The following is a 144,179-nucleotide window of genomic DNA, read 5'->3' as shown; positions in this document are numbered from 1 at the left end:
AATTCTGGTTTTACACTATGGTTTTCCCACCATGTTAGGATGAACAGCCTTGTTATGACAGTGCTGGAGAGGATTTCTACTCTCAGTTATGCAGTTGGTTTTATCTTTTTCTTGATCATCAGTTTCTTTTTTTTCTTTTTTTTTTTTCTTTCTGGTCCTATACAGATACTGTAATTAACTTTACTTTCAGTCTCAGGTTTATATGAATTCTTTCAAGTTTAGCTCTTTATTTTAAATCTGGAATATAGAATGATTCAAATATCAGCAATTACTAATAATCTACTGAATTCTACTTCCAACCATGATGGGGTAACAGAAACTACTAAATGTAATCATCCCACTTTAAACAAACAAACATAAATGTCAAAATGAAATTTTGAAAAAATGCAGCATAAGGCAGTGATCTCTGACAGAACTATTCCTGTGGTTTAGCCAGTTTACTGCCTAGAGAAAGTATCTAGATCACAGTACATGGATGAGAACTCAGAGCCCAGAATACTCCCTCAGCTAAACACAGACAGTTAAGAATTCAAGAAGGCCAAGTTGCCTAGAATTTACAGAACAGAGTACAGGAGGAAAGAAAGCATCACTGTGAGGAAAGAAGTGCACAGAAAGAGAGGTTCAGACATCTGCACATGATTTCCTTGATATTTAAGCTGAGTCCTGATCAGCACATATGAGACGAAAGCACTTGAGGCCAAGAGAAGAATCACTGAAAACAAGCCAACAGAATAATTGTTAGAGAACACCAAGGCTAGAAATATATCATCTTCCTACCAGTCACAGTGGAAAAACATAATAATAGATGGGCATCAAGTCAAATACTCAGAAGGCAATTGCCTTAGTCATAAATAAAAATTAATCCCACAATAAAGATTGTACTGGTCCATGTAACTTAACTACATCCTGAAAGAAAGCTCAAGTATATTTAGGAATACACAAGTATTCATCAACCAATACGGTAAAAATTACCATGTCTAGCATCCAAAAAAATAATATTACACATACAAAAAGGAAAAAAATACAATTCATAATAATAAAAAAAAAAGTCCATAGAAAAAGATCCAGGAATAACAGGTAGAATTAGTAGACAAGAAAAATAAGAGTTAATATAATTATGTTTCATGTGTTAAAAAATTATGAATATGTTAAAGAGGGAAATAAAAAGAGGTAGATAAAAGACATGTAAACTTCTTAAGAGGGAAAATAAAATTTCTGGCAGGAAATATACATTTGATCAAATTAACAGTGGATTAGATACTGCAAAAGATAAGATTAATAAGCTTGAAGATGAAGCAATAGAAACTGTCTAAATAGAGAGAAAAACAACTGAAAATAAGAATAAAATATCATGAACTGTAGTCCAATTTCAAATGGCTGATTCTATGTATAATTGTCATAACTGATATAAGGAGATCAATTTGTTTTCAAATCTGGTAAAAAGAAAACCTTCAGAACTAAGAAAGTTAACAAAAACAAATGAAAATAAAAATGAAGAAATCTGCACTAAGTTCCATCATAATTAAAATTATAAAAAATATTAAAAAGTAAAAAAGAGAAAATATTAACAACAGCCAGAGAAAGAATGTCACATTATATACAGAGGAAGAAAAGCATGAATTATAGCAGATTGTTATGAAAACATTGCAAGCCAGAAAAGTGAAAAAACACATTAAAGTCCTGAAATGGGAGGTGGATGTAGTGGGAGAGTTAATGTAAAATTCTATTATCAACAAAAACATCTTTCCATAATAAAAGGTGCATAAAAGGTAAAGCTTTGGACAAGTACATTTTTATTATTTTTACATCACTTAAGTGATAGTTGACTGCTTAATGGAAAACTAATAATAATATATTGTGGAGCTTATCACATAGTTCTAAGTAAAACAAAAACATAGAGTTTAGGACAGGGAAAATGGAAGTATATGGTTGTAAGGTAAAGTCACATACTATTGCTAAGCATTATATGTTATATTCTATATGTTAAGTGGTATGAGATTATTTGTGATAAGTTAAAGATGTATTCTATAAATTTAAAGTAATCACTAAAAAATGAAGCAGAACTTTGTGATAACTTATAAGGGAAAAGAATCGGAAAAAGAATATATATAATTGAATCACTTTGTTACATACTTGAAACTAACACAACATTGTAAATCAATTAACCGTCAATAAAAAAATAAAAAATAAATAAATGAAACAGAACTGAATCATATTTAATAATTAATCCAATATGAAAAATAGATCAAAAAACAGATAAAATAAATACAAAGCAATCACTTACAAGGAAAATTTAAATCCAGCTTTATAAATAATAAAATTAAAATTTCTACACTTTTCAATTAAAAGAAGAATTGTCACACTTTGACTATAAAACCACAGATAGATTAGAAGTAATAGAATGGCAAAATATATACAATGTTAGTTCTAACCAAGTAACACTAGAAGCCATATGAATATCTGATTATAAAAAACTTTTCAGGAAGAATGTTGCTAGGAATAAAGACAATCATTTCATTATAATGATAAGATTAATCAAATGTAAATAAGAAAAAGAAGAAAATGCTAAAGATGAACACCCAAAATGATAACATTGAGAGCAAAATTTATAATAAGAATCAGTAAATCCAAAAGTTATTTCTTTGAAAAGAAGAGTAAAATTCTTAAAATTTTATTCAAACTAATCAGAAAAAACAAGACAGGAAATGAATTACCAATATCAGAAAGATGAGAGGGTGCATTACTACATATGTTAAAAATATTAAAATTATAATAAGAGTATATTATAACAGTAAATTAAGCAAATTTTGTGAAATGCACAAATTTCTTGAAACACAAAAGTACTGAAACTCACTCAAGAAAAAGATAGATAACCTAAATAGACCTATAGCCATTTAGGCATATGAATTTGTAATTACAAAGAAACTTCCAACAAAGAAAACTCCAGGCCCAGATGATATCACTAGTTTATTCTACCAAACATTTAAGGAAGATCAATGCCAATTTTACATAAATGCTTAACAGTTTTTCAGAGGAACAGTTTTCATCTTATTCCATTAGGCCAATATTATCCTGACACCAAACCCTGAAAAAGATAGTAATGAACAGATTTTAAGGTGCTCCCATGATCACCATCCACTGGATGCTCACATTCTTATATAATCAATCCCTTCTCCCTGTGTGTGGGAAAGGCCAGTGACTTTCTTCTAAACAATAGAATGAGGCAAATGCTATGGGAAATCATTCTTGTGGTTATATTATGTTACCTAAGACTGTCCTTCTAGAAGTTTTGATCTTTACCCATCTTCCAGTTCCAAAGCTACATTTTTTGGTATCTATTACAGCAGCATCCTACTTCTGGGTACCAATTTCTATCTTAGCCAGTTCCAGCTGCTATAACAAAGTAGCATATATTGGATGGCTTATAAACAGAAATTTATTCCTCACATTTCTGGAGGGTAGAAGTCTGAAATAAGAGTGCCAGCATTGTTGATTCTGGTGAGGTCCCTGTTCCAGGTAGACTGTTGACTACGTCTTTTTGTAGCCTCACATGTCAGAAAGTGTTCTAGAGACCCCTCTTGGGTTTCTTTCATAAAGGCACTAGTCCCATTTATGAGAATTCCACCCTTATGACCTAATTACTTCCCAAAGGCCCCACCTCCTAACACCATCACATTAGGGGTTAAGATTTCAACATGAATTTGGGGGAGACACAAACATTTAGTTAATTGTTTGCATACTGATTATCTTGAGTTGAAGGGACTTAAGAAAGAGGAGATGCAGGAAGGGCTCTCTGCCCTCCTCTTTCTGCCTAAAAGCAGACCATAAATTTTATGATGGAAAACTTTCCATCCCTGTACTAGGAAGAGAAAAGCATTCTTATTACCAGAGATTGGGAGTCAACACTTAAATGAACATGTATAAGTAAATCTAATGAAGTAACCCCTATCTTCCATTAGTTTCTCCTATATATTTCCTAGTCATGGTCCTAAAATTTATTGCCCTCAGCCCAATCCATCTTTTCTTATCAAATATCAACAATTTATTATTCTTTGTTTAAAAAGATATATAAGTTTTTGGACCTACTGGCTTCTTCAGATATTTATTTTCCTTTTGAAGATTCCTATGTACACAGAAAAATATTTAAATTTGTATGCTTTTCTCCTGTTAGCTTGTTTTACATCAGTTTAGTTCGTAGGACTAGACACAGACTCTAAGAGAGTAGAAGAAAATTTATTCACCCCTATACTTGGAATTTCTTTTTATTCTTAACCTTTCATTTGGAGCAAAATTGGTTGGCCTTGTATTCCTGCCTTGTCTTTATAAAGAGAAGTCTGGCAAGATGAGAAAGAAGGAAATTGATATCCTGTTGGTTATTTAATAAACAATATTTATTCTTACTACTAAGATTTCAAAAGTCCTTATCATCTTTTACCTTCTTCTCCACTTCCCATTTTTCAAGAACTATAAAACAAATTTAAGAAAATACATATTCTTTTATGTAACTAACATTAATCATTCATGAAATACTTATGTTGCAATGTTTTATTTAAAACTCCTAATTTAAAAAGAGAGAGAGTCTTTAGGAGGAAGAATATTACTATTTAACTCTTTTTACAAGCACTGAATGTATGTAGAAATATTTGTGTGCTTGACAGGGATAGAAGGAAAGAATAAATGTTGTATAATTTTCCACAATAATTTGAAAAAAAATACACTGTAGTTTTAGGAAATAAGTAGTGAAAATGTGGAAAATAAAGAAGGCAGCTGATTCTTGGGGCTGACAAAAAAATCAAAACAACCCACACCTTGTTAAAAAATATGATAGAAATGGCATATACCTGAAGCTGTTTCTGAATATCTTGTTCTTTATTTTCAGTATTAGGCCCTCAGATCACCCCATGATAATCACAAACAATGTTCAATTAACTCCTCCTGTATTCCCAGATCCCACCTTGCAGGAAATTGATTCATGTCCTGAAGATAGCCCTTCATAGAGAATTTTCCCCACCAGCAGGAAATCTCCTTATACTTTTTGACAATAGGAAACAGGATCTTGATCTCGCAAGATGGGAATGGAAATGCACTTGCCTCTGGATATGTCATTACACACAGAGGTCAGAGAAGCATCAGGCAGTTGTAGCCATTGCATCCTCTGCTGCTTAAATAAACTTGCTTTTGGCATGATGATCTAATTATCATTTATTATATAATAATATAATTATATATTTATTATATAATGTCTATGGGAAATATGTTTCCTGTTTCCTGTTTTAAATAAATCCTCAAATATTTTAAAACGTCAGAGCTTTTTTTTTTCCCCTTTGGAGACTGCTTATACTTTATTCCAAAATATGGACTTCAAATAACCTTTTGGAAAAGGGTATTACCTTTTTCATGCCTCTGTTTTTCATTGCTAATGTTATGTTGATATAATTTGTTTCTCTGCTTTGCCTTCATCCTGGTTGGCAGCTACCCAAAAGTTTCCAGTAAATTTATTTTAGTGAATTACTTTTCCTCCCCTTGCACTTCTCTTTTGCTGCCCCTCTGCTTCTGGCTAGATGCCCACTATACCCTGGTATGCTTTACTGTAAGAACAGGTGAAAAAATTCCATTCATTGCATTTGAGACAAGGGTTTTACTTGGTTCATACAGCTGACTGGTTCTTGCAGCTCCTCTCTGTGGCTAGATGGAGCGCATCATCTTTTCAAGTGCTGAGTTGAGCAATTTTAGAAATTTAGATTATTTTTTAAAAGGATACTATGAAATACAGAAAGTCTTTTATGCTTTTTCTTAGATAATCTCCATTGCCCTAGCCATCTTTACTTAACCTTCCGAGTACTGAAGACAAAATATCTTCCTACTTGAAATATATATCTGTGAATTATGCATATATGAAGACAGCTAACATAATGAAATTACTGAAGCAGACAATTTAAGGCAGAAACTTACTCAAATATTGAAATTTTTAGGTCTTCAGAGACAGTTAAATCTCATGGATTAATAGGCAATCTTAAATTAAGAATGATGGTGATTTGCTATTTGTGTTATGTATATGAAGCATGCATGCATCAAAAACATATTCTTATCATTATGTTACAGTGAGGGGTATACACAAATTTGCTGTGTCTTGTGCAGTAGCTTTGCTTTTCAGTGAATCATAACGTTTCAACTCATACATTTACAACATTTAATGTTACAAGGGCTTGATCTGAAGAGATATAAAAATAATTCAACTCTATTGTGTTTCATTTTATTAAATGAAGATGAATTAAATGAAAATAACTTCATCCAGTTTGATTATTGAGGTTAACTCTACAAGCCTGTACTTTATGTAAATCCTGTAGGAAATAGCAATAGCCAGCATTAAGCTAAATTATATGAAAGTGTATCTGGTCACATTTTATTAGAGACAAAAAAATTTTCAAAGAAATAGACAATGTATTTGGCATCTTCTGCTTAATGTCAATGTCTAGTAGGTTTTGGAATTAAAACATAAATTATGTGTACTACATACAATTACAAAATAGAACAAGGAGTTGATAAGCTTAAAATAAGACTAAGGAAAAAGTGTAGCTCTAGTCTACATATTAAAACTATATTTTCTGTTTCAGAGTAGAGTGTTTCTATAATAAGGGAAACTTTTTAGGTCCTAGGACAAAGTGGCAGATGTACTCAATATCAAACATAAATCTTTCAATGATCAACCCTGTGACCTTGAGCAAATCATTAAACCTATGCTCCAATAAATACTAAAAATTACTTTACAAATATTTTGATACGTTTGTTCAAAAAGTCTTAAAATATATAATCTATATCTGCTTCCATATTATTTATTTCTTTTTTACAACTAACTGGTTATTTTAAATTTTCAATGTGACACACTGCAGAAAAATTACTAGGTGGTTTGAGGAAGAAGAGACATTAGGCATTTTGCTATTTGAAGCTTTAGTCATATTTTATATATAGAAAATCTTCAACAAATGTCAGAAGCTATACACTGCTTAGTGGTATACTATTTGACTGGGCATGAGACTAGGAAAAGCAGTCTTATTCTGGGATAAGAACCACAGCTGATATGTTTTACTCTCTCACTAATGATTTCATAATTTCAATGTAGATAATCCCTCAACAAATAGCTAACAAAGATAGATAATTACTATTGCTTATATAAGAAGTGTTTAATATTATACTAAAATATGGTTCTCAATTCTTTATTTCTTTAATATAGTGTTAAAGTATGTTTAACTGTGCCATGTCATTCTTAAACAGTTTACTGATATAATTTTACATATAATTTGTGCTCAGCAAGTTTTATTGAATGGAAAATATTACAGCTTTTATTTTAAGGGTAACAAAATTGAGAGAGGCTGTGGCAAACAGTGTTACATCTAAAATTTTTGAAAATAGTACATTGGGAATTCCCTGACAATCCAGTGGTTAGGATTCTGAGCTTCCACTGCCAGGGGCCTGAGTTCGATCCCTGGTCAGGGAACTAAGATCCTACAAGCCACATGGTCAACAAAGAAAGAAAGGAAGAAAGAAAGAAAGAAAGAAAGAAAGAAAGAAAGAAAGAAAGAAAGAAAGAAAGAAAGAAAGAAAGAAAGGAAGGAAGGAAGGAAGGAAGGAAGGAAGGAAGGAAGGCAGGAAGGCAGGAAGGAAGGAAGAAAGAAAAGAAAGAAAGAAAGAAAGAAAGAAAGAAAGAAAGAAAGAAAGAAAGAAAGAAAGAAAGAAAGAAAGAAAGAAAGAAAATAGTACCAAAAAACCATTTATTTCTTTTTATTACTACTAAAATTCAATGCAGTGATTTTTTATTTGGATATTTTTATGAACCATACTTATCAACTCATTTTCTTTAGGGCAATGGATTTTTTAAACTTCCAGCAGCAACACATGTATGAAAGTATGTCTTAAAATGAAATAGAATAGAATAATAGTTTTGAGAGTGTATATCTTTTATAGAATATTTTGTTTTGTTTATATAATTATGTGTTGGGAGAGAGTATTGTGATGTGCTGTAAAATAAACTTTTTTCTCTGAATCATGATCAAAATGTTTGAAAACCACTACTTCTACAAATGTTTGCCTATGAGAGGAGTAGGGGAGAGAGACAGTGGATATCACCATCAGGAAAACACAAAGGGTGCTATTTTAGTTTTCACTGCACACTGCAATGTCTTCCATCTCAGGGAAAAATTGTAAAAGAATGATCTGAGAGAATATTAACAAAATTATGAGAGCTGTCAAATCTAATGCATACCCACATTTGGCATATGAAAATAGTTCTTGTAATTACTAATTATGGATAAAATTAATACATAATAAATATCATTCATGAGAGCTTGCAATGTTCTGTGACCTGCACTAAATTATTTACATTTATATTTACTTCTCACAGAGATTCTATGCCAGAATTATAGATTTACTCAATTTACAGAAAGGAAATTGTGGGGATGATTATTCTGGTTAGATTGGTTAAGGAAACTGAAGTCAGAGACATTCAATTAATTGACAAAAATCACACAAGTAGAAAATGGAGAAGACTTGATTAAAACTCATAATCATCTGACTCATCTATATTGATTTCAGAAAGCCCCACATGTTTTCTTCTAGAAGAACTTTTTAATTGGAAAAGGCTCCCTAATGATGTCATAGGCAATAAGGTAACTAAACTTCCTTTCCCTGATATTCTGTGATGTTTCTCTGGAATCATTGCTAATAGGATGAAATAGAAGACTTTTTCACGTGAACTTCTGTTAATTCTAGCTTTCTTTCTCTGAATCTAGTGTTGGTTTCAGGGCTATGCGTACAATCTCCAAAATCTACTATGAATAGATGACAGCTCTAATCTCTGCACCAACTGTTAACCATACTTACAAATATGATGTGGGAAAGGTAAGACCTGGCTAAAATTTAAACACTTCTTTTTTAATATACATTGGAATTCCTATATTTAGAAGCTTTTGACTACTAAGGAAGAATTGATGCTCCTGAGCATTTCTTAGATTGTTTTGGATTGGAGATGGGTATGAATTTGAGATATTAAGGAATCATGTATTGATTCTACCTGATGACTATTTTCGTCCTTATCTAGAAACTAAATTTGGTTATCTTTTACATACAGTGGAGAGTTTATTAATATAGCCAATTGAATATTGACATCTTTAGACCTTGAGTTCCCAATTTTGACTCCTGATCCTTAGCCTCAGAGTAAACACAACGTTTCTAAAAGTCATAGCTAAAGTCATGGTCTTTTATATATGTATACATGTGTTTATTTATTATTCATTTATTTAAGATAAAGATATGTTTAAGTAAGTCTTGCCCTGCAAGACTGGATTTTACATTTGCTACAATTTTTGGCTTAAATAAACATGTCTTTAAGTACAAGTATAAATGAGGCCTGTAAACCAGTAACAGTGGAGACCTCCAGCAAAATAAAAAAAAACTCTGCCATATAAAATACAGAGCCATTCTCACTCTGTCCATGGAAGCAAAGGCTTTTATTTATCCCTTTGCAACTGACTTAAAATTTACTCACTTTAAAACTTTCAGTTATTTACAGATTCCCAATTCCTTATTTTCAATTTCAAAGCTTGACTATTTCTGAAATCATTTTTTCCTTAAATTTGTGGCATGTGCATTGGTAGCAAAACATAAACTGAACTGATATAAATATATTCATAGTCTTTATATACCTATTTATTGTGAATGCCCACAACTTTTAGTATAGAAAAATCAATATGTTTGAGTACAGAGTGTTGCTCCAGACCTCACACACATCATGGTGAACATATAATACATTACTGTATATTCATATTACCTTTGTAAGCTCTGAAAACTTCAGAATTCCAAGGGACATCTTGGTCAGAGGGTGTAAGAAATTAGAGGTCAGTATCCATTTCTAAATATCTTTTACATGAAATATAAAATGTGTTTAGTATTTTTATGCTAATGAGCATAATTTTGAAAAAGTGCCCCAGAACAGCTAACAGGATTGTGACCCACGCATGTATGGTCACCTTATCTTTGATAAAGAAAGCAAGAATATACAATGGAGAAAAGACAGCCTCTTCAATAAGAGGTGCTGGGAAAACTGGACAGCTACATGTAAAAGAATTAAATTAGAACACTCCCTAATACTATATACAAAAATAAACTCAAAATGGATTGAAGACCTAAATGTAAGGCAGACACTATCAAACTCTTAGAGGAAAACATAAACAGAGCACTCCATGACATAAATCACAGCAAGATCCTTTTTGACTCACCTCCTAGAGAAATGGAAATAAAAACAAAAATAAACAAATGGGACCTAATGAAACTTAAAAGCTTTTGCACAGCAAAGGAAACCATAAACAAGACCAAAAGACAACCCTCAGAATGGGAGAAAATACTTGCAAATGAAGCAACTGACAACGGATTAACCTCAAAAATTTACAAGCAGCACATGCAGCTCAATATCAAAAAAAACAAACAACTGAATCCAAAAATGGGCAGAAGACCTAAATAGACATTTCTCCAAAGAAGATATACAGATTGCCAACAAACACATGAAAGGATGCTCAACATCATTAATCATTAGAGAAATGCAAATCAAAACTACAATGAGGTAGCACCTCACAGCGGTCAAAATGGCCATCATGAAAAAATCTACAAACAAATGCTGGAGAGGGTGTGTAGAAAAGGGAACACTCTTGCACTGTTGGTGGGAATGTAATTTGATACAGCCACTATGGGGAACAGTATGGAGGTTCCTTAAAAAATTAAAAATAGAACTACCAAAAGACCCAGCAATCCCACTACTGGGTATATACCCTGAGAAAACCATAATTCAAAAAAGAGTCATGTGCCACAATGTTCATTGCAGCTCTATTTACAATAGCCAGGACATGGAAGCAACCTAAGTGTCCATCGACAGATGAATGGATAAAGAAGATGTGGCACATATATACAATGGAATATTACTCAGCCATAAAAAGAAATGAAATTGAGTTATTTATAGTGAGGTGGATGGACCTAGAGTCTGTCATACAGAGTGAAGTAAGTCAGAAAGAGAAAAACAAATACCATATGCTAACACATATATATAGAATCTAAAAAAAAAAAAAAAGGTTATGAAGAACCTAGGGGCAGGACAGGAATAAAGACACAGACGTAGAAAATGGACTTGAGGACACAGGGAGGGGGAAGGGTAAGCTGGGACGAAGTGAGAGAGTGGCATGGACATATATACACCACCAAATATAAAATAGATAGCTAGTGGGAAGCAGGCGCATAACACAGGGTGATCAGCTTGGTGCTTTGTGACCACCTAGAGGAGTGGGATAGGAAGGGTGGGAGGGAGATGCAAGAAGGAGGGGATATGGGGATACATGTATACATATAGCTGATTCACTTTGCAATACAGCAGAAACTAACACTCCATTATAAAGCAATTATACTCCAATAAAGTTGTTAGGAAAAAAAAAAGAACATTGCTTTGCAATCAAAAAAAGAAGTTAAAAAAAAAAAGAATTCCCTCTCTTTTCTGAATATCTGTAGGAATGTAATAATAATGAAATCAGTCTGATAATTTCATATTAATCATAGCATAAAACATAATGTGTATGGCATATTAGTTCAAATGTCATTTTTTGGGGATGGACTTTCTTCACTGTTTCCTCAAGGCAGAATTCATGCTGCCTTATCTGGACTCTCATTCATCTGTCTTATAGGACATAACACATTGTCTGTGAAATGTATGATTTTGAGATTGTGTTCTTCCTCTCTAGTCAATGAGTGTCTCCATGTTCCAAATGTAGCTCTTTCCACCTTTGAATCCTCAGCACCAACAGAGCTTATAGCTCTTAATAAGGACCAAATGATTTTTTTTTAAATTTATACACAAACAAGTCTCATAACAACCTATTTTATTTAAATTCACAGATCTGTTGCGTAAGACTGTACCCATCACTTCCTGACTTCATGTGATACACAATTATTAAGTATTTGTTGAAATCTGTATATAGAGTTGAGTGGAATTTTAGATGATTAGCGAACAGTATATACAGTGATTCTTTTTTTTTCCTTTGTATTTCTTTTTTTTAAACTTTTTATTTTATATTGGAGTACAGTTGATTAACAATGTTGCATTAGTTTCAGGTGTACAGCAAAGCAATTCAGTTATACATATACATGTATCTATTCTTTTTAAAATTATTTTCCCATTTAGGTTGTTACATAATATTGAGCAGAGTCCCTGTGCTATACAGTAGGTCCTTGTTGGTTATCCATTTTAAATATAGCAGTGTGTACATGTCAATCCCAAACTCCCTAAATATCCCTTCCCTCCACCCTTCCCTCCTGGTAACCATAAGTTCATTCTCTAAGTTGGTGAGTCTGTTTCTGTTTTGTAAATAAGTTCATTTGTATCATTTCTTCTTAGATTCCACATTTAAGTGATATCATACAATATTTCTCTGTCTCTGTCTGACTTACATCACTCAGTATGACATTCTCTAGGTCCATCTGTATTGCTGCAAGTGGCATTTTTCATTCTTTTTAATGGCTGAGTAATATTCCATTGCTTATATATACCACATCTTCTTTATCCATTCCTCTGTTGATGGACATTTAGGTTGCTTCTATATCTGGCTATTGTAAACAGTGCTGCAATGAACATTGAGGTGCATGTATCCTTTCAGATGATGTTTTTCTCCACATATATACCCAGGAGTGAGATTGCAGGATCATATGGCAGCTCTATTATTAGTGTCTGTTTAGTGCCCTAAATGTCTATTTAGAGCAGAAGAACTAAATAAACATTTCTCCAAAGAGACATACAGATAACCAAGAGCACATGAAAAAATGTTCATCATCACTAATAATTAGATAAATGCAAATCAGAACTACAATGGAATATCCCCTTACACCAGTCAGAAAGGCCATTATCAAAAAATACACAAACAATAAATGCTGGGGAGGGTGTGGAGAGAAGGGAACCCTCCTACACTGTTGGTGGGGATGTAAATTGGTAGAGCCACTATGGAGAACAGTAGGGAGGTTTCTTAAAAAACTAAAAATAAAGGACCCAATGATTTAATTACAGAAATACTAAGCTGATTTTTCAAAACAAAATATCTTCACAAAATGTAAAATAAAACTGCAGCTTTTCACTTTTGAAAATGTTTTTCCCAGTTTTATCAACATATAATTGACATACAGCACTCTATAAATTTGAGGTGTGCAGCTTAATGGTTTGACTTACATATATTGTGAAATGATTATCACAATAAATTTAGTTAGTATCAATCATCTCATAGATACAATAAAAAGAGAAGGCATAAAAAGAAAAAAAAGCTTTTCCCTTGTGATGAGAACTCTTAGAATTTATTCCCTTAATGCCTTTCATATATATCATACAACAGTGTTAACTATACATCCTTCCTACTAATTTATCTTGTAACTGGAAATTTGTACCTTTTGACTACCTTTCTTGGAGAATTTTGTACATATATATGATAAAGTTTCCTTGCTGTATAATTTTCCAAACTGATTTTGCTAAGATTTTACATATTTTCTATAGAATTCTATATAATTTTTATAGAATATCATCAATATAGAACAGAAGAAGTAAAGTAAGTATAATGGTAATTAATGGTCTTTGTCAGTTTGAATATGAAGATATTACAATGCTTATTGTTCTGATTCAAATTTCAAATGTTCATGTTATGGATGTTATTCACTTGCTCCAAGTTGAATTAGGTGTTGTTTCTCTAGGCTTAAATAATACTCTAGAAGGGAGGGGCAAGATGGCGGAAGAGTAAGACGCGGAGATCACCTTCCTCCCCACAGATACATGAGAAATACATCTACACGTGGAACTGCTCCTACAGAACACCCACTGAACGCTGGCAGAAGACGTCAGACCTCCCAAAAGGCAAGAAAATCCCCACGTACTTGGGTAGGGCAAAAGAAAAAAGAAATAACAGAGACAAAAGAATAGGGACGGGACCTGCACCAGTGGGAGGGAGCTGTGAAGGAGGAAAGGTTTCCACACACTAGGAAGCCCCTTCGTGGGCAGAGACTGCGGGTAGCAGAGGGGGGAAGCTTCGGAGCCACGGAGGAGAGCGCAGCCACAGTGGTGCGGAGGGCAAAGCGGAGATTCCCGCACAGAGGAGCGGTGCCGACAAGCACTCACCAGCCCGAGAGGCTTGTCTGCTCAGCCGCCGGGGCGGGCGGGGCCTGGGAGCTGGGGCTCGGGCTTCGGCGCTAGCCGGGAGGGAGTCCGGGAAAAAGACTGCAGCTGCCAAAGAGGCAAGAAAATTTTTCTTGCCTCTTTGTTTCGCGGCGCGCAAGGAGAGGGGATTCAGAGCGCCGCCTAAACGAGCTCCAGAGACGGGCGCGAGCCGCGGCTATCAGCGCGGATCCCACAGCAACAGGGACGCAGAGGGAAAAACGGAGAGATTCCCGCACAGAGGCTTGGCGCCGAGCAGCACTCACCAGCCCGAGAGGCTTGTCTGCCCACCAGCCGGGGCGGGCGGGGGCTGGGAGCTGAGGCGCGGGCTTCGGTCGGATCCCAGGGAGAGGACTGGGGTTGGCTGCGTGAACACAGCCTGAAGGGTCTAGCGCACCACAACTAGCCGTGAGGGTGCACGAGAAAAAGTCTGCGGCTGCCGAAGAGGCAGGAGACTTTTTCTTGCCTCTTTGTTTCGCGGCGTGCAAGGAGAGGGGATTCAGAGCGCCAATTAAACGAACTCCAGAGACGGGCGTGAGCCGCGGCTATCAGCGCGGACCCCAGAGACGGGCATGAGACGCTAAGGCTGCTGCTGCCGCCACCAAACAGCCTGTGGGCGAGCACAGGTCATTCTCCACACCGCCCCTCCCGGGAGCCTGTGCAGCCCGCCACGGCCAGGCTCCCGTAATCCGGGGACAACTTCCCCGGGAGAGCGCACGGCGCGCCTCAGGCTGCTGCAACGTCACGCCGGCCTCTGCCGCCGCAGGCTCGCCCCGCCTCCTCCGTACCGCTCCCTCCCCCCGGCCTGACTGAGCCAGAGCCCCCGAATCAGCTGCTCCTTTAACCCCGTTCTGTCTGGGCGGGGAACAGACGCCCTCAGGGGACCTACATGCAGAGGCGGGTCCAAATCCAAAGCTGAACCCCGGGAGCTGTACGAACAAAGAAGAGAAAGGGAAATCTCTCCCAGCAGCCTCAGAAGCAGCGGATTAAAGCTCCACAAACAACTTGATGTGCCTGCATCTGTTGAATACCTGAATAGACAACGAATCATCCCAAATTTAGGAGATGGACTTTGGGAGCAGGATATATTAACTTTTCCCCTTTTCCTTTTTTTTGTGAGTGTAGATGTGTATGCTTCTGGGTGAGATTTTGTCTGTATAGCTTTGCTCTCACCGTTAGTCCTAGGGTTAGGTCCGTCCGTTTTTTTTTTTTTTTTTTTTGGCTTAAAAATTTTTTTTTCCCCTAATAAATGTTTTCTTAATAATTTTTTCCTTATTTTCTATTTTTAAAAAAAATTTTTAATAAGTTTTTTCATATTTTTTATTTTAAAAAATTAAAAAAGTTTTTTTCTCAATAAATTTTTTCTAAATAATTTTTTTCTTATTTTTAGTATAAAAAATTAATAAATCTATTTTTAAAAATTAAAAAAATTTTTTTTTCTTAATAAATTTACTCTTAATAATTTTTTTTCTTATTTTTTATTATAATTGCTTTATTTTATTTTATTTTATCCTCTTTTTTTTTTCTTTCCAGTTTTTCTCCCTTTTATTCTGAGCCGTGTGGATGAAAGGCTCTTGGTGCTCCAGCCAGGCATGAGGGCTGTGCCTCTGAGGTGGGAGAGCCAACTTCAGGACACTGGTCCACAAGAGACCTCCCAGCTCCACGTAATACCAAATGGCGAAAATCTCTCACAGATCTCCATCTCAACATCAAGACCCAGCTTCACTCAACGACCAGCAAGCTACAGTGCTGGACACCCTATGCCAAACAACAAGCAAGAGAGGAACACAGCCCCATCCATTAACAGAGAGGCTGCCTAAAATCATAATAAGGCCACAGACACCCCAAAACACACCACCAGACGTGGACCTGCCCACCAGAAAGACAACATCCAGCCTCATCCACCAGAACACAGGCACTAGTTCCCTCCACCAGGAAACCTACACAACCCACTGAACCAACCTTAGCCACTGGGGACAGATACCAAAAACAACGGGAACTATGAACCTGCAGCCTGTGAAAAGGAGACCCCAAACACAGTAAGATAAGCAAAATGAGAAGACAGAAAAACACACAGCAGATGAAGGAGCAGGGTCAAAACACACCAGACCTAACAAATGAAGAGGAAATAGGTAGTCTACCTGAAAAAGAATTCAGAATAATGATAGTAAGGATGATCCAAAGTCTTGGAAATAGAATAGACAAAATGCAAGAAACATTTAACAAGGACGTAGAAGAACTAAAAAGGAACCAAGAAACGATGACAAGCACAATAAATGAAATTAAAAATACTCTAGATGGGATCAATAGCAGAATAACTGAGGCAGAAGAACGGATAAGTGACCTGGAAGATAAAATGGTGGAAATAACTACTGCAGACCAGAATAAAGAAAAAAGAATGAAAAGAACTGAGGACAGTCTCAGAGACCTCTGGGACAACATTAAACGCACCAACATTCGAATTATAGGGGTCCCAGAAGAAGAAGAGAAAAAGAAAGGGACTGAGAAAATATTTGAGGAGATTATAGTTGAAAACTTCCCTAATATGGGAAAGGAAATAGTTAATCAAGTCCTGGAAGCAGAGAGAGTCCCATACAGGATAAATCCAAGGAGAAACACACCAAGACACATATTAATCAAACTATCAAAAATTAAATATAAAGAAAACATATTAAAAGCAGCAAGGGAAAAACAACAGATAACACACAAGGGCATCCCCATAAGGTTAACAGCTGATCTTTCAGCAGAAACGCTGCAAGCCAGAAGGGAGTGGCAGGATATACTTAAAGTGATGAAGGAGAAAAACCTACAACCAAGATTACTCTACCCAGCAAGGATCTCATTCAGATTTGATGGAGAAATTAAAACCTTTACAGACAAGCAAAAGCTGAGAGAGTTCAGCACCACCAAACCAGCTTTACAACAAATGCTAAAGGAACTTCTCTAGGCAAGAAACACAAGAGAAGGAAAACACCTACAATAACAAACCCAAAACATTTAAGAAAATGGGAATAGGAACATACATATCGATAATTACCTTAAATGTAAATGGATTAAATGCTCCCACCAAAAGACACAGACTGGCTGAATGGATACAAAAACAAGACCCATATATATGCTGTCTACAAGAGACCCACTTCAGACCTAGAGACACATACAGACTGAAAGTGAGGGGATGGAAAAAGATATTCCATGCAAATGGAAATCAAAAGAAAGCTGGAGTAGCAATTCTCATATCAGACAAAATAGACTTTAAAATAAAGACAATTACAAGAGACAAAGACGGACACTATATAATGATCAAGGGATCGATCCAAGAGGAAGGTATAACAATTGTAAATATTTATGCACCCAACATAGGAGCACCTCAATACATAAGGCAAATACTAACAGCCATAAAAGGGGAAATCGACAGTAACACAATCATAGTAGGGGACTTTAACACCCCACTTTCACCAATGGACAGATCATCCAAAATGAAAATAAATAAGGAAACACAAGCTTTAAATGATACATTAAACAAGATGGACTTAATTGATATTTATAGGACATTCCACCCAAAAACAACAGAATACACATTTTTCTCAAGTGCTCATGGAACATTCTCCAGGATAGATCATATCTTGGGTCACAAATCAAGCCTTGGTAAATTTAAAAAAATTGAAATCGTATCAAGTATCTTTTCTGACCACAACGCTATGAGACTAGATATCAATTACAGGAAAAGATCTGTAAAAAATACAAACACATGGAGGCTACACAATACACTACTTAATAACGAAGTGATCACTGAAGAAATCAAAGGGGAAATCAAAAAATACCTAGAAACAAATGACAATGGAGACACGACGTTCCAAAACCTATGGGATGCAGCAAAAGCAGTTCTAAGAGGGAAGTTTATAGCAATACAAGCCTACATCAAGAAACAGGAAACATCTCGAATAAACAACCTAACCTTGCACCTAAAGCAATTAGAGAAAGAAGAACAAAAAAACCCCAAAGCTAGCAGAAGGAAAGAAATCATAAAGATCAGATCAGAAATAAATGAAAAAGAAATGAAGGAAACAATAGCAAAAATCAATGAAACTAAAAGCTGGTTCTTTGAGAAGATAAACAAAATTGATAAACCATTAGCCAGACTCATCAAGAGAAAAAAGGAGAAGACTCAAATTAATAGAATTAGAAATGAAAAAGGAGAAGTAACCACTGACACTGCAGAAATACAAACGATCATAAGAGATTACTACAAGCAACTCTATGCTAATAAAATGGACAACCTGGAAGAAATGGACAGATTCTTAGAAATGCACAACCTGCCGAGACTGAACCAGGAAGAAATAGAAAATATGAACAGACCAATCACAAGCACTGAAATTGAAACTGTGATTAAAAATCTTCCAACACACAAAAGCCCAGGACCAGATGGCTTCACAGGCGAATTCTATCAAACATTTAGAGAAGAGCTAACACCTATCCTTCTCAAACTCTTCCAAAATATTGCAGAGGGAGGAACACTCCCCAACTCATTCTACGAGGCCACCATCACCCTGATACCAAAACCAGGCAAAGATGTCACAAAGAAAGAAAACTACAGGCCAATATCACTGATGAACATAGATGCAAAAATCCTCAACAAAATACTAGCAAACAGAATCCAACAGCACATTAAAAGGATCATACACCATGATCAAGTGGGGTTTATTCCAGGAATGCAAGGATTCTTCAATATACGCAAATCAATCAACGTGATACATCATATTAACAAATTGAAGGAGAAAAACCATATGATCATCTCAATAGATGCAGAGAAAGCTTTCGACAAAATTCAACACCCATTTATGATAAAAGTCCTGCAGAAAGTAGGCATAGAGGGAACTTTCCTCAACATAATAAAGGCCGTATATGACAAACCCACAGCCAACATTGTCCTCAATGGTGAAAAACTGAAACCATTTCCACTAAGATCAGGAACAAGACAAGGTTGCCCACTCTCACCACTATTATTCAACATAGTTTTGGAAGTGTTAGCCACAGCAATCAGAGACGAAAAAGAAATAAAAGGAATCCAAATCGGAAAAGAAGAAGTAAAGCTGTCACTGTTTGCAGATGACATGATACTATACATAGAGAATCCAAAAGATGCTACCAGAAAACTACTAGAGCTAATCAATGAATTTGGTAAAGTAGCAGGATACAAAATTAATGCACAGAAATCTCTTGCATTCCTGTATACTAATGATGAAAAATCTGAAAGTGAAATTAAGAAAACACTCCCGTTTACCATTGCAACAAAAAGAATAAAATACCTAGGAATAAACCTACCTAAGGAGACAAAAGACCTGTATGCAGAAAATTATAGGACACTGATGAAAGAAATTAAAGATGATACAAATATATGGAGAGATATACCATGTTCTTGGATTGGAAGAATAAACATTGTGAAAATGACTCTGCTACCCAAAGCAATCTACAGATTCAATGCAATCCCTATCAAACTACCACTGGCATTTTTCACAGAACTAGAACAAAAAATTTCACAATTTGTATGGAAACACAAAAGACCCCGAATAGCCAAAGCAATCTTGAGAACGAAAAATGGAGCTGGAGGAATCAGGCTCCCTGACTTCAGACTATATTACAAAGCTACAGTAATCAAGACAGTTTGGTACTGGCACAAAAACAGAAATATAGATCAATGGAACAGGATAGAAAGCCCAGAGATAAGCCCACGCACATATGGTCACCTTATCTTTGATAAAGGAGGCAAGCATATACAGTGGAGAAAAGACAGCCTCTTCAATAAGTGGTGCTGGGAAAATTGGACAGGTACATGTAAAAGTATGAAATTAGAACACTCCCTAACACCATACACAAAAATAAACTCAAAATGGATTAAAGACCTAAGTGTAAGGCCAGACACTATCAAACTCTTAGAGGAAAACATAGGCAGAACACTGTATGACATAAGTCACAGCAAGATCCTTTTTGACCCAGCTCCTAGAGAAATGGAAATAAAAACACAAATAAACAAATGGGACCTAATGAAACTTAAAAGCTTTTGCACAGCAAAGGAAACCATAAACAAGACCAAAAGACAACCCTCAGAATGGGAGAAAATATTTGCAAATGAAGCAACGGACAAAGGATTAATCTCCAAGATTTACAAGCAGCTCATGCAGCTCAATAACAAAAAAACAAACAACCCAATCCAAAAATGGGCAGAAGACCTAAATAGACATTTCTCCAAAGAAGAGATACAGATTGCCAACAGACACATGAAAGAATGCTCAACATCATTAATCATTAGAGAAATGCAAATCAAAACTACAATGAGGTATCATCTCACACCGGTCAGAATGGCCATCATCAAAAAATCTAGAAACAATAAATGCTGGAGAGGGTGTGGAGAAAAGGGAACACTCTTGCACTGTTGGTGGGAATGTAAATTGATACAGCCACTATGGAGAACAGTATGGAGGTTCCTTAAAAAACTCAAAATAGAACTACCATATGACCCAGCAATCCCACTACTGGGCATATACCCTGAGAAAACCATAATTCAGAAAGAGTCATGTACCAAAATATTCATTGCAGCTCTGTTTACAATAGCCAGGACATGGAAGCAACCTAGGTGTCCATCATCGGATGAATGGATAAAGAAGATGTGGCACATATATACAATGGAATATTACTCAGCCATAAAAAGAAATGAAATGGAGGTGTTTGTAATGAGGTGGATGGAGTTAGAGTCTGTCATACAGAGTGAAGTAAGTCAGAAAGAGAAAAACAAATACAGTATGCTAACACATATATATGGAATCTAAGGGAAAAAAAAAAAAAAAAAAAGAGGTCATGAAGAACCTAGTGGCAAGATGGGAATAAAGACACAGACCTACTAGAGAATGGACTTGAGGATATGGGGAGGGGGAGGGGTGAGATGTGACAGGGTGAGAGAGTGTCATGGACATATATACACTACCAAATGTAAAATAGATAACTAGTGGGAAGCAGCCTCATAGCACAGGGAGATCAGCTCGGTGCTTTGTGACCACCTAGAGGGGTGGGATAGGGAGGGTGGGAGGGAGGGAGATGCAAGAGGGAAGAGATATGGCAACATATGTATATGTGTAACTGATTCACTTTGTTGTAAAGCAGAAGCTAGCACACCATTGTAAAGCAATTATACTTCAATAAAGATGTTTAAAAAAAAAAATAATAATAATACTCTAATATGTGATCAATCTTAGAAAATGTTCCTTTTACACTTGAGAAGAATGTGTATTCTACTGCTGTTGGGTTGAATGTTACACACAGACACACACTCACACACACTCACACACACACGTATATATATATATATATATTTTTTTGCATACATTTTGTCTATAGTGTTTTTCAAGTCCTCTGTTTAATTATTGATATTCTGTATGGATGTTCTATCCATTATTGAAAGTATTGAAGTGTTCTACTATTATTGCATTACTATTTTTCCTTTAAGTTCTCTTTGCTTTATATATCTAGGTGCTCTGATGTTGAATGCATACACATTTTTAATTCTTATAGTTTTCTGATGAATTGACTCTTTTATTGTTGTATAATGTCCTTCTTTGTTTCCTGTGACAGGTTTTGGCTTAAAGTCTATTTCATGAAGTCTATTTTGTTTGATGTGAGTATAGCAACTCCTGCTCCTTTTTGGTTACTATTTTCATGGAATATCTTTTTCCATCCCCTCACTTACAGCCTATGTGTATTCTTAAATCTAAAGTGAGTCACTGGTAGAAAGCCTATAGTGGGACCTTGTTTTTGTATCCATTCTTTCACTCTTTGTCTTTTGATTGGGAAATTTAATCCATTTACATTTAAAGTAATTATTAATAGGAAAAGATTTATTATTGTCATATGTTAGTTGTTTTCTGTTAGTCTTGTATTTCTTTTTTTGTCATTCCCTCTCTTTTTGTCGTCCTTTGTATCTTGCTAGTTTTGTAAATTGGTATGCTTTGATTCTTTTTTTCTTTTGTGTAACTTTTATAAGTAGTTTTCTTTTATGGTTACCTTGGGGCTTACATAAAATATTTTGCATTTGTAACAGTTTATTTTAAGCTGATAACAACTTATGGTCAGTGATAAACAAAAATGAAGGGTAGTTTTGCCAGGTGTTGTATCCTTGTTTGACAATTTTTTCCCCAGGACTTTGAATATAACCTCCTATTCCCTTCTGGCCTGTAAGATTTCTGCTGAAAGAATCCACTGATAGTCTTATGGGTAGGGAGTTTCCCTTGTATGTGATAATTTGCTTTCTCTTGCTGTTTTCAAAATTATCTTTTTGTATTTGACTTTTGACAATTTGATTCTTGTATGTCTCCATGTGAATTCTTTGGTTTCATATCATTTGGTCTTTCTCAGACATCTTAGATTTGAATGACCCTTCCCTTCTCCAGATTTGGGGAGGTTTCAGCCATTATTTCTTTGAATAGGCTTTCTGGTCATTCATCTCTTCAATTTCTTGAACTCCCATAATGTGCATATTGGTCCACTTGATAATGTCTCTTAAGTCCCTTAAGCTTCCTTCACTTACCTTCATTCTTTTTTCATGTTGTTCTTCTGACTAAATTATTTCCCATGAACTGTCTTTGAGTTTACTGATCCTTTATTCTGCTTGACCTAGTATGCTGTTGAACCCTACTGTAAAATTTTCAGCATAGTTATTGTGCTCTTCAGTTCTATTATTTTGGTTTGGTACTTTTAAAATTTTTCTTTTTGTTGAAACGTTCACTTTGTTCATTCATTGTTCTCTTGACCATTCTCTTGACCTCAGTAAGCACATTTATGAGAGTTACTTTTAATTGTCTCTTCAGGTAAACCTTCTAACTTTATTTCATTTGGGTCAGTTTCTTATTCCTTCATTTGGAACATCTTTGCCTGACTGTTAACTTTTGTTGACTTTGCGTTGATATCTATACATTCAACAAAACAGTTCTCTCTCCCAGTCTTCAGGGACTGACCTCATACAGAAGAGGACCCAAACCAATAAGACTGGTGAAAGATTCTAAGGGCCTCTAACAATTCTTTGCCTCCCCCAAGAAGAAGCAAGTAGATGTGATTTTTGTCTGCTTACTATGCACTGAACTGGGGGAGGGAGGTAGTAGCTATGGCATATACCAGCCCAAGACACATCATCTCCGTCCTCTCCTGGGCAACTAGACCATGACAGACCCATCAGCACTCCATTACTGACAAGACAGATGATAGTTTTTTAGGCAGTCCTGGAAAAGTTGTGGCACTGGATGTACAAATCAATGCCTTCTTTCCTCAGGGAGAAGGTGAGACTTGGATTTTTTTTTTTTTTTTTTAATCTCCTTGCTCTATGCTGAAAGTGGGTAGGATCAATGGTGTCTAACAATGAAAGTTACCTCATATATTCTTCCCTGGGTGGTTAGACTGTGCTGGACCCATCAGAGATCAAAGACTGGCAAGACAGAAGATGATCCTCTGGGGAGCTCCTTCAGAAAGCTGAGGCACTGAATGTGAACCAATCTATTGTCTCCCCAGGTGTAGCTGGGATATATGAGTCTCTTTCTGATCAGATGGTATGGCACTAGGGACAGGTCTCTGGCAAGAGGATGCCCCATATCTCCCTATCAGCTTTGGTGAGTTGGTTTCACATTATTCCAGGGTGCAGAAGCATTTCAGTTAGTTTCCAATTTCTCATAAAGGGAATTTGTCTTTGATTTATTGCTGTATCAGTGTGTGTGGGGGGTGAAGGAAGGTCTAGGGCTTTTTATTCTACCTTCTTGCTGATATCACTTCATGTTTCTTTCTATGTATGAGGAAAGTAGAGGAAAAAGTGGCCAGAGGATTTACCATCATACAGTTGGCTATTGGTTGAAATGGTGCAAAGATAATCACTCCTGATTTCCAACTCAATTCTATGACAGCAAAAGTCTTGTAAGCCTTGTATACTATTCACCATCCATTCAATACCTCACTATGTAATGCTTCTTCAGGGCTCTATTTGGCTTAAAAGAAGGGAATTTTTTGTACATTTAATTTCAGAGTTTTTTTTACAATTTTTTTTATTGAACTTGTAGCCAACTAGAGTGTAATTTGGAGAGAAAAAAAGGATTGAAAAAAAAGTGAAGTATTTCAGCTGGCAATGTAATTTCTGTCACATTATTTTCAATTCACATAGATATAGGAATGAGCAGAAAATGAAAACAGAACTGAGACATTCAACTAAAACCAACTTAGTTATTACTGTAAAGCAATAGTCATAGCTTTCAATAGTCTTTTTGCTGATAATGCTTTAGTAAAAATAATAATACTTATTAAATTTATGAATGTTATTTAGAAAAGTTTTCTACTGAAATGAGAGAGAACCTGACTTATTATTCTAATTTTTGAATATAACTATAAGTGTGGGGCAATGCTTTTCTCTGCAAATAGAATAGACTGTGAGAAATTTTTTGATATAGATTGTTGTATACTAAATTTATTCAGTGATAAATTGTTTCCCTATAACTTTAATATAATACACTGATGTTTGAGTAGATTTTTAAAAATCTTATAATTGTGTTAAAATGATCATTAAATAATATATTGAATCAATTATAAAAGCTATCTACTATTCTTTAAAGCCATAAATAGGATAACGTAATTTAAACGTACTAATTCATTTATCAATTAAAAATGTTGTCATTTCATTTATCTCTGATTCTAATCTCCAAAATATTACCTTAAAAATTAAATTGAGGTTTGCTTTCTGATCTGCTGTTTTTAAAATGAAAGTCAACAAAATGCAAAAAAAAAAAAAAATCACCAAGTGTTTATTTTAATCTGTTGGTGAAATGTGATATCAACTAATCCATATGTGTTAAATTGTTGGAAAGAGATTAAAAGACATCCAGTGTACATATAATCTGCATTCTCTAATCTAATGCTTGAATGCACAATACTATGAGAAAGTATCTGTGGTAAATAGACAGCTAGCTTATTTGCATACTAGTTATAGATTACAAAAATACTTTGGTTTTAATTAATCGTCATATACTAAAAAGGTAATCATAAATGTTAATTTTAACTTTATTTGAATATTTTGAACAAGATATCACAAGATGTAATTATTTGCATTTGCATAAGCATTTGCAACTTATGGACATATGCTATTCACATTTTCTTTTTCTTTTTTTTTTTTTAACATCTTTATTGGAGTATAATTGCTTTACAATGGTGTGTTAGTTTCTGCTTTATAACAAAGTGAATCAGTTATGCATATACACATGTTCCCATATCTCTTCCCTCTTGAATCTCCCTCCCTCCCACCCTCCCTATCCCACCCCTCTAGGTGGTCACAAAGCACAGAGCTGATCTCCCTATGCTATGCGGTTGCTTCCCACTAACTATCTATTTTATGTTTGGTAGTGTATATATGTCCATGCCACTCTCACTTTGTCACATCTTACCCTTCCCCCTCCCCATATCCTCAATCCATTCTCTAGTAGGTCTGTGTCTTTATTCCTGTCTTGCCACTAGGTTCTTCATGACCTTTTTTTTTTTTTTCCTTAGATTCCATATATATGTGTTAGCATACTGTATTTGTTTTTCTCTTTCTGACTTACTTCACTCTGTATGACAGATTCTAACTCCATCCACCTCACTAAAAATACCTCCATTTCGTTTCTTTTTATGGCTGAGTAATATTCCATTGTATATATGTGCCACATCTTCTTTATCCATTCATCCGAAGATGGACACTTAGGTTGCTTCCAGGTCCTGGCTATTGTAAATAGAGCTGCAATGAACATTTTAGTACATGATACTTTTTGAATTATGGTTTTCTCAGGGTATATGCCCAGTAGTCGGATTGCTGGGTCGTATGGTAGTTCTATTTGTAGTTTTTTAAGGAACCTCCATACTGTTCTCCATAGTGGCTGTACCAATTTACATTCCCACCAACAGTGCAAGAGGGTTCCCTTTTCTCCACACCCTCTCCAACATTTATTGTTTCTAGATTTTTTGATGATGGCCATTCTGACCGGTGTGAGATGATATCTCATTGTAGTTTTGTTTTGCATTTCTCTAATGATTAATGATGTTGAGCATTCTTTCATGTGTCTGTTGGCAATCTGTATATCTTCTTTGGAGAAATGTTTGTTTAGGTCTTCTGCCCATTTTTGGATTGGGTTGTTTTATTTTTTGTTATTGAGCTGCATGAGCTGCTTGTAAATCTTGGAGATTAATCCTTGTCATTTGCTTCATTTGCAAATATTTTCTCCCATTCTGAGGGTTGTCTTTTGGTCTTGTTTATGGTTTCCTTTGCTGTGCAAAAGCTTTTAAGTTTCATTAGGTCCCATTTGTTTATTTTTGTTTTTATCTCCATTTCTCTAGGAGCTGGGTCAAAAAGGATCTTGCTGTGATTTATGTCATAGAGTGTTCTGCCTATGTTTTCCTCTAAGAGTTTGATAGTGTCTGGCCTTACACTTAGGTCTTTAATCCATTTTGAGTTTATTTTTGTGTATTTATTTTGTGTATTTTGTGTATGGTGTGTATGGTGTTCATACTTTTACATACTTTTACATACTTTTACATGTACCTGTCCAGTTTTCCCAGCACCACTTATTGAAGTGGCTGTCTTTTCTCCACTGTATATGCTTTCCTCCTTTATCAAAGATAAGGTGACCATATGTGTGTGGGTTTATCTCTGGGCTTTCTATCCTGTTCCATTCATCTATGTTTCTGTTTTTGTGCCAGTACCATGCTGTCTTGATTACTGTAGCTTTGTTGTATAGTCTGAAGTCAGGGAGCCTGATTCCTCCAGCTCCATTTTTCGTTCTCAAGATTGCTTTGGCTATTCGGGGTCTTTTGTGTTTCCATACAAATTGTGAAATTTTTTGTTCTAGTTCTGTGAAAAATGTCAGTGGTAGTTTGATAGGGATTGCATTGAATCTGTAGATTGCTTTGGGTAGTAGAGTCATTTTCACAATATTGATTCTTCCAATCCAAAAACATGGTATATATCTCCATCTATTTGTATCATCTTTAATTTCTTTCATCAGTGTCTTATAATTTTCTGCATACAGGTCTTTTGTCTCCTTAGGTAGATTTATTCCTAGATATTTTATTCTTTTTGTTGCAATGGTAAATGGGAGTGTTTTCTTAATTTCACTTTCAGATTTTTCATCATTAGTGTATAGGAATGCAAGAGATTTCTGTGCATTAATTTTGTATCCTGCTACTTTACCAAATTCATTGATTAGCTCTAGTAGTTTTCTGGTAGCATCTTTAGGATTCTCTATGTATAGTATCATGTCATCTATAAACAGTGACAGCTTTACTTCTTCTTTTCTGATTTGGATTCCTTTTATTTCTTTTTCTTCTATGATTGCTGTGGCTAAAACATCCATAACTATGTTGAATAATAGTGGTGAGAGTGGGCAACCTTGTCTTGTTCCTGATCTTAGTGGAAATGGTTTCAGTTTTTCACCATTGAGGACGATGTTGGCTGTGGGTTTGCCATATATGGCCTTTATTATGTTGAGGAAAGTTTCCTCTATGCCTACTTTCTGCAGGGCTTTTATCATAAATGGGTGTTGAATTTTGTCGAAAGCTTTCTCTGCATCTATTGAGATGATCATATGGATTTTCTCCTTCAATTTGTTAATATGGTGTATCACGTTGATTGATTTGCATATATTGAAGAATCCTTGCATTCCTGGAATAAACCCCTCTTGATCATGGTGTATGATCCTTTTAATGTGCTGTTGGATTCTGTTTGCTAGTATTTTGTTGAGGATTTTTGCATCTATGTTCATCAGTGATATTGGCCTGTAGTTTTCTTTCTTTGTGACATCTTTGTCTGGTTTTGGTATCAGGGTGATGGTGGCCTCGTAGAATGAGTTGGGGAGTGTTCCTCCCTCCGCAATATTTGGAAGAATTTGAGAGGGATAAGTGTTAGCTGTTCTGTAAATGTTTGATAGAATTTACCTGTGAAGCCATCTGCTCCTGGGCTTTTGTTTGTTGGAAGATATTCACATTTTCTTGCATGTAAGAAAGCATGTAATTGTCAATACAGTATATGCCATTTCAGGACTATTAAATTAACAGGGATACTTTATTCACAATTCATATTCTTATTGAGAAACTTTTCACCACTGGACTATAATGCTTTTATATTATGTAGAGACGAAACCAAAAGAAAGAAGGCAGGGAGTATGTTTTTTTCCCAATATGTTGTTGATTTCTTAGTGTCTAGAAGCCAAACACACACACACACACACACACACACACACACATGCAAAAGAAAAGGAAGATAGTAATAAAGGAGAATAAAGTTGGCTTTTCATGTCTTTTACTGATTTTTCCGGTTGAAAAATAAGGCGTGTGAGCAATAATTGCATGACCTTGTGATAGAGACTGAGCAAAACTGCATTTCGTGGAAGAAAATCAGCTAGAGCACTGTTAAACATAAACCTTTATTCAGAATGTTGCAACAAAAGATGACTCCAAAGGAGTATTCTAATTTGGGGGGGAAAAATGGCAAATATATTTAGAGCTTTAGCAAATGTGTCAAAGTTCAGCTACTTTCAAGAATAGTTGGTCAAAATGGTTCTCCAAAGAAGTAGGAAACATTTTTGTAATTTAACAAGCATTGAGTGGATAATTCAGGTTTAGCAAGGTGAGGGGAGTGGCACAGTGGCCAGGGCTAAGGTCAAGGGCAAGAGAAGGCTTCAGGAAATAGATGCAGGGACTAAAATCACACAAGAGCCATCATGGAAAACTACAGTCATCATGTTCTTTTATAGCCCCTCTTCTTGTTTAGTGAGGAAATTGAGTGTCAGTGTTTCACATAAACAAGTTAATTTGAGAAGTGTTCAATCATTCAGGGTCTTTTATAATTTTTATAGGGCATGAAGGGCTGCACCTCTACCATAAGACAAAATGATTATTTATTTTGTCTATGCTTGTTTCCTATATTAAACAATACACATCCCTACTTTAATCACTGCCTTCTTGCTAACTTAAAACATGTGTATCAAGGCTCTAGAAGACATTCTAACTTTGTAGCATTCATTCTCAGAGGAACATAAGGTCCTTCTGACCTTTTAATCTTCTAGCTTAATCTTTATGAAAACTGGAGAGGGTAGAATGGTTTTCCTCTTCTCCATTCTTCCTGCTATGCACCATACCTCCCTCTATCTCAGTCACAATTGTGCTGACATAGGGCTCCCCTAGGTGATGGTTCTATGGCTTCACGTATGAAAAGAGGGTAGGAATCACTAATTCAAACCCTCCACATACTGTAAAAGCATTATAATCCAGTGGTAAAGATTTTCTCAGGAAAAACATAATGCTTCAAAAGATGTGTTAATAATCTCTGAAATAAACTGTGCTTGCCATTGTTAATTTTTTCAATTCTTCCGACTCAGCTCCAACATCACTTATTCAGAGAATAATACCTGGATTCATTTCCTATCTCTCACAAATACCAGGTCCTGTGTTCTGATTATAGGCTTTCATAGCATTACATTCATCTCCTTCAAATCACATACTTATTAAAATGATTAAATTATTTGTTTAAAGTAGTTTTTCTTTACACATCATGTAATTAATGAACACAAAAGTCATCTTTTCTACATTATCATTGCAGAGCACAGTTTCTGGCACATAACCTATGGAAAATAAGAGTCTATTATGAATAATATTTTTTTACTATTTTTTCTTTTCCGTGTCTTTTCCCAGATGACAGCTAATTCATATTCCCTATACTTATAGACAATTTTATTTTCAAATGTCTTAATATTCCCAATATTTAAAGGAATAACAAAGTTATAAGGCATGTTAGGCAGGACTTTACTTCCCATTTATCTACACTGCATTTTTATTGCATAATTTTATTCATTGAATTTTTCTCTTTCAACCATAGTTAGTCATTAAAAGTGAACATTACTTGTTCTCACCTTTAGAAACTTTTCCTAATTAGCATTAAAACTGAAAAAAAAAAACTTTAGCTCAAGTTTAGTATTATATTCATAATAATTTAGGTTATATTTCCTTTGACAAGTTAAGGATACTTCTGCTACTTTCTATTTTTGATACCGAATTATAGAAACTCTTTCTCACTGTAAGTTACACTATTTTATGGTCTTTTTAATTAGGGTTGGGTACAGTTTAAATGGATTTTTTTTTTTTTTTTTTTTTTAGTTAAAACATTCCTGAACTTATGCAGTGCTTAGCTGAATGTTTTTGTCCAGTGTTTTGCGGTTGACAGTGTTGCTAACTTAGAGAAATACCAATTCTAACTTACAAAGTTTAGAAAGGTTTTCAAATTAAAAATTAAAAGTTGTCCAAACCGAAGTGAAATTTTGGAGTTACTTCAATTATTCTCTACAATTAAAACTTTCACTACAAATTTATCAATATTAGAAATAACATTGTGTGTCAGCTTGCATTTCAGTTAAGAAACACAAATAGTTGTATGTAAAACATTTATTCCATGGAATAAAAATGTTTATACATTTTATGTATGCATCACAATATAAGTAAAATTAGCCATAGGAAATTGTTCAAGTGGGAATAAAAACATGAATCATGTCAACATTATGGTCATGACACTGACTACAACATTTTTGATTTACTATTGCTCATGTATATAAATGTTATACAAACTATATAAGCTCTGATTTTTTTTTTTTTTTTTTTTTTTTTTAGAATGAGGGAAAGAAGAAATCATTTAAATCTGTCTGGAATTACTGGGAATATTTTAACTGAAGTGATATTTTCTTTGAAGACTATTTCACAGTGTTGTAAAAATGAAATAAGATTACACATACATAAGTTTGAGTACTGTACTTATATAGTAAGCATTCAATAAATATTGACTATCCTTTACTTTTAATTATTAAGCACACATTATCAGAAGTGTGAAAAACATGTGCAAGGTAAGGATCTCCCAGGCCTTATGAAGGTAACCCTGTCATTCAGTGTATACTTCAGTCCCTCCAAATTGAAGGCACTCAGCATTTTCATAGGCCTCACTCACACTCTTACTACTTTTCTTGTGTCATTGAGCCTCAGCACATGTTTGTTTGACAACAGTGTTTGGGTATTCCTTCTCTGCCTAACTAGACTGAAAACTCCACAATGACAGGAATTTATTTTAGCTGCTTATTTCACCGCTGAAGGTCCTGTGCCTAAAGCAGTGTCTGGCATATGTTTGCCTAATCTTTGAAAACTCCTATTACAGAGGCTCTATTATCCTCCTTTAACTGAGAGGTAACTGAGGCAGCAAGAGGTTAAGTGACTTGCACAAGGTCACAAAAATAGTAAGCAATGAAGCCACCAGAAGACTTTTCAAGATGAATTGCATGGTGTTCACATTAAGAAATATTTGCAAAATTAAAATTTTGTTTGTATAAGAAAAAAGCCAGATGTGTATGTGTGTGTGTGGGAAGGGGGTTAATAAAAGAAAAAAATAAAAACTCAGACAACACGATTAAGATAAAAAATTATCTTTAGAGTCATTTTGAGATGGCAAATAATATGATATAAATGTTTAGAAAAGAATGTGGGTTGACTTCTGTTTCCTGCAATATAGTAGACTGACACTTCTCCAGAAAAAAACTAAACCTCTTGGTTTAAAAACATTTTTAATATCATCTTAAATGCAGCCACAAGTTGTCAAGAAAGGAAGGGAAACTTAAATGAGTATAAGAACTCAGAAAAGTAAACTGAGCCCTGAAGCTTGTTTTAGTCTTGCAGGCACTTTGATGAACCTATTGAATTTTCACACCAGTGTTCAAGACTCACTGTGTTCAAGAGGGATTGGAGACAAAGCCAAGGGCCTGTCCAAGTGCAGTGTTGAAAACTCTACCATAGAGCTAGAATCTCTGATGAGAAAATGGCAGGTTAAAATTGAACTAGAAAAAAAAAAAAATCATGCTTTCCCCAGGAGAAACTAAGAACAAAAAAATCCACTTTAAACCTTGGTGCATGGTAGAGGGCATCACAAGATTCTCTGATATTTTGGAATCAAGTTGACTTGATTTTTCACCTCAAATTCATATTACCCAATATTACCAAAAAAAAAAAAAAAAAAAAAAAAGGCTAAGCTTAGTCATATCTGACTTTAGGAGACCCACATACATGACAGAGGCCAATACAAACCTATTTTTGAGGAAAACACACCATCTCAGTTTTCAAGCTCTAGCACCAAGGAAATTCCATATAATTGGCATACACATATCATTTTAAAGAAAATGAAAAACTCCCATTCTATCACTAAACATCCAAGAAATCAAGAAATCAAAGAATCAATAAGAGACCACAGGACCAAAAAAAAAAAAAAAACTGGAATCATAAGCGTGAAGACAAGAGATTTTGGAATTAACAAAAAATATTAAGTAATGTACTATGGTTCAAAAATTAGAGGTGAGAATTGATAAAATGGGTAAATGGCTATCATATGTGTAAAGGAACCCAAACAAAACTACTAGAAACACACACACACATACACATTTGTGTGTGTCTAGTGGTGTGAGTAGAGGAGTCTTGATTCCATGATCCAAGGAGACAAAGAGGGTCCCTGAGTTGGGTGCCTCTTGTGGTACATTTCCTGTAGGTGCCCCCAGGTTTCTGGTGTCTCTGCGTGAGGGAGGAGGCATTCAAGCCTATCAGGGAAGCAGAGTGCTTTCCAGGTTCAGCACTTGTTGTGGCAGGATCCCCCTTGCGGGTCCTGACAGGCCTCCCAATGTCTTTGGGTATTTCCTCTCTCCACCTAGAGACCCTTGGTGACTGGACAGCTCCAGCAGGAAATCACACGACAACAAACAGCCCACACTAAACAGAAAGTGTCTGCATGCCTGTGGCCAGCGAATCCCTTTCCCAACTTAAGACTCGATGACCTGGTGACAGTGACAAATGGGATCCCACTACAGTAAGCTGCCCGGCCCAGGAATACTCTTAGTTATGATGGGCTGAAGGCTTCCTTCTCCACCTACAAGCATATGTGCCAGGTGGTCTGACCTAGGAAACTGTCGTCTGTCCCCACAGGCAGCACCAGCAGGAACAAGTATTATAGATTCCCAGTGGGGTCAGATTGAACAAACTCACCAAAATAGCACGTCAAATTAAATTTTCTTTGGAAACACAGAACACAAAAACAGGTCAGAATCTACATTTTAAACCTAAAAAAGAGTGACTGTCTGAAAAAATAAAAGATTCAAATTGTACCTAGACTATCCTAATGTAATAAGCTGTCCATGATTCAGTAAAAAATTACCCATCATACCAAGAATCAGGAAAATAGAAACTTGAATGAGAAAGGAAAATCAACTGACACCAATGGCAATATGAATCACATACTGGAATTATCTGACAGGGATTTTTAAGCAATGGTCATAAAAATGCTTCAACAAGAAATTACTTTCAAAACAAATAAAAAATAGATAATGTCAGCAAATAAAGAGGAGTTATGAAAAAATGAAATTCCCACAGAAGAGAAAAATACAGCTAAAATTTTTAAAGTTATATATTATTGAATAGGTTCACCAGTGGAGTTAAAATGACAGAGAATAGAAGCTGTGAATTTAAGAAAAGACCAGTAGAATTAATCCAATATGAAAAACAGATATTAGAATAAAAAAAATGAAAAGGGACTCTAAGATGTATAGAACAATAACAAAATATCCAATATTTGTATTATCAGAGTCAAAGAAAGAAAAGAAAGAAAAGAAAGAAAGAAAGAAAGAAAGAAAGAAAGAAAGAAAGAAAGAAAGAAAGAAAGAAAGAAAGAAAGAAAGAAAGAAAGAAGGAAAGAAAGAAAGAAGGAAAGAAAGAAGGAAAGAAAGAAAGAAGGAAAGAAAGAAAGAAGGAAAGAAAGAAAGAAGGAAAGAAAGAAAGAAAGAAAGGAAGGAAGGAAGGAAGGAAGGAAGGAAGGAAGGAAGGAAGGAAGGAAGGAAGGAAGGAAGGAAGGAAGGAAGGAAGGAAGGAAGGAAGGAAGGAAGGAAGGAAGGAAGGAAGGAAGGAAAGAAAGAAAGAAAGAAAGAAAGAAAGAAAGAAAGAAAGAAAGAAAGAAAGAGAAAGAAAGAAAGAAAGAAAGAAAGAAAGATGGGGACAAACGAGTATTTGAAAAAATAATGGCTGATAACTTCCTAAATTCAGAAAACTACATAAACTTACAGATTAGAAAATGGAGAAATGACTTGAACAGACATGTTGCCGAAGTTTATACAGATTGCAACATAAAAAGATGTTCGACATCATTAGGTAATAAGGAAATGTAAATTAAAAACACAATGAGATATCACTACAAACCTATCAAATGGCTAAATTTTATTTTTAAATGACAACACCAAATGCTGCAGAGGACATGGAGAAACTGGATCACTCATACATTGCTGGTGGAAATGTAAAATGGTAAAACCCCTCTGGAAAAGAGTTTTAAAGTTTCTTATAAATCTTAACATGAAATTACCATTTGACCTAGTAGTGTTATTTTGGCATTTATTGCATACAAGTAAAAACTTATGTTCACACAAAAACCAGTACATGAATGCTCATAGCAGCTTTATTCATATTATCCTCAATGGAAACAACACAGATGACTTTTTATAAGTGAATGGCTAAACAAATTCTGGTACATTCACAACAATGAAGACATACAGATGATATATAAGCAGCTTGGATGAAACTCCAGGAAATTTTTCTGAGTGAAAAGAAGTCAATCCAAAAAGGTTACATACTATGTGATTCTATTTACTTAATATTTTGAAAATTATAGAAATGGGTAACATTATTAGATTAATGTTTTTTACAGGTTAGGCACAGATATAGGATTAGTAGAGAGATGAGCTGGTTATAAAAAGCAACAAGAGGGACGCTTGTGAACCTACACATGTGAGAAAAATTGCATGTAATTAAGTACACACGTATGCACAAAAATGGGGACAAATAAAACTGGGGAAATCTGAAATAGGTCAGTGGATTTAAAAATGTCAATATCCTGGTGATATTGTACTAGAGTTTTGTAAGATATTACTTGTGGGAAAACTGGATAAAATTTACATAGGTTCTCTCTGTATTATTTCTTACAACTGCATGTAAATCTGTAATTATTATTATATGCCAACTTTAGCTCAATAGAGCTGTTAAAATAGTATTAGATTAATATATTAACATATACATATAATACTTCTTTTATTCAATAAATCAGTTTGTAAATACAGAAAACAATATTTACAAAAAGTCAACTGATTCTAAAATCCTGGTTAACAGATGTTTAATGGTTCTAAATTTTGTAGTAATATAATAATGTTTCTGTATTTGTAGTGGTGTAGTGAAGAATTTTAAAAAATACCTTCCTCTGGAGTGGGTAATTTTTTGTCAAAAGCAGAGTCTATCCACCTCTTATTTTGGGAATATTCACATAAAACATTTTGAGCAGTATAATAGGCAAAATATTTGAGTACTGTTTTGAAAATACTTTTTAAATGAAAATTTCCTCCTGGCTGCCCTCTGAAAAAGATGAGGGCATATTATTAAATAATTCAGGAAAGTCACTGCTGTAGATTCAAAGATGATATGGTCCAAATGTGATGTTTTGGAAAATAAATTCCTGTATAAACAAAGTTTAAGACTTCTGGAACTTAACATCTCAGTTGTGTGAGCTATCAAACATTTCAAGCAAGCTTTGGTCAAAGGCTACATTTGTGTCATGGCTGAATTCATTGAGAGCTTTCATTAAATCCAGTATTTTATGCTATAATTAAAAAGAAGTGCATATATTGTATATATCAGGCAAGCTGGTGGCAGAGTTGACAATCTTATTACAATATTTGAAAACCCAATATTCTTCAAAAGAAAAATGGATTACAGCAGTAGGGTGGCACTCATAATTCGATGAAGGGTTTGACTCTTTCTTTATTTTTATATAAGATTCAATAAGTAAGAATTAGAATATTTTGATTTAGGGCTGTAATGAAAATAAGTATGTGTACAGAAAATTTAGATGACTAGGTACCAAACATTCCTAAATAAATAGAATATATACTTCTTTGTTTTCTCTATAAATTGCTTACTCTGCACAGTAATCTGCTAAGGAGATATTTTGATATATATCCTATTTTGATCTTTTTTTTATATTTTTAAGGATATTTTATATTAGCAAAATAAGTTGAAGATAAATTAAGACAAACGTATAATTGTTTATTTCAATTAAGTGTATTTTGATTGTTGGACTAGATGACATTTTAAAGTAATTACATCATTATTTTATATCAGTGACAAACATCTTCAGAATTATTATAACATGACTTTATTAATTCTAATTTAAAATTTGTATATCCAATACACCCTTTTATTTTTAATTTTTTTATTTAGGTAAAAGTCACATATCATAAAATTAACATTTTAAAGTGTATGATTCTCTTAGTATGTTTAAAAGGTATAAATCACCACCTCTATAAAAATATTTTCATAGCAACAAAAGAAAACCTCATGCCAATTACTAAGTCACTTCCTATTCTCCCCTCTCTCCAGGCAATCATTAATGTACTTATGAACTTACCTATTCTGGATATTCCATATACATGGAATCTCTCAATATGTGAACTTTTGTGTCTGGCTTCTTTTACTTAGCATATTGCTTTTGAGATTCAACTATTTCATAGCCTGTCCCAGTTCATTCTAAATTATCCATTGCATAAATATACCACGTTTTTGTTTACCCACTCATCAACTGATGAACATTTGCATTGTTTCCACCCTTGACTATTGTAATGAGTAGTACTAGAAACACTTGTGCATAAGTTTTTGTTTGAATTCATGTTTTTAACTCTTCCAATTATATAACTAAGAGTAGAATTTCTGGGTCATATGGTAGTTACATGTTTAACATTTTCAGGAACTGCCAAACTCTTTCCACAGAGCTGTGCCATTTTACATCCCCATTAGCAACGTATGATGGTTTCAATTTTTTTACATCCTCCCAACACTTGTTGTTTTCTGTTTTATAGACAATTAGCCATCCTATTGGGTATAAAGTGGTATCTCATTACAGTGTTGGTGTACGGTCCCCTAATGACTAATAAAAATTGACCATTATTCATGTGATTGTTGGCCTTTAACCTTCTCTGGAGAAATGACAATTCGTGTCTTTTTCCATTTTTTAATTGGGTTTTTTTACTTTTTGTTGCTGAATTGTAAGAGTTCTTTATAGGTTCTGAATAGTAGAGCCTTATCAGATGTATGATTTCCAAATTAATTTTCTTGTATACTATGGGTTGTCTTTTCACTTTCTTGATAATGTGCTTTGATGCACAAAAGTTTTTAATTTTGATGTCCACTTTATTAATTTTTCTCTTGTTTCTTGTGTTTTTGGTGTTATATCTAAGAAATTATTGCTAAATCTAAGATCATGAAGCTTTATCCCTTTTCTTTCTTCTAAAAGTTTACACCCTTTTTTAAAAATTTTATTATTTTTTAAAGACTTTATTGAATTCGTTACAATATCGCTTCTGTTTTATGTTTTAGTTTTTTGGCCACGAGGCATGTGGGATCCTAGCTCCCAGACCAGGGATCGAACCTGCACCCCCTGCATTGGAAGATGAAATCTCAACCACTGGACCGCCAGGGAAGTCCCCCCCTTTTATTTTTAATTAAACATCTTACATATCTAAATGCATTGTTACATCTAGAGAAAATATATTTTAAAATTCTTATGAAATTTATATTAGATTTTGTATATTGTCATCTTTGCATTTTCTTTCCTTGATAAATTATCTAATACCTGTTATATATTTATTTACCTTACATTGTACAAAAGTCTTCTTTTAGAACAGAGCAGAGGGCAATGTTCACTCTGAGGAAAACTTTTAGCTGTTTGTGACCCACCTGGTTTTGACCCAAGGATTTCTGAAGTCCTATGTCTATTTTTCTGTTATCATAAACTTCTTTTCCTTTCTCAAAATATTGATTAGTAAATTCCAGTTTATGGCTGAGAAAGTGATTCTGAAGCTTTGTGTGGCATATTTTCTGTTTGTTCTTCTACAGTCACTTTCCACCCTTCTCCTCACCCTAGAAGCAAGAAAACAGCTTGCTAATCCTGTGGTCTCAGGTTGGATTTAATCAATTGAGAGGCCAAGTGAGAGATCAGAGAGTGGGAGAGTGGGAGAAATAGAGTCAGGATTTTCACTCCTACTGATTTCTTACTTCAGGTTATTGGGCTGACTGCTTTTGGGTAAGTTTCTTGTCAAGTGATGTTCTCCACACAAGCCTCTCTCTCTCTCTCTCTCTCTCTCTCTCTCTGTCTCTCTCTCTCCTCTCTCCCTCTCTTCTCTGTTTTGATAAATCACACTTGCCCTTTGCCCTTTTGATAATGTTGGTTCCCTGTTATCACATCTCTTTGTCAGGTGTCTCTGACTGGTAGGACCAGTCAGATTTTCTTATATTAATACCATACCTAGCACATAGGCTGGAACAGTGTCTTTGACATGTAGAGGCATTTCTAATGGAAAAATACCCGCCCAAATGACATCACTATTAATAACATAAAGTTATTTTAAAACAATATGACAACAATTTTCCTTATTGCATGATTTGAAATATAAAGGAAAATAAAAGCTAGCACCCAATGTTTCTGAGGCTAAGGGAAACAAATTATTCAGGAATTAGTTGACATTCCTGAATTCTAAAAATAAACATTATACTTACCTCGGAGAATGGTTGTAAGAATTATGTAAGTTATTACATGTTAAGGATTTCACACAAAGGCTGGCATTCAGGAAGCCAACAATAAATATTATATGTCATTACTATTCTTCTTTCTCCATTAAAGCCTAGCTTTAGAACACTGATTTTTAATCAGGGAGTCATGTGAGAATCACCTGTTAAACTTCCTGTGATTACACGTATACCTATTCCTTTATAAGATTTCTTTTGTTACATGAGGAAATATTTAAAATATATTGTAAATAAATAAAAGCAAATTATAATATTGATTGCCTAATTGCATTTTAGACTATGTAGATTTCTTGATAAACATTGAAGGTTGAAAACTCATGTCAATGACAAAAAAAAGGAATTTCTAAAATAATAAATCCCCCAATTGGAAAAAAAAAAAAATGATTACTTTTGACCTTTACAGATTTGGGCAATATTTTTGTAAGAGAATCCCAAACAAGTAGAAAAAGAGTCTTTTAGTAATTAAAACAAAACAAAACAAACAACTCCAGCAAATGGCTGGAAAATTATTGTGTAATAACTTGCATAGATGCAAATAATCTCTGATAGTGAGTTACCAAAGGGAATTTGAAAGTTCATTATGACAGAAACTCCTAGAGTTAGAAACAAACAGATGATCTCAGTTCTGCAATGGTATCATGATAATAGACTCATTCTGAAGTCCTTGCTATTACTGAATTTAAATCTGGTTTGTACTGAACATTCCTTCAATCTATCATATTAGTAGCTATTTTCTAAAGAGACAATTGATTCTTGTGTACAAATTTACCAATTAAAAAATTGAAACTTTGAAGCCATTTAATTTTATCCATCTGAACAAATACCATTTGCCAATCTTCTTTGTGAAATTAACAAAGTTGTAGCAGTATCAGATCAACCCAAGTGAAACTTTCTGCCAGTCAATATTAGCAGCTTCCCTTTTCTCAAACAAGTTTCTGTACTGATGTTTTTCCTTATGTTTTGCATTACTTAGTAGTTTTGCACTTTGCACTTATTAATTAGCTTATTTACTTAAATAATATGCCTTTTTGTGCCTATTATGTACCAAAAGTAAATAGGATTAAAAAAGAAATAGACACAGATCCTTTCTTCCAGTAAGTAACAATCTTCCAAGAGAAAACAAAATACAGGAAAATGTGTGCTTGAAAAAAATACAACAATAATATTTGTAAGCTCCAGTCCCCACCCCCAAATATATACCTTATTATAAGTCCTTTGTTTGCTGAGAGGAATGATAGATATAGTGAAAGAACAAAAGTGCTGAAAGACCCAAATGGGATACCTTGTTTATAAAGGCAGGGGCCAGAAAAGATGTAGCTGCTTCATTAGGGAAATGTCAGTCCAGAGAGGTGAACACAGTGGCTGGTGCCTAAGGTGAACACTTGAAGAGAAAGTATCTATTGGGGATTTTATGAGTTTCTTTTTTGCTTATTTGTTTTAACTTAGTTTAGATTTGTTTTAATATGTGATTTAAAACTTCTCAGTCATACTACAAATCAAGCAAAATGTATATGGTTCCCAAATTACTTGTGAAGAATAATTAATTGTTCCTACCTCAAGTAGAGCTTATATCTATTACAGACTCAAAGATATTGAAGGAACATACAAGACTGAGTCAGATTTTAAACTACCAGAGTAGCTCCCTGCTTTATTCCCAGCTTTATTCTACACAGTCAAAGGCAGCTGTCCTTCTCAACCAAAACGTTACCAGGCACCCTTATTACTCAGGAACGAGGGCAGAGACCTTTGGCCAAAGAAAAAAAGGCTCTTTCATTAATTTAGGAACTTAGATATCATTCATTATTTTGGTGGGAAAGGAAGTTGTTAATGTCACAGGAGGAAAAGAAAGATTATAGTAGATAAAAGGGGTGTTAATATGAGAAAATGAGGATGCATCATTAACCGTTTTAGATATATTGCTATGAAAGAGATGAGAGAAATGATATATCCAGTGCAGGATGTGGGATCAAGGTAACTATTGTTTTGTTTGTTTTTAACTATGTATGCTTTTCTTTTTATGGACATACTTGAACATATTCACTAATCCAATAGGAAAAATCCAGTTATTAGGGTTCACTAAAAAGGAAGAGACAGAAGGGAAAAATCTAGAGTGTGAGAATCTAAAGAAGGTGGGGGAATGAAATTCAAATCATAGGCAGAGGAATTAGGTTTAAATTGGAAGAGGAGCACATTTTCTATCCTAAGAGAAAGAAGATTAGAATGGATTCAGTGGTATTCTCCACGACAGTGTCAGTTCCACCTTGGTTCCCGAACTAATTATTATTGAGGGAGGAAGGCTGTAAAACAAAACAAAGCAAAACAAAAAAATGGTCAACATTGTATCTGTCAATGTAGGAGTCTTCAAGAATATTGTCTCTTTCTGTTCTTTTCCTTCATTCCCCCTTACCTTTTCTTTCTTCCTTCTTTTTTTTTTTAAACGTCTTTATTGAAGTATAATTGCTTTACAATGGTGTGTTAGTTTCTGCTTTATAACAAAGTGAATCAGTTATACATATACATATGTTTCCATATCTCTTCCTTCTTGCATCTCCCTCCCTCCCACCCTCCCTATCCCACCCCTCTAGGTGGTCACAAAGCACCGAGCTGATCTCCCTGTGCTATGCGGCTGCTTCCCACTAGCTATCTATTTTACATTTGGTAGTGTATATATGTCCATGACACTCTCTCACCCTGTCACATCTCACCCCTCCCCCTCCCCATATCCTCAAGTCCATTCTCTAGTAGGTCTGTGTCTTTATTCCCGTCTTGCCACTAGGTTCTTCATGACCAATTTTTTTTTTCCCCTTAGATTCCATATATATGTGTTAGCATACTGTATTTCTTTTTCTCTTTCTACTTACTTCACTCTGTAGAACAGACTATAACTCCATCCACCTCATTACAAATACCTCCATTTCATTTCTTTTTATGGCTGAGTAATATTCCATTGTATATATGTGCCACATCTTCTTTATCCATTCATCCGATGATAGACACCTAGGTTGCTTCCATGTCCTTGCTATTGTAAACAGAGCTGCAATGAATATTTTGGTACATGACTCTTTCTGAATTATGGTTTTCTCAGGGTATATGCCCAGTAGTGGGATTGCTGAGTCGTATGGTAGTTCTATTTTTAGTTTTTTAAGGAACCTCCATACTGTTCTCCATAGTGGCTGTATCAATTTACATTCCCACCAACAGTGCAAGAGGGTTCCCTTTTCTCCACACCCTCTCCAGCATTTATTGTTTCTAGATTTTTTGATGATGGCCATTCTGACCGGTGTGAGATGATACCTCATTGTAGTTTTGATTTGCATTTCTCTAATGATTAATGATGTTGAGCATTCTTTCATGTGTCTGTTGGCAATCTGTATATCTTCTTTGGAGAAATGTCTATTTAGGTCTTCTGCCCATTTCTGGATTGGATTGTTCGTTTTTTTGTTATTGAGCTGCATGAGCTGCTTGTAAATCTTGGAGATTAATGCTTTGTCAGTTGCTTCATTTGCAAATATTTTCTCCCATTCTGAGGGTTGTCTTTTGGTCTTGTTTATGGTTTCCATTACTGTGCAAAAGCTTTTAAGTTTCATTAGGTCCCATTTGTTTATTTTTGTTTTTATTTCCATTTCTCTAGGAGCTGGATCAAAAAGGATCTTGCTGTGATTTATGTCATAGAGTGTTCTGCCTATGTTTTCCTCTAAGAGTTTGATAGTGTCTGGCCTTACACTTAGGTCTTTAATCCATTTTGAGTTTATTTTTGTGTATGGTGTCAGGGAGTGTTCTAATTTCATACTTTTACATGTACCTGTCCAATTTTCCCAGCACCACTTATTGAAGAGGCTGTCTTTTCTCCACTGTATATGCTTGCCTCCTTTATCAAAGATAAGGTGACCATATGTGCGTGGGCTTATCTCTGGGCTCTCTATCCTGTTCCATTGATCTATATTTCTGTTTTTGTGCCAGTACCAAACTGTCTTGATTACGGTAGCTTTGTAATATAGTCTGAAGTCAAGGAGCCTGATTCTTCCAGCTCCATTTTTCGTTCTCAAGATTGCTTTGGCTATTCGGGGTCTTTTGTGTTTCCTTGCAAATTGTGAATTTTTTTGTTCTAGTTCTGTGAAAAATGCCAGTGGTAGTTTGATAGGGATTGCACTGAATCTGTAGATTGCTTTGGGTAGTAGAGTCATTCTCAAAATGTTGATTCTTCCAATCCAAGAACATTGTATATCTCTCTATCTATTTGTATCATCTTTAATTTCTTTCATCAGTGTCTTATAATTTTTTGCCTACAGGTCTTTTGTCTCCTTAGGTAGGTTTATTCCTAGATATTTTATTCTTTTTGTTGCAATGGTAAACGGGAGTGTTTTCTTAATTTCACTTTCAGATTTTTCATCATTAGTATATAGGAATGCAAGAGATTTCTGTGCATTAATTTTGTATCCTGCTACTTTACCAAATTCATTGATTAGCTCTAGTAGTTTTCTGGTAGCATCTTTAGGATTCTCTATGTATAGTATCATGTCATCTGCAAACAGTGACAGCTTTACTTCTTCTTTTCCGATTTGGATTCCTTTTATTTCTTTTTCTCCTCTGATTGTTGTGGCTAACACTTCCAAAACTATGTTGAATAATAGTGGTGAGAGTGGGCAACCTTGTCTTGTTCCTGATCTTAGTGGAAATGGTTTCAGTTTTTCACCATTGAGGACAATATTGGCTGTGGGTTTGTCATATATGGCCTTTATTATGTTGAGGAAAATTCCCTCTATGCCTATTTTCTGCAGGGCTTTTATCATAAATGGGTGTTGAATTTTGTCGAAAGCTTTCTCTGCATCTATTGAGATGATCATATGGTTTTTCTCCTTCAATTTGTTAATATGGTGTATCACGTTGATTGATTTGCGTATATTGAAGAATCCTTGCATTCCTGGAATAAACCCCTCTTGATCATGGTGTATGATCCTTTTAATGTGTTGTTGGATTCTGTTTGCTAGTATTTTGTTGAGGATTTTTGCATCGATGTTCATCAGTGATATTGGCCTGTAGTTTTCTTTCTTTGTGACATCTTTGTCTGGTTTTGGTATCAGGGTGACGGTGGCCTCGTAGAATGAGTTGGGGAGTGTTCCTCCCTCTGCAATAGTTTGGAAGAGTTTGAGAAGGATAGGTGTTAGCTCTTCTCTAAATGTCTGATAGAATTCGCCTGTGAAGCCATCTGGTCCTGGACTTTTGTTTGTTGCAAGATTTTTAATCACAGTTTCAATTTCAGTGCTTGTGATTGGTCTGTTCATATTTTCTATTTCTTCCTGGTTAAGTCTTGGCAGGTTGTGCATTTCTAAGAATCTGTCCATTTCTTCCAGGTTGTCCATTTTATTGGCATAGAGTTCCTTGTAGTAATCTCTCATGATCGTTTGTATTTCTGCAGTGTCAGTGGTTACTTCTCCTTTTTCATTTCTAATTCTATTGATTTGAGTCTTCTCCCTTTTTCTTTGATGAGTCTGGCTAATGGTTTATCAATTTTGTTTATCTTCTCAAAGAACCAGCTTTTAGTTTCATTGATTTTTGCTATTGTTTCCTTCATTTCTTTTTCATTTATTTCTGATCTGATCTTTATGATTTCTTTCCTTCTGCTAGCTTTGGGGTTTTTTTGCTCTTCTTTCTCTTATTGCTTTAGGTGCAAGGTTAGGTTGTTTATTCGAGATGTTTCCTGTTTCTTGATGTAGCCTTGTATTGCTATAAACTTCCCTCTTAGAACTGCTTTTGCTGCATCCCATAGGTTTTGGTTCGTCATGTCTCCATTGTCATTTGTTTCTAGGTATTTTTTGATTTCCCCTTTGATTTCTTCAGTGATCACTTCGTTATTAAGTAGTGTATTGTGTAGCCTCCATGTGTTTGTATTTTTTACAGATGTTTTCCTGTAATTGATATCTAGTCTCATAGCGTTGTGGTCGGAAAAGATACTTGATACGACTTCAATTTTTTTAAATTTAGCAAGGCTTGATTTGTGACCCAAGATATGATCTATCCTGGAGAATGTTCCATGAGCACTTGAGAAAATTGTGTATTCTGTTGTTTTTGGGTGGAATGTCCTATAAATATCAATTAAGTCCATCTTGTTTAATGTATCATTTAAAGCTTGTGTTTCCTTATTTATTTTCATTTTGGATCATCTGTCCATTGGTGAAAGTGGGGTGTTAAAGTCTCCTACTATGATTGTGTTGCTGTCGATTTCCCCTTTTATGGCTGTTAGTATTTGTCTTATGTATTGAGGTGCTCCTATGTTGGGTGCATAAATATTTACAATTGTTATACCTTCCTCTTGGATCGATCCCTTGATCATTATATAGTGTCCTTCTTTGTCTCTTGTAATAGTCTTTATTTTAAAGTCTATTTTGTCTGATATGAGAATTGCTACTCCAGCTTTCTTTTGATTTCCATTTGCATGGAATATCTTTTTCCATCCCCTCACTTTCAGTCTGTATGTGCCCCTAGGTCTGAAGTGGGTCTCTTGTAGACAGCATATATATGGGTCTTGTTTTTGCATCCATTCAGCCAGTCTGTGCCTTTTGGTGGGAGCATTTAATCCATTTACATTTAAGGTAATTATCGATATGTATGTTCCTATTCCCATTTTCTTAAATGTTTGGGTTTGTTATTGTAGGTGTTTTCCTTCTCTTGTGTTTCTTGCCTAGAGAAGTTCCTTTAGCATTTGTTGTAAAGCTGGTTTGGTGGTGCTAAACTCTCAGCTTTTGCTTGTCTGTAAAGGTTTTAATTTCTCCATCAAATCTGAATGAGATCCTTGCTGGGTAGAGTAATCTTCGTTGTAGGTTTTTCTCCTTCATCACTTTAAGTATATCCTGCCACTCCCTTCTGCCTTGCAGAGTTTCTGCTGAATGATCAGCTGTTAACCTTATGGGGATGCCCTTGTGTGTTATTTGTTGTTTTTCCCTTGCTGCTTTTAATATGTTTTCTTTATATTTAATTTTTGATAGTTTGATTAATATGTGTCTTGATGTGTTTCTCCTTGGATTTATCCTGTATGGGACTCTCTCTGCTTCCAGGACTTGATTAACTATTTCCTTTCCCATATTAGGGAAGTTTTCAACTATAATCTCTTCAAATATTTTCTCAGTCCCTTTCTTTTTCTCTTCTTCTTCTGGGACCCCTATAATTTGAATGTTGGTGCATTTAATGTTGTCCCAGAGGTCTCTGAGACTGTCCTCAGTTCTTTTCATTCTTTTTTCTTTATTCTGCTCTGCAGTAGTTATTTCCACCATTTTATTTTCCAGGTCACTTATCCGTTCTTCTACCTCAGTTATTCTGCTATTGATCCCATCTAGAGTATTTTTAATTTCATTTATTGTGCTTTTCATCATTGCTTGGTTTCTCTTTAGTTCTTCTACGTCCTTGTTAAATGTTTCTTGCATTTTGTCTATTCTATTTCCAAGATTTTGGATCATCCTTACTATCATTATTCTGAATTATTTTTCAGGTAGACTACTTATTTCCTCTTCATTTGTTAAGTCTGGTGTGTTTTGACCCTGCTCCTTCATCTGCAGTGTGTTTTTCTGTCTTCTCATTTTGCTTATCTTACTGTGTTTGGGGTCTCCTTTTCACAGGCTGCAGGTTCGTAGTTCCCGTTGTTTTTGATATCTGTCCCCAGTGGCTAAGGTTGGTTCAGTGGGTTGTGTAGGTTTCCTGGTGGAGGGAACTAGTGCCTGTGTTCTGGTGGATGAGGCTGGATCTTGTCTTTCTGGTGGGCACGTCCACATCTGGTGGTGTGTTTTGGGGTGTCTGTGGCCTTATTATGATTTTAGGCAGCCTCTCTGTTAACGGATGGGGCTGTGTTCCTGTCTTGCTAGTTGTTTGGCATAGGGTGTCCAGCACTGCAGCTTGCTGGTCATTGAGTGAAGCTGGGTCTTGGTGTTGAGATGGAGATCTCTGAGAGATTTTCGCCATTTGGTATTATGTGGAGCTGGGAGGTCTCTTGTGGACCAGTGTCCTGAAGTTGTCTCTCCCACCTCAGAGGCACAGCCCTGATGCCTGGCTGTAGCACCAAGAGCCTTTCATCCACACGGCTCAGAATAAAAGGGAGAAAAAATGGAAAGAAAGAAAGAAAGAGGATAAAATAAAATAAAATAAAGCTATTATAATAAAAAATAAGAAAAAAATTATTAAGAATAAATTTATTAAGAAAATTTTTTTTTAATTTTTAAAAATAGATTTATTAATTTTTTATAATAAAAAATAAGAAAAAAATATTAAGAAAAAAATTTATTAACAAAAAAAATTTTTAATTTTTTAAAATAAAAAATATGAAAAACCTTATTTAAAAATTTTTTTAAAATTTTTTTAAAATAAGAAAATAAGGAAAAAATTATTAAGAAAACATTTATTAGGGAAAAAAAATTTTTTTTAAGTAAAAAAAAAAACAAAAACGGACGGACCTAACCCTAGCACTAATGGTGAGAGCAAAGCTATACAGACAAAATCTCACCCAGAAGCATACACATACACACTCACAAAAAAAGGAAAAGGGAAAAGTTAATATATCCTGCTCCCAAAGTCCACCTCCTAAATTTGGGATGATTCGTTGTCTATTCAGGTATTCAACAGATGCAGGCACATCAAGTTGTTTGTGGAGCTTTAATCCGCTGCTTCTGAGGCTGCTGGGAGAGATTTCCCTTTCTCTTCTTTGTTCGTACAGCTCCCGGGGTTCAGCTTTGGATTTGGACCCGCCTCTGCATGTAGGTCGCCTGAGGGCGTCTGTTCCCCGCCCAGACAGAATGGGGTTAAAGGAGCAGCTGATTCGGGGGCTCTGGCTCAGTCAGGCCTGGGGGAGGGAGCGGTACGGAGGAGGCGGGGCGATCCTGCGGTGGCAGAAGCCGGCGTGACGTTGCAGCAGCCTGAGGCGCGCCGTGCGCTCTCCCGGGGAAGTTGTCCCGGGATCACGGGAGCCTGGCGGTGGCAGGCTGCACAGGCTCCCGGGAGGGGCGGTGTGGAGAGTGACCTGTGCTCGCACACAGGCTTTTTAGTGGCTGCAGCAGCAACCTTAGCGTCTCATGCCCGTCTCTGTGGTCCGCGCTGATAACCGCGGCTCGCGCCCATCTCTGGGGTCCGCGCTGATAGCCGTGGCTCACACCCGCCTCTGGGGTCCGCGCTGATAGCTGCGGCTCGCGCCCGTCTCTGGAGTTCGTTTAAGCGGCGCTCTGAATCCCCTCTCCTTGCACGCCGCGAAACAAAGAGGCAAGAAAAAGTCTCTTGCCTCTTCAGCAGCTGCAGATCTCCTCTCGGGCTCCCTCCCGGCTAGCTGTGGTGTGCTAGCCCCCTCAGCTGTGTTCACGCAGCCAACCCCAGTCCTCTCCCTGGGATCCGACCGAAGCCCGAGCCTCAGCTCCCAGCCCCCGACCGCCCCGGTGGGTGAGCAGACAAGCCTCTCGGGCTGGTGAGTGCTGCTCGGCGCCGAGCCTCTGTGCGGGAATCTCTCCGTTTTTCCCTCTGTGTCCCTGTTGTTGTGGGATCCGTGCTGATAGCCTGGCTCGCGCCTGTCTCTGGAGCTCGTTTAGGCGGCGCTCTGAATCCCATCTCCTTGCGCGCCACGAAACAAAGAGGCAAGAAAAAGTCTCTTGCCTCTTTGGCAGCTGCAGTCTTTTTCCCGGACTCCCTCCCAGCTAGCACAGAAGCCCGAGCCTCAGCTCCCAGCCCCTGCCCGCCCCGGCGGCTGAGCAGACAAGCCTCTCGGGCTGGTGAGTGCTGGTCGGTACCGCTCCTCTGTGCGGGAATCTCTCCGCTTTGCCCTCCGCACCACTGTGGCTGCGCTCTCCTCCGTGGCTCTGAAGCTTCCCCCCTCTGCCACCCGCAGTCTCTGCCCACGAAGGGGCTTCCTAGTGTGTGGAAACCTTTCCTCCTTCACGGCTCCCTCCCACTGGTGCAGGTCCCATCCCTATTCTTTTGTCTCTGCTATTTCTTCTTTCTTTTGCCCTACCCAAGTACATGGGGATTTTCTTGCCTTTTGGGAGGTCTGACGTCTTCTGCCAGCGTTCAGTGGGTGTTCTGCAGGAGCAGTTGCACGTGTAGATGTATTTCTCATGTATCTGTGGGAAGGAAGGTGATCTCCGCGTCTTACTCTTCTGCCATCTTGCCCAGCATCCTCTTTCTTCCTTCTTTTCCACATTAATTTCAAACACAATGCATACAATATGCATCTTGAAATTTCCTTTTAAAGGCATGCCCCATCTTTCTATCTGTATTTCCAAGCTAAACATAATATCATGGATCACTGTTTCTAGTATCTTAATTCAGATTTTTAGTTCTTTTTCCCTTATAATTGACATCCATTGATACAAATGATCCACAATGATTTATGCCAGTACTATGAATTTCTGTAAATTTCCATTCAGCTTAGAAACTCCAGAGACATCTTCCTAAACACAAATTTCACTACTTACCTAATAACTCCAAAATGATTAATTAAATAAAGATGAAGAATGTACTGCATAGCATTCAATAGTTAGTGTGATGTTTCAGGAATTGCCTTAAATTCTATATCCAGACTGTCTGTATAAATACATATATGTATATATATAAACCAATGTACAGCATTATAATTTGGCATCTGAATATATTACAAAATGATCCCCAGAAGTCTAGTTACCAACCGTCACCATACAGTTAACCCCCTTCTCCCATTTTGCCTACTGCCCCCCAACCCTGTCTCCTCTGGGTAATATGAACATTTCAACAATATTAATTCTTCCAATTAATATTCATACAATTAATATTCAGACAATTCATCAGTGTCTTATAGTTTGAAGTACATAGATCTTTCACCTCTGTGGTTAAATTTATGTCCAAATATTTTATTCTTTTTGCTGTAATTATAAATGGGATTTCTTAAAAAAATTATTTTCTTTCTGATAGTTCATTATTAGTGTATAGAAACATCACAGATTTCTGTATATTAATTTCATATCTTGCAACTTTACTGAATTTATTTATTCTAACAGTATTTTGGTGGAGTCATTAGGGTTCTCTCTATAGAGGGTCATGTCTTCTGCAAACAGTGACACTTTTACTTCTTTCTTTTTGACTTGGATGACTTTTATATTTTTCCCCTGCCCAATTGCTGTAGCTAAGACTTTCAGTACTATGTTGATGAAAGAAGGAGATGGGTAACCTTGTCTTGTTCTTGATCTTAGAGAAAAATCTTTCAGCTTTTCACTGTTGAGTATGATGTGGGTTTGTCATATATGCTGTTTATTATGTTGAGGTATGTTCCGTCTATATCCACTTTGTTGAGAGTTTTTATCACAAATGGATGTTGACTTTTGTCAAATGTTTTTCCTACATCTATTGAAATGATCATATATTTTTATGCTTCATTTTGTTAATTTAGTGTATCACATTGATAGATTTGTGGATATTAAACCATTCATGCATCTCTGGAATAAATTCCCCTTGATCATGGTTTCTGATCCTTTTAATGTATTGTTGGATTCAGTTTGCTAATATTTTGTTGAGTATCTTTACATCTATGTTCATCAAGGATATTGGCCTATAATTTTCTTTTTGGCAGTGTTCTTGTCTGGTTTTGGTATCAGTGTTATGCTGGCTTCGTAAAATGTGTTTGAATCATTTCCCTCCTCTTCAGTTTTTTGGAAGAGTTTGAGAAGGATAGTTATTAAATATTCTTTTAATGTTTTTAGAGTCTTGCCAGTGAAGTATCTGGTCCCGGCTTTTGTTGGGAGATTTTTTATTACCCTTTCAGTTCCCCTACTAGTAATTGATATATTAAGAGTTTCTATTTCTTCATTATTCAGTCTTGGCAGATTGTATGTTTCTAGGAATTTATCTATTTCTTCTAGGTTGTACAGTTTTTTGACATATATTTATTTGTAATAGTCTCTTATGATCCTTTGTATTTCTATGGATTCAGTTGTAACTTCTCTTTCATTTCTGATTTTATTTGAGTCCTCTCTCTTTTTCTCTTAGTCTATCTAAAGGTTTATCTATTTTGTTAATCTTTTCAAAGAACCAGCTCTTAGTTTCTTTGATCTTTTCTATTATTTTTTAGTTTCCATTTCATTTATTTCCACTCTCTTCTTTATGGTTTCTTTTTTCTACTAATTTTGGGCTTAATTTATTCTTATTTTAAAAATGTATTTAGGTGTAAAGTTATACTGTTTATTTGGGATTTTTGTTGTTTTTGTTTCTTTTTTTGTTTTTTTTTTAACATCTTTATTGAAGTATAATTGCTTTACAATGGTGTGTTAGTTTCTGCTTCATAAAAAAGTGAATCAGTTATACATATACATATGTTCCCATATCTCTTCCCTCTTGCATCTCCCTCCCTCCCGCCCTCCGTATCCCACACCTCTAGGTGGTCAAAAAGCACAGAGCTGATCTCCCTGTGTTATGCAGTTGCTTCCCACTAGCTATCTATTTTACGTTTGGTAGTGTACATATGTCCATTCCACTCTCTCTCTCTGTCACATCTTACCCTTCCCCCTCCCCATATCCTCAAGTCCATTCTCTAGTAGGTCTGTGTCTTTATTCCCATCTTGCCACTAGGTTCTTCATGACCTTTTTTTTTTTTCCCTTAGATTCCATATATATGTGTTAGCATACTGTATTTGTTTTTCTCTTTCTGACTTACTTCACTCTGTATGACAGACTCTAGGTTCATCCACCTCACTACAAATAACTCCATTTCGTTTCTTTTTATGGCTGAGTAATATTCCATTGTATATATGCGCGACATCTTCTTTATCCATTCATCCGAAGATGGACACTTAGGTTGCTTCCATGTCCTGGCTATTGTAAATAGAGCTGCAATGAACACTTTAGTACATGATACTTTTTGAATTATGGTTTTCTCAGGGTATATGCCCAGTAGTGGGATTGCTGGGTCATATGGTAGTTCTAGTTTTAGTTTTTAAGGAACCTCCATACTGTTCTCAACAGTGGCTGTATCAATTTACATTCCCACCAACAGTGCAAGAGGGTTCCCTTTTCTCCACACCCTCTCCAACATTTATTGTTTCTAGATTTTTTGATGATGGCCATTCTGATCGGTGTGAGATGATATCTCATTGTACTTTTGATTTGCATTTCTCTAATGATTAATGATGTTGAGCATTCTTTCATGTGTTTCTTGGCAATCTGTATATCTTCTTTGGAGAAATGTCTATTTAGGTCTTCTGCCCATTTTTGGATTGGGTTGTTTGTTTTTTTGTTATTGAGCTGCATGAGCTGCTTGTAAATTTGGAGATTAATCCTTTGTCAGTTGCTTCATTTGCAAATATTTTCTCCCATTCTGAGGGTTGTCTTTTCGTCTTGTTTATGGTTTCCTTTGCAGTGCAAAAGCTTTTAAGTTTCATTAGGTCCCATTTGTTTATTTTTGTTTTTATCTCCATTTCTCTAGGAGCTAGGTCAAAAAGGATCTTGCTGTGATTTATGTCATACAGTGTTCTGCCTATGTTTTCCTCTAAGAGTTTGATAGTGTCTGTCCTTACATTTAGGTCTTTAATCTATTTTGAGTTTATTTTTGTGTATGGTGTTAGGGAGTGTTCTAATTTCATACTTTTACATGTACCTGTCCAGTTTTCCCAGCACCACTTATTGAAGAGGCTGTCTTTTCTCCACTGTATATGCTTGCCTACTTTATCAAAGATAAGGTGACCATATGTGTGTGGGTTTATCTCTGGGCTTTCTACCCTGTTCCATTGATATATGTTTCTAGTTTTGTGCCAGTACCAGACTGTCTTGATTACTGTAGCTTTGTAGTATAGTCTGAAGTCAGGGAGCCTGATTCCTCCAGCTCCATTTTTCATTCTCAAGATTGCTTTGGCTATTCGGGGTCTTTTGTGTTTCCTTGCAAATTGTGAATTTTTTTGTTCTAGTTCTGTGAAAAATGCCAGTGGTAGTTTGATAGGGATTGCACTGAATCTGTAGATTGCTTTGGGTAGTAGAGTCATTTTCACAATGTTGATTCTTCCAATCCAAGAACATTGTATATCTCTCTATCTATTTGTATCATCTTTAATTTCTTTCATCAGTGTCTTATAATTTTTTGCCTACAGGTCTTTTGTCTCCTTAGGTAGGTTTATTCCTAGATATTTTATTCTTTTTGTTGCAATGGTAAACAGGAGTGTTTTCTTAATTTCACTTTCAGATTTTTCATCATTAGTGTATAGGAATGCAAGAGATTTCTGTGCATTAATTTTGTATCCTGCTACTTTACCAAATTCATTGATTAGCTCTAGTAGTTTTCTGGTAGCATCTTTAGGATTCTCTATGTATAGTATCATGTCATCTGCAAACAGTGACAGCTTTACTTCTTCTTTTCCAATTTGGATTCCTTTTATTTCTTTTTCTTCTCTGATTGCTGTGGCTAAAACTTCCAAAACTATGCTGAATAATAGTGGTGAGAGTGGGCAACCTTGTCTTTTTCATCATCATAGTGGAAATGGTTTCAGTTTTTCACCATTGAGGATGATGTTGGCTGTGGGTTTGTCATATATGGCCTTTATTATGTTGAGGTAAGTTCCCTCTATGCCTAATTTCTGCAGTGCTTTTATCATAAATGGGTGTTGAATTTTGTCGAAAGCTTTCTCTGCATCTATTGAGACGATCATATGGTTTTTCTCCTTCAATTTGTTAATATGGTGTATCACGTAGATTGATTTGCGTATATTGAAGAATCATTGCATTCCTGGAATAAACCCCACTTGATCATGGTGTATGATCCTTTTAATGTGCTGTTGGATTGTGTTTGCTAGTACTATATTGAGGATTTTTGCATCTATGTTCATCAGTGATATTGGCCTGTAGTTTTCTTTCTTTGTGACATCTTTGTCTGGTTTTGGTATCAGGGTGATGGTGGCCTCGTAGAATGAGTTGGGGAGTGTTCCTCCCTCTGCAATATTTTGGAAGAGTTTGAGAAGGATAGGTGTTAGCTCTTCTCTAAATGTTTGATAGAATTCGCCTGTGAAGCCATCTGGTCCTGGGCTTTTATTTGTTGGAAGATTTTTTATCACAGTTTCAATTTCAGTGCTTGTGATTGGTCTGTTCATATTTTCTATTTCTTCCTGGTTCAGTCTCGGCAGGTTTGCATTTCTAAGATTTTGTCCATTTCTTCCAGGTTGTCCATTTTATTGGGATAGAGTTCCTTGTAGTAATCTCTCATGATCGTTTGTATTTCTGCAGTGTCAGTGGTTACTTCTCCTTTTTCGTTTCTAATTCTATTGATTTGAGTCCTCTCCCTTTTTTTCTTGATGAGTCTGGCTAATGGTTTATCAATTTTGTTTATCTTCCCAAAGAACCAGCTTTTAGTTTTATTGATCTTTGCTATCATTTCCTCATTTCTTTTTCATTTATTTCTGATCTGATCTTTATGATTTCTTTCCTTCTGCTAGCTTTGGGGTTTTTTTGTTCTTCTTTCTCTAATTGCTTTAGATGCAAGGTTAGGTTTATTCGAGATGTTTCCTGTTTCTTGAGGTAGGCTTGTATTGCTATAAACTTCCCTCTTAGAACTGCTTTTGCCTCATCCCATAGGTTTTGGTTCGTCATGTCTCCATTGTCATTTGTTTCTAGGTATTTTTTGATTTCCCCTTTGATTTCTTCAGTGATCACTTCGTTATTAAGTAGTGTATTGTGTAGCCTCCATGTGTTGTATTTTTTACAGATCTTTTCCTGTAATTGATATCTAGTCTCATAGTGCTGTGGTCCGAAAAGATACTTGATATGATTTCAATTTTCTTAAATTTACCAAGCCTTGATTTGTGACCCAAGATATGATCTATCCTGGAGAATGTTCCATGAGCACTTGAGAAAATTGTGTATTCTGTTGTTCTTGGGTGGAATGTCCTATAAATATCAATTAAGTCCATCTTGTTTAATGTATCATTTAAAGCTTGTGTTTCCTTATTTATTTTCATTTTGGATGATCTGTCCATCGGTAAAAGTGGGGTGTTAAAGTCCCCTACTCTGATTGTGTTGCTGTCAATTTCCCCTTTTATGGCTGTTAATATTTGCCTTATGTATTTTGGTGCTCCTATGTTGGGTGCAAAAATATTTACAATTGTTATACCTTCTTCTTGGATCGATCCCTTGATCATTATATAGTGTCCTTCTTTGTCTCTTGTAATAGTCTTTATTTTAAAGTCTATTTTGTCTGATATGAGAATTGCTACTCCAGCTTTCTTTTGATTTCCATTTGCATGGAATATCTTTTTCCATCCCCTCACTTTCAGTCTGTATGTGCCCCTAGGTCTGAAGTGGGTCTCTTGTAGACAGCATATATATGGGTCTTGTTTTTGTATCCATTCAGCCAGTCTGTGTCTTTTGGTGGGAGCCTTTAATCCATTTATGTTTAAGGTAATTATCAATATGTCTGTTCCTATTCCCATTTTCTTAAATGTTTGGGTTTGTTATTGTAGGTGTTTTCCTTCTCTTGTGTTTCTTGCCTAGAGAAGTTCCTTTAGCATTTGTTGTAAAGCTGGTTTGGTGGTGCTGAACTCTCTCAGCTTTTGCTTGTCTGTAAAGGTTTTAATTTCTCCATCAAATCTGAGTGAGATCCTTGCTGGGTAGAGTAATCTTGGTTGTAGGTTTTTCTCCTTCATCACTTTAAGTGTATCCTGCCACTCCCTTCTGGCTTGCAGAGTTTCTGCTGAAAGATCAGCTGTTAACCTTATGGGGATGCCCTTGTGTGTTATTTGTTGTTTTTCCCTTGCTGCTTTTAATATGTTTTCTTTATATTAAATTTTTGATAGTTTGATTAATATGTGTCTTGGCATGTTTCTCCTTGGATTTATCCTGTATGGGACTCTCTGTGCTTCCAGGACTTGATTAACTATTTCCTTTCCCATATTAGGGAAGTTTTCAACTATAATCTCTTCAAATATTTTCTCAGTCCCTTTCTTTTTCTCTTCTTCTTCTGGAACCCCTATAATTCGAATGTTGGTGCGTTTAATGTTGTCCCAGAGGTCTCTGAGACTGTCCTCAGTTCTTTTCATTCTTTTTTCTTTATTCTGCTCTGCAGTATTTATTTCCAATATTTTATCTTCCAGGTCACTTACCCGTTCTCCTGCCTCAGTTATTCTGCTATTGATCCCTTGTAGAGTATTTTTAATTTCATTTATTGTGTTTTTCATCATTGCTTGATTCCTCTTTAGTTCTTCTACATCCTTGTTAAATGTTTCTTGCATTTTGTCTATTTTATTTCCAAGATTTTGGATCATCTTTACTATCATTTTTCTGAATTCTTTTTCAGGTAGACTGCCTATTTCCTCTTCATTTGTTAGGTCTGGTGTGTTTTTACCTTCTTCCTTCATCTGCAGTGTGTTTTTCTGTCTTCTCATTTTGCTTATCTTACTGTGTTTGGGGTCTCCTTTTCACGGGCTGCAGGTTCATAGTTCCTGTTGTTTTTGATATCTGTCCCCAGTGGCTAAGGTTGGTTCAGTGTGTTGTGTAGGCTTCCTGGTGGAGGGGACTAGTGCCTGTGTTCTGGTGGATGAGGCTGGATCTTGTCTTTCTGGTGGGCAGGTCCACGTCTGGTGGTGTGTTTTGGGGTGTCTATGGCCTTCTTATGATTTTAGGCTGCCTCTCTGCTAATGGATGATGCTGTGTTCCTGTCTTGCTAGTTGTTTGGCATAGGGTGTCCAGCACTGCAGCTTGCTGGTCGTTGAGTGAAGCTGGGTCTTGGTGTTGAGATGGAGATCTCTGAGAGATTTTCGCCATTTGGTATTATGTGGAGCTGGGAGGTCTCTTGTGGACCAGTGTCCTGAAGTTGGCTCTCCCACCTCAGAGGCACAGCCCTGACGCTTGGCTGGAGCACCAAGAGCCTTTCATCCACACGGCTCAGAATAAAAGGGAGAAAAAATAGAAAGAAAGAAAGAAAGAGGATATAATAATATAAAATAAAGTAAGATAAAAGAAAATAAAGTTATTAAAATAAAAAATAAGGAAAAAATTATTAAGAGAAAATTTATTATGAAAAAAAATTTTTATTTTTTTAAAATAAATATTTTAAATTTTAAAAATAAAAAATAAGAAAAAATTATTAAGAAAATAATTTATTAAGAAAAAAATTTTAATTAAAAATAAGAAAAAAATTATTAAGAAAATCTTTATTAAGAAAATAAATTTTTTTAATTTTTTAAAATAAAAAATAAGAAAATAATTATTAAGAAAAAGTTTATTAAGAAAAAATATTTTTAATTTTTTAAAATAAAAAAGAAGAAAATAATTACTAAAAAAAATTTATTAGAAAAAAAAATTTTTTAAGTAAAAAAAAAAAAAAAAATGCACAGACCGAACCCTAGGACAAATGGTGCAAGCAAAGCTATGTGGATAAAAATCTCACACAGAAGCATACACATACACACTCAGAAAAAGAGGAAATGCGGAAGAAATAAAATATCCTGCTCCCAAAGTCCACCTCCTGAATTTGGGATGATTCATTGTCTATTCAGGTATTCAACAGATGCAGGCACATCAAGTTGTTTGTGGAGCTTTAATCCGCTGCTTCTGAGGCTGCTGGGAGAAATTTCCCTTTCTCTTCTTTGTTTGTACAACTCCTGGGGCTCAGCTTTGAATTTGGACCCGCCTCTGTGTGTAGGTCACCTGAGGGCGTCTGTTCTTCGCTCACACAGGACGGTGTTAAAGGAGCAGCTGCTTGGGGGGCTCTTGCTCACTCAGGCCGTGGGGAGGGAGGGGTACGGATGCCGGGCGAGCCTGCAGCGGCAGAGGCTGGCGTGACCTTGAAGCAGCCTGAGGTGCGCAGTGCCTTCTCCCGGGGATGTTGTCCCTGGATCACAGGAGGCTGGCAGTGGCGGGCTGCACAGGCTCCCAGGAGGGGAGGTGTGGAGAGTGACCTGTGCTCGCACACAGGCTTCTTGGTGACGGCAGCAGCAGCCTTAGCGTCTCACGCCCGTCTCTGGGGTCCGCACTGATAGCCGCTGCTCATGCCCGTCTCTGGAGCTCGTTTAGGCAGTGCTCTGAATCCCCTCTCCTCGCGCACCAGGAAACAAAGAGGCAAGAAAAAGTCTCTCGCCTGTTTGGCAGCTCCAGACCTTTTCCCGGACTCCCTCCCACTTAGCTGTGGTGCACTAGCCCCTTCAGGCTGTCTTCACGCCGCCAACCCCAGTCCTCTCCCTGGGATCCGACCTCGGAAGCCGGAGCCTCAGCTCCCAGCCCCCGCCCGCCCCAGCGGGTGAGCAGACAAGCCTCTCGGGCTGGTGAGTGCTGCTAGGCACCGATCCTCTATGCGGGAATCTCTCCGCTTTGCCCTCCACACCCCTGTGGCTGTGCTCTCCTCCATGGCTCCGAAGCTTCCCCCCTCTGCCACCTGCAGTCTCCACCTGTGAAGGGGCTTCCTAGTGTGTGGAAACCTTTCCTCCTTCACAACTCCCTACCACTGGTGCAGGTCCCATCCCTATTCTTTTGTCTCTGTTATTTCTTTTTTCTTTTGCCCTACCCAGGTACGTGGGGAGTTTCTTGCCTTTTGGGGGGTCTGACGTCTTCTGCCAGCATTCAGTGGGTGTTCTGTAGGAGCAGTTCCACGTGTAGATGTATTTCTGATGTATCTGTGGGGAGGAAGGTGATCTCCACATCTTACTCTTCTGCCATCTTGCCCAGATCCCCCTGTTTTTGTTTCTTGAGTCTGTATTTCTATGAGTTTCCCTTATAGAAACACTTTTGCTGTATCCCATAGATTTTGCTATGTAGCATTTCTGTTTTCAATTGTCTCTAGCTTTTTTTTGTTTGTTTTACTTTTCCTTTGATTTATTTGATGAGTCATTGTTTTTTCAGTAACATGCTGTTTAATCTTCATGCTTTTGTGTTTTTTTCCTTTTTCTTAATTGTGATTTATTTTTAGTTTCATACCATTGTGGTCAGAGAAGATGCTTGATATGATTTAAATATTCTCAAATTTATTGAGACTTGTTTTGTGACCTAATGTTACTGAAACAAACTTGGGTCTGCTCTCCTGCACATAGTAAAGCCAATTTACTGATATCAGGTTGTGGTGAAGGAAAGTGCAGCATTTATTGCAGGGTTCCAAGCAAGGAGTTCAGACTTAGTGTGTCATTTAAGTCTGATGCTTCCATATTGATTTTTTCCCTGGATGATCTATACATTTATGTAATGGAGTTTTGTTAAAGTTTTCTACTATTATTGTATTGCTTTCAATTTCTCTCTTTAAGTCCACTAATATTTGCTTTGTGTATCTTGTTGCTCCTCTGTTGAGTGAATATACATTTATAAATGTTATATCTTCTAGCTGGATTGACCCCTTTATTATTATGGAATGTCCTTTTTTGTCTTTTATTGTGGTCTTTGTTTTAAAGTCTATTTCATCTGATATGAGTATAGCTACCCAGTTTTCTTTTTGTTTCCATTTGCATGAGATATCTTTTCCATCCCTTCACTTTCAGACCGTGTGTATCCTTTCTTCTGAAGTGAGTCTCTTGTAGGTATCATTTAAATGGGTCTTGTTTTTGTTTTTTGGGGTTTTTTAAATCCATTCAGAGACTTAATGTCTTTTGATCAACAAATTTACATTTAAAGTGATTATTGACACGTATGTAGTTACTGGCATTTTGTTAATTGTTTTCTGGCTATTTTTGTAGTTCCTCTCTGTTCTTTTCTTCTCTTTCTCTCTTCCCTTGCGTTTTGCTCATTTTCTTTAGTGTTATGTTTAGATTCCTGTCTCATTTCCTTTTATGTATTAACCATGTCTTTTTTTTCATGTGGTTTTCTGTGAGGTTCACCTATGATATCTTATGTAAATAGTAGCCTATTTTAAGTTTGTAGAAATGTAAATTTGAACACATTCTAAAGCTTTACTTCTTACTCCCCGTCCCATGTTTTATAGTTTCAATAAACCTTTTGCATCTTTTTATGTTATGCATCCCTTAATTAATGGTTGTGATGTTAGTTAATTTTAGTACTTTTTTCTTTTAACCTTTATGCTTGCTTTGTGACTGATTGATTCACAACCTTAATGATATATTTACATTTTCCAGTGAGATTTTTACTTTTATGTGTCTTTTTATTATTAATTACTGTCAATTATTTTCAGCTTAAAGAAGTAACTTTAACATTTTTTGTAATACCAGTTTAGTGATAATGAACTCCTTTAGCTTTTACTTATCTGGAAAATTCTTGGTCTCTCAAAAGAGAGTTCTGAATGATAACCTTGCTGGGTAAGTAATTCTTGGTCAGAAGTTTTTTCCTTTCAGCACTTTTAATATGCCATGCCATTCCTTTCTGACCTATAGAATTTCTGCTGAAAAATCTGCTGGTAGCCTTATGTGCTTTCCCTTGTATGTAACAAGTTGCTTTTCTCTTGCTGCTTTTAAGATTCTCTTTATCCTTAATTTTACCATTTTAATTATAATGTGTCTTGGTGTATGTCTCTATGGGTTCATATTATTTGGAATTCTATGTGCTTCCTGAACTTGGATGTCTGTTTCCCTCCTTAGATTAAGGACGTTTTCAGCCACTATTTCTTCAAATAATCTCTCTAGCTCTTTTTCTTCTCCTTTTTCTCTCCCCCTTTTGCAACCCTTATAAAGTGAATGTTATTCTGCTTGATGTCATCCCATGTGTTCTTTAAGGTATCTTTGATTTTTTAAATTCTTTATTCATTTTACTACTCTGTCTAGATGAGTTTCATTGTTTTGTCTTCCTGCTTGAAAATGTGTTATTCTGTCTCATTACATCTGCTCCTGAACCTTGCTAGTGTACTTTTAAGTTCAACCATAACTTTCTTTTGATACTTTCTTATATTTTCTAACTTTGTTTAAGTTCTCACTGCGTTCATTTTTGTCCTGAGTTCGGTTAGCATTTTTAGGACCATTACTTTGAACATTAGTATTAGGTAGATTGCTTATCTCCATTTTGCCTAGTTCTTTTCTGAGGTTTTGTCTTGTTTTTTGATTAGAACATATACCTTCTACTCCTCATTTTGCCTAATTCTCTGTGCTTGTTTCTATGTATTAGGTAAATCAGCTATCTCTCTCAGTCTTAAAGGAGTGGTTTTATTATGAGATGTCCTGTGGGACTCAGAGGTGCAGTGTCAACTGGCCACCAGAGTCGTGCACTCAAGGACTGTCTCTTATGTTGTTTACCTGCACCCTCCTCTTGTGGTGGGGCTGCTGTTGCTGCTGTTGGGTGCTGGAGGGAGGTGCTGATCCCCAGACTGGCTGTGGTTGCTGCTGTGGCTGCTTCAGGCTTCTGATAGACAGGGCTGGCACTCAGACCAGCTGTGGGGCCCAGCCAAGGCTCAGAGATGGGCAGGGCTCTCAGCAGGACATGCACATTGGCACTAACAGACTAGATAGAGAATCTCAAACTGACACTTACCAGTGCCAGCATTAGCAAAGTAGCCTGAAATCACACAAATGGTTCCCATCAGTGTCTCAGTCCCTAGGGAGTGTCCCAGCTGGTACCTGCCTCTTCAGCAGATGCTTAAGATTAACAAGTGGGTCTCCTTCAACCATGGTTTATGCACTTTTCCATCTCATGTATTTGTACCAGTTTTCAGGTCAAGTGAGTCTGTATGGGAACCCTTTAACAATTTTTTTTATTCCTTGCTGTTTATGGTTTTTCTGGACATATTCTCCATTGGTTTTCAAAACCAGGTGTCTTGGGGGCTCATCTCTCCTGTGTAAGATCAACAGGTTGGAGTGCCTGTTGTGGACCTCGATTTTCTGAGTCCTTTGCTCCTCAGGAGAAAGATCTATGCCTCTGTGATTCCTCCCAATTGTGGATAGCTGTGTCTGAGATGTGTCTTTCCCCCCCACCCCCACCCCTTGGTGAGACTCTATCTATGGCTAGCCTACCTATTTCAATGCTGTCTTTTTATTCTGTGTTGTGGAGGATCTGTTTATCCAGTTTTCAGGTCCATTATCCCATATTTAGTTGTAAACTTGTTGTGTCCATGGGAGATGGTGAGTTTAGGATCTTCTAACACCACCATCTTGAACCTTCTCCAGACTGCCTGGGTCTTATTTTAAATCATCAAGATCATTGATCATTAATCATTAAGTAAACCATATAATTTTAAATCATCAAGATCATTGATCATTAATCATTAAGTAAACCATATAACACTGGACAATCTGGTTATCTTTTTTATGCTTCAGTTTTCTCACCTATAAAATGGGAAAATAATAGCACTTACCTGATGAAGACAGATTTAACATCTCCCTTCAACTTGACCAAATTTTAGATAGGTTTCTTCCTGACTATAGGCCCCTGACCTCCCTTGTATTAGAGCATTTACTTTAGGAAATGTGCAATTGTCAATTCTTTCTCTGTCCTTCTGAGATGTAGATTTTCTCTTGGTAGTTTTCTCTTGCTAATTTTACAATCTAGAAATATCTTTCTCAGGGATCTGGGAGCCACACCTTTGAAATGTAATCATCAAGAAAAATAATGCCCCTCTGCTCCTAGTCTCTATAGGATGATGGGAGCCAATCTTCAATAAGTGCCAATTAGCAAACACATATCCTAGTCATACTGACCAGTCTCCTCCTTGATGTTCTCCAGTACTTTTCCGCTATCTCACCCAAGTGCTTAAAAACTCACCTGTCTTTTGTTTCAGCAGAGTTAAGTTCAATTTCTCTCCCTTACTGCAGAGGTCTTGAATAAAGTCTTCCTTGTTTGACGTCTCCTGTACAATTTTATTTGATACATTTAGAGCATTTTTATAAACATTAAGTGTGTTAATCTACGTAAAATGTTTAAAACAGTGTCTGACGTGGTACTATATAAGATTTACCTATATTTACGATCATGCAAAATGTAATGTTAACCTTAATTTTTAGCTGACTTAGTCATCATTCTTCCTCTAAGCATATGTGACACTATGTTAAATTAAATTTCATATTGTTCCCTGAACACAACCAGCTCATTTACACTTTTTGTTTTTACACATTTTTTTTTGTTTGTTTAACAGTTGCCTGGCTGTTCTTCTATCCTTACTGCAAGGCTCAAATCTGTTAGCACCAGCCATAGGAAGCCTTACTTTTCTTGAGGAAGAATTCATTATATGCTACTTCTTTGCTCAGTCAAGTCCCCCTCCCTCACTGGGCTGTAATTCCCTTGTAGGTAGGTAGAGTATTGTATTAGTAGATTGTTTGACACATTAAAGGATTTGTTGTATTAATGAGTGTGCATTACTTGCAAATTACTATGTTATTAAATATAGAGTCATGGTTTGTTTCAGTGAGCATTGATTTTTTTTGTAAGTATTAAGATCTTTAGAAATCAAAATATTTATTCACATAATTTTAAACTAAAGTCAAAGGTAATAAATCTTCCGTGGTAATGATCTGAGTGCAAGTGATGCTGGCTTTCTTCACATTCCCGTCCTTGGTTCAGTTGTTCTTGAACAAGTCGATGCAGCTCTGTAGGAGGGGGAGACATTGTTCCTGGCATGCTTTATTTCCAGCTCAGACATTTCAATCAGATTCTTCCTAAATGCTGTCACTCTCTTTCGTTTGAAAGTGATTAGCTCTCCTTTTGCAGATTCAGAAAGCTGTTCAAATTTTTGGCAGCATTCCTGCTGGTGTGCCTCAGCTAGCCTGACATCTTTGCTTTTTAACCGGGCCTTATCCAATGCCTTGTTTGAATTCTCATAGTCAATGAGGGCTTTGGTGCGTCTGTATAAGAGATCCTTAGCAGCCTCTATGCAGTGTTTTACTTGTTTCTCTCATTCTCCTAAGCATCAACTTTTTTTTTTTTTTTTTTGTATTTTATTCTTTACTTGAATGGCTCTTTTTAATGCTGTTTCCAATCTAAAATTGGAAAAAACCTAAAACAGCTCTAGCAATATTACTGCATTAGGCTCTAAAAATTCTAATGCTGTGGAGCTATTTGAAGGACACCATTTCTCTCTTGTGGCTAACATTTTTGAAAGATTTAGAAAAAAAAATTCACAAAAGTGCATTGCCTCAGGTGGTTTCTTTCTGTAAAAATTCCTGTGGACATTGAAATTATTAGCTTTGTTCCTATTAGCTTTACTGTAAAGTATTTGGCAGAAACACAGGGAGGTAGATAAAGAGTAGAGTTTGGAACCCATTTTGTGAAAACACCTGCTAAGAGAGGTATTCTCAAATCCCTTGACTATATTTACTTGTAAATTTGCTAGGATTTTTAAGTTTTAGGTGGAAAGATCTCTCTTCAATGACTATATATATATATATATATATATATATCTACAAAATAGGATTTCCAATTGATCAGAAAGTAGGAAACAGTTGCCAGGTAGGAAATAGTTAATGCAGCAAAGATCTCGAGTAGGAGGAGCTATAGCATCAAATTCTAAAGACAGCTGACTACATACTGTCTGTGGAAAGCAGGAAGATCATGTTTCAGAGTTTCAATTTCTAGCACCTATAAAATGAGTTATAAAGTGACACATTTAGGGTCATCCAAAAAGGAAAAACAGAGTTATGTGTTTGAAAGCATTTGGAATAACATGTGGCATAAAATAGACATAAACTAACTCTCCAATATTTTTTGGGAAAAAAGTCTATCCTTGCTTCTCCCTATTTCCTTATTTCCAATTCGCCTTTCAACTACTTGCAATATATTTCCTCCTTTTAAGCTAATTTTCAAATAACACTATAATAACCATGTAATTTGTAGCAATAGAAATTCCTTGGTTTTCACCTTATATTACTTTTTTACTACTAATGTCATTTTTGTCTTATATGAAGTTTCCATATAGAGTTGGGTCTTGGTATTCTGCTCAATAGTCTAGTTTTGTGCATATAGCAATCTATTTTATTTACATTGGAAAATAACTTTTGCTCTATTATGTGGCAAGTCCTCATAATGCACTGTTCTTCATCAAAAAATGTATTGTTGACTCCTGAACATCTATATTTCTGACAAATTTTAGTATTAATTGCCAATTTTTCACTAAAATTAAAAAAATAAATACAGTTGGGTTTTTGTTGGAATTGTCCTTCCTATATTGAATAATTTGGGAGGATTAATATCCCTATGCTATTAAGTATCTTTACCCAATATTTTATACATCCTTTTATTTCATTAAATTTTTAAGTGCCTTTCAATAAACCTTTACAGCTTAATTCTCAATAGTCTACACAGTTGTCTTCTATTTATTCCTCAATATTTTATATTTCTATTTCTTTGGCAATAGATATATTGCTTAACATTATATTTCCTGTTTCTTGTGGTGATATATAAAAGTGAACATAATTTTTATAGATTGATTTCATGATCCAGCAGCTTTGTCAAACTCTTTTGGAAATGTTCATGATTTGTTCGTAAATTCCTTTGAAGATAGAAAATATTATCTATGGACAAGTTATTTGAATAGGAACAATGATTGTTCCTTTCTTTCCAACCATTATACCTTTTATTCTATTCATTTTATTCCTAAAAGAGAAATATGTATGTCTGTATATGTATAAAATACTATATAACATCTTTTTTTAAAAACATTATTTTCCCATAAAGGCTATTACAGAGTATTGAGTAGAGTTCCCTGTGCTATACAGCAGGTTCTTATTAGTTATTTATTTTATATATAGTAATGTGTTTATGCCAGTCCCAATCTCCCAGTTTATCCCTCCCACCATAAAATACTATATAACAACTTGTTTGAAACACATATGACTCTCTAAAACAAAAAGTATAACATTGTCTTGTAGGGTTTTTGGTATGTAGTTGTCTTACATATAATGTCAAACAAAAAAGAATAATGGTAGGTGGGAGCATACATGGACCTAAGTGATTGCAAAGTGTCTGAAGTTTATGAGAAAAGGCAAAAAATGAAACTAAATTAATTGTGAAAATGAAATACCTTATATATTGTAACTGCTAGAGAAATGACTAAAGTACATAGTGAAAAAGCAAATAAATAAAATGAAATTCTAAAAGCAAATTTCAAATAATACCAAAAAAGGAATGAAAGGGTAAACAGAGGAACAAAATCAAATGGGGAGAGGGTGAAAAGGAAAACAAATAAAAAGGTGATAGACAAATTTAATAATCACTAAATTTATTAAATGAAAATGGAGTTTCCAATCAAAAGGCAGAATGGCTATAAAATAAGACTCAACTATATGTTATCTACCAAAGACAACCCTTTGAAAATAGACCAAGAGGTTTAAATTAAATGAATGGTAATGCCGTGAAAACAGTAATTTAGAAGACTAAATCTGATAAATGCAGGATACAATTTTGTCCAGTACATGTGGTATGATCACTAGTAATGACCATATGTAGTACCAAAAAAAAACTTAATAAATTTAAAAGCATATAATCTATACGCACCTAAAAATTCATGAATCAATGAAGAAATACAAATTGAAACTTCTGACAGCTAATTTTATGTGACAAATTGACTGGGCCAAGAGTTGTCCAGAGAGTTGATCAAACATTTTTCTGAATGTTTCTGTGAGAGTGTTTTGGATGATTTTAATATTTAACTTAGTAGACCGAGTAAAGCAGATTGTCCTCTTTAAAGTGGGTAGACCCCATCTAATCAATTGAAGACCTGAATAAAACAAAATGCTGACCCTCCTCCAAGTGAAAGAATTCCTCCTGCCTGACAGCCTTCAAACTGGGATATTGACTTTTTCCTGCCTTCATTTCTTCCTGGGACTTGAGCCTTCAGACTGGAACTATACCATTAGGTCTCCTGGATCTCAAACATTTGGAATTACTGGAACTACACTATCAGCTCTCTTAAGTCTTCAGCTTGGCAACTCACCCTTTAGATCTTGAGAATTTTCAACTTCATAATTATGTGAGCCAATTTCTTATAATTATGTGTATATTCACAAACACACACACACACATCCCACATATATGCATATACATCACAGATACCTTCTATTTGTTCTGTTTCTCTGGAGAATGCTGATTAATAAAAAACTAAAATATATTTCAAACTGAGTAAAAATGAAAATATATCTAAAATGTGAGCAGAGGATAAATCAGTAAAAAGTGAAAACCTTATAGGACTAAATTTATATTAAAAATAAAAAGTCCAAAATCACTTACATAAAGTTCTAATTTCAAAGCTAGCAACAACAACAACAAGAAAATCACAAACTAAAATGAAGAATGAAATTAATAAAGACAAGAACAAAAACCAAAAGAAAAATTGACAAAAATTAAAATTAACAAAGCCAAAACCTGGATCTTTGAATAGATGATAAACAAAGAACAAAAGAAGGGAAATAAAAAAAATAATAATAATAAGCAAACTATTAAACTCTAGCCATATTGATTAAAGGAGAAAGAACACATATGAGGTATATCAATGAAAAAATATTTTTTATTACAGAATCTATAGACATAAAAATAATAATAAAGACATATGCATAACACTATGCCAATGTATTTATATTTAATTATATTTTTAACATAAGCATAAAATAAGATTTAATAAAAGTATCTGAAAAATCTAAAGATTACTTTCAATGATTACTAAATATAAATTCTGAGTGATAAAAGAATATTGGTTTATATTTTATTGACAGTATTTTTAGCTTTATCTTAAAAGCTAGTGGAAATTATAATTAACAGACTCTTAGGGTCAGTAAAGTATTATCTACATTTGTAGGCTTAGGGTTATTATAACTTTCTGGTGAATCATTATCATTCATCACATCATGATCTTAAACTTATTTATATTTTGTGCATTAAAGCTAACTTATCTAAATTAATATAGAATATTATTTTTTGCTTTTATTTACTAATATGTTATATTCAATCTTTCTTTTTCTTAGATTTATGTGTCTTGTAAACACAGATGGATTTTTAATTCAACTTTTTAAAAAATCTCTTTCAGAAAAATAGATAAGCCACAGACTCGGAGAAAATATTTGTAAAAGACTTATCTGATGAAGAACTATTATCCAAAATACACAAAGAACTCTTAAGACACAACAATAAGAAGCAAACAACTCAATTAAAAATGGGCAAACACCTCACCAAAGAAGATATACAAACAGCAAATAAGCATAGAAAAAGGTTCTCAGCATCATTTGTCATTGGGAATTGAAAATTAAAACTATAATCAGATTCCAGTACACACCTATCAGAATGACAAAACCCCAAAACACTGACAACACAAAATATTGGTGAGGATATGGAGCAATAGGAACACTCATCCACTGCTGGTGGAAACAGAAATTGGTACGTCCACTTTGAAAGACAGTTTGGCAGTTTCTTACAAAATTAAGCATACTCTTCTATACAATCCAGCAATCACAATTGTATTAGGGTTTTCCAGAGAAACAGAACCAATAGAAAATATATATATATATATATATGTATGTATATATGTGTGCGTGTGTATAAATTTATTATAGGGACTGGCACATGTGATCATGGAGACTGAGAGTCCAACAATCTACCATCTGGAAGCTGGAGAACCAGGAAAGCCAGTGGTAAATTCAAAGTCTGAATGCTTGAGAACTAGGGGAGCCAACGGTGTAAGTCCCAGCACCTCCAGGCCAGAGAACCAGTAGCTCCAATGTCCAAAAGTAGTAAAAGATGGATGACCTAGTTCAAGAAGAAAAGGAATTTGTCCGTCCTTCACCTTTTCATTCCATTCACTGCTCAGTGGGAATAAAATGCTAATTCTTTCCAGAAGCCACCTCACAGACACACCCAGAAATAATGTTTTAACAGCTATTTGAGCATTCTTTAGCCCAGTCAATAAAATGGTCAATAAAATCAACCATCACAATGCTCTTTGAAAACCTGTGCACACAATAACCTATACAGGAATGTTTATAGCAGCTTTATTCTTAATTGTCAAAATTTGGAGGCAATCAAGTTGTCCTCAAACAGGTTAATGGACAAATAAACTGTGGTACATTCAGACACTGAAATATTATTTCAACACTGAAAAGAAATGAGCTATCAAGCCATGAAAAGACATAGAAGAACCTTAAAAGCATATTGCTAAGGGAAAGAAGCCAATCTGAAAAGGCTATATACTGTTTGAATCTAATTATGTGGCATTCCGGAAAAGCAAAACTATGGAGATAAAAGATCAGTGACCGTCAGGGGTTAAGGGGTAGGGAGGGATGAATACGTGGACCACAGATTTTAGAGCAGTGAAACTATTCTGTATGATATTTTAATGGTGGATACAAGTCATTATATATTACCCAAAACTCATAGAACATACAACATCAAGAGTGAACTCTAAAGTATGAACTTTGTGTGATGATGTGTCAATGTGCTTTAATTAATTATAACAAATGTACCACTCTGTTGCAAGATATTCATAGTGGGGAGCTATGTATGTTAATGTGGAGAGAGAGAGACAGAGAGAGGGAGAAATGTTTTTATGTAAGTATTTAGGATTATAATCCTATATTGAACTTAAATAAAATCACTCAGTAACAGTAGCTTAAACAAGATCAAAGTATAGATCTCAGTCAAGAGGTCTTCTGGAGGCATGTAGTCCAGGGCTGATATGACAGCTCTATCCTATAAAGTAGGCAAGGACCCTGGCTCTTTCCCCTTCACTACTCCATAATTTTTAGGTTATGGCCTTTGTTTTTATGAGTTGAGATGACAGCATTCATTTTCCAAGTAGTAGGATAGAGGAGTGAAGAAGAAGCAAAGGGTCCTCAAGGATATTCTCTTCCAGAAATATCTCTATAAGCTATCTTATCACATTCACTTGAATTTCATGGCTACATCTAACTGGCAATGAGGCTAGGAAAAAATATAATATTGATTCTGGCAGGAAAGATTCTATTCATATAGATGAAAGATGAACATGTATTGGGGTATCACTCTCAATTTCTCCCACAGTCTACGTGTATTCATATTTTCCATGCTTCTTAAATGCCGACATAAAGGTGAAGGCATATTTAGTTATGTGATTTACACTCTGGATAAAGGAAATATAAGCCAAGTGTTTGCAATGAATATAATTACTCCTTGTTATTAAGAGGATCTATCTCTAGCAAGCTAACTAGCTATTAATCCATCCATAATGTCTTTCAGCTAACCACATTCAAAGATTGGCATTTTATTATTATAACTAAGCTATTTTTAAATGGAAGAGAGGAAACTGATCATATAACAAAACCTTGGTGCAATTTGGTTTCCTAAGTAATCGGTATTCAAATTCGTTCAAGAACAACACCTACTATAGAATGTAGTGATTATGAGCAAAAGTCTAGAATCAAATAGAACTGATTTCACATCCCAGGTCAAATATTTACAATTTGGAAACTGAGTAAAATAATTAATCTAAGTATTTTTTACCATAAATATTATAATTTCTAGAAATAGATTAATATAAATTAGAGATGCTATGAAGATATAGGGTTATCAGTTAGAATAAACATTTCCAAATAAGTGAAGCCACATTTGCAAAAAAAGTTTAAACCAAAAGAACTGTATTATATATTAGTTAATTCATAGGAACTTTAGCACGACAAGAGAATTAGGGCTATAGACTATAAACACAAATAAAATTTAAAACAATAGGCTTAATTCTCTATGTTGAAAATAATACAAGAGACTTCTCCCCCTCCCTTTTTCTTAGAGAATTTACCTTAGAGACATGTAATTATAAAGTACTTTCTCCTCCTTTGAAACGGACATAAATTCTTTTGAAACTAGATGGTCATTTAATCAGCTTTATTATGGCAGGTATACCATTTTAGGCACTCAGGAACCATCTAATTGAAAAGTAAGCATTAAGGAAGATAGTACCCCTATCTCCCAGTTTCTGTGGGAGAATAAAAACTTAATTTCAGTGGGTGCCTTGCTTTGGGTTGCAAAAATACTCTCGTGGTAAAGATATGGGAAATTTGTTTTTCCTCTGGATGAAGTCAAGTAGCTAAAACCGAGAGCACCTCAATTCAGGTGTATCGAAGATGAACTATGTGTGACAAATGGTGCCCTCAAGTCCTCTGACTTGAGGACTGGTCATTGTTTATCATGAGAATAAATAAGTAATGAGTTGTATCTGCTTGGGTATATAAAAGTGTGAGATTTCTTTCTGTCTTTACAGCTTAGTGGATTGCCTGTGATGTTGCCTCGCATTCTGGTTTAATGCTTATTCAATCATAAAATGTCTTCTTTCTCTGCTACCTTTGTGGAGAGGTTTTCTGGCATGGGAAAAGATTTTCTTTTTAATTCTCTTTCCCCAACAATTTAAAAACATAATTTCATCAAATACACATGAACTGCTTAAAAATATTTGGCTGGCTAAGTGAGGGAGCAAGGATTTTCAGCTTGTACCACTAAGTGGGCTACAAACTCTGACATTACTGCCTCTGAAAGAAGAATGCCTCCCCAATATGCTTTACCACCCTTACAAGAAGGAAACTGTTGAACATCTTTTTATGTGACTATTTTACACATAAGCCTTGAACAGGTGCATCTGATTGGTAAAATTTCGGTCATATTTCTGAATTCTAGCCTCAAGGAAACCTGGAAGAATGTGTTTTCGTTTCCTAACCTGAGGAGGCAGAACAAAGAAAAAAATGTGGCAAATTAAAAGTGCTGGTTTTCCTAAAAACATAAACAATGACCATAAATGTTCACTAATTGGCTCTAAAATGAAGACATCTGCCATTCTTTTGCATTTAAATTTCCAAGTAATAATAACAACAAAAATAAATACAAAAAATAAACCAGGCTAAAATATATATCTACGAATTAAATTAAAAATGTAATGCCATCTTTGGATTCCTTTCTCCATTCTTACTAGCAGAAAAATAAAAACAAGTGAAACAACCTTGCGGCCCAGGTGTTGGGGTAGTATAGCCACCCCATCAGCCCTAGACTACTTACCTTGGACTGTTACGTGCGAGAGAAATAAGCTTTTTCTTTATTGAAAGGCCATTGTAGATCAGGTTCTTTTGATTACAACAGCATAGTCCATACTAATGGTTGTTTGGTGTTGCTGTAAGCCAAATCCTAAAATGCAGAGCATTCAGTGTTAGACAGCATGTGGCAGGGAAGCAGCTGTCACAGGCTGAACAGACAGCAAATAAAAGTGGAAACTTTGCAAGTTAGAATTATGCTCAGAAAGGATCTTTGAGTATTAAACTTTCAGATGATTGATTGAAAGCAAATAATAACCAGAGCTTAATGAATTTTGAGGAAATTGCATTGCCAAAGAAATTACAAACATGGTAACAGAAGCTTGGGACTGTTTAATACTTAAAGTAACCTCAGTACCCTTGACCTACAGTAGCAGGAGTGGGCTGTTAAAGGCTATAAATCCCCAGGAAAGCATACTTCCTAACATCTTCTTTAGATATTATCTTAAAGGACATTAGATAAGGAAGACCTAAAGAAAGAGCAAATTCAAAGACTATAAATCAGGGGTCCCCAATCCCCGGGCCACAGACCAGTACCGGTCCATGGCCTGTTAGGAACTGGGCCACACAGCAGAAGATGAGCAGCGGGCAAGTGAGCAAAGCTTCATCTGCCGCTGCCCATCACTCCCCATTGCTCACATTACCGCCTGAACCATCCCTTCCCATCCGTGGAAAAATTGGCTTCCACGAAACCGATCCCTGGTGCCAAAAAGGTTGGGGACCTCTGCTATAAGTGAGAAGATGCACATAGGAGTTATTATAAAGGAGCCTCAGGGGCAGCCAAATGGGTCACCATGGAACAACTTCACCAACAGTCAATTCCTTCCTGAGAACTACTTACAGGAGGGCATTGCCCTGGGGCCTGGGGCTTCAGAAGCCTCATGTTTCTCAAAATACATACACCAAAAAAGTACCAAAGAATGCATGGATACCCGTAAGACTCAGGGTGCTGCACTAAGTAAGCCATACCTCCACCCGAACACTTTGTTTTTTGGTGTATGGTACTGTTACTAGAGGACATTGCTTCTGAGAGAAGGGAGAAAGTGGAGAGTAGAAGTACGGAAGTTAAAGAAAACACACATTAAGGTTATTTCCATATCTTTTCAGATAGTAAGAATTCAACAGCCTTCCATACAACCTATAATTTCTGGATAGTGCCTGATTTTCAACTTCTTGCTTCTTTTTGTATCCCACTACATGTTCCTGGAATTGCTTGCAAATTATGGCAGTATTTCCAACAGGTTCACAAGGTAGCTATGGTACACTTTGCAATATTAAACAATTCATATTATTTTAATTTAAATATAGGTATAAGCATTATACCTATAAAGTGTAATACTATTTTTTTTTTATTTTGAAACTTTACAGATAATAAAAACCTAGAGTGTATAACTTTGTGTTAGAATGAGGAGACATGGTCTCAAAGGTGCTGATAGCAGTGACATTGTTTGGAATAAATCAAAGAATAAATATTATATTTTCTGGATCTGCCCCAAATAGAATATCTTGCTGATGTTTTTATCACTTCTTCCATTAAAGTCATTTAAGAACAAATTCTGAGAAAGTCAACTAAATGTTATTAAAATGATTAGATTTAATTTAGATTATTTGAAATTTTATATGAGCTACAAGAGAAGGAGTTACCAAAATAACAAAGCATTCTTATATAAAGAGGAAATTGTGACCATTGACAGATATAAAAATTAATTTTGAATATGGTTGTTACAGTTATTTAATATGAACCGTTGATTATTATGAATATTACTAGAAAAAGCTTATAAAAATAGGTCTATGGTTAGCTATTCTACTTCAAAATACTCTTTAAAAATTTAGAAATATGATTTATGTAAACTGAAAGAAAGTAGATATGAAATATGCAACAAAAGTGACATCTCAAGAAAATATAAGAAACTTAGAATAAGGAAATAAAAAATGTATAAATGGAAAAATTCATCAACAAGGAAACTCCAAATAAAATTTTATGAAGAATATTTGTAAGGCCACTATAGTTTGCCATGGAGTCTTAACTGAAGAGAGTATTAAACCAATTAAGCAATGTATTACTGTTCTCATTTTTATAATAATATACCAGTAGTGAACATCTTGAAACAGAAAGAATATAGGAAATATTGTTTGGCTCTAAATGTTCATTTAAGAATGATTTAAAGAATCAGGATATAACAAATAGTAATTGATATGATAGAGTCAGAATATTGTTATAAAATTTCCTGCAATTAGGGGACAACATATAAAATTCATGGTTGATTTCTGAATCTAAATATTGTACTACCATGTTTATTAATAATTCCAGTTGCTACTGACTCAGCAGAGGGATTTTTTCCAAACTGCACTGAAGCAAAAACTACAAACTATAATAATTCAAGAATAGTAGTCTAACAAACCATACTATCAACAGAATACAATTTATGATATTTGGTAGTTCGTACAAATGTGGATGGCTGATTAGCAGAACACTGAAATATGCAATAATATTTACATTTTGTAGTCTTTAAAATGTTTAGCTGACTTTAAATCTTACAAAGTCTATAGATTTATGTTTAAATTTTTGTTGTTGTAAGGAAGGTTTGTTTTTTCAAGTTAGGACCACATAACATACTGGAACAGTTGGCATTATATATATAAACTTAAAGAACTTAGATATATTGTACATGGTCTTCTTTTTGTACTTTTGGCCCAGATCCCACAAATTTTAAGGGTATGCTTATGCCATTTCAGGTAGTATTCAAAATTGCTGACCAGAAACATTTTTCAATTTCTGTGCATGCCTGACTGCTGTGTTTTCTATTTTTCCAGTTTTTGAATGAGATCATTTATTGTGACTATCCTGTCTGTATTCTTTTTTGAATACTGAGTTTGAAAAAAAGCAAGACAATTTATTAGCTTATAGTTTGCTGGATTTTCAAGGAGCCACATCCATATGCCAGGGGGAAGACTAGGCTTCATGCAGATATCCCAGACTTCCAATTGGACGCAGTACCTGGATGAGACTTGGATTATCCTTAGGGAAGGAACTAGTGTGCTCAAGATCTAGGAGACATGGAATATGGTAGAAACTTGTAACAGCCTTCCAGTATCCATATTTCATTTCTTCCTTTTAGAGTAGAATCCCTGATCTTTTCTTAGGTCCATAAGTGCCCAGCTAGAGCCTCATTCTGTTGGACCACTGGCTACATTATGAGCAGGGGTTAGTGAATGAACATGGCAGCCTTCTTACAGACTATTGTCTGTATTCCAGACACTCACTTCCTCCCTTCCCTCCTATAGATAGGTACTTGGGTAATTTGCTGAGATATGGTGATGTCTGGAGAAACTGCAAAATCCTTGTGATAAGCATGACAGAGCTGCCCTACCAGCTTCCCTCTGCATCAAGGGTAGAGAAACTGCAACCTACAGACTGCTTTGTAAACAAAGTTGTATTGGAACACAGCAATGCTCACTCATTTATCTATTGTCTACTGCTACTTTTAAGTTACAACAGCAGAGTTGAGTAGCAATAACAGAGACCATATGGCCTTTACAGCAAACTTTGCTGCATTATGCATTACATTATTAAATAAAAAGAAATACATTTATACAAACGATTATGTACTGAGTACCTTTGTCTAACAGATTAGCATCTAACCAAATTAATACAATCACTATAACTGAAAAAAGTTCCTTAACTGAGAGTATCTAAGGGACAAGGCCCCCCATCCCTCAAAAGCAAAGAAATGAAAGATAATTAAATTCAAGTTTTAAACTACTCCATGAAGGCTAGAAGCCTGGATGCCATGAAAGCTATTGAGTGATAGGTGTCAATCATTGCCAGAGCATGACACGTTTTAAAAGCTGTTGTAATGCTGGATAGTAGCACTGTGAGAAACTTTTCTCATGGAATTTCTTTACCCAATTAAAAGAAAGTGAAAGTCTATTGAATTCAAGCTTTGAAATACTACAAGAATGGAATATTGTCTAATGTGGAAGCTAAATCAAAGCAGAAAAATTAAAGACAATGTTAGCAACAACGTATATTAGTAAACAGTATTAGAGTTCTTAGAAATATGTTACACTTTTATTTTTTAAAATGAATAAGATGAACTATTTATAGAAATGGAACATACTATAGAGTAGGACTTCAGTGACTTTCTGCTTGTGGTTTAGGTGAGTTGTATGACAGAAACGGTATCTATCACTAATAGTTTTGTTATGCACAAAATTATAGTTTCTATTATGTGACTTAGGTGAATCAAAAGCCTTACAAAATGCTTAATTATACAGTTTCCAATGCAACTAGAACTATTTCTGTAAAATAAATATACTCATGTTGATTGAGTCATAAATGCTAACACCCATTGATTTCAGAAAGATTTAAATTCTTTTATGAAACAATTGTTTCTAGAAATCTATAAATGTTTATGCTTCTTTCAATGCCTGTATACTTCAGAAAGAAATTATCTTGAAGGTTTTCAAGTTTATTTTCTTTCTCAAAATTAAACAGACCAGCAGTGCACTGGTTGTAGCTGTGGTAGTGGCAGCAGAGCCCACAGTGGAAGCTGGAGCAGGTGGGGTGGGAGATTTAGATGACACAAGAGGGTGGGGAGTGAGTCTATGCAAGAGCAGAGCCATGAGAGTATCTCTGTCCTGCTTGTGACGCTCATCCAGATGAGCTTCTCAGCACTGGAGACTGACCAGACCCAAAGAATTTAATTCCAAGGAAGAAGACCATAATTCAAAGGAACTGACCTTTGATTCAGTTCTAAGGAGGAAAGTAGGAAAATAATGTGTTTTAGTCTCTTCAAGCTGTTATTACAAATTACCACAGACTAGGAGAATTTTTAAACAACAGAAATTTGTTTCTCCCAGTTCTGGAGGCTGGAACTCTGAAATCAGGGTACCAGCATGGTCAGGGGAGGGTCTTCTTCTGGATCATAGACTTCTCGCTGTGTCCTCACCTGACCAAAGGGGCAAGAGAGCTCTATGGAGTCTCTTATATTACAGCACTAATCCCATTCATAAGGGCTCCACCCTCATGACCTAATCACCACCCTAAAGCCCCACCTCTTAATACCATCACATAGAGCATCAGGATTTCAACTTATGAATTTTGGGGGAACACAAACTTTCAGACCATAGCAGAGTACAAATTCAAAGTACCTGTTTCAGATGCAGTGCCTGAGAGGAAAAGGGTATCACCCATGAGCCCTGCAAATACAATTCGAAAGATACACATGGACAGCAGTGTTTCTCAGCAGTCATAATGGCAAAAGAGGATGTGCTTCCCAGAACTGAAGACCTACAAGATGCCTGCACTGCTTGCTTCCTTGCAAATAGATGGTATCATTCCAAAACACAAAGAATTCCCTCAGAACAATCCTGCAAACAAGCAGCCAATTGGAATCCTAAGGGCATTAGTTACATATACTTTACACAATTATATTTTTAAAGAGATTCAGAGACACTGGCCTAAATTTAATCAAATAAAGCAGACAGTCATAGAAGTTTCTGTTTTCTAGAAAACAAAATCCGGGGCTTCCCTGGTGGTGCAGTGGTTAAGAATCTGCCTGCCAATGCAGGGAACATGGGTTTGAGCCCTGGCCTGGGAGGATCCCACATGCCACAGAGCAACTAAGCCTGTGCACCACAACTACTGAGCCAGTGCTCTATAGCCCATGAGCCACAACTACTGAGCCCATGTGCCACAACTACTGAAGCCTGCACACCTAGAGCCCATGCTCCACAACAAGAGAAGTCACCACAATGAGACACCCACGCACCACAATGAAGAGTAGCCCCCACTTACCACAACTAGAGAAAGCCCATGCAACAACGAAAACCCAATGCAGCCAAAAGTAAATAAATAAAATAAATAAAAAACAAAGAATAAATAAATAAATACATAAATAAATAAAAGAAAACAAAATCCGTCTAGACTAATGTAGACAACAGCCATTCAAAAGCTTCTGAATGTTCTAGTAGAGATGTTGTATCTTCTCTTCCTCAGAAAATGCCTTTGGATTTAGATTTAATTCATATTTTAATAAATAACAAGTTTGAATATCACATCTGACAAATATAGTACAGCTCAAGTTAAATGGTCATTTGAATCTCACCAGTGAAAAATCTACTGTAGATCTCTCACTGTTCCTACAGCTGCTGCCATCCCCACCCTTCCATCTCTACCTCCCCCCAACCTGCCCATCACAAATCTTACTCCACTTGTAAATTGTCACTCCAATTCTCCCAGCTCTACAGATGGCCAGGAGACACAAAACCTACCTGTTTCAATCAAAACAGTGTCATCTATGAGAAACAGCAAGACACACTTGTAGGACTTCTCTGGAAACGTATTCCTTGGTTAGGTTCAACTAAAGTGTCCAATGGCTTTAGAAGGAAATCATTCAATTTCTCACATAAATTCTAAAATGACATCTAAAAAAAAAGAAAAAAAGAATCAATTAAAAAACATGATTTTGAGATTATTAAGGAAAAGGAGGAAGACATTAAAAAAGGAGAGGGAACAAGACAAGGTTACCCACTCTCACCACTATTATTCAATATAGCTTTGGAAGTTTTAGCCACAGCAATCAGAGAAGGAAAAGAAATAAAAGGAATCCAAATTGGAAAAGAAGAAGTAAAGCTGTCACTGTTTGCAGATGACATGATACTATACATAGAGAATCCTAAAGACTCTACCACAAAAGTACTAGAGCTAATCAGTGAATTTGGTAAAGTAACAGGATACAAAATTAATGCACCTAAATCTCTTGTATTCCTATAAACTAATGATGAAAAATCTGAAAGAGCAATTAAGGAAACCCTCCCATTTACCATTGCAACAAAAACAATAAAATACCTAGGAATAAACCTACTTAAGGAGACAAAAGACCTGTATGCAGAAAACTATAAGACACTGATGGAAGAAATTAAAGATGATACAAACAGATGGAGAGATATACCATGTTCTTGGATTGGAAGAATCAACGTTGTGAAAATGACTATACTACCCAAAGCAATCTACAAATTCAGTGCAATCCCTATCAAACTACCAATGGCACTTTTCACAGAACGAGAACAAAAAATTTCACAATTTGTATGGAAACACAAAAGACCCCAAATAGCCAAAGCAATCTTGAGAAAGAAAAATGCAGCTGGAGGAATCAGGCTCCCTGAATTCAGACTATACCACAAAGCTACAGTTTTCAAGACAATATATTACTGGCACAAAAAGAGAAATATAGATCAATGGAACAGGATAGAAAGCCCAGAGATAAACCCAGACACATATGGTCACCTTATTTTTGATAAAGGAGGCAAGAATATACAATGGAGAAAAGACAGCCTCTTCAATAAGTGGTGCTTGGAAAACTGGACAGGTACATGTAAAAGAATGAAATTAGAATACTCCCTAACACCATACACAAAAAAAAACTCAAAATGGATTAAAGACCTAAATGTAAGGCCAAACTCTTAGAGGAAAACATAGGCAGAACACTCTATGACATAAATCACGGCAAGATCCTCTTTGACCCACCTTCTAGAGAAATGGAAATAAAAACAAAAATAAACAAGTGGGACTAATGAAACTTCAAAGCTTTTGCACAGCAAAGGAAACCTTAAAAAAGACGAAAAGACAACCCTCAGAATGGGAGAAAATATTTGCAAATGAAGCAACTAACAAAGGATTAATCTCCAAAATTTACAAGCAGCTCATGCAGCTCAATATCAAAAGAACAAACAACTCAATCCAAAAATGAGCAGGAGACCTAAATAGACATTTCTCCAAAGAAGATATACAGATTGCCAACAAACACATGAAAGGATGCTCAACATCACTAATCATTAGAGAAATGTAAATCAAAACTACGATGAGGTATCAACTCACACCAGTCAGAATGGCCATCATCAAAATATCTACAAACAATAAATGCTGGAGTGGGCGTGGAGAAAAGGGAACCCTCTTGCACTGTTGGTGGGAATGTAAATTGATACAGCCACTATGGAGAACAGTATGGAGGTTCCTTAAAAAACTAAAAATAGAACTACCATACGACCCAGCAATCTCACTACTGTGCATATACCCCGAGAAAACCATAATTCAAAAAGATTTATGTACCACAATGTTCATTGCAGCTCTATTTACAATATCTAGGACATCAAAACAACCTAAGTGTCCATCGACAGATGAATGGATGAAGAAGATGTGGCATGTATAAACAATGGAATATTACTCAGCCATAGATAGAAATGAAATTGAGTTATTTGTAGTGAGGTGGATGGACTTAGAGTCTGTCATACAGAGTGAAGTCAGTCAGAAAGAGAGAAAAAAAAATGGTTATGAAGAACCTAGAGGCAGGACAGGAATAAAGACACAGACGTAGAGAATGGACTTGAAGACATGAGGAGGGGGAAGGGTAAGCTGGGACGAAGTGACAGAGTGGCATGGACTTATATACATTACCAAATAGAAAATAGCTAGTGGGAAGCAGCCGCATAGCACAGGGAGATCAGCTTGGTGCTTTACAACCACCTAGAGGGGTGAGATAAGGAGGGGGGGAGGGAGACACAAGAGGGAGTAGATATGGGAATATATGTATATGTATAGCTGATTCACTTTGTTATACAGCAGAAACTAACACACCACTGTAAAGCAATTATATTCCAATAAAGATGTTAAAAAAAAAAAAAAAAAAGGAGTGGGATTGCTAAGCTAATTGACTAGGGTCTGAATTCCAAAGAAGGAGTTAAAGAGGGTTCATGGAACCTTCATCAAAAATTGAACGTCCAGAGTATTGATGAAATATTTTGCTATCATCTCCCATGAGAAATGCCAGAATCACAATGAAGGCTTCAGTGCTTAGTGTGATTAGTGTAGGACCTTGCAAGCCAGGATAGAGACTTCACCTAGAAGATTTATTAAACTGGGTGCACAAGGGAAGCACCCTTCTCCAGTTCAAAATAATATCAGATTGTTCATGACGAAATCTTGCAAGCCCATCAAAAGAACAAGCATTCTACTCACGATTATGATAAAGAAAACTGCAAGTATCTTCCATGACAAAGTAGGTCACATTAAATGACAAATAGATTAATTTCACCAGTGACAAGTGGAGTCATAACAATAGAACTATTCTTGCCCCAGAAAAGGTGAATATTTTTAAGCTTATTTATTTAATATTTTTAAAAAGCAAATGAACAACAATCAAAATTCATGTTTCACAATATTATTTTACAAATGTGTTGACAGAAGTGTATTTTTATGTTTAAATAACTTTTAAAAACAAAATATCAGCTGATTCTACTTTTATAGCTGAATAGATGAGACATAGAATGTCACAGAAATCATATATATAAAATAAACAAAATAAGATACACTGAGAAAAACCCTTTAGAGATTAGTCAAAAAGGATTCTACTAAGAAAATAGTTCAACTGAGAATAGTGTAGGACACATTCATAAAACATGAATTCTTCACTAACAAGATAGTATAGTAAGTTTATGTCAGGTTGGAATGCATTTGTATAAATATATAAGCATAAAATTTTTCATATTTTCACATTTAGACTGAATCATAAAAAGATTGACAATATCCTGGCAGAGGTATAGTAGTAAATAATACTGGAATCAGTTGTTAAAGCCTAGCATAACAATAATCTAAGGAATTCATTTCTATTATCAGAACATATTTTCACGTACATATTTTAATCCACTCTCCTGGAACACTGTTTGCCTGCCTGGTCTAAATTATCTCACCATTAATGTATATTTCTTAGTGAGACCTAGTGTCCCTTCATTGAAAACGCCCTCATTCCCTATTCCCTAGCCTGCTTTATTCTGCCAAAACCCCTGGAACTCTTTACTTAATTTTAGCTTCTCCTCAGGACACTATTCTCACCGAGCGACATGCTTCTTGCATGTGCTGTTTTGTACTCAAAGCCTAGTAATATGTGATAAGTTGCAGGAATGTGTTTTTATGGAGTGTATGAATGAAAGTCATAATACTTTGCAGTTTACAATATTGACATTTTCAATGGTATATAATTGTAAATATATAGAAATATGATGTATGTAATGGTATATAACTGCATATATATATTTAAATATATCACTTTTTAAAAATCTAAGTTGTTCTGGCAAGATTTCTTCTGACTCCCCTGCTTTGGAATTTTTTGAGAACCACTGAATCATTCTTTTTATAAAGGGAGCTTTGGAATCTGGAGATATTTTCATAGGAAAATTATCTTTCCTACACTTAAGATACATTAACCAACTTTTGAGAGCAGCACCGAAGTCTTTTTCCTAACTATGAAAAAGAAAATAAAAGAAATATTAATGAATCAAGTTCTTGCAGAAGTTTTATATTTATTTTTTTGTACAACACTGCATATTAACATAGAGCTGTTTGTACAGCTTAGAAAACTAAAGGATTATTAAATGACACAATACTTCATGAAAATTATTCAATATAGATTCTTTTTTTTTAAAGTATTTATTTATTTATTTATGGCTGTGTTGGGTCTTCGTTTCTGTGCGAGGGCTTTCTCTAGTTGTGGCGAGCGGGGCCACTCTTCATCGCGGTGCGCGGGCCTCTTACTATCGCGGCCTCTCTTGTTGTGGAGCACAGGCTCCAGACGTGCAGGCTCAGTAATTGTGGCTCATGGGCCCAGCTGCTCCGCGGCACGTGGGATCTTCCCAGACCAGGGCTCGAACCCGTGTCCCCTGCATTGGCAGGCAGATTCTCAACCACTGCGCCACCAGGGAAGCCCAATATAGATTCTTTTAAACAGAAGTTAATATAAATAGATTAGAACAAGATGTCTTGCATGATATAACTACATTATAGGCATAGCAAATTCCTTGGGTGAAAATGAAACTTCAGATGTTTCTCAGTTTATGAGAGAAGAAATTGGAAAAAAAAAAAAGGTGATGTATAATTTATGCTTTCAATTTTCTAAAAGTTGGAACACAATTTACCATCGAGGTTGCCTTTATCTTTGTTCTAGGGGGAAAAAAGCTGGATGGCCTTTATTAATGCAAAATTAAAACAAAAAATATTGTTAATGAAAGGTTTGCCTGAAGGAGTTATTTTTTTCTACATAAAATATAAAGAGATTGCAATCATTATATGCAGAGTTTCATCTCAACAAGTTTTATTCCTAAATATTTATTTTAAAATAAGAATTAAAACACTATTGTGCTTGTAAATATTTTTTTCCATAATTCAGATTTTCAAAAATCAAAAGCACAGACTCCTGATTATTGGAGTAAGATATGAAAGCTCTATCTTTCTTTCACTTTTTACTGAAGAAGAGAAGGGAAATGAACTAAAGCGAACTGGATGCAGCTGAAAGGAGACATGATTTACATGGCCTGCGGGGGGTGCTATTTCAAATAAAGCGATTCAGACCTTGGCACACACTGAAAGGGCTTTATGATGTTCTTATCTTTTGAAGGGGGTAAAGGAAAAACCACACTCTTCAGGAATGAAGGAAAGATCTCATGCTGGGTGTAGGATAGAATATGGAAGATATTTTCATCTCCCAGAAAGTCAGAGTAGGACGCACAACAGCAAAGAATGACCTCATGTAGCTCAGGAAGGTGATCAATAGCACAGGCAGAAGCTGGGTGTCAGGAGGAGAATCTCAGAGCACTAGGACTTTAAGTTACTGCTCTGAGCAAACATAAGCTAAAACACAGGGTCATTTTCTTAAACACTTTAGAAATATATTCAGAGTGATAACTTTCCAGTAATTAAGTGATGTATCCCTGAGCATTTAGAACTTGAAAGTCATATTGCAATGAAACCTCAGGGTGCTCACAAGGCTAATGACCAAGACATTTACCATCATGTTTTATCTTGACATTAATGAAATGCTTCATCTCAGCAATATCCCTTTTCATTAGAGTCTCACCCTGTTTTTCCACCTGTGTTCCAGAAATGGTTTAGAAATTGAGATCACTATTACTGATTGAAATAGAAACAACTATGTGTGTCATAATGATCTAGGAAAAACCTATAAGAATCAGGATTGTCAGCTAAAATATAGGATGTCCAGTAAGAACATATAAATTTTTTGGTGTTAATATGCCCTCCGTAATATGGCATGGGATATATGACACTTAATATGAAAAAGTTATGTGGGCCTTATCTGAAATTAAAATTTAATTGAGTATCTTGTATTTATATTTGCTAAATCTGACAACCCTAACAAGAATGTCTAAGAAATACACTCTGTTACATAAGACAGTGTCTTCCAAATGTTTTCACAACATGACCTTCAGAAAATGAACTATGTCCAGCTGGGGTTGGCAAATGGGAGAGGGTACTTGTGTATAAGGGTAGCAAGCCTGGGCTCCAGCTGTTCCCAATACACCAAAAACACATTATGGTTGACTGTCCATGGTGAGAGAGTCTATTCTCCCGGGTGTAGAATATATTACTGAAGGAAAGATATCCGACTTGTTTTACATACATATATGACCTCAGTTTCATTCACAAACGTCAATTCCTGAGAAATATTGTAGTCCTATATATTTTCAAATATTTTCTCTCGTTGCCTCATGAAAAACTTAAGGAGGTATTTTAATAAAGAGAGTTGAATTTTTGTAATCAGATAGATCTAAGTGTGAATTTTAGTTCTTCCACTTCCCAACTCTGTGATTTGGGAAAACTATTTTGGTTTGGAAATCTATTTCTAACCTTTTTTGATCTGTTTCCTTAACTGTAAAATGTACATAAATTGCCTAATGTAGGACTAATATCAAAGTATATGTAAGATCACAAGTGTAAATCCTAATAAGTAGTCATTCATCATTAAAAGGTATTTTCACCAAATAATGTGAAATGGATTTCTGTGTAGCTTTCTTTAAAGATTTGATGCCAATGTAGAATGATTCCATTCCTGATGTTGGAAAATAAGAATACATTAGGACTCTCAGTTTAAATAAATGCATCTTTATACATTTCCTGAAGAATATGGGTTCTCTCAAGTCTTCATTGAATTAAAGCAGTTTCTCAGATCTACATCTTTGGGCAATATTATACCACTATCTTCCTTGGTGTTACTTTTACTGAAGGTACTTTGTGGTAATGACATTTGCCTTCAGTGAGAGCTGGTTTAAGAAGCAGCTTTATCATGTGAATTCATTTAAATTCAAGAATACTTTTGCAAATCTCATTCATTACTTAAACATTATTTTTTTTTCATTTTCACCAGGAAATTTATTGAACAAAGTATTCACCCTTTTGTTCCACTACCTTCTGCCATTTTTCAGGCAACTTCATAATTCCATCTTCCCAAACCCTTTTTTTTTTTTAACATCTTTATTAGAGTATAATTGAGTTACAGTGTTGTGTTAGTTTCTGCTGTATAACAAAGTGAATCAGCTATATGCATGTGTATATCCCCATATCCCCTCCCTCTTGTCTCCCAATATTATTATTTTTATGAGGACCCTTGAGGGAGGTTATCTATCTACCTATCTACCTATGATAGATGTTGATTGTTATTTGGCTCGTGAAACATCCATTCCCATATTATGTTAAGAGCATCCAAATTTATCAATTCATTTGGGATATTCTCTCTCCTTGCTGATGGTCACTCTAAATGGGACTATAAATGAAGTAACCTTATTATATGCAAAGTGAAGTGTGGACACTTAAAAGCTATAAAAGTTGGACATTCTCTCCTGAAATTTTGAATCTTGAGCAGAGTATAGGTTGGAATTTGTATCAGAAAATCCAAAATAAAGAAAGGTTAAAACATATAAAGATTTGTCTTCAAATGAAAGCAGTCTGGAGATAGAAGACTGGGCCTGATATGGTGGTTCTGAAGCCAAATCTGGCCTCGGTACCCGGACACCAAATTAAATCTCGGACACAGAGTTTTGGGTGAAGTAGAAAAGAATAGCTTTATTGCTTTGCCAGCAAAGGGGGCCACAGTGGGCTAATGTCTTCAAAACTGTGTGTCCCAACCTGGAGGCGGTAGTGGGAAGTTTTATAGTAATGGGCAAAGAGGGCATGATCAGCTTGTGGACATTCTTCTGATTGGTTAGTGGTGAGGTAAGTGGGAGTCAACATCATCAACATCAACCTTCTGGTTCCAACTGGTCTGGGGTCTACGTGCTTGTGGGCAGCATACAGTCAACTTCTCCCACTTGGTGGGGGTTTCAGTATCTGCATAACAGCTCAAAGATATAGTTGTGTGTATCCATTGATGGGGAGCCAGAACATTGCCCCAAGGCTGCACTATTGTTTCTCTTGACTGTCCCTCCCTTGTCTCACATCCCCTCCCTTCCCTAATTAACAACTGTTCGAACCTGCCTGTTGGAACTCAGGGAAGATCATGGAGGCTGAATGAAGCCTATTTCCTAATCAGAGAAATGGGGGACATAGGAAGGCTTTTGTGCCCAGGAGCCCCACAGGATCCTGCTCGGTATCAGTTCCATAAATCCCAGGAATCAGATACCTTCTCTTTCTGTTCTGCCCTCCTCACCATGGGTCTTCCATTCCAAGGGTGATTCAGGATAGGTAATAGATAGTACTCCATGCATCCATTTGCATTCCACGTAGTAGGAATGAAAAAGGGAAAGACAAAAAGTGGATACTAGGTAGCTGGGAAAGAATCTTCTAAATTTTCCAAAATTTTCTTTACAGCATTTCCATCGCTATTGCAGATGAAAAATGTCTCCTGTCACATCAGTAAGCAAAGATGGCCATCAAGCCATCAGCCACGGCAGCCACCCCCAGACTATGCACCCTGAGGGGATTCAGGATGGAGAAAAATAAGATATTGGCCATAGATGGTTAAGGTGCATATCAAAGGAATAATTTCAATGACCTCAGACTCCTGCGTCTTCTAAGGATACAATTTGAGACTTCAGAATTTCATTCATTGGTGAATTGTCATAGAAGCAAAAAAAGGTATTTTTAATTGAGGGCTCATAAAAAAATAGCATATTGTGTTTTATTAACACCCCTCTCACTTCCCCAACCACCACCACCATCACAAAATAATCTGAATGGAGAGAAACAAGTATCTGATTTTCATTCCATCCTCCTCCAGTAGATGGCAGTGTGGCTGTGGAGTATTAACTCTCACTAACCCTTTACATATCAGGGTCAATCCTAAATTGTTTTAGTAAAAAGTAAATAAATAAAAAAGGAAAAAAGGAAAAGAATGAAAGATGATTCTTTTTTTGTGAGGTTTCAAAAATTTTCCATTTTTCTACAGTTCCGATAGCTAAGAGCATGGATCTGTGTCTATGAAATATTTCATTGCCCACCATATATATATAAAACAGCTTAAACAATACTGAGATTATTACATACATTTCATAAAGCATGTAGAAGAAGATTCCCCATTCCCTCACACTGTATGCACTATCATTTCTACCACACAAATTCTGAAATAATCACTTCATTTGTGTCAGGCAGTGAATAAAGTGATTGGAGAAACAAAAATGACTATGATTTATATGTTGGTCTTTGGTATTTGGAGTTTTTTCTGTTTTTTTCTAGGAGAGAGAGGGTCTCAGAGAAGTTCTAAAATTGCCGTACAAGGGGTTTTAATAGTCACTGGATAAATTTAAATATATGGGAAATGAATGTATTAGAAAAAATAAAGAAAAAATGGAGGCAAATGGGAGGCATTCACTGAGAGTCAAGATACAGATTATGTTTTATGATTCTTTAATTTTAGTGAAAAATGAGATAAGGCTGAGCTAAATTTGAGAGGATTATAGGGTAGAAAGGCAGTACCTTGTATTTTCAGGGTATGTAGGCCCAAATAAAGAGAAATCAATTTCTGTAGACACTCATATAGAATGAGGGGAAAATCAATTATTTTTTAAGGAAAAGCAGGAAAAACAAGACACTTCACATTTATGTTTAGGGTGCCCATAAATATATTTATGTTAATTAAATTTATTCATTTCATAATATAGAATTCTTCTTTCCAAAGTCTCCTGACTCTACTTACTTAGAATTTTTTTCTTTTCTTCCCACAGTATTCATTAACTTTTTAATACAAGAAATAATTATTACCTGTATTATTTATTATCTATCTACTATGGCTAGAATATAAGCTCCAAGAAACAAGAGTTTTGGTCTTTTGTTCACTAATATATCTGAAGTTCTGAGAAAGGTGCCTGGTGCATAGAAAACATTCACATTAAATACATATATTAATGGTCGCCCAAAACTGTTTTTAAGAAAATGTTTAGATGTATTTAATTGAAACAATTGTTTATATTTCTTAAATTAGATGCAGTATATAAAAGTGTTCTATGGAGTATAATTTTATTCAAAACCATTTTTAAGCACACTGCTAAGCACTTTTAATTATTTTTTAAACATGATATTTTCCCTTTAATATTCTACTAGTTCTTTTACAATGTCAATGTATTCTATTATTCCACATACATTGTAATTCTATGCCTCAACTTAAGAAAATAATTAGCCTATGCTGGTTAGTCAGTCAGTCAGTCATTCAGCTAGAGCTTGAAGTAGACACTCACATCCTTATTGAACAAAAGAATTGCTAAATTCTAATGAAAGTGATGTATTAGCTAAAACACACTGAGCTTAATGAGCCTAGAATAAAATGAGGTGGGTAATGCATTTACTAAAGTTCACCAATGGTCAGCAAATGTAGAAGCTTGTGCCTATGTTTTGTCATCTCAACATAAAAGTTTATTCTCCAGAAAGGAGCCTCATTAAGTATTCTTAATATGTTTAAAAAGAGTCATCAGTCTTAAAAACAAATACAGTTGATAAGGTTGTCAAACTTAGAAGATAACTTTAGGACAGGCATGAGGCTTAGAGAAGACACAGCAACTACTTGTCCAATGAACTACATAATATCTTGGTATTCTTTCCTTTTTTCAATATTTAAAGAGCATCTATATCTCTAATATTTGGAGAGGAAAGGCAGAGGATTATGATCTCTGCAGTGAGATTCTGACTAGGAAACTGAACGCAGAATAGATTTCTAAGAAACCAGAAAATAATAATCCACTTAGAACTTTATGATATCTTCCTTATCAGACATTTCTAATTTGCAGTTTCTGTCAAAGAGTGGCTGCCAATAGATATTTCCTGGATAAATGTGTGCAGGAATAAATCAGGGCATACAAATATATTTTATTTCCTTTTGTGGACAAATTAAGTTCATCATAATTGCATATTTGTAATTTTTTAAAAAAATTTTTACTGAAATATAGTTGATTTACAATGATGTGTTAGTTTCAGGTGTACAGCAAAGTGATTTAGTTATAAATATATATAAATATATATTTTATATATTGTTTTTAACAAAACTCTTGAATATACAATTTATCCTCAGTAGATATATGTTTAAATTTAAAATATTTTAAACATTGTTTTGAGAAATTATTTCCTTATTCTTATTTTGATTCACTATTCACTATGATGTTTTATATTTCAAATTTAAATAGATAAATAGATCAGATAGATAAATCAGTTTATGATAACATTTCATTAACAAGTTTATAAATTGGTAGCAAATAAAGAAAATTAAACTAAAAATTTATATTGTATATCAAGTTATCCGTGAACTTGTAAGAAAACATAAATTTTAAGTTGACACACTTATTTATACTTAAAGAAAATGCACATTTTTAAAATTATCCAACAAAATGAAGACACCATATTTTTACTTCATGCCTTTTTATATTATTCAGGTATCCTCAAACTACTGAATTGTTTTCTTAAATCTTATGATAAATAAAAGTATTTTCATGTAAATATAAAGAGAAGTGGGTCCTTTAAAGTTAGAGAATTATAAAGGAAATATTTTCTGTAAGAAAAATTTGATTTTTAGTTAATTCTTGCAAAGCAGTTTAATTTAAAATTATTTCTAATCAGCCCAGGAGAAAAGTCAGTACATTTTGTAAGTCCACAAAAAAGATAAAGGTCCCAGAATGTATTAGTTATTAATGTTTTTCATTTTGGATTCTAAGTTCATGTTAAAAATAAAGATTAATTATGCATGTAGTAAAAACCTTCATAATAATCAGTAGAAATAATTTTATGATCTAATACCTCATGTTTAAATTACAATTTTCTAAATGTTTAAAACACAATACAATTAAACTATAGTACAAAACAGTATAAGCAACTTCGGTTCTCTTTTGGATATAAGCAATATATTTTATTTAACGAGGGAATGAATTTTATCTGATTATTCGCAGTCATGTGAAAAGTTATTATTTTTATAAAACTCTGATAAAATATATGAATATTCAGATGACTATGACATTTGGTAATTCACATTGGTTTCATTCAGATGAAAATCTGACTAATCAATGAGTTATATTTAGTGAACTAGAAAATTTATGCATCATTTCAAACATAATCTTTTCTTCTAGGTACATTTAATTTTAAAGAGCATGCAGTTTACATATATTTCTATTGGTAAGTTAATTAAACAAGGAGACCATTAGACTGAGGTGGCTCTAATGCCCTAGTGGCTTACATATGCAAACCAAAATCTAAGTCTATAAATGCCTTTAGATATTTAGAAATCAAAACCTAAGAGCAACCAATCACTAACAGCCAATTAGGCTTTAAGTTATAGCCAATCAAATAATTTCCTTTTTATGCTTTGGCATTTTCTCTATGTCCTTCCCCTAGCCTGTATGGGTGGAGCACTCTTAACCACTTCTGATTTGCTGCCCCATTCAAATAATGTTCAAATAAACTCTTAAAAAATTTAATATGTTTCAGTTTATCTTTTAACAATTCATTAAGTATACAAAAAAATCACATGAACGAATATGCATAACTCAAAGGAGAAAACAAAGATATATAGGAAGTTATGTCAGCAAAATGGCAGAAGAGGAAATCCCAGGTGTAGTTTCTCACAGAAACATTGATTTAACAACAATATATGAACCAAATTACCTTCTGAGAAGTCCAGGATTTAGTCAAGAAGTTTCAGTCCTCAGACAAGAACAAACCTAAAAATAGCTGCATGGAAATGAGTAAGGTGAGTGATTTCACTTTAACATGTCGGCCCTTATACCAAACTGACACAGTTGAGTGCCAAGAGAAATTACCTTGGCCCCCAAATTCACTTGAGAATAAAGAGAATGGAACAGTCCTCCAACATCCTGGCCTTCTAGTGAATTGCCCAAAGGGATGGTTTCTGTCTTCCTTTATAGAGTGCTGAAGGAAGTGGCATGCCTAGGACACCTAAGAACAAAGGGAAAAGACACAGAGCACAAAAGCAAAAACAAAGCAGTGGAGCTACCTCAAACTAAAACTCTTCTGCACAACAAAGGAAACAACCAACAAAGTGAATCTATGGAATGGGAGAAAATATTTGCAATCCATATCTCTGATAAGGGGTTAGCATCCAAAATACTAACTCCTTATCAGATGGGGTATATGTGGTACATATAAACAATCGAATACAATGGATATATGTGGTACATATACACAATGGAATATTACTAAGCCATGAAAAAGAACAAAATAATGCCATTTGCAGCAACATGGATGAACCTAGAGATTGTCATACTGAGTGAAGTAAGTCAGACAGAGAAAGACAAATATCATATGATAATTATATATGGAATCTAAAAATGGGTAAATATGAACTTATCTACAAAACAGAAATAGAGGTACAGATGTAGAAAATAAATTTATAGTTACCGGGGGTAAGGGGGGGAGGGATAAATTGGAAGATTGGAATTGACATGTACAGACTACTATATGTAAAATAGATAACTAATAAGGACGTACTGTATAGCACAGGGAACTCTACTCAATACTCTGAAATGACCTATATGGAAAATAGTCTTTAAAAAGAGTGGATATATGTATATGTATAACAGATTCATTTTGCTGTACACCTGAAACTAATACAACATTGTAAATCAACTATACCCAATTTTTTTAATGGGTGAAAAATGTGAATAGAAATTTCTCCAAACAAGATATACAAAAGACAAACAGCTATATGAAAAGATGTTAAATATCACTAATCATCAGGGAAATACAAATCAAAACCACAATGAGATATCATTTCTCACCTGTTAGGATGGCTGTTATAAAAACAAACAAAAGATAAAAAATGTTGATTGGAATATAGAGAAATTGGAATGCTTGTATACCATTGATGGGAATGTAAAATGGTTCAACCACTATGAAAAAGAGTATGAAGTTTCCTCAAATAATTAAAAATAGAACTATCATGATCCAGTAACTCCATTTTTGGGCATATATCCAAAAGAATTGAAATCAGGTCTCAAAGAGATATCTGTACAACCATGTTCAGAACAGCTTTATTTATAATAGCTAAGATATGGAAACAACTAATGTTTATCAAGACATGAATGCATAAAGAAAATCCAGTTTATACATATAATGGAATATTATTCAACCTTAAAAAAATAAGAAATCCTGTCATAATACAACAACATAAATGGAACTGGAGGACATTCTTCTAAGTGAAATAAGGCTGTCACAGAAGGACAAATACTGCATAATCCCACTTATATAAGGTATCTAAAATAGTCAAAACTGTAGAAAGACAGTAGAATTGTGGTTTCCAGGGTCTGGAGGGAGGGGAAAATGGGAGTTGCTGTCCAATGTGTATAAAATTTCAGTTACGTGAAATGAATAAGTTCTAGTAAGCTGCTGTACAATATTGTGCCTGAAGTCTACAACACTGTACTGTACATGTACACTTAAGAAATGTATTGAGGATAGGTCTTATGTTTTGTGTTTTTATGACATTAAAAAAAAATTCAGTAGTGTTGAGGTTGAGAAACTTGCTCAAAAATGTTTTGCTCAATACAGCCCATATTCATAACGAAGTTTGAAATCATATTTAAAACTATTCTTTCTGACATTATTGTAGTAGTATCAACCTATGGGGATCTGATCAGTGATTTCTGTCTACATTGTCCTCTTCTAATTTTCCTGATATTTGAGACATATTTAATACCTCCAAGTTTTAGCTGTGAAGGAAATTTGAGACATTAAAATAAGACCTCACTTTTTTTGGAATAGATGTGTAACAGAGAAGAACAAACCTAACTCCATATTGGATCTATCCTTTCAGCTCTAATGCCTGTGCTTAGTCATGCTGGCTCTGCACCTTTGTAATGGAACGTTGCCTATAGCCTGAAATGTACATAATAGCCATTTCTCAAGGGTCTGCCTCCTAGGCTTCAAAGGTATAACACTTTTCATTCATATGGAGATAAAAAGTTGCAGACCAGAGAATAACATTTGTCTTGTTGGAGGTTTACAGGAACATTGTGAGCAGACCTATGTGGACAGCTGCAAAAACAGAGGATTATCACATCCCCTCTGGAGTCTAGCTGGCACCAAGAAGTTTGCAACAGCCAGCCACATGCCCTCCCCTTTTAGTATAAAAGAAGCCTGGATTCTAACTCCAATAAGATGGTTCTTTGGAACACTAGTCCTCCATCTTCTCAGTCTGCTGATTTCCCGAATAAAGTTGCTGTCTCTTGCCCCAACACTTCATCTTTTGGTTTATTGGTCTGTCTTGTGGTGACCAGCTTGGACTCGGTAGTAGGTGTTTACTTGTTGTGGGTTGGTAACGACTAATTGTGCTATCTACTACAAGTTATTTTTTTATTTGTTTTCTTTTTCTGTGTGATTATGTTGTATTTAAGTGAGATTTTATTTTTTATAGAATAGATGGTTTATTACAACTCTAAAAGAAACATTTTTTAAAAGATATACATAATTATTCTTACACTATTAATCAGATTATTTTAGTAGTCTCATCCAGGAATTAATTTATAGTCTGATGTTTCTATGCCTGTCTAATAAAAAAAACATTATGAGGCACACTCAACATTCACTGTATGAGTGCTGAGATATGTCTTGTAAAGATTCTGGAGCCAGGCATGATTATCTTGACCCAATCAGAGGGCACTTAGTGTCATCTAAGGAGAAGAGCAATTTTAAGATTATAATGGTGGCTATCATTCAAATTGGATTCCCAGTTTGATCTCTGTTTGATTCATGTAAGACTCATAAAAGGATAAAAGTGGAAGAGCAGTCATAGGAAAAAAGAAAAAGGAAAATACAGAAGTGTCATTTCACTAAATCTTTATACAATATTAGATAGAAAGGAATAATATATTGAGAACCTGTCACAATTTTTGTTTTTTTTTGTTTTCCTTTAGACCACTTTACACGAAAACAGCACTTTAAACAAATGTATCTTCAAACATTAGAAGACATTTTACTTCCGTAAACTGAGAATTAAAAGCAGAAAGAATGTTGATTACGCATCTGCACGGGGCGTCAGAAATCACATCTTAATAAAAATGTTCTGCCTTGATTATAAGTCTTATAACTAAAATTAGGCTCTGTATTTCTCCAAAACTTATGGTTAATAAGATATATTTTTAATACTTTCCTGACTCTTTTTCCTGTATATTCCTTTTAAAATATGATAATCAACTAAAGTTGCTAATGAAAGAGCTATTTTAAGAATAATGCTTAAGACCATCCAAGTTAAAATGTGTACCATTTCTCAGTGCCATTTTTCAACACTCAAGTGGCCCATTGCATTTTTTATATAATGCATAATCAGAATACATTCAACAAATACAATTGAGAAAGAAGAACCAGCATTAGTCTGGAAATGGTAACAAAATTAAAGATTATACTAAGAACACCCCAATAATTTTGGGTATTCATATTGGTGAAAAAATTTGTGAGAATATGCAACATGATGAATAAAAAATATTCCTTATATAGTTCCTCAAGAATAAATGCCACTTAGCTAGCATAATCAAACTCCTTCATTAGAAATCCAAGATATATTTTTCTGAATCAGAATCTAAAGGTTGTTATAGTAAAGTTTGTCCTTAAGTAATAGAGATGCTGAATAATAAAAGATATAACATGTCAAAATATGCATTTCAAAGAAAATATGCATATATTTTAGTTTCCTTTATAAGAAAAATAATTATTGATGTTATGTTTTTGGATATGAACAAAATGTGTTTTATCCTAATTTTTCTGGAAAATAGTAATTGATATATTTGTATCATCTGTCAAACTATCATTTTGTTTTTCTTTTTTGTGAACAGAGGAAGAAGTAAACGCAAATGGAAAGGGGCCAGATGACTAGAGAAGAAAAATAATGTGTGACACAAAGTAAAAGTAGATGGTATAAAATTCTATGATAAATTTATTATTAGTATTACTACTACTACAGATTCAAAACTTTCATAAATGCAAGGGGATTATCAAATATAATACATATAATAAGAGAGGGAGCCAGAAACTGAACCCAAGCTTTTAGGTTACTTTCCAATGAACAATGTATGGTCCGACCTCTTGTTTCTTTTCTTAGTGCATGTTTTGTAAGACAGACTACATTTATCTGAACCTCACATTTCAGAACACTCAGAACAGAAAAAAAAAAATTATGTGATACAATGTTCTCTTCTAAGGATTTATCTCATGGAGGAAAATGGCAGTTTCACATTCTCAGATGCTAAGTAGGGGTTTTATATGTAGTTTAGTATGATATGACATAATAACATACCATGTGATTATGGTATGATATAAATATAATAGTTTAGCCTTTAATGTTTATTGAATGAATAATAATCAAAACAAGGAGATGTGAAAATTATAAACTATTCATTACTTATAAGGATTGTATTTCCCTTGTGGCCCCTTCATCAGTTGAAATGATTGTAGCTTACAACTTTCCCCTTTGCTTTGGGCTATTTGTAGGCACTTCTTTTGCAGTAATTAAAGTGCTAGTTTTCAGTGAATCCATTAAGAAGAAAGTGACTAATTATGAGCATTAACAGTCAAGATTATGGGAAGAATAACGTGTTTCACTGTGAATGCAGAAACCACTGTGTTAAAGCTGTAATCTGAAACAAATGAATGTAACATGTAATAGATAACCAAAAATATTCACAGAGAAGAAATTCAGGCTATTATCTCTGAAAACAATAAAGAAATTAGATATGAAATACTGAAAGAAGAGTTTCCATTATCTTGTTTGGTCTTGGATGGCTGCTAGAGAACAGATATGAGCTGGAATAGCCTTCCTCTCAGATCTCAGCCCCTAGCTCTCCCCTACTTATTGTGTCATCTCCCAATACAGAGTCATTTATTTGCTGCCTGCCCATGGTGCCCTTCCTCCTCTTCTTCCTTAATCTGCCCAAAGAAGTCATATCAATTCTTTAGTGTGGAATTGAAAAGGACATTTTTATAAGCTTTTGTAACACTCTAATTAATTACCTTCATTGAAATACATGCATTTAAATACTTATTATATATTCTACTGTAACTATTACACTACCTTTTTCATAAAACTTTCATTGAGATCAGAAACCTTGTATTGTAAGCCAATATATCCCCAGAATTTAGCACAATATTCGCACATATTAGTTATTCAGTAAAGATTTAGCAGTTAAAAAACAAATATTTGCTATATTTTATGATATTTGATATTCAGATGAGGTTCTGATTTGTATACAAATATTATCTGATATTGGAGATAACTTAAAAAAACACTATTACTATTAACAATAAAAAATAGTTTAAAATTTGCAATGGTGTGAATATATAACAAAATACTTCTGCCTAGAAATGTATACAGTATAATTAGAACTACAGAAATGAACATAGAAATATCACATGACCAAACACTGAAAAATCTGAGTAAGACTGTTGTATGAAAGTAAAATAAACATTTCAAATCATCAGAAGAAAAAATAAAAAATACAGGAAGAATTTATTAGAAAGAAATTCGGTTAACTCATTGAGTCCACAGTAGGTTTATATAAGAACATCTATAGCAACTGGTGAGAATACAATTCCTGGAACAAAAATAGAAGCATAGAGAAATACTAGAGGTTATTTAAATAATACAGTGAGAGAATGAACTGCTGGAAGTAGAGATAATAATTTGGTATCAGATTCTATATGTGTTTTGAAGGTAAAGCCCACAGGATATCATGACAAGTGCAGTGTAAAGTGTGAGAGAGAAAAAGAACCCTCCTGAATTCAGGGTTTTTGGCAGATTAACTGTAATCATGGATTTTCCATGAAGTTATATGTGCAAGAATATGAAGTAAATAATTTTGAAGGGGATGGAAGGCTGCTGATGTTATATGATGGGAATAAATGATGGTAGGCATCTCTTGGGATCTCTTATTTATGTTTCCAGGGGAAGTAGGAAACAAAGTTATGGCCTGAGATTAGGATAGAGGAGGAAATGATGGAGGTGTGGAGAGAGAGGAGAGTATGAAATAGTTATCAAGTAGAAGAGAGAAGAGAAGAGAATACAGAAGTGCATTACGGTGACCAGGCAGCACTCAGGGTTCACTTGAGGTTCACAATAATGAAATTAAAGAGAGAACAGATAGAGTGGTAAAGTGTTCTTTTGTTTGTTTTTGTTTTCTACTCACATTTGGCTGTATTAGTGCAAAGTAAGAGTGGCCTAAAATTGGATGTAGTTAAAATTGTGATTTTGCCGAGCAGGCACAACAAAGTGAGAAGGGGCAAGGATGTAATGGTGTTTAGAAGGAAATTATTATAACCAATGACCAGAATATACACTGGGTAGGAAAGAAAAGAGGTTTTCAAAGAGGGGAGAGAGAGTAAAAATGTAATAATCAATGCATCAGAAAAGTCCTATGCATCAAATTTTTTGTCTGTTTTGAGGCACTAAAGATTATAATATGGAAGGATAAGAGGTGGGATCAGAGAAGATGTAACAATTTAATACACAGCAATTTTTAAGCTGCAGATCTATGCTGATTCCTGAAAATGATTATCCTTTGTAAGAGCTTTTCAGCAATATGTTAATAATGAAATTAATACTAGATTTTTGTTGGTCTGTTTTGTGACTGTATTTGTGAATACATCTGGGTTTTCACACATATTCGATGAAGACAAGTCATAAAGAAGAAAAGATTGTGCATATTGATTCCCACATTCCCAAGATTTCATGTTAGATTTCTGCAACATTAAGGTGATGAATCAGCTCCCCAAAAAGGGATAATTTGTTGAAGCAATGAGATAAAAACATTTTATTTAAAAATTTAAAAACAATTAGTCTTGTATAGGCCTGGAATACAAAAGTAAATTTTCCTAATATTTATTCATTTATAATAAAGAAGATAATATCATATGGAGGACAGCACTTCTTTTAAGTTAGAGGTCACAATTTACTCAATAGACAAGGAAATTTCTTCTCCCTCAAAATTTGTTTTTTGAGCTTAGAGACCATGAAGAACTATGATTCATGTTGCGACGCTACAATGTGATGCATCTGAATTTCAATAATATGTTTTAGAACTAATCCAGAAAAGTAAGTTACAAACTTTGAAATCAGATTGAAATCAGCCGTCATAAAAAAAAAAAAAAGTCAAAGCTGTGGGGAAAAAAAATCACCTCTACATCATGAGTAAATGCTACATTGCAGCCTAATTAGCTTTCATTGAAACTAATATATGCTGCTCTTCAAACCTGATAAAGACATATTTTTAAATAAGTCTTGTGTCTGAGTCATGAATTTTCAACTTAATATTAATCAGCTTAATTTTGGTAGCAAAAGAGTATTTTTTTTTTCATTTTGCTAAATCTAAAAAACCCAAATAAAATGAATAAAAGTGATAATTTTGGTTTAGATTTTTAAAACTTCTAAACCATCAGGAGCTTGGGGGGCTAGCAGTTGGGAGAAGCCAAAGAAAAGATCTGTAAAACCCAATGTAAATTTTATAGTATTTCCTTCTGCTAACACATAAAATGTTTTCTCTAAATAACAAAACAAAACTCACGTTGGCTTATAGACTAAAGAAATAACTTCCATCACATTAGTAAAAGTCCGAATGTGAGCTTGAATGATGGCTGATTCATTAACTACCTGATGGCTTTAGTATATATCAGGAGCTTCCCATCTATTCACTCACCATCCATAACCTTGGCTTCACCTTCAGATATATAGGAAGCTGGCTGTAGCAGTTCCAGGCACCACCTCCAGACATTACAATAATCAGAGGAGGAAGAGAAATGACATCTCTCCATTGTGCCCTCTTAGAAGTGCTGAAATTTTTTCCCAGAATCTTTCCAGAAGCCTTCTTGTATCTGATCACACATTTATGAGCAGTTAATTGGGAAGGATTTAGAATGTTCTCAGATCAGTGATATGACTTTGGGGGTGATTTTGCCCTTGAGGGGACATATGACAATATCTGAGACTTTTTGGTTGTGATAATTAGAGCAGTACTACTGGCATTTAGTGGGTAGAGGCCAGGAAGAGTGATAAACAACCTACAATGCACAGGACAACCCCCCATAGCAAAGAATTATCCAGCCCAAAATGTCAATAGTGCTGAGGGTTAGAAACACTGTCTTAGAGTAATCAGGACTACACTTTATCTAGGGTGGACATTAGCTTCTAGTGAGGCACATGGATCAGTGAAGGAAGAAACAATACATAAAGAAAATTACAGTTCTCCTAGGAACAAAGCCTCATAATGAAACCAGATAGACAACAATGCCATTACCCTCACCTACTAGTGACAAGCACAATGTTAGTCTTATATTTACATTCCAGTAGAGATAAGCCTTTCTACCTTCAGGGATCTGATTACAAATGTCATGTTGACTGACCTCATGATATTTTAGTTATGGCTAGCTGATTGCTTGATGATGAAAATAATATTCAAATACATTTAGAAGACCATGAAAAATATAGTGTTTTCTTCATAGTTCTAATAAAGTATTGGCAATTGGGTTAGGAAATAACATTACTAATTTTCTTTTTCATTTTACAACACAACAATACTTTAAAATAGAACACTGTGTGTTGATGTGTGTGTACGTATGAACTGAAAAGAAAATGATTCTTCTCTACAAGGCGCCTGGGGTGTGAACTTTTGGAGAAGATGGACCACTCATTGTTAAACCTCCTACCACTCTTCACAAATTTTCTATGCTTTTTCTATAAGATATTAAAATAATTGTTTCAGGATAAAGGAGATTTGAAACATCCTATACTTATTTCCTTTTAAATAGCTTAAAAGAATGATATTGTCATATATCTAAGGATAAGAAAACATATTTCATTAACATACTTATAATAGGTAATGATGTTTATCATATACAGTCAAAGTACACTTCTTAGAGTTGAGACTATTTTAATTCTAGTTTTATTCTGTCTAATATTAGAGATTAAATGACACCATAGAATTTCAAAGCCAGGAGGAGAAAAGTTTAAATGATACTCGAGAGAAAACTGTGGTTCAGGGAGACTAGGTAATTTTTGTCTAGATCCCACAGCTAGACTGAGACAAAGCTATAATTTCAGAGCTGCTATCACATAACATGCTACACAAATTTACTAGGTAACTCTTTGGAATACAGGGTAGGCTGCAGGAAAATAAGAGCTGGAGAGAAAGAAATTTGCACAAGATTTTACATTTGAGATTTCTTGAAGTTGAATACGCACAGACGAATGCTTGTGGTCCTTAATGATGCCAGTGATAGTAGGTTTTGCAGAACTAATGAAATGACAATAAATTATATGCAATATTTCCTACTGGCAAATTTAGCAATCATAACTCCCAAGATTACTGTTAAGATATGAAATTATTATTTTTACATGACAGGTAAATAACCAGTTTCCTTTAATTAGACTAGATTAAGAGAAGTGAAATGCTTTTGAAAATAGCAGTGGATTGGAGTGGTGTCTTTCATCAAGAGCAGAATCATGTTAATGTCTTATGCTGTCTAGTTACCATGACAAATAGGTTGTGGTACATGCACACTTTAATTATTAACACTGAAATCTGCTGAAATTGAATTATTGCTCTTAGTAAGAGCTATTACTGCTGAAATGACCCATTTAATAGTGACCCATGGTATCAAAGTATGGATTTATATTGGTAATTAATAACAGTCCATTTCTGAAAATGTTAACACAGGAGTTCAATAAAAATGCTAACTAGATCTCAAATACCATACACAGTATATTGACATATTAATGTGTATTACTTTTGTTAAATGCTTTGTAAATCTAGATATGAAAGAAGATAATTAAAAATATTTCTCTAGTGTCCACTGAGTCATTAGTAAACTTAGTGGATTAGTTTATTTTTAGTGTTTAGACCTAAAATTTTTTTATGCAAGAGTGTCCTTTTACCATATTCTACAGAAGTCCAATAAACAGAAGTGAAAAAAAAAATTAAATTTGACAACATAACCCTGAGGAGGAGTTTTGGACTAATGGGCAGTAGATGTGTTGCTTATTTTACTGGTTACTTGCTCTAAGTCCCATATAAAAACTAGCTGCGCCACACCCATCTTTTTCTTTTTCTGCCTTTCCAGAAGAAGAATATAAAGCTCCATAGGGTGCCACATAATCTATTATATTATAATACAACATTAAATGATATTTTAGTAAACACAAAAACAAACAAAACAAATAAAATTAAACATGCCTATGGCAACATGATCATTTCCAGAGTCATCAACATGTGGTTGGAATATATTGATTGATATTTGTTGAGATGTATTTACTTAATTGGCTTGTCTTAAACAGATATTAAAATCAAATTATGTTCTCTGAATATATTGACTGACAGTATCTTAAATTTGTTAGAATAAGTTAAGAGAAAAGAATGTATGATTTACAATTTTCTAAATAAAATTTTAAAACTGCAACTTCCACCTCAGAATAAATATATACTATATTATACTAATTATGATGAATATAAAAATATGCTGAATGATAATCATTCATCACCACCTAGGTCTTTAAATTTAAATAAGAATGGCAGAAATTTTTTAAAATTTAGGGCCATATATCAGTACATTTTGTTCAATATGATTGTTAGTGTCTACGTTAACACATAGAATAGAAATATATGGTAGAAAACATTTCAAAACACTTTGAAAATAAGTACACATACACAACACATGCACATTAATTTTTTTTAGCCAGAACATTTTTTTAATGACTAATAAGTCCATTACTTAAGATGAACTGAATGCTGCAGCAGTTGTCCTCTCAGATTTGGGTATCATTCCTTCAGGGACCTCATGCCTGAATCTGTGGTCTGCTGTACCAATGGCATTTTGTCATTTAGGCTTGACACTGGAGTTATACTTTCTCTTTGTACTTAGAAGTTTAGATACATTTGTCACAGGTCCACTTCTTAAGGTGTTTGAATTACAGTGGCATCATATCATGCATATCTTATTGTGACACTTTCCATTCCCTTTGTCATCTGATTTCTGTGGCCCAAACCAAAAACTATTTCTTTATCTTTAAAGGAGATAAAGATATCTCCATGCTTATCTCTTTATTATAAACATGGGCATTTATCTGGATATATAATGATTAGATCTCTGTCACTGTTGTCTTCAGAAACAAATCATAGAAATGCAACAAATTTTAAGCAATATGTTGAAAATTTCTCTTTTTGAGAAATTTACAAACTTAATAACCTATAAGAAGAGAGCTGAAATTTAGAATATTCCAAATTCACTTACTCTGAATGTAAGTTGCTCTTGATAGATTGCATAGAAAATGTTTGCCTTATTACCTAAGAACTTACATATATACGTGTGTGTGTGTGTGAGTGTGTGTGTGTGTGTGTGTGTGTGTGTGTGTGTGTGTGTGTGTGTATCTGGCATAATAACAACAAAATAGTTCATTAAGATTGTGACTAGCCATATATTGTAGCAGTATGTGTTTAATACCTCCTGATATAGTAGTATAGTAAGTTATACTACTATTATTCCTAAATTATAAACAGTTAGGGAAGCAGGTGTAGGAAGAACAAAGAGGATGAAACATGCATCTTTTAAATCAATAACTGACTGCCTCTTCTAGGTTTTAGAGGATTTGGATTAATTCTTCCCTGGATAATTGGCTCATTTTGTAGAAACATGGTTTTGTTCTCAAACTTGTTTGTAAAAATTAGTGTTCCTTTCCTTTATCAAAAGAATTAGATCTTGGTTGTACACATGTAGATATGAATTGCTTCATCATAAAGTGAGAATTTAGAATTTTTGAGTACAAAACTCTCAGACAGAATAAAAAGTAGAATTACATTTTTAGAGTTTTACTTAAATATCCATTTGTTTTCCTTAGTAGGGTTACATTTGCTGTATTTTAAACAGTTTCTCTCAAAAGCCATCCTGGATGGATTTGTTTGTTTATTTATGTGACAAAAATATTTATGGCATAATCACTCTGTATTAACAGACATCTTTATTTGAAGCATCATCTTCTTTTGAACATCAACATCTCCAAGTTTTGAAAGATTTATAGTTAATCTACAGGCATCCCTCAATTTATTGTGCCTCACTTTACTGTGCTTTGCAATTTTTGCATTTTTTTTATACAAATTGAAGATTTGTGGCAATCCTGCATCAAGCAAGTCTATTGTCACCATTTTTGCAATAGCATTTCTTCACTTAGTGTCTCTGTTTTACATTTTTATAATTCTCACAACTTCAAACTTTTTCATCATTGTATTTGTTATGATGATCTGTAATCAATGATCTTTGATATTACTATTGTAATTGTTTTGGGGCACCATAAACTGTGCCCATACAGGATGGCAAACTTAATTAATAAACATTGTGTGTAATCTAACTGCTCCACTCACTGCTTGGTCTCTCTCTCCTCAAGCCTCCTTGTTCCTTGAGACACAACAACATTGAAATTAAGCCAGTTAATAACCCTACAATGGCATCTAACTGAGTGAAAGCAAGAGTTGAACATTTCTCACTTTAAATCAAAATCTAGGAATGATTAAGCTCAGTGAGGAAGGCATGTCGAAAGCTGAAACAGGCCAGAAGCTAAGCCTCTTGCACCAGTTAGCCAAGTTGTAAATGCAAAGTGATGTCAGAATCATGGTAGACTGAGACATTCCATTTGTCTCTCCCCTTTAATCTACAACCTGTAAAACAACCACAACCTAACAAGGGTACCTCTGTCCAACACAACAGGATACCAGAGAATTCCACATATCTGTACATTGAACAGTGGATCAACTGGAACAAATAGGAGAGGTGGAACTGGGGGAAGAGTAAAGGCACTGCCTGCAATTCTGGCCCTCTGACCATGACAGCTGAACTTGCAGCTCCAGAGAACCCGGTAGCATCAATGGAGGGTGTGTACATGACACTGAACTCCTGGCAGCAGTGGCACCTGTGGCTATAGGTAACTGGGAAGCAATGGTGTCTGGGACCCCATGCCTCTAGTCACAAAGGCATGTGTGACTCTGGCCCCCTGATCCCCAACCCACAGCAGTGAAGCCCATGAATATTACAGCAATAGACACAGCAGAGGTACCCATGCAACCCTGGATAGCCCCCACTTCCCATCACCTTTCAGAGGCAGAACCTGTGACTCAGTATTTGCCAGATATGGTGGAAGAGCACATGATCCTGGTGCCACAGGCTCTGATGCCAATGACACTGGAAGCAGCAAGACACCAATGACCTTGGAGGCACAAGAAGTGATAGCAAGGGCATGGGGTGAAACTTCTGACAAATGTGGTGGAGAGTGGAAAGTGACAACTCTCAAATATAACCAGAGGTAGCTCAGGTAAGAGAAACCAAAAACTTGAACGATTGCACCACCTACCAGAAAAGAAAAGAAAGACCTCTGATTTCTTACCTACTGAATCTCTAAAATCAAATAGAAATGTATAGAAGTATTGAATCACAATGTTGTGTAACAGGATCTAAGATAGTGTTCTGGGTGAATCATACTTTAAGAACAAGCAAACAAACTAATAGAAACAGACATCAAATCAGATCTGTGGTTATTGGAGGCAGGGGGTGGGGGAGGGGGAATTGGATGTAGGCACTTAAAAGGCACTCCCAGTTATATGATAAATATAGAGATGTAATATACAAAATGATTGCTATAATTAACATTGCTGTGTGTTATATATGAAAGCTAATGAGAGTTAATCCTAACAGTTCTCATCACAAGGAATTTTTTTCTATTTCTTTAATTTTGTATCTATACGAGATGATGTTCCTTAAACTTACTGTGACAATCATTTCATAATTAATGTAGGTCAAAAAAGTTCTTGAAGGGTATTAAAAATGCTACTCCAGTGAACACATGAATGATAAGAAAGTATAAAAGCTTCACTGCCAATAAGGGGAAAGTTGTAGTTGTCTGGATAGAACATCAAACCAACCACAACATTACCTTAAGCCAAGCCTAAGCTATAACAGTGCCCTGTACTCAAATTTATGAATGCTAAGAGAGGTGAGAAACCTTCAGAGGAAAAATTTGAAGCTAGCAGAGTTTGGGTCATGAGGTTGAAGGAAAGAAGACATCTCCATAACAAAAAAGTACAAGGTGAAGCAGCAAGTGCTGATGTAGAAGCTGCAGCAAGGTATCCAGAAGACCTAGCTAAGATAATGAATAAAGGTGGCTATACCTAGTAAGAGAGTTTCAATCTAGGTAAAATAGCCTTCTATTGGAAGGTGTCATCTAGAACTTTCATGGTTAGAGAGGAGAATCAATGCCTGGCTTCAAAATACAAGTTGACTCTCTTGTCAAGGGCTAATGCAGCTGGCAACTTAAAGTTGAAGCCAATGCTCATTTACCATTCTAAAAATCCCAGGGACCTTAAGAATTATGCTAAATGTACTCTACCTATACTCCAAAAATAAACAACAAAACCTGAATAAGAGCACATCTCTTTACAACGGAATATTTGAAGCCCACTGTTGAGGTCCATTACTCAGCAAAAAGGTTCCTTTCAAAATATTACTGCTCATTGAAAATGCACCTGGTAACCTAAGAACTCTGATGGAGATGAACAATGAGATTCATGTTGTTTTCATGCTTGCGAACACAAAATTCACTTTGTAGCCCATGGATCAAGGAGTAATTTCAACTTTTAAGTCATATTATTTAAGAAATACACTTTAAAGCTATAGCTGCCACAGATATGATTCCTCTAATGGATCTAGACAAAGTGTATTGAAAACCTTCTAGAGAAGATTCAACATTAGAGATGCCACTAAGAGCATTCATGATTCCTGGGAAGAGGTCAGAACCTTAACAGGAGTGTGGAAGAAGTTGTTTCCAGCCTCCATGAATGATTTTGAGGGGTTCAAAATATCAGTGGAGACATAGAAAGGGAACTGTAATTAGAAGTGGAGCCTGAAGATGTGATTGAATTGTTGCAACCCCACGATAAAACTTTCATGGATGAGGCATTGTTTCTTATGGATGAGCAAAGAAAGTGGTTTCTTGAGATGGAAGCTTCTCCTAATGAAAATGCTGTCGAGATTGTTGAAATGACAGTGAAGGATTTAGAATGTTACATGAACTTCACTGATAAAGCTTCAGCCAGGTTTGAGAGGATTGACACCAATATGAAAGTTCTATTGTGGGTAAAATGGTATCAAACAGCATTTCATGCTACAGAGAAATCACTTGTGAAAGGAGAGTCAATCTAAGTGGCAAACTTTGTTGTTGTCTTATTTTAAGAAACTGCCACAGCCACCTCAATCTTCAGCAGCCACCACCGGGATCAGTCAGCAGTGATGAACACCAAGGCAAGACCCTCCACCAGCAAAAAGATTACAACTTGCTGAAGGCCCACATGATAGTTAGCATGTTTTAGCAAATGGCATTTTTAATTTAAGGTACGTACATTGTTTTTTAAAATATTTTTGCACACTTAACAGACTATAGTAGAGTGTCAACATAACTTTTATATGCAGTGGGAAACCAAAAACTTGTGTGACTCACTTTATTGTGATATTCACTTTATTGTGGTGATCTGGAACTGAATCCCTGATATCTCCAAGGTGTACTTGTATTTCAACAAAGTTAACAATTTCTATTGCTTTGGATTATTTTGCCTGGGCTTAAGACAGGCCAGCTTTTTTGGTCTTTATCCTAACATATACAACGTGGTTACCTACTTTCTGTCTTACGTTCCTGATACAAAACACTTGGTTGATGATTTGTTTAAATAAAAAAGGAGAGGGCAATAAACAGTTATTCTTTTAGTAATTCTCTGCCTATCGGGTAAAATATCCTTACATATTGTCCTTCCTTGCCATGTTCTACACTGTCTCAAGAGTTCTTTTGGCTACTAAGTAAATTTCAGTGCTTAGTTGTGGCATAAGCTAGGCAATATTATAAAGACAAAACAAATAAGAATGTCATTGTATTGCTACATCCAGTAACATTGTGCATCTTAAAATTGCAAAAAAGCAATAATTTTATTTAAGGTTTTCCTTAAATCTATGTTTAAGAGTATGATTATGTAACATCCTAAAGGACAAATTATTTTTTCTAATAAATTAAATATGCTGTTTCCAACCTCCAAAAGATACCATCTTTTAATACCATAAAAATAAGAAAACTAATTATCAAAACTTAGCATACAATGTTATCTTTCTCATATAATGCCCTTGAAATAAATTCTCATATCCTCACTGTATATGATGGAGATTCATAAAAAAAGGATGAAAGATGACACTAACACTAAAATATGCAGTAGACAGTCAATAATTTGTCAGACCTAAGAGTATCATCAACTAAAATCAAAGACAATTGAATTGACCTGAAGCACAGATTTTCTGGCTCACTATTGTAATACTATAAGAATTTGGCCAGGCCATTCATCCGACATTAAAAAAAAGTCCATCCTTTCACTGTTGCTTCACAGAAACATAGAAACACACATTTTAATGACCAGAAACCAGCTGTCTTTATATTGGTGTCTTTTTTTAAAAATAAAAATACACCATTTACTCTAATGAACAAAATCAAAGAAGAACTAAATAAGTGGAGAGATTTTCTGTGTTCATGGATAGAAAGATTCAAAAATATCAAGATATCAATTCTTCCCAACTTGACCTATAGACTCAAAGCAATTTCAATGAAATTCCCACTAAGTGTTTTATTGATATAGGCAAACTGCAAAATTTATATGGAGAGGCAAAAGACACAGGATAGCCATAAAATATTGAAGAAGAACAAAGTTGGAGGACTGATGATACTTGACACCAAGAATCACTATAAAGCTACAGTAATCAAGACTGTGTCATACTGGCAAAAGAAAAGACAAATGAGTCAATGGAACATGATAGAGATCCTTGAAATATAACCCCATAAACAGAGTCAACTGACCTGTGACAAAGGAGATAAGGCAATACAATGGAGTAAAGGTTGTTTCTTCAACAAGTGGTGCTGGCATAACTGGAAATTCACTTGCAAAAAAAAAAAAAAAAAAGAATCCAGATATAGACCTTACACCTTTAACAAAAATTACTCAAAATGGATCATAGACCTAAGTGTAAAATGCAAACCTATAAAACTCCTAGAAGATAACTTGGAAGAAAACCTAGATGACATTGGGTATGGTGATGTCCTTTAGGTACAACACCAGTGACAAAACCACAAAAGAAATAACTGATAATCTGGACTTTATTCAAATTTAAAACTTCTGCTCAGTAAAAGACAGTATCAAGATAATTAGAAGATAAGCCACAGACTGGGAGAAAATATTTGCAAAATAAATATCTGATAAAGGACTGTTATCCAAAGTATTCAAAGAAATCTTAAAACTCAACAGCAAGAAAAAAGGCACACCCTCATATGGTCCCCAGCAGGACTGAACATCAGATGTTCACAGTGGTAAGTAGTTCAATTAAACAAATTTGGATGGCTCTCCTTTTCTGTTAAAATCAACCCAATTCTTCCACCTTAATTCTCTGTGATATCTTCCCCAAATAATTTATTATATATGACCACTTGTATAAAGATTTCCTTTGTTAAAGGAAGCCAAGCTATGTCTTGATTTGTCACTTGATTTTTAAAAATAAGTTTTTAAAAAATTGTGTCTCAGGAGATAATAGTATAGAAGAGTCAATAAGTTCAAATCCAAATCAGAGTTGAAGGGCAGGACAAGACTAATGTTCCAGCTAGAATACAGTCAGACAGAGAGTAAATTCTCTGTTAAATTTTTGTTCTATTCAAGCCTTCAACAGATTGAATGGAGCCCTCTTCACTGGGAAAGGCAATCTGCTTTACCCAGTCTCCTGATTCAAACATTAATTTCATCCAGATATACTCTCACAGACACACTTAGGAGTGCCTTAGGGATAATACTTAACTAAATATCTGGGTACATCCTGGCCTAGTCAAGTTAACACATACAATTTACCATTATAGAAAGTGAAGATTTTTTTTAAGTTTATGATTTTAATTATTTAGTTTCCATCACTAACATTTCAAAAACTGAAGAAGAATTAGGAAAGAATATTGAAAATTGATGTACAATGGAGCAGCAGGACAGCCAACAGGATATGGTGTCTAAAAGCAAAATTAAAAGGTTGTTTCAAGGAGGGGAATGAGGTCATGTGTATTCAATGCTACTGATAATTTACGTGAGATAAAGAATGAATATTGGCCATTGAATTTATCATTATGGATGGCATTGTTGGTTTTAACAAAATTTGTTTTAATATAATAGATACAAGTTTAATAGGGTTTTTGTTTGTTTTGTTTAGTTTTTCTTTTTAAGAAGGTATAAATAGCAAGATTCAGTGAAATTGCTTCACTGAAATAGAGAGCAAAGTCTTCAACTGTGAAAAAAGTGAAGGAAGTTTTAGAAGTTTGAAGAGGGAGCAGACAACAGAATAAAAATCAAGGAAAGTTACTCAAAACGAGGAAATATATATGATTGAGTGTTTGTTGTGTTCAGGAGAGTGGGTGATAGCGACACTAGATAGCTTTTGTTCATTTAGCAAGTTCCTTATGTCTCTGGTTTCCATTAGCTTCTTGAATCAGTGATGTATATGGACTAAGGTATTATCCAGAATCTGTATACCGGTTTGGGAACTCATATACATATTTTTTTCATTCATTCTTTTAAAACATCTTTATTGGAGTATAATTGCTTTACAATGGTGTGCTAGTTTCTGCTGTATAACAAAGTGAATCAGCTATATGTATACACGATACCCATACACCTCCTTCTTGAGCCTCTCTCCCACCCTCCCTATCCCACGCCTCTAGGTGGTCACAAAGCACCGTGCTAATCTCCCTGTGCTATGGAGCTGCTTCCTACTAGCTATCTGTTTTACATTTGATAGTGTATATATGTCAATGCCACTCTCTCACTTCGTCCCAGCTTAACCTTCCCTCTCCCCGTGTCCTCAAGTCCATTCTCTATGTCTGCATCTTTATTCCTCTCCTGCCCCTAGGTTCATCAGAACCTTTTTTTTTTTTTTTTAGATTCCATATATATGTGTTAGCATACTGTATTTATTTTTCTCTTTCTGACTTACTTCACCCTGTATGACAGACTCTAGGTCCATCCACCTCACTACAAATAACTCAATTTCGTTTCTTTTCATGGCTGAGCAACATTCCATAGTATATATGTCCCACATCTTCTTTATCCATTCATCTGTTGATGGACACTTAGGTTGCTTCCATGTCCTGGCTATTGTAAAGAGTGCTGCAATGAACATTGTGGTACATGACTCTTTTTGAATTATGGTTTTCTCAGGATATATGCCCAGTAGTGGGATTGCTGGGTCATATGGTAGTTCTATTTTTAGTTTTTTAAGGAACCTCCATACTGTTCTCCATAGTGGCTGTATCAATTTACATTCCCACTAACAGTGCAAGAGGGTTCCCTTTTCTCCACACCCTCTCCAGCATTTACTGTTTGTAGATATTTTATTATGGCCATTCTGACCGGTATGAGATGATACCACATTGTGGTTTTGATTTGCGTTTGTCTAATGATTAGTGACTTGTCATTCGTTTTTGATCTCTTTTATGTTCAAATTTTGCCTGTCCTTCCCCACAATCACCACACAACTGACTCAGGTCCATAGTAATATGAAGGGTTCTCTACACCCTTTCCAAACCATTAGAATTTTAGAGCTCTCCAGCTCAAGTCCTTACTTTTGGGGGAATTATGTTTGGTTAATGTGATAATGGGACTATGTTCTAAACTAGATCCTCATTCATCATTCCCTTTCTCTTTCCAAATGCATTTCTTCTTTCTTGAGGACCACCCTCTATATTTTCAGCATGGTGGTCCCATGCTCTGGAACAAGGAGAATATAGTTCTTTCACGTTTGTTTCCTAGTGTTAGCCAGAATGTCCTAATCAATTTAGGCTGACTAGGTAACCCCACCAATCTTGCTAATCCCACTTCCCTCACACCCTGTATTTAAGAAGTCACAACATTATCCTGGCTCTGCTTCAGTCCTGACTATACATCTGTCCCTCTTCTTCACTTTCATTATCATAGCTCATAACCTCTCCTTTCCATGACTGCAAGAGACTATTTGGTCTTTCTTATCTCTACATAGAACCGGTGGTGATTATTCTTAAAAATAGATGTGGTGGATTTCCATTAACTAGAGCAGGTTTTCAGACTGTGCTTGTTTAAGTCCTAGGAGTTTGCAGGTATGCCCTCAAAGACCTTTGTTTAAGAAGCAATTGGTGGAATAGAAAAGAGAGGCAGGGCTGGCTCCTAGCCATCTCTCTGGCTTCCACTGGGACAAACCTCCTTTTCTTTGTTACATATTTATCTTCTGAATAAGATCTTGTTCATAAAGAGTTTCACTGTGAGAAAGAGAGACAGAGACAGAGACAGAGGAAAAACAAAAGAGTTAGAGAGAAAGAAAGGTTGTAAAACATTGATTTAGACTAGTCCTAACTCCTTAATATACATTCAACCTCCTTCAAAGCTAATCTCTTATTTCGACCTCTTCTTCTGTTATTTCCCCAATAATACACACTACAGTCCAGCCATACTGACTGTACCGTCCATACTTCCTAGAACATGCCATGACCTAAAATATGGACATGAAATAAGCTCTTGTCATAGCATATCTATGCTCTCAAAAATGGTTGCTGTTACAAGTGATTGCTCTTTCTTTTCCCACCATATTTATCTCCTTCACTATCTTCATCCTTAAGGAGCTCACATAGAACAACATCTTCTTTCTGACTCCTCAAATGGGGTGAATTTATTGGTAGCATTGTGAAGGTATTTCTCAAATTGTGACCTAAGAATGTATATTCAGGATCCCATACTGTTTCTGAGACTCCTGTTACAATTTTATGCCTTTATTTTGATGATAATATAAAAATAAAATTTACTACTTTTAAAGTGGAAGCTTTCTCTTACAAGAAGTTTTAAAAAAAGAAGAATGAAATCAAGTGACTCAAAGGGAGGAAATATAACTGGTTTCCTGGAAACACTAAGGTCTCATTTGAGGGTAGTGATCATGGGATTGCAATAAAGCAAGTCAACAGGGTGACTTATTCTCTAGCTTCATTCATATGTATGTATGTAGTCATTGAGTAGGCTGAGAGCTGGCATTCACTAGAACTGCAGTTTATCAACATGAAGAAAGTGCAAAGAAGTTGAAAGGATATGTATGGTAGTGCTATTAATGAAGGATAAGATAATTTAATCTGTCTGGGTAAGAAGAAATGCAAGAAAATATCATTGATAAGTAGAAAATCATAGCATATAAGATTATATGAACATATAATTGTATATGCATATATAACTATACATGCATATTTATCCTGTATTTCATTGTTTATTGGAAAATGTTTCCTGTTTTAACTTTTGAAAGAATGTAAGTAAAATATTTTATTTCTTTTTAATCAATATTATGTTGTTTTTTGTTTATTACCATTTCCTCAGTTTAGTTTTTCTGTAACAAGTTAATGGGCACTTCGTTCTCAAAAAAAGAGAAAAGAAAGTTTTTTTATCTGTATTCTACAACTGCAAGCATGAAGATCGATAAAGTTCTAGAACATGACATTAAGGTATTATAGTTATATCTAACACAATCAGTTCTAGGGTGTCTTGGAAAAATAAAATAGATTTGCACTTGGTTTTGTGAGTCTGAGAGATTATAATAAGCTTGCAGTAAATCTTTTGGTATTTGCAAACCTGGCTTAATTACACTAAAGTTTCTTCAGGCAAGAGACCTGAATTTTTTTCTTTGTAATACCATTCAATCTGTAATTTTGTCAGTTTGCTTCAGTGCATATTAATTATCTGACAGAGGTTTGTCACTAGGTAGCCTGTCACTATAGTGTCCATCAATAAATCCTCCTTCTAAGTCTCCAGTAGGACTTTTAACCTGGCAGAGTGTTTAAAGTCCATAATTACTTATATTTACAAAGCATGTAAGCCATTAACTTAAAAAAAATAGAGCTATTCTATGATATAAGATGATGTAGAAACACTAGGAATATTCAGTGTGTTAACTTTCATAAAGCAAAAAGACAAATCTATTATGTTTGAACATTGCATATATTATAGATGCTACAAAAATGTTTGACACAGAGCACTAATATCAGCATTATACAAATGCTGCGATAGATGGCAAGACATCAAATCTATTGTCACTGCTAATGTGGTTGAGATCAGAAAAATAAGCCATAGTTTTACAGTTGTATCTGTCCATGCCTTTGTGTAACAGAATGTGAAACAGGGGACTGAACTCTGCTCCTAAATATAACTGCTTATGTTTTCCCACAATTTTTAGCCATTTACAATACACTGATGCATTACTGATTCAGGGAATTTTTTTAAACCTCTTCATAGTCAATACAGTTTTCTTTATTGTACATTTTCTCAACAGTGTCTCAGTCCATTCAGGCTGCTATGACAGAATGCCACATGCTGGGTGGCTTATAGATAACAGAAATGTTTTTCTCACAGTTCTGGGGGCCAGAAAGTCCAAGATCAAGTCGCCAGCAGATTAGGTGTCTGCTGAAGGCCTGCTTCTTGTTCATAAATAGCTGCCTTCTCACATTGCAGAAGGGACAAAGCAGCTCTCTGGACTCTCTTTTATTGGTATTGGTATTGGGCACTAATACCACTCATGAGGGCTCCACCCTTATGATCTAATTACTTCCCAAAGGCCCTGCCCCCTAATATCATCACATTGAGGGTTAGGATCTAACATGGGAATTTTGGGGGAACAATAACATTTAGTCAATAGCACAGATATTATGTTAACATGGAAAATTGTAGCATGATAACCAAAGCAATGTATGCTAGATGCTGATAACTCTAAAAATGCCAATTATTTTTCATACAAGAAAATAAATGCTCCAATAAACCAGTTTGACACATTCATGACTTTAAAGCAATTAATTAAAATTTTACTCATTTTCTTAATGAAGCAAAGTTGTCCCCATACTTTGACTATACACTTGGTTTAGAAAGTATGCCAAGCGTTACCTTAAAATTTAGGTTATGTTTCATACAAGATATGAATTGCTCCATTTCATAGAGGGTGTTTTATTTTTGAAAATCTTCAGGTAATTCACTTATTTGAACTGAAATTTTAAGTTTACTTCTTAAAATTAAGCAGACCTAGAAATTCTAACATAAAATATTGTGTTGAAAGAATTAGCTCCCAACCTATGTTTACTGGATTTCAAAATTAACACGAGTCTAAGAAAACCATAGTATGATCACATACTACGGTAGTTCTTAAACTAATTAAGGAAAAATAATAAGTAGGAAATTAAAAGCTAAAAATATCTAGTTAAGTATGTACAACATGTTTTCTGGATAATCAAAGAAATAAAATAGACAGTAAAATGTGCAGCATTCTTATAAGCAGGGCGTAATTATAGAAATGATATTAAAATACAAACCAGGATTTAAATTAGAGGAATAAGAATGAACCACTTGACATATGTATTTAAATGTTTTTATTTATCACTTTACTACTTCTTTTCAAGAATCTTCAAATAGGTAGCATACAAGTAACAGCGAATTGAGTACAATTGCCATATTCTGTTTATTTAGTCATATAAACCTAAAGTTTGTATTAATTTTCTAGTGAAAATGATTCAATGTTAATATAAAGCACATCCTGAATGTTATGTGGAGTTTCCTGTATGTAAACATGCTTAAATTAATTATTTTGTAGAATACATGTACTTTATAGCCAATGTTACAATTCACAGGTAATTCTTTGATTTTGTTTAATTTTAGCCTGTTAAATTAAAATTACCTTTAAGTACCATTAAAGACAAAAATCTAAACCAGGTGAGCTCACACATAATTGGAGTAAATCATCATTGATTCTTAGAAAGTGCTGCTTATATATGCTAATGTGTTTAATTTAACATGTTTAGTGTTACTCAGTAGAGAAAGAAATGAGACAATCACTTACTGACTGCTCTGCATAGCATACCTTACTAGGTTTTCTCTCTCTGTCTCATATATATATATATAATTTTCACAATAATCCATAAAAGGTGGAGAAGATAATCCTTGTAGTATATATGAAATATCTGAACTAATGGGAGAAAATTGTTTGTTTTGTTAAAATACGTTTATATTTTTATTAGGAGTAGAACAAATCTGTGTTTGACTAACACTATTGCCTCCATACATGACAATAAAAGGAAATTTAAGTCACATTTCTCTAATGTTTTTCAAAAGATTGCTGAAATTCAGAACCTGTGACATCAACATCAGCATTATCATTGGCATATCTAGTATTTATTGCACACTTATTTATATTGCTCATACATCCTAGTTTGCCCAGGATGATCCCAGTTTACATCTGTTGTCCTGTTGTCCAAGAATACCTATTAAGAGCATCCTCATTCAATAATAAATTATCCTACCTTGGTTGTTAAATTATGTTACCAGCCTACTGATTATGAAATAAGAATTTTATTATATTTTGAATACCTTTAACTATCAATTACTAAAACAATAACTTTGCACGTGAAGAGACAAGATTAATTTACTAACTAATACAGGTTCATCCAGTCAGCAAATGGTAGAAACAGAAAATAAATCCAGGTGCCTGAACGCTCCTACCAATGCACATAAGATAATTTAGCTTTTCTCAAAAGAGTGAGTTTGAATGTTCAATTCAAGGTTATTAATTGCATGCAACTTGCATCAAGTGAGGAGTTCCCCTCTGTGAATGGAAAAATATAAAATCTTTGGTAAAAATATCAAAGGGAATGCACTGGGGCAAAGTGAAACTTGAAGTAATCTGTTCAAGGGAAGGTGTGGAAAATGAGCTAAGGAGAGAAGGCACTCCATGTGGAGGAAGAAAACTGATCGCATTTACAAAGATTTAATAGTAAGTTGCCTTTTTGGTCAGGAGAATTCAAATTAAATTTTAATGTAGAATTAGCAGTTCTTCACAGTATGCCTGCACCCTACTTTTTTTTAAATATGGAAAATCTTTATGCAACTTAATCATTACAGCAACTTTTAATCTGGCATACTTAATATTTCAATGTTATAGAAATAATGCCTATGTCATATTTTAAATCTTATGATCATACAATACTCTTGAAATGCTTATATGTCAGTATGATATTACTATGATATTTTATAGGTTTTTAAGTGGTATTTAAAAGCAGTGTGTGCATTATAAAAAAGGTATTACACAATTGGACAAAGGAGGAAAAAGTAAAAATTTCCAAAAAAAGAAAGAAAAATTATCGTCATTTGTCCATATGATAATCTATTTGGGAAACCTAAGACAATCAATTTAGATGCTACTAGAAATAAAAAAGCATATTTGGTCAACAATTATTTTGTGAGCATCTTCATGAGATGTTGGGGATAAGGTATGATCCCTCCACTCAAAGATACTACTTCTTAGCAGATTTCATATTCTATTAAATCTCTCCTGATTTATCTTCAATTTTAATCCTATACCTTTAGTAGCAAGGACTTTTATGTGAATAGCAAAGCCTCAGTATATTGTAAGAGGTACATATGTATGTGTGAACATATACACAAACACATGCATATATACGTGTACTTGAATATTTGCTATATATACAAGCATATATATATATATATATATATATATATATATATACCTATGTTTGTGTACACACACATGCACACACACACAAACACTTGTTTGAACTGGTAAGACTGACGAACTGCAAGATTTACCATTTTCTGAAAATTTAGTACTTTACTGAAGCAACTTGGAGCTTATAGTGTTTTTTTATGTGCTCCATAGGTCTTAACACATTTCATTGTCCATAATATGTATATTCACATTTGTTGCATAAAGGAATAAAAGCTTTTGTTGCACAAATTGATATGTTTATCCATCAAATTGTCCAGCTGAAATTAACTCCTGAAAATAGGAATTTTCCCTCAAATTCAATCAGGACACACCATTATTTTGAGTTTTATATATCTATATATATGCACATATAAATAATTTTAGCTATTACATATATAATATAGCGTTTTCACAGTTTAAAAAGGAAGTTGCTATTGAATTATCTCTGTTAACATGTATGATTACTATTAATTTTCTCTACCTTCTCCATTATAATTGTTATAGCCTTCATTATTTCATCCCATTAGTCTTTCTTGGATGTCAATGTATTCAATATAAATGTGAACTTTTCAAGCCTGACCTTCTTGATTTATTTCTGGAGGCTATGAAGAAATCTTACCACCTGCAACCTTCTAAAATGTAAAATAATTGAATTGAAAGTACATTGATGGAGAAACAGTTAACCTTTTGCTTTGGAAAAGGCTGCTGTATTTATGTCAGAGGAGCACTTTAGAATGTTTCTGTAAACTTACTAAGGACAAATCTAAGCACCCGATTTCAAAGATTATCTCAAAACTGAAATCAAGAACACTTTAAAAACTGACCTAACCCTAGTTGTTTCAATTTTTCCAAGACAATAAACCAATGATTAATAAATTAGACCCATTCTTTCAGTTAAAAACCTATCAGAAATGAGTGTCTGTTTTTAGTTTGTTATACTCGGATCATTTCTCAGTATCAAGGCAACATAAACAGGAACATAGTATTTCTATAGTAACATAAAATATTGAGAATAAGTTTTTTCAGAGTATATTTTAATGAAAAACATTTTAAAAATACATAAGTGGAATCACAAATCTATAATGAAATGGGATAATTATATTTGAAAAACACATTCAGTCATCCCATGTCATATACGTGGAAAATATTTAATCTTAGCAAGTAATCAGTTAATAACTTTATTAAATTTTATGTGCATTTTATGTTCTACAGCGGCATTTGTTCTAAAAATGGTTTAATTAAGGATTTCCTCTTCTTGTACAATATGAGTAAAAAGTTATATTTTGCTCCATGTATCTCTTCCTTGAATACTTTTCTCATGCTCTCTAATTTTATTTCATCTCATCTCATCTCATCTCATCTTACACCAATCTCTTTCTTCATCTAAACTTCCAATGCTCAGCCTTCTATTGAAAAATCCAGCATCACTGGTTGTCAAAATTGAAAAGTTAAAGATTATCCAGCATAAATTCTCATTCAAAGTATGGACAATACCTCTAACAGAGTATCACTGGATCTTTCTCACCAATGGAATGTGGGCTGAAATAATGTACAGCAGTTCCATGCCTGAACTTATAAAAAGCCTCTTTCAGTGTTTCTCATTCTCTCTTCCAAGGTGACCTTAGTAGGCACATGTTGAAAATGCTGCTGTTACACAATGGAAGAAATCAGTAGACAGGAGGGATCAATGCCCCTAGCTAACAATGTGAAACAGAGTCATAAAGGCCGAATAAAATTAATATGTTAAACCTATGCTATTGAGAATTTATGTATTATACTACCTGGTTTTATTACCCTATGCTTCTTTAGAAAAATGATTTTTGTGTAGTCCTCTGAAGAAGTGACTCCTTCCTCCTGGGTAGCTTTCATGAAATTGAGTATAAAGATGGAGTCAATTTCTTCCCTAATGTTTGTAGAACATCTCCTTCCCTTCCTTTTAAGAACTAGAAGTTTATATCTAGTGCCATTCATTTAACAAAATTTATATATTTATCATGCACCTTCACAAACAGTCCCTCTTTGAATGCAGACATCTTCAGTCCCCAGGTTTCTACCAGCAAGATTTGAAGTCTTGTCTCACTCTTCCTCATTCTTACAAATTTTCGCCCCCTGCCAGCAAATGTCATAATTTTTTTTTGAAATTTCACTATCTATATAATTAGTCTAAAGATGATTTCACGATTTTTTTACCTTCTTACTTTCTTCCAATAGTAAAATAATTTTCTGCCACTTTATCTTAACCATTTACTTCCACATAGTGGTTTCTTATCTCACTCATAATGGTTCCCCATGTTTCCCAGAAAAGCCAGCATCTGTAAAATGTTGTACACAGCTCTTCATGTTCTGCCTCACTTCACATATCCTACAACACTTACTCAATCTGCTGCAACCCAACTGGCCTCCTAGATGTTCTTCAGATAAGACTAGCCATGGTTTCAGAGCTGCATGACTAAATATTTCACTTCTTCAAATTTCTGCTCAAATGCTACCTTTACAATGAGCTCTACCTTGACAAGCCTAATTAAAATTGTACCATCAATGATAAGAAATGCAGGGGGCAGAGTCAAGAGGGCAGAGTAGGAGGACACAGAGTTTACATCTCCTCACAAGTAGGGTACATAGCAAGTGCTGGTGGGGGAACTTTGACACCTAAGGGGATGGGAGGAATCCCCTCATGACTGGGTAGGACATTGTGGGGGAAGGAGGGATGGAGGAAAGGTGGAGGCAGGATGGGACCAGCATCCCTGAGGGGTGGTGGTGGGAGGGGAGATGTTCCCATGATCAGAGGGGACCACTCACGGAGAGGGGATCAGCAGGGATGGGGAGAGTACTTCAGGGTATTGGGGAATCAGAAGGGAATGTAGCCAGTGTCCCCCCCACATGCTCCAGCCCTGGCAAGCCTGCTGGGTCCTGGCCTGAGCCTCACCCCTCTGGGGCCCTCTCCAGCTGCTCGGGTCCTGAGGACTGGGAGGGAAGGAGGGGGGGGAGTAAAAGTTGAGGCAGGATGGGACCGGCACCCCTGAGGGGCAGTGGAGGAGGGGAGGGGTTCTCATGCTTGGAGGGTCCGAATCATGGTGTGGGGATCAGTGGGGACAGGGAGAGACCTTCAGGGGATCAGAGGATCAGAAGGGAATGCAGCCAGCATCTCCCTTGTCTGCTCAGGCCCTGGCAAGCCTGCTGGGATCCCAGGCCTGAATCTCTGCTCTCCGGATCCCCCTCTGGCTTCGAGTGTCCTGACCCTAAGCACCCCCCAGGGCCTGTTCTAGCCACACAGGTCCTGCATCTAAGCCCCACCTCCCCACCAAGACATTTTCTGGTGGTACAGGTCGTAAGCCTGAGCAACCCCCTGCCAAGGCCTTTTCTGGCCAGCTGCAAGAGTCCCACCCCTTGCCCCCCACCACCAAGGCCTTTTCAGGCCTTTTTTTTTTTTTTTTTTTGCTGTTGTGGTTCTGTTTTGCTGTGTTGTTGTTTTATTTTTTCTAATTTATTTTTTATTTTTCTAATTTTATATTTTTATTCTTTGTTATTATTTACCTATTTGTTTGTCGCATTTTTTTTTTCTGTGCCACACAGCTTGTGGTGTCTTGGTTCCCAGGCCAGGGGTCAAGCCTGAGCTTCTGTGGTGGGAGTGCCAAGTCCAAACTGCTGTGCTAACAGAGAAGCCCAGACCTCAGGGAATATTAATTGGTGTGAGCTCTCCCAGAGGTCCTCATCTTGACACCAAGACCTGCTCCAACCAACTGCCTGCAAACTCCAGTGCTGGATGCCTCAGGCCAAACAACCTTCAAGACAGGAACACAGCTCCACCCATCAAAAAAAAGGAGACAACAAAAAATATGGTACAAATGAATGAGCAAGGTAAAAGCCTACAAGACCAAATAAATGAAAGAGAAGTAGGCAATCTGCATGAAAAAGAATTCAGAGTAATGATAGTAAAGATGATCCAAAATCTTGGAAATAGAATGGAGGCATGGGTTGAGAAAATAAAAGAAATGCTTAATAAGGACATAGGAGAACTAAAGAACAAACAAACAATGATGAACAACACAATAACTGAAATGAAAAATACACTGGAAGGAATCAGTAGCAGAAAAACTGAAGCAGAAGAATGAATAGGTGAGCTGGAAGATAGAATGGTGGAAATAAGTGCCAAGGAACAGAAAAAAGGAAAGGAATGAAAAGAAATGAGGACAGTCTCAGAGACCTCTGGGAAAACATTAAACACAACAACATTCAAATTATAGGGGTCCCAGAAGAAGAAGAGAAAGAAAAATGGCCTGAGAAAATATTTAAAAGATTATAGTCGAAAAGTTCCCTAACATGGGAAAGGAAAGAGCCACCCAAGTTCAGGAAGCACAGAGAGTCCCGTACAGAATAAATCCAAGGAGAAACATGTCAAGACACATACTAATCAAGCTAACAAAAATTAAATTTAAAAATATATATATTAAAAGCAGCAAGGGGAAAGCAACAAATAATATACAAGGGAACCCCCATAAGGTTATCAACTGATTTTTCAGCAGAAACTCTGGAGGCCAGAAGGGAGTGACAGGATATATTTAAAATGATGAAAAGGAAAAACCTACAACCAGGATTACTCTACCTAGCAAGGATCTCATTCAGATTTGATGGAGAAATCAAAAGCTATACAGATAAGGAAAAGCTAAGAGAATTCAGAATCGCTAAACCGGTTTTACAACAAATGGTAAAGGAACTTCTCTAGGCAGGAACACAAGAGAAGTAAAAGACCTACAAAAACAAACCCCAAACAATTAAGAAAATGGTCATAGGAACATACATGTTGATAATTACCTTGAATGTAAATGGATTATATGCTCCAACCAAAAGACACAGACTGGCTGAATGGATACAAATACAAGACCTGTATATATGTTGTCTACAAAGACCCACTTCAGACCTAGGGACACATACAAACTGAGAGTGAGGGTATGGAAAAAGATATTCAATGTAAATGGAAATCAAAAGAAAGCTGGAGTAGCAATACTCATATAAGATAAATAGATTTTTTAAAAAAGACTGTAACAAGAGACAAGGAAGGTCACTACATAAAGATCAAGGGGTCAGTCCAAGAGAAGATAAAACAATTATAAATATTTATGCACTCAACTTAAGAGCACCTCAATACATGACGCAAATGCTAACAGCCATAAAAGGGGAAATCAACAGTAATGCAATAATAGTAGGAGACTTTAACACCCTACTTAAACCAATGGACAGACCATCAAAACAGAAAATAAATAAGGGTTTCCTTATTTAAATGACATAATAGACCAGATAAACTTAATTGATATTCATAGGGCATTCCAACTGAAAGCGGCAAAATACACTTTCCTCTCAAGTGCACACCAAACATCTCCAGGATAGATCACATCTTGGGTCACAAATCAAGCCTCAGTAAATTTTTAAAAACTGAAATTTTATCAAGAATCTTTTCTGACCACAACAATATGAGATTAGAAGTCAATTACATGAAAAAAACTGTAAAAAGCACGAACACACGGAGGCTAAACAATACACTACTAAATAACCAAGAGATTATTGAAGAAATCAAAAAGGAAATAAAAAAATACGTAGAAACAAATGACAATGAAAACACAACAACCCAAAACCTATGGCACACCGCAAAAACAGTTCAAAGAGGAAGTTTATAGTAATTCAATCTCACCTCAAGAAACAATAAAAATCTCAAATAAACAATCTAACCTTACACCTAAAGCAACTAGAGAAAGAAGAAGAAGAACAAAAACAGCAACAACACAACAACAAAAAAACAAAGTTAGTAGAAGGAAAAAAAATCATACAGATCAGAGCAGAAATAAATTAAATAGTAACAAAGAAAGCAATAGCAAATATCAATAAAACTAAAAATTGTTTCTTTGAGAAGATAAAAAAAAATTGATAAAACTTTAGCCAGACTCATCAAGAAAAAAGGGGAGAGGATTCAAATCAATACAATTAGAAATGAAAAAGGAGAAATTACAACTGGCACTGCAGAAATAAAAAGGATTATAAGAGGCTACTACAGGCAACTATATGCCAATAAAATGAACATCTTGGATGAAATGGACAAATTCATAGAAAGATATAACCTTCCAAGACTGAACCAGGAAGAAATAGAAAATAAAAACAGACGAGTCACAAGCAATCACATTGAAACTGTAATTAAAAATCTTCCAACAAACAAAAGTCCAAGACCAACTGGCTTCACAGGCAAACTCTATCAAACACTTAGAGAAGAGCTAATACCTATTCTTCTTAAACTCTTCCAAAAAATTGCAGAGGGTGAAATACTGCCAAGCTCGTTCTACGAGGCCACCATCACTCTGATACCAAAACCAGACAAAGATATTACAAAAAAAGAAAATTACAGACCAATATCACTGATGAATATAGATGCAAAAATCCTCAACCAAATACTAGCCAACAGAATCCAGCAACACATTAAAAGGATCATCCACCATGATCGTGTGGGATTTATCCCAGGAATGCAAGGATTTTTCAATATACACAAATTAATCTATGTGATATACCATATTAACAAATTAAAGAATGAAAACCATATGATCATCTCAATAGATGCAGAAAAAGCTTTTGACAAAATTCAACACCGATTTATAAAAAAAAAACTCTCCAGATAGTGGGGATAGAGGGAACCTACCTCAACAAAATAAAGGCCATATACAACAAACCCACGGCAAACATCATTCTCAATGGTGAAAAAATGAAAACATTTCCTCTAAGATCAGGATCAAGACAAGGATGTCCACTCTCACCACTATTATTCAACATAGATTTGGATGTCCTAGACACAGCAATCAGAGAAGAAAAAGAAATAAAAAAATACAAATTGGAAAAGAAGAAGTGAAACTGTCACTGCAGATGACATGGTACTATACATAGAAAATCCTAAAGATGCCACCAGAAAGCTTCTAGAAGTAATCAATAAATTTGATAAAGTTGCAGGATAAAAAATTAATGCACAGAAATCTCTTGCATTCCTATACACTAACAATGAAAGATAGAAAGAGAAATTAAAGAAACAATCCCATTTACCACTGCAACAAAAAGAATAAAATACCTAGGAATAAACCTACATAAGGAGGCAAAAGACCTGTACCCAGAAAACTATAAAACACTGATGAATGAAATCAAAGATGACATAAACAGGTGGAGAAATAAACCATGTTCTTGGACTAGAAGAATCAGTACTGTGAAAATGACTATACTACCCAAAGCAATCTACAGAGTCAATGCAATCCCTATCAAATTACCAATGGCATTTTTCACAAAATTAGAACAAAAAAATTTACAATTTGTATGGAAACATGAAAGACCCCAAATAGCCAAAGCAATCTTGAGAAAGAAAAACAGAGCTGGAGGAATCAGGTATCCCTATTTCAGACTGTACTACAAAGTTACAGTAATCAAGTCAGTATGGTACTGGCACAAAAACAGAAATATAGATCAATGAAACAGGATAGAAAGCCCAGAGCTAAACCCATGCACCTATGGTCACCTAATCTATGACAAAGGAGGCTAGAATGTACAACGAAGACAAGACAGTCTCTTCAATAAGTGGTGCTGGGAAAACTGGACAGCTACATATAAAAGAATGAAATTAGAACACTATCTAACAAACACCATATACAAAAATAAACTCAAAATAGATTAAAGACCTAAATGTAAGACCAGACACTATAAAACACTTAGAGGAAAACATTAGAAAACAGAGAAAACATTTTCTCCTATAGTAATGAAAATAAAAACAAAAATAAACAAATGGGACCTAATGAAACTTAAAAGCTTCTGCACAGCAAGGAAACTATAAACAAGATGAAAAGACAACCCTCAGAATGGGAGAAAATATTTGAAAATGAAGCAGCTGACAAAGGATTAATCTCTAAAACATACAAACAGCTCGTGCAGCTCAATATCAAAACAACAAATAACCCAATCAAAAGATAGGCAGAAGACCTAAATAGACATCTCTCCAAGGAAGACGTACAGATGACCAAGGGGCACATGAAAGGATGCTCAACGTCACTAATTATTAGAGAAATGCAAATCAAAACTACAATGAGTTATCACCTCACACCAGTCAGAATGGTCATCATCAAAAAATCTACAAATAATAAATGCTGGAGAGTGTGTGGGGAAAAGGGAACACTCTTGCATTTTTGGTGGGAATGTAAATTGATACAGCCACTATGGAGAACAGTATGGAGGTTCCTTAAAAAACTAAAAATAGAACTACCATATGACCCAGCAATCCCACGCTTGGGCATATACCCTGAGAAAACCATAATTCAAAAAGACACATGTACCACAATGTTCACTGCAGCACTATTTACAATAACCAGGACATAGAAGCTAGTTAAGTGTCCATCGACAGATGAATGTATAAAGAAGATGTGGTACATACATATGATAGAATATTACTCAGCCATAACAAGGAACAAAATTGAGTCATTTGTAGAGATATGAATGGACATAGGTTCTGTCATACAGAGTGAAGTAAATCAGAAAGAGAAAAACAAATATAGCATGTTAATGCATATATGTGGAATCTAGAAAAATGGTACAGATGAACTTATTTGCAGGGCAGGAATAGAGATGCAGACATAGAGACTGAACATGTGGACACAGTAGGGGAAGGGGAGTGTGGGATGAACAGGGAAATTAGAATTGACATATATACACTACCATGTGTAAAATAGATAGCTGGTGGGAACCTGCTGTATAGCACAGGTAGCTCAGCTTGGTGCTTGGTGATGACCTACATGGATGGGATGGAGGGTGGGAGGGGGGTTCAAGAGGGAAGGTATATATTTATACATATAGCTGATTCACTTCATTGAACAGCAGAAACTATCACAACATTGTAAAGCAATTATACTCCAATTAAAAAAAATAAGAATTGCTTCTAATCTTCCTTACACTTCATATATTTAAAAATTTTTCTGTAGCATATATGTCCAGCTTTTTACTATGTAATTTACTTGTTCATTATGTTGTCATTTACTGTTTATTATTTATCTCCTCTAGTAAATTGTTAAATCCTTTACGATAGGAAACTTTGCTTCTTACATCACCTGATATATCTCAAGTGCTTTGAATAATGTCCAGTTCATAAAAGACACAAATAAATATTTTCTAAATAAATGTTGATTTAATGTATGTATACACATATGAATAGTAGCATACGTTTTCTTAATAATTTTATAATATTTTAAATTAAAAGAGCAGTGAATCTGTAATTAGAATGCTCATATTAATTCCAGGCTCTTTATTAAATAGTTCTTTGATGCCAGCCTACTTAACCTCTTATTTGCCTCACCTAAAATATTAATATAATTATACTTTACCGTTTTACTTTTAGGAATTATTGTCAAAATCAAATAAGGTAGTCCATATGAAAGTGGTTATAAACTCTAAATCAACAAATATTTTAATTAGATATTATTAAAAATAAACTGAGGCATATTTAAAATGAGAGTTTTTCTGAGCAAAAATTGATACTAATTGGGCATCATCCAATATAACAGATAGAAAGGAGTTCTGAAGAGCCATACAACATGAAACAATTTCATAGGCAGAAGGTAGCGGGAACAAGGAAGTTATACTAGGCAAAAAAGTGGGTTTGTTATTGAAAGGTTACTTTCCTTTAAGGGATGGCAGCAGTCTATTAGTCAGATTACCCAATAGTGCTGTTCAGGCAATTCCTGATTGACTGTTTAAGATTTTACTTCTGGGAGAGCTGAAACTGTAATTAAATTAAACTTTGGTTTGGTGACATGGGGCTTAGCATAAACAACTCCATTTTGGGCCTATTGTCTTGTTTTTAAGAAAATCCCTCTTTAGATTAAACTCTCAGCCTAACAGAGAGATAGGATAATAAATTCAAGGCATTAACACTACTTCCAGATACCACTGTGGATTTCTCAAAGTGTTTGCTATTTCTCTGTGTGGCATTCACAAGTCACAACATTGAGTTCACATTCTTTAAGTTAGTTGTTCTTTTTGTTATTTTTTCAGTGTTCTTTCTATTCATGGGAAGATTACTTGCTTGGTGGTTAGCAGCTGAAATCATGCTTTAAAGCTTTTGAAAAAATGCAGTACACCAGGGAGAGAACAATGATTACTATAAATAGGATAATTCCAATGTCTGGAATGCACTTTGGAGTCATGGTCCCCAAGACCCAAACCGGTTAGAATCAAATAAGTCAAAGAAAGACCTTGTTGAATGAGTCATTTTCTTAAGCCAACTGACAAGTTCAATGATCTTACATAGCTGAGTCTCAACTTCCTTGAAAGTTAATCCAGTACAGCAAGTGGTGTTGGCCATAGTACAAACACTTCTTTGCTCAGCTAGAAGGTAATCAAGGGCTATCTTATTATCAGGAATAACTGGCCAGAGAGCCTAGAGATTTTTAGTTGGACAGCTATTGCTTTAGGAACAGATTCTGTAATGTCTTCAATAATTAAGTAGAGATTCCTGATCATAGTCTCATTTGCACTTACTCTTAGCCAGGGAAGTAAGGAACTGCCAAAGGAAAAAAAATTTGAATCATGAATGCCTCCTGGTAATTCTGGTTTGAGTTGGTGGCTCAGAACAGAAAGATTACAGCCCTGAAAGGCCAGTAAAATTTAAGAGTCTGTAGACTACACAGGCTGTTGTATCTGGTTACCCTTGCCTTGTATCCCTTTCTTTGTACAAAGCCTGGTTTCAAGTTTCCCCGGGCTTAGGGATGTTAATTAGAGAGAGGGAAATAGACCTAAAGGGGATATGAAGCCTGACATGATAGAGGGAGGGATGAATTTGTTCCAGAAAAACTGAGGCATTGGAAATCAGGGGTAATTTTGTGATGGATAGAACTACAAGATCATAGCAAATCCAACAGTCATTTGGAAGTTAGATTACCACCCCCCCATACAATGGTCTGAGATATGTGAACAATGGCATTATCTTTCCAAGCCAGAGCAGGCAAAAGAATCATAAAGACCTTCATGGTGTAAGATTTAGGGACAATATGGTCAGAGAAGGAAGGAGGAGCTAACTGCTTTCTTGCTGCCTTTGGAGGTGATGAGTCAGTCCCTCCTGGTCCTGGCTCTGCAGATTTTGCATTACAAGCTTTCACAATTTATTTGAGCATCTCTTTTTTTGTGGATTGGGTACAGAAACCATCAACCAAAGTTAGACTGGGTCCAACTTAGAAACTGGACTGGATCCAGGGTTAGATAGGGTCCAACTTAGAAACTAGACTGTGAGAGTTTATGTGAGCAAAAAGCAATTCAAATTCAGGCAGCATCCAGTCTAGCAAATTGAAATGAGTTCTGAGGAGCTGTACAAAGTGAAAGACTTTCATAGGCAGAAAAGAGTGGGAACAAGGAAGTTATACCAAGCAAAAAAAGCAGGTTGGTGACAACCCTCAAAGTTACTTTCCTTTAGGGGATGGCAAGGTTCTATCAGGCAGGTGACTAACTCACTAGTGCTCTTCAGGTAATTCCTGATTGACTGGTTCAGGATTCATTTCTGCGAGAGCTGAAAATGTAATTAAGTCTCAATTTGGTGAAGTGAGTCTTAGCATAAGTGACTTCATTTTGTACATATTGTCTTATTTTTAACATTTTTAATAAATACCCTGTAGATTTTCGTCATATTGCATCTGTAAGGTACAGAAAATAGAAGGAGATGAAGTTAAGGTAATGCATAGTCCCTTTCAGTTAAAATAAAACAAAACAAAACAACACCAGAGCATGCTTACATTCAGGTTGCCTCAATAAGACTAAATAATCAAAACTTTTACTACTTTGTTTCTCAGAATTAGACAAATTTTATGCAAAATTATATTTTCCGTATAAAATTCCATTAAATAAACATTTCATACGTTACCTGGACTTCTCCATTTACTAACAAAATCCAATAATAAAGGTGTGAGAATTAATTGACATCCATATATAAAAATCATTCTCATTAATGTAAGTACACATACACATCAATGTATGAATGAACATATATTTATAAACAAATTTTAACACACATGTACATATGCACATGTTATTATTTTGCTGAAAATTATATATTTGAATGTTAAAATCTGACTAGTTCTTGGAGTTTTGGGGAGAGGCATTGAGATAGTCATTTGTAGATAGTTCTAAAATGGTAGGGACATTGGATGGTTCAATACTACTGGTACTTGATTTAGTCAGCAAGTATCTTTCTTAAAGATAAAAACACATTCCCAGAATAAAGTTTATGAGAGGTCAATACAATTGAATGGGAAATAATGTCAAAGTCCGATAGCCATACAAGAATTGAGATGTGGGTGGGACTTGACTCAGAAGACTGAACATTTGAATGTAAATTTCAATAACTGAACTGGTTAGTAATAGATGAATCTGGAGTCAAATTGCAAAAATAGTTTTCAAAACAGGAATACAAGGAGGGAGGATGGTTCATCATGTCAGCATTAGAGATATGTCATAGAATACTAGGGTGAACATACATTTATTCATAGTTTCAAACATGTTGTTCAACTGTCAGTGTTGAGGTAGATGCAAGCTTAACGTTAATGCCCATTAAGATGGAACCAAATGTGTCATTTGGTGCAAAGAGAATGATACTGTAAAAGAAAAGAAATCCACTAGGGAATACATAGAATTCAGAGCTAAAAGAATATTAGGGAAATATTTTGTTGAATTGATTTTAAAAATGAGAGGTAACATGATCCATTCAACAACAGACCACTAAACAGAAACAAAAACCAAGGTATTTTTTTGCTTTAGCTCAGGGTTCTTTTCATTGCACCATGCTACCCTTATGTATGAGATACTGCACTAGATCCTGTAAAACTTAGAAAGAGGAACAGAGGAATTCTGAATCTGAGAACATTTAGAATCTGTTTTGTTCATTTTTTGTTGGTCTTATCCAATAATGATAAAAGTGATAGTTAAATTGTTTTCATTTCATTCATTCACTCATCAATATTTATTTAAATAACTTCCAGGTTTAATAATCAGTTGAACAAAATATGCTTATATGTATTACTATAACCACATAATTTTCAGTTATTTCAGGAATATATTATTTCATAACGCTTTCAAACTTTCTTTGTTCATCATAGCCACTTAGCTCCTTTAGGTGCTAATAACGCTATTCGGCAACACAGAAATCTCTGTTTTCTTGAGATTTGGCAATAAGACACATTTACAGTTCTAAAGAGATTTATAAACTGGTTAGTCAAACTAAGCATATGTAAAGTATATTCATGGCTATATAATAGAACTTTCTACTTAAAGTCAAAATGAGGAATATAGATAATAGTGTTATAAGAGTTCAGAGGAAGGAGCAATTAATGAATGCAGGCGATCATGGAAGAGTTTGTGGGTTAGGAGGGTGGGACTTATGCAGAGTATTAAAGCACTGATTTAATTTCTTAAAGTGATGCCTTTATTGAAGCAAATGACACACTTATTAATGACATAGGCTTCCATTATCTGATTAAATGCTTGACTTTACTAACCTGTTACTTTACCTTTGAGATTTCATTTCCTACCTGGCTAGCACAGTCCTCCATACGAAAAGGAAGGTCAATGCTAATCAGAACACTTTTCACAAGGTTATACAAAATGCTAGCTAATCCTGGAAACTTTGCTTTTTTCTTTTTTTTTTTTCTAATAGAAACATGGTTTTCTTTTGCTTTAACTTATTTTCTTGAAGGAAGTAGTGGTAGGTATTTTTTAAAGCTGAGTGAAGCAAGTAAAATGCATGAGTGCTTATTTATTTTAGGTTTGGATTAGATGAGAAAAACAGATAGGGCATTCAGAATGCCCTTCCTCACCTTGCAATGAATCTGACTCATAGGCAATTTATAGCAACACATACAGTTTTAAAAGTTGCTGCAGTAATAGTCAGCAGTCAAAGTATTATAATTTAAACTGACTAAAATGTCCCCAGAGAACACATTTTAGAAGAAAGCTAAAATTTATTGAAAAACAATGTGAGTTAGGTTTTTCATTCATTATGTTTCCATTCCTGGAAAAAAAAATAACAGTGGCAATAACGCTTCTTAAGTTGGCATTCTGCTTGAGGCTTTTGCCATGCAAGTTAAACATTTGGTTTTAACAACCAAAGACAAGGTCAGAATTATACTGTTTTTCTGTCCACCTTACTATGATACAATACATCAAGAACATTTCCAAGTATTTCAATATTTCACATCCTAGATGAAATATAGAAGTGTCTTTTCTTGTTCTTATAGACATTTTCAGAAATATCTAATATAAATTTCAATAGATGTAACATTATGTAAAAACAAGGTTAAGACTTAATGGTGATAAGTATGGTCAACTGTACCTGGTAAACAATGCAAAAAGACAAAATAAGTAGTAAGAAGAAACACCAGGATTTTCCAAAACATCTTTTGATGTGAATTAACAGAAAAACAATTTTTTATCTCACCCATTAGGAGAATATTTTTTAATCATGGTAAGTATTAGTTTTAGAATTAAATAGAAATATTATGGTTTACAATGAGGAAAAGAAAAAAAGTCAAAGAATCAACTAACTGCATGTTTAATATTCCTGTTTTGATGTTTCTGCCATTATTTGGATTCACATGTAAGGTAAATGTTCAACCTTAATTGCCTGAGAGAGTTCCAGTTTAAACCTTAGTCCCAGAAGCATTATTACTAGTACCCATTTCACTCTAGACTGAAGAATTTGATGACAAATTATACAGTCGTATTTTTATGGGGTATATTTCAAAAAGCATTCAATCCTTTCTTTGACTTACAACTTTATCACTAGTGCCTGTAAACATGTTATGTCATCTTTGAGGAATAACACTGCCATTGCAAAAGTTTCAACAGAAATAGCAGATATGAAAAATTAAGATCTCTAAGGAAATGCATCTCCACCTTCACCATCATTGTGTGAGATAATACAATGACTTTCCTATTTTTATTCTTATTATACAGGTAAACATGAACATTTTACAACTCAATAAATCTAAAAAGCCAGACGGACAATAAAAATGTTTTGGGGTTATTACGCAGAGGCAAAATTTGGTAAAGCAATTTAAAATATTAAAAAAATTTTCTCTATGCATAGTGTTTATATGTCGTTACATACTTGTTATCCAATTATACATATAATTTTCTGTCTTTAGTTTTACCTCTAAGATTACAATGCAAGGACTTTCTTATTAAGATCACTGGTAACTGGCACATAATAATACTTTGAGTACGTACAGCAATGCTTATTTATTTTTTGTCATTGAATATTTAATTTGTGTCCAAACTTTTTGAAATGATAAACTATATTTTTACCAACATGTTTGTCTATAAGGATTTATTTTGTATTATTCTATTTTTTGTTTCATGATTTTAGGATTTTTTAAATTCTAAATCCTAAATTAATTACCAAGTCTATTAATAAAAGAGTTGTCCAAACTTATACTACCACCATTGTTTTATGAGCTTCTACTGGCCCTGCATTTTTGCAAACATCAAGTATAATCTCTTAAAAATATTTGCCAGTTTAATTCAATTTGCCCTTCTTTAATTATTGCTTAGAATAAATATGTTTTCCACATTTGCCATCTTGTTCTATCTCTTCTTTTGTTACTTGAAATCCTTTGTTAGCTTATATATTACGTTTCACAAAAAGATAAGCAAATTGTACAATATAAATAAGTTTATGTAAGCAATGGGTTATATTTTTAAACCAAATATTCAAGGTCTATTATATAAGTTATTTTTCAGTGAACAATGAATGTTTCTGTCAGGGTATCAAGTGGTTGATAGAAAGCTGAGTAGACTTAGATGAAAATATGAAAAAAGATCTCACAAAATTAAAATATGCACTTACTATTTCAAAGAATTAAATTTTTAGTAATAATTGTGCCATTAGGATTTTCACAACCATTGCAGTGGTTAATTAATTTAAAAAACATCTCCAAACTTACCTCTGGTTAGACTAGGATTCCAACATGCAGCCAGGATTGAGAATCTACCATCTAGGCTAATGGCTTTTCCATTGGTTAAATTTGCACTTTTGTAAAGTAATGATTGTATTATTGACTGACTTTTGAAATGCTGAGGCAAATAATAATGTAATTGCTATAACTGACTAGTATTGAAAATGTAAACAGTGAGCATTATAAACAGATTTCCATTGGGAATACAGATGTCAATAAATATATTGGCATAAATGAATAAAAGAAGTAATGATTTTGCACAAGCAGCTAAAAAAAAAGTATAGAAACCACGGAATAGCTAGTAATTGAATTTAATGGTGAGACATTTCATTTGTATTTCTAACTATGTTGTCTATTATAAGAACTGATTATCAAATAGTGAATAAAACTATCAATAGTTTCACATGAATTGCAAAGAAAGAACAGTGGCTCAACTAGTAAGCCAATTGTCATTTGGACAAATTATGCAAACTGATCTTTTTTCTAAAGATTTTTTTGATGTGAACCATTTTTAAAGTCTTTACCTAATTTGTTACAATATTGTTTCTGTTTTATGTTTTGGTTTTTTGGCCCTTAGGCATGTGCGATCTTAGCTCTCTGACCAGGGATCAAACCCGCACCCCCTGCATTGGAAGGTGAAGTCTCAACCACTGAATCACCAGGGAAGTCCCTGCAAACTGATTTTTAAAAAAATCTATTTGGATATAATTTTCAGGAAACTAAGGCGACATCATTCAGTGTTGAATGAATTACAAGGAATATAATACTATAACTAAGAAATTTGTGAAAGTAATCACAGAGATAACAACAAATCTTATTGCTGAAGGAAAGCACATAAACCTAAGAGCACTGTTGGATATTGCATACTATTAATGTTGTGAAATATTTAAGAGAATACAGCCTCATATATTCATACTATTAAATATATTAATTAACAATATAATGTTGTGTAGATATGCCAGTTTGTTTATCCATTCACCCATTCAAGTAAATCATGGTCCCTTCCAGTTATTGCAAATAAGAATAAAGCTGCTAAAGAAAAAAAAAAAAAAAAAAGAATGTCTATCTTCATTAGATTCTGGTTAGATTTGTGTACTCTAAAATTTGGCAGTTGAAAATTATATTTGATTTTTGTGGCAATTTTTATAGTAGTGAAGTCCAAAATCTTAACATAGTTAATTATTCTTTTTATTTTTTGAGAATATTTATTTTTTTTAAAGATCAGTGACCTTTATGAGTTGACTAACTCTAAAATAAATTAGATTACATGCTCCTTTGTTCTTACTAAAAAATGTTAACATCAATTTCTCTAATTATAATAGCAGAGCATATTACTACTCAATGATTCAAAAGCCCAAAAGAGGAGGAGGAGGAGAAGGAGGAGACAAGGAAGGGGAAGGAAAGGAGAAGAACACGTGAGCAACAATAATCCAAGGTTTTATTCCTAGATATAATCATTGATGGCACATTGACTTATATTTTTTTGGTCACACACATTCACACCTACATAAAAGAAAATATCAGTGCTTTGTTCAAAATTACTAAGCCTGTTTTCTTCTAAGTAGAATAGGAACAGAAATAGTACTTTTCTTGCAGGTTTTGTGACTATTAGATCATGTTTTTCTCATAAACATTTACTGCTTTACCTGGCCCATAGTAAGTGCTTTAGAAAATGTTTACTCTGTTATTGCAGTGATTGTTCTACCCTGTGACTCATGTAATCCAAACAATCCTTTCTTGTTAGCCATTTATTTTGCTTCCTTTTGTGAACTGTTTTGTTTGTATTTCAATCCGTGCTCATCCTCTGAAGAGGAAAAAGTGTTTGCTTAACTGTTTACACTATAATTCCTGCTTGTTGTGCTGTTCAGGAGTGAGGATTTTTGAAGAAACTTTGGCAAATGACTACAGCACCTCACAGTACCCTTTATGAACAAGCATATGGGAGAGAAGTTAATAAATGGAGAATTTAAATCACATAAGTAAAAAGGAAGACAGAGCATTAGATACTGAATATGAGGTTTTTGGAAAAGTCCAGATTGGTTTTACAGTATATACTTATGTATATACTTCTTTAAAATGTCTCAAAATCTTACATTAAAGACTGGGATTATAACGATGTGTTAGTCTGCTAAGGTTACCTTCCATTGTGTTCCACATAACATTTCCTCTGTGCACAGTTGCTCCTGGTATCTCTTTCTCTTCTTATAAGGACACTGATCCTATTGGATTAGGGCCCCACATTTATGACCTCATTTAATGTTAATTGTCTCCTTGTCTAAGAATAATGAAATGAACTTAATTTTTCAAAATCAAATGCAATGAAGGGCACTTGTACCTGTCTCCAAATATGGTCACATTGAGGCATAGGGCTACAACATATGGATTTGGATGGACACAATTTAGTCCATAACACTTGGTAAGGATTTTGGAGTCATTTCTGTAATTCCCTTGATATACCTATGTTAATACTGGTCAGAAGTTGGCTCTTGAAAATGTGGGTTACTTTGTGAGGTAGCAAGAGATGATGCCATTGCCTCAAATTTCGAGCCTATAGGCAGTAACAGTCAGTTGCATCATAAGAAAAAACACAACCAGCCAAAACAATATAAAAACAAAACCCAAACCTTACTAACACTGAGAAATAATTCCTGACTATTAAGTTGTTGGACTTATTTTACAGAAAAGTCAATATTAACCTTTGGATCCATGATAATCTTTGGAAGAAAATTGCAGAAACTATTCTAGGTTAACGCACACAGACTGTAGGTATTAGTGAGAGAATTAGACCTCATCAGGGCTATATGTGCAATCCAGATTGAGCATTTTTGAGAAATTTCTCAAAAGTTTTCAGACTGGTGATAAATACTAAACTTATTAATATCTAATAGCTGAGCAATTTGACTATTTCATTTATGAGAGAAAAGGATCAAAGTGAAATGGTTCAGGACTCTTGTCCATTTGCATTGTCTGGGACCAAATTTACCAGTAAGTGTCCTGCTATCATAGCCTAGAAATAAAAAATGATTTGAAATTACTACATGAGGACTCTTGTTCCCAAAGAGCACAAAAAGGCATGTGGAGAGCATTTACCAGGGGTAGGAGAAAAAGGATTTTATTTGGTGGTCATGAACCTTATCCTACTAAATTAGTTTTATAAGACCTGTTAAATATTACGATTTTTTAGATGAAATCGTATCTGCCACTGAACCTCCATTGTTCTAAGTTAGAAGAAAATAGACACCACTAGGGAGGTCAGGAAAAGGAAGCTGGGGTTCTTACCCACATCAGAACACTTAGAAAGATCCCTCTAATCTAGGGTCCATAATAGTCTGGTAACAATTCCATAGACACTTGGAGAGCATGACCCTTCATCTTCTATCTCATGCCTGGGTATAGACATCTTTTTAGAGGCTTGAAGCCTAGTACCTGTGGTCTAGCCTCCAAAGGTGTAACATGAAGCAGCTCCTTTCCAAGGTTCTGCAAGTAAACCTTGTCTAAGCATAATGAAGCAACAAACAGTTTTCAAAATCAAATGTTATGAAGGATATTTATCATAAAATTCTTCCTTCTCTGAAGCACAATCTTCTTGAAATGAGAAAACACAAACATGGAAATGGAACCAGAAATGGAATGATTGATGGTTAATGCAAGAAAAAATGAGGGTGGATAAAGCAAGAATAAAGTACAAATTAATATATTTGTTCATTATTCTGCTGTAATTTGAACATACTACTGAAATAATACAGTGTGACAGTTTTAAAAGACTGAGAACTGATGGAGGGTAGGTAAAAATTTGGAGGATAAGACATTAGGAATTATTCATTGAATCACAGCATCAAAGATGTATATTTTGTTTCTGGTGCATAAGACAGCCCTAGAAAACCCACATGACAATTTGAATAATTGTCCCTATTTATAAGTCTTGTACATAAACTATTAACTTACAAAAATAGAAGAAGTATTTGCATGTATATTCAGGCTAGAGGGAATATTGTGGTAGTCCATAAAATTAGGTGGATTACATTTTGAGTGATCATACTACAGCAAGTTAGTAGAAAAATTATTAAGAGCTGAGAGAAAAAAAAAAATTCCAGAAACATGGTCAGCCAGCTGAATTCATATTACTGGTTAAGATAATTTTGTAGAATGTGAAAAAGTATTTTCCAGGGCTGCTCTGAAGAAGAAACAAATAAGCAAACAAACAAACAACAAGAGATCATTTGATGGAATTGAGACCAAATTAGGTGCTGGAGATTAGGGAATCTGAGATAATGCAAGGATTTCTTAGTCTGCACTCCATTTGAATCCCCATTAGGCAGTTTGCTGTATGCAAGATAAAGAACTAATGTGGGGTTTTTTTTGTTTGTTTGTTTTTATTGAAGTATAGTTGATTTACAATGTTGTGTTAATTTCTGCTGTGCAGCAAAGTGATTCAGTTATACATATACACATTCTTTTTCATATTCTTTTCCATTATGGTTTATCACAGGATATTGAGTATAGTTCCCTGTGCTACACTGTAGGACCTTATTATTTATCCATTTTATATATAATAGTTTTATATATAATATCTGCTAACACCAAATTTCCAATCCATCCTTCACCCCCCACCTTGACAGCCACAAGTCTGAAGAACTAAAGTTATATACAAAATTTTGTGTGTGAATAAATTTGTAGCATGATTTATATGACAGCAGTTCTTCATATCCTCGATAGGTATGCACTAGACATTCAGACAGGGGGACTGAACAATTATCAATTTGTTTTCTCTAGGTCTTCCCCAAATTTCCCAACAACAAAGTTTCCAAGGGATTGGGGATAAGTAGGACAATTAGAACAAGTCAGGTGGCACTGTGTTCAGAGGCATTACAAAAAGAAAAACTAAAAAGTATGCCCAGGCCAATTAGAAAAGGAAGAAATATTGTTAACTATAGTCACCATGCTGGACATTAGATCCCAGGAACTTATAACATATATCTTATAATTTATAACTTATATCTTATAACTTATAACTGGAAATTTGTACACTTTGACTATTACACTTTAACGTTCTCACCATAACAACAACAATAGCCAAGTGGTAATTATGTGACGTAAGGGATGTGTTAACTAACCTTATTGTGGTAAACATTTTGCAATATATAAGTGTAACAAACCATCACATTGTACACCGTAAACTTACGCAATGTTATGTCAATTATATCTCAATAAAGCTGGAAAAACAGAACAAAACAAAGAAAAAAAATTTACATGTGTTATTTTTCCTTTTTTCTAAATGTGAGATTGTACTTTTACATTTTAATTTACTATTTACTTTTAGTCACAATTTCAAATGAAAGCAATTTCTTTAGATTAATAAACATTTTTAAATTAAATAAAGGAAAGAATAAAATAAAATGATTGCTTTGTTAGTTGGAAGGGGCACTAGGTACCACAGTAAACACTGCAGCCCACTTTTTTGGAGGTATACCAGTGTGGTATAGGGAAATGTTACAGTGAAACACAACACACTACAAATATTCATATATCCAGAGAAAACTATAATTCAAAAAGATACATGCACCCCAATGTTCATTGCAGCACTATTTACAATAGCCAACACATGGAAGCAACCTAAATGTCCATCAACGGAGAAGTGGATAAAGAAGATGTGGTACATATATACAATGGAATATTAGCCATAAAAAAGAATGAAATAATGCCATTTGCAGTAACATGGATGGACCTAGAGACTGTCATACTGAGTGAAGTAAGTCAGACAGAGAAAGACAAATAACATATGATATCCCTTATATGTGGAATCTAAAGAACAAATGGTACAAATGAACTTATTTACAAAACAGAAATAGAGTCACAGATGTAGAAAACACACTTATGGTTACCAGAGGTGAAAGGAGGAGATAAATTCGGAGATTGGGATTGATATATACACATTACTATATACAAAATAGATAACTAATAAGGACCTACTCTATAGTATAGGGAACTCTACTCAATACTCTGTAATGACCTATATGAGAAAAGAATCTTAAAAAGAGTGGAAATATGTATATGTATAACTGATCCACTTTACTGTACATGTGAAACTAACACAACATTGTAAATCAACTATACTCCAATAACAATTTTTTTTTAAATAAGCAAGTAAAATGTTTTTTTTTTTTTTAAAAAAGCAAATATTTGTGATCTATCCCTTCCCACAACTTCTAAAGAGGAAGGACAGTTTTCTTTTCTGATAAACCACTTAGCCTTCACTAAAAAGGCTAAAGACAGAACAGAACATACATCAATACATGAGAAAGGGTGAGAGATAAAAAGGAGTGAAGAAGGAGAAATTGTGAAGGTGGAATCTATAGAGGAGGAGAGAGAAAAAGGAAGTTGAGTGAAAAAGCACTTGTTAGAAAAAGTACAACAGTGAAAAGAGATATGTGTAAAGAAAACGTTAACAACATTTTCCTATTTTTTTTTTTTTTTTTTTAATGTAACGTTGCCTTATTCATCTCCTGGAAGAAATCTACATTAAACAACTGCATTACTTTTCAAAGGTTTAACATTGAATTGATGCTTCTTTTAACTGTCACGTAATGCTGAAAGTGTCCTTAAGATGGCTCCGGTACATGTGTATTACACGTGTAAAATGAAATGTGTGTGGACAGATTGCAGGCAGGATAGAGGAGGTGAGACAATAGCTAAGAGTTGGCAGTTGGGCATGGAGAGCAGTTGAGCCATTTTCCTGGATGGAAAACTATCCAGGTTGATTGGACTTGTTCTATTTGAAGTAGCCGTGGGTGCTGAAGCCTACATAGCTCTTCTTTCTCCTCCATGGCCAAGGTTCTACAGCTCTCCCTGGGCTTTCAAAGCCATGATGGTTGACTGTTTCAAATTTCTATGGTTTAATATGTGTCCTAGCAATCTTTCCCATCCCAAGTTGTTCTCTGTCTCAAGAAAACCAAAAGCATATTTATTCCACTTCATATTGAAGTGGAATGTTGGATTTTTCAGTCATCCAAGGATATACTACCTTTGGAATATAATACTGTTATAAACAGGATTTTCCAAAAGTGTAGAATATTTTCCAACAGGTTTGGTCAAAATTAACCTTTATTACTGTGGGTGTTAATTTTTCTTATAGACTCTGTGCATCATGCTGGATATTAATGTTTCTATGAAAAAAGCATTTGTTACATTGTCATAAAATATACTGATTTACTCCTCTAAAGGCTATTCCTAATAAATAAGTCCATACAGATAACAACATAGTGGGGACATGTATACTCAGTTTCAAAGAGAAAAATTCCAAAGGATCAGATAAAATCCCTCACTTTTCCTTGTAGTGAAGAGAGAAGATATATAAAATTCCTGTGTGATCTGAACTTTTGCTTCAGGAATCATTTAAAATAACAGTTTTTACTTTAAAAGATGAGAAAGCTAATATTTAATTTTAAAGTCAGTTATTCTTAGTACTAATGTTTTATTTGCAAATAATTGAAATGTAATTAAAATATGTGCAATAAAACTGTAATATTTTAGACAAGAATCTATTTTTGATACCCAGTATTTAAAAAATAATAATTGTGAAAGAAAGAAAACATTAAAATGGCTCACATATTTCAGCTAACAAACAATGCCCTATTAATAAATGACTAGACTTCTCTGAGTCAATCTAAAATGAACTGATTGCCATTTAAAAGACATATTCAAGCTAAAGGTGACCCCCAAGTCAGTCAAATTCAAAAAAGTATTTCAGAAAATTTATGATGTACATGTTTTCTTAACATGCTCATAAGTAGAATTTATCTATCTTTTCCTATACCTTCATCCTTCTACTTTCGTTATATTTCCCCAATGAAAGTCATCCATAGCTCAAGGTATTTTTTTGTTTTGTTTTACCATATGGGCATGCTGTCATGGAAATTTTTAGCTTTCTACACTCTCAATCTTTCCAAAGTACCCATTGGTTTTGGCTATAATGCAAATGTGAATATTATGTTTTATTATAGTTGAGTTATAATATTATATTAGTTTCAGGTGAATATTCTTAAGAGGGACTGCTCGCTCCTATTGCAGCCCGCTTATTTTAAAGACACTCATTCACGATGCTTCATATGCCATCATCTGGCTGTGGTGGGTGTGTTCTAAATAACAACTGGAATTGTCTCCAAACTACTGCCTTACCAAGGATGAGAGGAAACAGGGGCGAAATTGAAAAATGAGATGCAAAAGGAAAAATTGACAGTTGGACAGAGATGGTTGAATTGGTATAACTATGAGAGATAGAGACAGACAGACAGAGGGAACTTGAAATAATTGTACATAATTTTGAAATAACTACAGTGACTAGAAAGAAACCACAATGCACCAGAGATGAAATTGAAAAATTCGAAGTTGAGGAACAAGAGATACAAAATCTCTTATGCTTCTGATGCCAGCAGAAACCTTCTGTGCTGGGAAAGAACAAAACCCCCTTTGGGCAAGCTCATATGTATAGAATGTCATTCAGTGATGGTTCCTTTCACCAAGACTTCAATTCTACTGCAATTCTTCAATCCAATTCAATTTCACTGTGTTAAAAATGTGGTGTGTGGAGGGAAAAAGGATCTTGCTGCGTGGCCAAACTAAGGAAGATGACAAAGAAAAGAATAATAATTTCTAGTAAATCTATTGGTTTGTGCATTATTAATTAATGGGAATTTCATAATTTGTCTTAAGAGATCTACTAAGTGAATACTACTATACCACATGGGACTGATATAAAGTCAATTTTTTTTCTAATTTTATTTTTTATTATTTTAAAAAAATTATTTTATTGAAATATAGTTGATTTACAATGTTGTGTTAATTTCTGCTGTAAAGCAAAGTGGTTAAGTTATATATATATATATATATATATATATATATATTCTTTTTCATCATCTTTTCCATTACGGTTTATCACAGGATATTGAATATATTTCCCTATGCTATACTGTAGGACTTTGTTTTTTATATGGTACATTATAGTTTGCATCTGCTAACCCCAAACTCCCACTCCATCACTCCTGCATCCCCTCTCCCCCTTGACAACCATAATCTGCTCTCTATGTCTATGAGTCTGTTTCTGTTTTGTAGATAAGTTAATTTGTGTCATATTTCAGATTCCAGATATAAGTGATATCATATGGTATTTGTCTTTCTCTTTATGGCTTACTTTACTTAGTATGATAATCTCTACGTCCATCCATGTTGCTGCAAATAGCATAATTTCATTCTTTTTTATGGCTGAGTAGTATTCCATTGTATATACATTCCATGTCTTCTTTATCCATTCATCTGTTGATAGACATTTAGGTTGTTTCCATGTCTTGGCTATTGTGAATAGTACTGCTATGAATATAGGGGTGCATGTATCTTTTTGCATTATAGTTTTGTCTGGATATGTGCCCAGGAGTGGGATTGCTGGATTATCGGCAACTCTATTTTTAATTTTTTGAGGATCCTCCATACTATTTTCCATAGTGGCTGCACCAATTTACATTCCCACAAACAATGTAGGAGGTTTCCTTTTCTCCAAACCCCCTCCAGCCTTTATTATTTGTAGACTTTTTAATGATGGCCATTCTGACTGGTGTGAGGTGATAATCTCATTGTAGTTTTGATTTGGATTTCTCTAATAATTCATGATGTTGAGCATCTTTTTATGTGCCTGTTGGCCATCTGTATGCCTTCTTTAGAGAAATGTCTGTTTAGGTATTTTGCCCATTTTTTCAATTGGGTTGTTTGTTTTTTGGTTGTTGAGTTGTATGAGCTGCTTTTATATTTTGGAAATTAAGCCTTTGTTGGTCGCATCATTTGCAAATATTTTCTCTCAGCTTGTAGGCTGTCTTTTTGTTTTGTTGATGGTTTCTTTTGCTGTACAAAAGCTTATAAGTTTGATTAGGTTCCATTTGTTTATTTTTGCTTTTATTTCTATTGCCTTGGGAGAGTGACCTAAGAAAACATTGGTATGATTTATGTCAGGGAATGTTTTGCCTATGTTCTATTCTAGGAGTTTTATGGTGTCATGTCTTGTATTTAAGTCTTTAAGTATTTTGTGTTTATTTTTGTTTATGATGTGAGGGTGTGTTCTAAATTCATTGACTTACATGCGGCTCTCCAATAAAGTCGATGTTTTAACTCTTTTTTCCACAAGTTAATGGAAATAAAACTAACATAAAGCATGGAGTTTTCCCCTGTTAACTTAAGATTTTCCTTATATTTAAGTAGAGATCTACATGTATCTTACCTCAGTCTTTATTTTAATTCAGCATAAGCAACTGAGTACTTGTGTAAAATTAGTTTTTAAATTTTCAATTATAGAAGCCATACATTTATGGATTGTTATTTAAAAAAATACTTTTAGAGTCACTTCCTTTAGAGTTACCAAGATTATATTCACCTGTTTCCCATAAAATACCAATATTGGAATCTGATGTGCAGAAATAAAGCACACTGCAATACAAAAGAAGCAAACATATCAAAGAGGAATTAACTCTAAGAAGCTTTGACAGATGCAAAGTGCTTCATGCACATTGCTCTGTGAAGTTTAACACATGTTGTCAATTAAAAATTGCTTAAAAAATATTTAACAAGACAGATCCATCACACTCAGAGTTTGTTGAAGTAGTTTTTGTGTATATATGTTTTACTTTTGCATATTTAAGTTAAAAAAGCAAAGTTTATTTGCCCAAGTCATGCCTTATCTTTTTTCAAAGGTACATTGTTTGATATTTGTTTTTCATAGGTGGTAAATAAATTTCAATTTTTAACATTTCATGGCTGACTGAATAAAATATTTAGCATAATGAATTGAGTGAGGAGGTAGTTCTTTTCATTTAGAAAAAATTGTTATTGCCACATAACTAACTTTATTTAAAAAGTAGTATTGAGATACACATATGTATGTACTTGTGCATTATATTTACTGTTGCAAGAATAGGTGTTAAATAAATACTGACATAGAAAAAATCAACACCAATTTTGATATAGAATCCTAGAGAAATATGTTAACTGAAGCCCACCAAGTGTGTGAAACAAACTGAGGGCAACTCATCCTGTGCATAATGGTTTAGCCAGGCTTTCTGCCAAACCATTTGTTGATTGATAATGTAGTGCTGGGGACAACATGTCTCCAGCAGTATCTTGGATGACAGGATTGGGTGGCCTAACATAATCCTAGATTTAAAGTGGTCCTGATAACCATACTACTTAATTAGGCCTCAGGTAATTTTATTCATGCAGTTCATTGTGGGATCAAATGTATTAGCCATGATCAAACATATAAAGAGACAAACAAATTAATTATGAAATAAAATAAAACAGAGATTATCTCCAAATGTCCTCAGCTTTTTCAAAAGGCAGACTGCTGGTGTTGCAAAACTAGATGGAATATTGAGTGAGTAAGTTGTTTGGTGCACACAGATTAATGATGAATGGATTTATTTTCATATTCATTCATTCATTTA

At 34.8% G+C, this 144,179-nt stretch overlaps 1 pseudogene; it reads left to right on the top strand.

Annotated features, from left to right (window-relative positions):
- The first annotated feature begins 77,862 nt into the window (after positions 1–77,862).
- Positions 77,863–78,310, top strand: LOC133076670 (RNA polymerase II elongation factor ELL2-like; annotated as a pseudogene).
- The last annotated feature ends 65,869 nt before the right edge of the window (positions 78,311–144,179 follow it).

The sequence above is a fragment of the Eubalaena glacialis genome, chromosome 16 (genome assembly GCF_028564815.1).
Source record: "Eubalaena glacialis isolate mEubGla1 chromosome 16, mEubGla1.1.hap2.+ XY, whole genome shotgun sequence".
In the NCBI taxonomy this organism is placed as follows: Eukaryota; Metazoa; Chordata; class Mammalia; order Artiodactyla; family Balaenidae; genus Eubalaena; species Eubalaena glacialis.
Note: the sequence above shows the minus strand (reverse complement) of the source record. Positions and strands in the feature narration are given on the sequence as shown.